A 101256-nucleotide genomic window follows, 5' to 3' on the forward strand; every position below is an offset into this window, starting at 1 on the left:
TACTGGGCTGCTTTCAAGTCAGGAAAAAGAAAGAAAGCTATATACTTCACAGGCACCCAAAAAGAAAAGCAATCAGAGCAAAGAACACAGTAAATAGGAATGGCAGAATCAGGCCACCAAGGCCCATCTTGTCCACTGTCCTGATCTCACTGTGGCTAACCAGGTGCCTGTAGGACGTCCACAGACAGGACCATCGTGCAGCAGCAGCAGCAACTCTCCCCTCTTTTGATTCCCAGCGACTGGTACTGAAAGGCATTCAGCCTCTGACCGTGGACCCACCTGGGCTAGTGGCCACTGACAGTCTTCAGTCTTACCCTGCACAGATAGACAGTCTTACCCTGCACAGATTTGCCCAATCCCCTTTTAAAGCTGTCCAAACTGGTGGCCATTGCTACATCTTGTGGAAGCAAATTCCATATTTTAACTACATGCCATGTGAAGAAATGCTTCCTTTTATCCACTTGGAATAGTCCAACATTCAGCCTCACTGGATGACCCCGGCTGAGTTCTAGCACTCTGAGAGAAAGAAACATCTTTCCATTTCTTCTACACCAGCTTCTGTCACATCTCTAAATGGAGCTGAAACAGTTAAAGCTTCAAGCCTCCCCCCTACCCTACTTTTTGCTATGATCACCTGTGTGTGGTGGACAATAGAAAAGCAAAACCTACATGTGGCTAAAATGCTTGCAGAGGGGTTTGAAAGGTCCAGGGTCTGTTTGACAAAAAGCTATTGCCTCAGTATCACCTTCTGTGCTTCTCAGATGTGACCGTTCTGTTGTGTTTCTCATTTGTTCTGTGGCAAAAACAAGGCTCCACAGAACTCAACGGGAAGAGGGATGAGAGAAATGCCAGATCTGCAAAAGAGCATCACCCCCCTCATTCTACACACACACCCTCTTTGTTTTTTGGGTCTTAGAGCATTTGAGCCAGTGATAGTGCAGGGGTTAGAGTGTTGGACTGGGACCTGGGAGACGAGAGATCAAGTCCCTACAGAGCACCCTCTCAATCAAAGGAAACTGGTGCAGGCCTGAGGAATGGAGAAGAGTGGATATTATTATCCCTTGCAGCTTTCTGGGAATGTTTGGCCCAAATGTGACTGGCAGGCAAAATTCCAGATGGCAGGTACACATCTAGATTCCTGTGGAGATGGATGGGGCCCTTTTGTGCTCCCCAGCAGAGAAGGACATGCACGGCTTCTAAACAGGAACATTTTGCTTTGTTTATTTATGTCACCCAAAGGTCTACAAGTGCCTTAGATTAAATAAAAATATATGTGAATACATCATACCACAGGAAAAAAGAAATTGTATGATATGCTGACATTTCATACAACGTATGGGTGAACACAACACACCAGTTCCCTAAACAGTAATGAAAACATTAGCAATACTCAAACAATAAACAAAGCAATACTCCCATCCACTAACTAGCAGATAAAAAACCTTCAACCCCTACCCCAACACCATGTCAACCCAACATTTTTCTCTCCCCCCCCCCTTAGTCTCCCCACCATACCCAGAAGTCTCACATCAGGCTATCTGCTTTAAATCAGTGATGAGTGGGTCCAGGGTTTCTGGCAACTTTTTTCTCCTTTCAGGGGGAGCAGTGGCAAAGCAAAGCAGGGAGATGGTGGCAAAAGTTTTACCTGCTTTGCAGTTGTCCCAGCTGTTGCTCCTCTCCTGCTACTGGTAGAGGTGCTGTCAGATCAATGGTTCATCCCATCCAGCATCCTGTTCTCACAGGGACTGACCAGATGCCCCAATGCTGGTGTGGATAACCTGTAGCCCTCCAGATGTGGCTGAACTACAACACTCACCTTCCCTGGTCATTGCACATGCTGGCAAGGCCAGTGGGAGTTCTAGTTCAGCAGCACCTGGAGGCCTCAAAAGAAGCCCCAAAGCAGGACCATGTGCGATTTCTAGATACTGGTATACAGAGACATACTGCCTCTGACACTGCAGGGCTGGCTTAGCAGAACTTTTTCTAAAATGCCCCACTGTGTTAGCCATCTTCTCAAAGTAAAAGCTGTCAAGCTGCTGTTTTGGAAGATGAAGGTGAGCCCTCCCGCAGGAACAAAGCTGTCCCTTGTGACTGCATTGTCTCTGACAGATTTCGCCCCCCCCCCCCAGCCCTTCTAACATCCCTTGCATGTGTTTCAAAGACAACTTAGGACACTTGCGTTTCCCACTTTCCTTTTGACAGCTTGGCATCATTCAGATTGAAGGTACAGCTGAGAGAGGGCAAGGGCAGATCTGCTCATCAGGGGAGTGGTTGTCTTGGCTGACCTTGGTGGAGCTTGAGCCGTATTGTTTGTGGCTCAAGAAGCACCACCAGGGCAAAAATGGAAAACCTTTGCTCCAAAGAGTCAATTGCTTCAGATGCAACTGCTGGCAGAAACCAGCACTCTTCAGCTGAGGGTCGTGCAGGCTCGGTTTCATGGAAGATCCGAATAAACTCAATTCACACAGCAGAAAATGGACAAGGGAAGGTTAATTGGCTGTTAACCGAAATAGAGGTGCTCTGTGGAGTCTCTCTTACTGGTTTACTATGTCTCCGGTTGTCTTAAAACTCTAGACAGGATCAGGGCCAGATTTGTCCATTCCTTTGCCTTGGTGGTGGGGGCCTTGAGATGCAGTTTCCTCTGAGAACAGATGCCTGGGGGCAGCCTCAGGAAGTTCCACCCACCTTGGTCCCATAAAAGCAAGCCTAAAATCATAAAAGGGAACGGCTAGGGCCAGTGATGGTGAGTTAGTTTGGGCCCCAGGGCAAGAGGCAGGAGGCCGAGAAGTGTTGCATGGAAAGGTGTGTCAAAGATATTCTAAACAAGCAAAATAGAAAGAGTCTAAATGAATAAATGAGCCCATGGAGGCCACACAGCAGGAGCTTGCTTGCCCCCCCCCCCCCCCAGTGTGTGCCAGACTTTGAATCTCTCCAGATTGTTGTGGCAAAAGGAAGGTCAAGAGAGCTCCTCTCCCACCCTGAAATGCACCAAGCTTATCAAACACCTTCCATGGTTTCTTACCCCAGTGGGAGGATTATTTAATTTTTCTGTATATTCTCCAGGATGCACAGCCTTGTCATCCCTGCCCCCCCCAGCTTAGGGTGCAATCATAACCCCACTTTTCTGGGTGTAAACCCCAATGGATTCTATAGGACTTACTCCTGAGCAAACACAGGGTGCTTCCAGACAGCCACTATTTTAGGGTGGGATTCACTCACATACTGGCAACTTTAGGTTGCACAATCCGTGTTCATTGGGAAGGCTTATGCAATAAAACCATCTTCCCCAAAAGATCAGGCTCTTTGCAATAAGGAAAGATTAGACAAATTTCCTGCTTGGCAGGGGGTTGGACTCGATGGCCCTTGTGGTCTCTTCCAACTCTATGATTCTATGATTCTATGATTCTATGATTCTATGAAATTCATGGTGGGGGACAAGGCTCGTGGTTACTGGTCATAATGAAGGTTGAATACTACCACCACCAGGATCAGATGCAACATATCACTGAATGCTGGTTGCATTGGGAGAGTGCTTTTGCACTCCCATCCTGCTTCTGGGCTTCCCCGAGGCATCCAGCCTGGATAGCTCAGTGTGGTGCTGATAACACCAAGGTTGCAGGTTTGATCCCTGTAGGGGTCAGCTGCAAATGATTGGACTAGATGATCCTCCAACTCTATGATTCTATGGTGAGGAAGCAGCAGGCTGAATCCAATGGGTCCTTGGCCTAATCCAGCATGGTTCCTCTTGTCTTTGAGCATTCCTAATTCTGAGCCTCTATCAAGAACAATGGCTTTTTAGATATCTTTCACTTTTCAAAGCGCATCTGGATGTGAAGAATGCCATATTGTTACCTACTCAGAGGTTCTTTGAGAGAAGAAAAGGCTAAGGAGTAAACCCTATGCGAATTCAGAGTAAAGTCCCTAAGCTGATTCAATGGCACCTTGTACACTTCCTTCCAGCCACTCCTGCAGCCAAGCTGATGCCAAAAATCTTGCTCTTCTTTCCTTTGAACCATATCAGCAAGGCCGGGGGGGGGGCGTCTTGTCATCTGGGCTGCCCAGGATCTCCAGACACACTGCCCAGGCTTGCACCCTGGAGAGGTCATTTTGGTGCTGCTAATGCAGCAAAGGCAACGCAGGAGACAGGAGTTATGAGTTACTGGCCTCTGCAGCCACAGCAGGCGCTGTGATTCTCTAGCAGTTTGACTTCGCCCCTAGAGGCACACTCCATTGTCTCCCAATACAGATGGATATCTTGGGCTCAAGCCAAGAGACCCAATAGGTTAAACCTTGCTCACCCACGGACAAGAAAGATAGGCTACCAGAAACTCACCACCTGTGTGTCAGCCACCAGAGGGCGACAGCACTACATTAACCCAGTGGCAAGAGGCGTTCCAACTTTGACCCTTGTTCCATTCCAGCTCTTCTCAGCACTCCCCTAAGGTGGGCACCCAAACAGACAGCTACCAGGTGTCAAGAGGCTGTGGAGGCTTGTAAACTTTCTGGAATAGCCAATAACTAGTAACTTTTAAAGTGGCTGACCAGATGGTATCACATTTATGGATGATTGATCTGGAATAGGTCCCAGTCACATTCTTGCAGTGGTTCCCCATGGGACTCCTGCCTTTCTGTAACTAGGAACAGGGCCAGCCCTACCATTAAGGTGACTGCCTCAGGTGGCAGATGTTGGGGGGGCAGGTAGCACCAGCAGCTCCCCGGCTCACCTTCCTGTGGCCGTCCTTGACATTCTAGACACCTCCCAGATATTGGGATGACCACCACATGTTGGCAAGTGCCCATGCTTGTGGCACTGCACGTGGGGTGCAACATCTCCCCTCTCACATGGCCAAGTTAGTCTCAGGCAAAACTTAGGAAGATGCATTGCACAGAGTCAAACCTTTGGTACACCTGTTGTCTGCATGAAGTGGTCTTGTCCAGCCCTACCTGGCAATGCCAAGGGTGGGCCTTCTGAATGCAAGGCGGCAGGTGCTCTGCCTGTGAGCAACTTTCCTAAGCAGTGGTTTCTGATTCTGCTTTGCCTGTTTGAACATCTCAACAACCTACAGCTTGCTCAAACCAGGGAGGGAGAGAATTGGAGCGCAGGAAACCTCCTTAAATTGAGTCAGACCATTGGTCCATCTCGCTCAGTAGTGCCTATGCTCACTGGCAGGAACTCTTTGAGGTTTCAGGCAGGGGACATGTCCAGGCCTACCTGGAGATGCTGCAGGGAATTGAACTTGGGACCTTCTGCAGGCAAAGCAGGTGCTCTCTCACAGAGTCCCCGTGTTTCCTGCACAGGACCAGAGTCTGTTCCCCTTCTGGGGGGCTGGGGATTCCACAGAGTCAAAGGCAGAGCCCATCTCGCCTCCTGTCCTGCATGGGCGACTCACCTCCAAGGCTGGGGGGGGGGGGGCTCTGAGAGAAGGTGGAGCGGCCTCAGAGTTCCACAGCAGGAACTTGCTTGCCCCCTAACCACCCCACCCCTCGGTACAATAAGAATCGCTTGCGCAACCATGAGACGCAGGGGGAATGGGGGAGTCATAGGCCGAACCTAAAGCAGGCGGTGGGCGAGACTGTCAGGAATTGTGCTCCAGGTGAGCTGCAAAAAGGAATAGGATGCTCTGGGGGGAGGGTGGTATCTCGGGAGGGGGAGATGCCCAGATGACCCTTCTCTGCTAGAAACAAGCCCCTCCCCCCGCAAAGGCGAGTCTCAAAAAGAGGGGGTCCCTTTTTGGGGGAGAGGGAGATGGTCCCTCCTTGCATCATCGGGCAGCGGCGATGAAGGGGTTACCGGCCCAGCAGCCCCTTCTCCTCCTCGCCCCCCTCTCCGTCGTGCACGCGCGCGCCCCTCGCTCCCGCGTGCTCCGCCCGGGCGCGCTCTCGGGGCCGGCTGGGCGAAGAGGCGAGAACCAAAAGACGCCGACGACGAGGCGCCTGGCGAGGGTAGGCAGGCACGCGCGTGCGGGGCGGGGACTTCGGCGGCGCTGACGGCGGCCGTTGCAGTAGCCCTCCCGCGCCCGCCTAGCCGCCCCTCCTCCCGCGCCGCCGCCAAGCCACCACCGCTCGCCACGGCTCGGACTGGACTAGCCCGGCATGGCTGCCGCCGCCGGGTACCCCGCGCTACCGCCTCCTTCTCCTCGCCCCAGCCCAGCGCAGCAGGAGCGCGTCGGGTGAGTGGCCGAGCAAGGAGGGAGGGAGGGAGATGGACCGACCGACGGACGGACGGCAGGAGGACGGACAGGCAGAGCGAAGGCTTCCCCCCACCCCCTCACCCGCCCAGCGCCGCCGGGTGGGTTGCAGACAGCGGGAATCCCCCTTCGCAATCCTTCCCTCCAGCTGCAGCGGCAGCTTCGAGCGCTGTCCCCGATTCCCGTCTCCATTTTAGGGGCGATTTCCGTGGGTCTGGGTGGAGGATGGGAGCAAGTGCGGGGGTGGCGGAGGAGCGAGGGGGGGTTTCTGCTGCTGTGACCGGTCTCTGTGGCGTTGCCATGGAGACGGTGCGGAGGAGGATGGCATAGAGGAGAGCCTCCCCCCCCCATTCTTTTTTTTTAAGGCATAAGAGGTAGAAACACGGGTGGGGGCGGTTTTCCCCGTCCATCCAACTGTCGGTCCAGGCGCGCGTCTCCATCACCTCTCCGCGCACCCTCCCCACCCCCCCTCCCGAAATTTCTATAACCGGCGATGGTTGTCGGTGTGTCTGTGCCTTGGGGGCGCGTGACCGGGCGCTCGTTCCCTCACTCCCCTCCCCTTTTTGCCGAGGAAGGGGTCTGGGTGGGTGGCCGGCATCGAGGTTTGTGCTTGCGGGGGAGGGGGAGCTTGGCGCGTGGGGTGGCCCCAATCCGCCATGATTATGGCTGGAGGGCCTGCCCACGAGGGTGCACAGCCTCCCCTGCGCGTCCCCGTCGCGCGCCCACCCACCCCCCTTCTCCTTGGGGAGCCCCGACAGCAGGCCTCGTCACCCCTCCTGCTGCCGCGGCGGCCCAGGCCTGTTGGGACGCCGCTTTCCGGCCCTTTGGCCTCGATCCTGGGGTTTGGCCTCGGGGCAAGCGGGCAGACTAATGGGGGTGGGGGTGGGAACTCGGGGCCCAAAGCTGGCAGACAGGGCCCTCAGGGAGCGGCGGCCTGCTCGGCCCTCCTCCCCCAAATCTCCGGAAGGCTGGGGAGTATGTAGTTGCCTTTCCCTATGGAGGCAAGAGTAGCATTGGTGATGTCCCTCCGGGTGTGTGGCCATTGGATCGCGCATCCGTACCAAGGTTGGTCCAGGCACTCCTTTGGCACGCAGAAGCCTCCCCCTGCAGTGGCGCGTAAGAGAGCCAGGGGCCCGTGAGCATGTGCAGAGAGTGCCTTTCTCGTATGCTCCCTCTTGGCTGCCTTTGGGAGCCTTCCCGGTCCCATCCTGGGTGAGGTCCTTAGGTACCCCTGCCTCCGTTTGTGCGTGTGCTGGTGCAGATGAGCACACCCTCCCCTCACCTGGTGGGTGAGGAGAGAGGGAGTGGCAGAAGGGAAGCCTGCAGTGTTGGGCTTCTGTAGAGAAAGAGGGACGGGCTCCAGCAGGGGCATCTCCTCCTTGCAGCTGAGCCATGCCAGCCCGACTCAGCCCATCATCCTTTTGCAGCCTGGTGCCCTCCTGTGGCACCCAGGGCATGCTGGCTGGGGCGGCTGCAAGCTGTAGTTCAAAACACCTGGAGGGCACCTGATTGGCCCTCCTTCCGGCCTAGTTCCCATGGTTACACAACTCCCTCCCTCTAGCAGAGGGCAGGAAACTTTGCAGCCCCTCCGACTGGCTGTTCCAGTCTCCTCCGGATTTCAGCGCTGGAGACCTGGAGGTTGACCCTTTCTCAGGAGTGAAACTGAAGGGAAGACCAGATAGGACTAGCTGTAGCAGTTACCCTTGGCTTCATGCTTGCCAGCACACTGTGGTGTGTGTTAAGATATGCTCCAGCGTGCTGTAGAATTAGGTCGGTGTCTCTCTCCTCCCGAGGGACTAGTAACTTCGATTTGACCCTCCACGTGTTTGTCAGAAAAGGGCTCATTCCGCTTGGGTAGAGCTTCTTGCTGAGACTCTCTTGAAGCAAGGATGGAGGAAGGCTGGCTGGACAAGGGGGCTCCTGCCACTCTGTTTTACAGCTCTGTGGGCATCGCCAGGGAACAAGGACTTGCTGAAGCCTCCCAGCTGCCTCTCTGCCAGGATACTTGGGGGGGGGGAGGGGGGAGTGATGGCCACCAGTTTGGATGGCCTTAAAAGAGGCTTAGACAAAATTCACAGGGGAGCAGAAGACTACTGGCCTGAATGGTCCCGTTCTGCTCCCACTGCACACCACTTAATTCCGCCTGCTGGAAATCACAAGCAGAAAGAATGATTCTTAGCTCTTAGGTCCTTTATGCAGGCTTCCCACTGGCGTATCTAGTTGCAAGCTGTGAGAATGGCACAGAATCATAGAATTGTAGAGCTAGAAGGGACCCTGTGGATCATCTAGTCCAACCCCCTGCAATGCCGGAATATGCAGTTGTCCGATATAGGGATCGAACCTGCAACTTTGGTGTTATCAGCACCATGCTCTAACCAACAGAGTTATCCAAAAACTTAGGTCCAGGGTACCTCGCGGATCACAGAATCATAGAATTGTAGAGTTTGATGGAACCCTGAGGTAGGTGTGTGTGTGTGTGTGTGTGTGTGTGTGTGTGTTTGTGTGTGTACAAAATTTACACCCTTTTTTGAGGGTGTTCCCATTTTGCAATTTGTTTTCCTTGTTCCAAACAAAATTCCTTTTCATTTTCCTAATGCAACTGGAGCGAAGGGAAAGGGCTGTAATCAGGAAGATTGTGTGTGTCTCTACTCTTGACCATCAGCATAGCAGGCTCTGGGAAGGAGATTAAAGAGATTCTCCGGCTGCAGCCTGACTCCCTGCTCCATGGAAGTGAATGGGAGCTTATGTCTAGTTCACATGTATGGATGAAAGGGACATGGTTGTCCTCATGCACACCCTGTTGCCACAAGGCTTTGCTGATGGCAGTGGGTATTGCAGTCACCCCAGAAGATTTCCACCATAAACCCCCTCCCCCATGGCTCCTGCTATAATAAGCTGCCTCCTGTACTGGATCAGGCCAGTCGCAATGTTTGCATTGTGCTGGTGTTGTTCAGAAACACAGATGATCTGCTGAGAACTGGATGTGGTTCAAGGCTTGGTAGTCCAAATCCTTGAGCAGTAACCGCATGTGCTAAGCCTAGGGCTTCATAGCCCTCGTCCAAGGATCTTTCAATGGAGGTAAGTAGCCAGGCTTGCACAGAGGTTACTGTGAGGGTCAAAAGGCAACTGGCCAGTGGAAAAGGGCCTGAATCAGGCTCCGGCAAACTGTGGTTAATCTTGGGTTGGAGACTGCCTGTACTCAGGCCATGCTCTCGGGATAAGCCTATAAATCATAGAATCCTAGAATTGTGGAGTTGGAAGGGACTACAGTGGACGCTCGGGTTGTGAACATGATCCATGCAACCCGCAGCGCCCAATCTGGGCACACATGATTAGGCACTTCTGTGCATGCGTGAAGCATGATTTAGTGTTTTTGTGCATGCGCAAGCACCGAAACCCAGAAGTAACCCGTTCCGGTACTTCTGGGTTTGGTGTGGTGCGCAACCCGAAAACACACAAGAAGCATCTGTAACCCGAGGTATGACTGTACAGTGGACGCTCGGGTTGCGAACGTGATCCGTGCGGGATGCACGTTCGCAACCTGCAGCAGCACGTCTGCGCATGCGTGGGTTGTGATTTGGTGCTTCTGTGCATGCGCGACTGCCGAAACCCGGAAATAACCCGTTCCGGTACTTCCAGGTTTCGGCAGTCCGCCACCCAAAAAAACCGCAACCTGAAGCGTCTGTAATCTGAGGTATGACTGTACAAACATCCTCTAGTCCAAGGGTGTTCAACTTCCAAGAGTCTGTGATCTACTCACAGTGTAAAAGAACTGGCAGTGATCTACCCATTGTCAGAGCTGTTGAGCTTTTTTTAGGAAGCCAGAGTTGTTGACACCCCCCGATCGACCAGTAGATTGAGATCCACCTATTGGACAGCCCTGCTCTAGTACAACCCATGAACACACAACCCTGACCCTCCTCCCACTGCAGGAGGTTGGACTAGACCAGGGGTCGGCAAACTAAGGTCCGCGGGCCGGATCAGGCCCAATTGCCTTCAGGATCTGGCCCACGGACTTTCCGTGGATCAGCGTGGGGATTCTGTTTGTTTGGGATGCGCCTCCCCCCACCCCGCACCATTCCATTCCCCCCATGGCGGTGCCTCCTCCCTCCCTCCCTCCTGCCTTCTCCCCGCCCTGCCTAGAGAAGGAAGGGGGCTGGGCTGAGCTGGCTGAGTGCCATTTTAAGCAGCCCCTCTTCGGAGCCAGCCCTTTCACGCTGCTCATCGTCCCTCCGCCACCTCCCTGGTGCTCCTGTGGCCAGAGAGCAGAGCGGACAAGCTTGCTCTGGTTACCCACGAGAAACAATGACAGTGGTGGCGGCGGCGGCAGTGGCAGCCCCTGGGAAAGTTAGTGCATCAGTTGAGGGTGGGGAGGAGTACTTGCCCCCCTCGCCTCTTCTTCCAGTCCCCCCCATGCCGCTTCTCCTGCCCACCACAAGGTCTGAGGGACAGTGGACCAGCCCGCGGCTAAAAAAAATTGCTGACCCCGGGCTTAGACGGTCCTCAGGGCAGGGGTGGAAGAAGGGGTGTGTGCTGGGTGCGGGCCACCCCAGGTGTCACCACTGAGGGGGGTGACAAAATGCTGGGCAGCACTCACCGCGGGGCCTGCAGCGCGCCCGAACCACACGTCTTTCCTGGGAGAGGAGTGCATGCAGGCTCTGTGCTGCCCAAATGGTCTGCCTGCTGCCTCCCTCCAGCTGTAGGGCGGCTGAGACTCCAGAGGCCCTGAGTGCGCCCCACCCCTATGGGTGGCTCCCCCCGCCCAGTGCCAGATTTACATATAAGCTAAACAAGCTATACCTTAGGGCCCCACTCTCCTGGGGGCCCCAAAAATATTAAAAAGAATTTCACTATTAATATACTTCTTAATTGTATTCAACAATTACTTTGATAAAAGACATATTTTGTTATGTGCAAATGGCTTTAGATACCTGTTAGGTCCATCAATGACCATATAGCATATATTCAACACAAAAAAGTGATGACAGCTGGGCATATAAAGGGCCCCATTACCTTCATCATCAAACCTAAATCCGGCCCTGCCCCCACCCTTATGGGCTGCTCGCCACACCCCTGGGTGCACCACCCCAGGCACCCAGGTGGCTTCCTCCACCATGGCCTCAGGGTCCCTTCCCCCTCTACAATTCCAAGATTCTGTGCTCTATTGACTGAGCTGTTCAGTGGTATCTGGGGTTACATACACTTCAGGTTACATACACTTCAGGTTACAGACTCCGCTAACCCAGAAATAGTGCTTCAGTTTAAGAACTTTGCTTCAGGATGAGAACAGAAATCGTGCTCCGGCGGCGTGGCAGCAGTAGGAGGCCCCATTAGCTAAAGTGATGCTTCAGGTTAAGAACAGTTTCAGGTTAAGTACAGACCTCCAGGACAAATTAAGTACTTAACCCGAGGTACCACTGTATATAGGAAGCTGCCTTATCCTGAGTCAGACCATCGGTCCATCTACCCCAGTATTGTCAACATTGACTGGCAGCAACTCTATGGGGTTTCAAGCGGAAGACATTCTCAGCCCTACCTGGAGATGCGACATTCTGCATGCAGAGCAGGTACTCTGCCTCTGAGCCACAGGCAATGAAGGATCCTCTCTAGTGTCCTGGCAGAGAACCTTTTGGAAATGTGGAAAGAGTTCATCCTCTCCCTTTCTCACTGAAGCTGTTGGAAAGCCACAAATGACTACTATAGTGGGGCGGGTTGGTTAGTATTTTTTATTGGCCAGTGGCTTTTGTAGTCTTACTTGCTTAACTGGAATGTCCTGTTTTCTACCACTTCCTCCAAAAAAGGATAAATTGGCAGCAGTAGAAATACTGCCATGAAAAGGACCTCACAGCAGATTCTGGGGTTAAAACAAAACAAACCCAATATTTATTTGTGTTTGTGTGCATCTTTATTGACATTCCCTGCCAGGTATGGTTTTAGGAGGTGCTGCCCCCATTTACCATGGGTCCTGTGGTCCCAAACTCTTTGCTCTTATTTATTAAAGGTAAAGGGACCCCTGACCATTAGGTCCAGTTGAGGACGACTCTGGGGTTGCGGCGCTCATCTCGCTTTATTGGCCGAGGGAGCCGGCGTACGCTTCAGGGTCATGTGGCCAACATGACTAAGCCACTTCTGGCGAACCAGAGCAGCGCACGGAAACACCATTTACCTTCCCGCCAGAGCAGTACCAATTTATCTACTAGCACTTTGATGTGCTTTCGAACTGCTAGGTTGACAGGAGCTGGGACCGAGCAACAGGAGCTCACCCAATCACAGGGATTCGAACCGCCGTCCTTCTGATCGGCAAGTCCTAGGCTCTGAGTTTAGACCACAGTGCCACCCGCATTATTTATAACATGTCTATAAAAGCTCAAGGGAGCCTATATGATTCACCCAGGCCCCTTTTCTCCTCACGATACAATAAGGAAGGTTAGGCTGAGTGAGACTAGCTGACCCAAGGTAACCTGGGTGCATCTGGGGATTTGGTCATGGCTGTGGTCAGTCTAAGGCTTAAGTTGTTTAGCTCGGGAGATGATGGAGGAGTGTGTCTTTGTGGGTGAAGTCAAACTGTTGGAGAGTCACAGCACCTGCTGCGGACAGACATGTTTTGTTTCAGGTGGGGAAGATGAAGGCGTCCTCTGCGCTCCTCCTATTAGTCTTTCCTCAGTCTATATATGTTCAGAGGCAGTCGGAGAGTTGGAGTCCTCTTCCCTACCATTCTCCCTATTGGCCTGAGGGCCGCGTTCCCTTCACCTTAACCTTCCAGGGGCCACATGCCAGCAGTGGGCAGGGCCAGAGGCAAAAGCAGGTGGAGCATTGTGTGCAGTAGGCAAGTTTCTACAGACACCGCCCCATCTCAGAAACTCTGGTTTATAATTCAATCGCTAAACGGCACCTTAAGCCTCGGCCACACAATGGAATGTCTAGGCACCTCCCCCCCCCCATGGAGTTATTATTATGATAAATTTCTTTTCTATAGTGCTTTGTATTTTAAAGAGCAGATCTCAAAGTGGTTTGCAACACATTAAAGCATTAAATTAATTCGGAATAAAATAAATTCAAGCTTCAAGGAAGATATTTCAGATCCTTCTCCAAGTGACATTTTGCTTTCCCCAGTCACCAGCCTGGCATCCAGAGAGCTCCACATGGTCACAACTAGACCCATGTCAGTCGCAAAATGCGCCCGGCACCTGGCTGGTTCCTAGCACTGCACACACCTGTCTTCCACCCATACTAAGCGGTATGAACAGACTTCAAGGGCACATCTCTGGCCAGGGGAAAGCTCTCAAGAATCATACAGAACAGGCCCAGGGAGGAATGGGGTCTGTGGACAAGTGGGAGAAGGCCCCAAGGACCTGATAGCCTTTTGGCCCCTGGGCCAGAGATTCCCTCCCATACATTGTTCTCTGCTGTCCGCAGCAGGTGATACCACACATGACTTCAAAGAGCCTTCTTCTCCTGAGTGTGTTTGTTGTATCATTTGAAGTTTCTCCTCCCAGCTGCAGTAGCAGGTTTGGAACCTTAGTAGAGCTGTAGGAAGGAGTCTGCATTTGGGGCCAGGGTATCTGGGTGGACGGGAGCTGCAGCAGGAGGATGTGCATGGTGCCAGACCGATTCCAACAGAAAAGCTTATTCTCTGCACCACTCTCTTGCTATCAGAGCAATACCCCCCCCCTTTTAGGACAACCACAGCATCACAAAATAGTGTGCCAACTTCCGAGTTCTTCAGAACTGTTCCTCAGGCTAGATGGTAAACAAATCAACTGCAGGAGGACAACCTTGGTCCATAAGGAAGATTCCAAAGTTCAGGGTAGGGCAACGCCTTAGGCCAACCAAGCTGCCACCAAAATGTCTTGGAATATGCAGCCTGTGGCTTCGTTGGTCAGAGAAGGAAAGGCCCACCTTGGTCGGATAAACAAGCAGCACTCTCTGTGGATGTCATCTTATGGTGAGTGAGACTCTTGGTCCAGGATGGTCTATGCTGACAGGCAGGGTTTCAGGCGGACAGGAAGGGGAGGAGGAAGCATTTCCAGAAGGTCCCGGGCTCTATTCCTGGCATCTGCAGGTAGGGCTTGGAGAGACAGGAACCTGCCTTGTATTGAATCAGACAATTGGTCTGCCTAGCTCTGTATTGTCTACACTGACTGCCAGCCGCTCTCCAGCGTTCCAAGCAGGGTTGTCTCCTGGCTCTACCTGGAGATGCCATTGCGGATCGAACCAGGGACCCTCTGCGTGCAAAGTAGGTGCTCTGCCACTGAGCCCTCCCCCTTATGAGCCGCAAGCTCTTGTCATGTATTGACCGATCCTGGTGGCTGCTCAAGGCCCTGCCCAGGATGCACCCAAAGAGTCTTCAGCGAAAGATCATAGCTTATTTCTCTGCCTGAGAGAAGCAAGCGCTTTGCAGGTGTGGTGTAGAGGTTGCTTTAAGGTGCTCCTCATGGTCACAGTTGCCACATGCAGAGATGGTTGTGCACCACTGCAAATGGTCCAAAAAGTGGGGATTATTGTAGTGATGTGGTATTGTAAAGGTGTTTTCTCAGGGATGGTCTATCGCTCAGTGGTGGAGGACATGCCTCTCCAGTTAAAGCAGACCTGGAAGTGCCTCTTTTTTGCTTGAGACTTTGCTGGGTGGGGCAGGGGTGTGTGGTTTCTGCTGGCCGGAGTGTCCAGTAGCAAGCCAGCTGGGCCAGTGGTTTCACTCATGCACTCAGATTACAGAGTCTAGGTAATAAGCCCAGACTAACAGCCACCACAGGAGAATTGATGTAACTGCAGCGACTGAGAGCATTCCGTCCCTCGTTCATTCCTTCATTCAGAGCATTCAGCTGGAAAAGCTCACACAGTGGCTTGCAAAGCACGGAGCATGCCAAAAAAGACTTGACACAAAAGGAAAAACGGGATGAGGAGAGAAGAGGAAAGTGAGCTAAACTCAGGCACCACATGTTTGGTGTTACAGGGTTCTTGCTCAGATGGACAGTCTATTCACAGTTCAAAAAAACAGTTGTTCCTCTTTATTTTATACCCCATTTTTTACACAAGATTTCTTCTCTAAACAGTTTACAATTAGGATACATCCTATTAGGAATTTGTGGAGGTGTACAAATGCGCTGACAATTTTTAGGTCCTAACTTTAGCAAAAAAAAAAAGTTTATCTATCCCCACCTTGCTGTCCTCCAGATGTGTTTTGGAATAAGCACTCTTGATCAGTACCAGCAATATTGTCCAAAACATCTGGAGGGTCCTAGATTGGGGAGGCAAAGTACTCTCCTCTTAGCTCTGCCCTCCAGTCCGCAATGTAGGGATGCTGCTGCTTGCCTACCCTATGTGGTTGTTGTAAAGATTACTGAGAGCAACCAATGTTGGATAGCTCAGTCAGTAGAACATAATCTCAGTGTTGTGGGTCTGAGCCCCACATTGGGCAAAAGGATTCCTGCATTGTGGGGGATGGACTTGATGACCCTCGTGGTCCCTTCCAACTCTAGGATTCATTGTGTGTGAAACATACAGAAAAGTGCCACTGAAATGCAGAGTAGGTCTGCTGCCACCTAAACCAGCCTCTGCCTCCAGGTGTGGAAAGCCTTTTGCTGAACTACAACTCCCATCAGCCTCAGCAAGCATGGCCTGTGGCCAGGGATGGGTGATGGGTGTTGCAGTTCAACAACACCTCGTGGGCCATAGGGTCCCCACACCTGATCTGTACAGGTGGCTGCCGCAGGTGGGCTGGCTGCTTGCTGGGGAAAGAGAGGCGGAAAGGGACTTAGATGTACTCAGTGACCAGCCTTGTGAAAAGAAATACCGTGTTCACGTACTAATCCGTTGACTCATGCATTTTGCATTAGCTCTCCCTTCTCTCATGCTTGACTCTGACACCAGGATTTGAGCCTTGGCAGGAGTTGGGATTTCATGGCCAAGAGTGGCACAGAGGCTGGAAGGAAAGAGGCTAGTGAGCGATGGAAGCCACCAGGCAGATTGGCCACTGGGCAGCATTATCTGCAGCTTCGCAGATGTAAAGCCAGAAACCTCCCCCCCCCCTTTTTTTTTTTTGCTGGAGGGAGAGATTTAAGCCGAGTTTCCCCAAGAATACAGATTCTGTGCCAGTTGCCCGACTTCCTTTGGCATATCAGGACACTGAGTGCTATCCACATGTTGGTGTGTTAAGCTGATGCTTATCATCCGCTGGCTGATGGCTCAAGGCTAGTCCAGACACGTCTCCCTGCTTCTCTTAATGAGTCTCAGCCGAAAGTGTGAACTGCTTCCCATTAAAGTGCGATGTGGGCTTGGAATAAGGCATGTCTGGTCTCAGACTCTGCACAGAAAGACTCTGTAATTTAGGAGCCGGACTTCTACTGAGTCAGACCTTTGGCTCAACAGTGCCTACACTGACTGGCAGAGGCTCTCCAGGGTTTTAGGCAGGGGACATTCCCAACTCTACCCGGAGATGCCAGGGATTGGACCTCAGACCTGAAACACTCCAAGCAGATGCTCTGCCACTGAGCACCTTCCCTCAGCAGTGGTTTCTGGAGGCAGAGAATGGTTTTAACCTTGCCTAACAGCTCAACAAACTATAGTTTGTTCAAACATGGGAGGAAGAGAATGGGAAGCTGCCTTATACTGCTTCTGGCCATTGGTCTATCTATCTCTGTACTGTTTACACTGGCTGGCAGCAGCTCTCAAGTCTTTCCTAGCCCTACCTGGAGATGCTGGAGATTGAGCTTAGGACCTTCAGCATGCAAAGCAGGTGTCCTGGCCCAAGGCCCTTTTATCCAGGGCTCAGCAAACTTTTACAGCAGAGGGCCGGTCCACTGTCTCTCAGACCTTGTGGGGGGCCGGATTATATTTTGAAGGGAAAAAATGATGCAAGAACACCACAAGCCCCAGTGGCTGCTTTCCTGTGTCTTGTGAGCGGCAGGGGCTGGCACTGGCGGCAGGACGATGAGCGGTGTGCGAAAGGGCTCCGGAGAGGGGCTGCTTAAAATGGCGGCCGCTGGAGCGCTGCTGCTGCTGCTGGCACCAACAAAGCCCAGCCCCCTTCCTCCTCTAGGCAGGGCAGGGAGAAGCCAGGAGAAGGGAGGGAGGGAGGAGGCACTGCCATGTGAGGGAGAGGGAAAGAGTTTTGGGCAGGGGGCTTTTCCAGCTCTGTGGGGAGATGCCATCACAGATTGAGCTGAGCCTGGGACCTTCTGGGTGTGGAGCAGGTGCTCTGCCACTGAGCTATGGCCCGTCACCTAAAAAGAAAGTAAGATTCTAGTCCTCATGGTTCTGAATGAAGAGCTGATTCAATTGGGAGCATGGGAATATACCCATTGGTCCATCTACCTCTGCATTGCCTATGCAAGTAGCTTTCAACCTTCTTGAACCCAGGACCCACTTTTAACACAAACATGCATTGGGGGGGGCATTTCTCAATACTTTACTATATATTTACATGGTGAAAATGCTGCTGCTGCTGTGACCCACCTCAGACCAAGCCGTGCCTTATACCCTCCAGTTGTAGACTAGTGAGTGATCTCTGCTGACTGACAGCAGCTCTTGGGGCTTTCAGGCCAGGGGGACATTCCTGACCCTAAGTGGAGATGTCATCGGGGATTGAACCTGGGACCTTCTGCATGTGAGGTGGGTTTTTCTGCAGCCTCCCCTAAAACAGACCTGCGACTCAGCCAGTTCTTTCTCTCCCCAGTAGCAGGTCAGCCAAGGCCTGCTTGTGGTTCAGAGGAAGGGGCACCGCAGGTGGCAGAAAGGCTGGGCCTCCAGTGAGTATGCAGGCCAGCACCACTCAGGAAAGCCTGATTCAGCCACCTCCACCACCCTCCCTCCAGCCAAGCTGGGCTTTGTTCAAGGGTGCACAAGTGTGAAATTCAATTTGTAGGCAACCTGTGGCTAGTGAAGAGCAGGCCTCTTTCCCTGGGCTTTTACACCAAGTCTGGGCAGGTTGCTGGCTGCATGCTAAATGCAGCCTCGCTGCCTGCCTCCTCTGGGGAGCCTTACGTCATGCTGGAGGAGCAGCAGCTGCCGCAGGAACCTCTGGGAAGCCTTTGGGAGGAGGTGAAGGGGAAGCTTGCTGCTGCTGTGGGTCTTTCCTTCCGCTAAGACGGTCAGGATCCCTTCATGCCTCTTTGCACCACGAGTGTCCTGCTGAGGCTGGGGGTTCCCTGCCACTTCCCCAATGGCTGCAGTGACTAATCTGAACACGAGGATGAAGCTCTTGGTTTCCTTTCACCATCCCCACATCTGACCACGTTAGTCTCCTGCATCTGAGAAGGTGGAGTGGTCCTATCTGTTCACCAGGGCTCGAAAGTTGCCGTTCTTACTTTCCGTGGCTCCTCTCCTAATCACACATAGGCCGTTTAGCTTTTATTGTTCTTTATCTGTTGGTGAGATCTTTGGGGATCTCTCGGGAGCAAAGGAAGCTACCTGATAGTGAACCAGACCCATTGTTCCATCAAGCTTGGCACTGTTTGCACTGACTGGCAGTTGCTCTCCAGGGTTTCAGAGTCTCCCAGGCCAACCTGCAGATGCCATTGGGGATTGAACCTGGAACATTCTGCATGCAAAGCAGATGTTCTGTCACGGAGCTATGATCGTTCCTCTAGGCAAACGTCTTTGACATTGGAAGCTGCCTTACACTAAGTCAGACCGTGGCTCCACCTCACCCAATATTGTCTACATTGGTTGGCAGTGGCTCCCCAGGGCTTCGAGTCTTTTCTGTTCCTACCTGGAAATGCCACTGGGGATTAGACCTGAGGTCTACTGTGTGCAATGTATAGGTAAAGGTAAAGGTAAAGGTACCCCTGCCCGAACGGGCCAGTCTTGACAGACTCTGGGGTTTGTGCGCCCATCTCACATTTATTGGCCGGGGGCCAGCGCTGTCCGGAGACACTTCCGGGTCACGTGGCCAGCGTGACATCGCTGCTCTGGCGAGCCAGAGCCGCACACGGAACGCCGTTTACCTTCCCGCTGGTAAGCGGTACCTATTTATCTACTTGCACCCGGGGGTGCTTTCGAACTGCTAGGTTGGCAGGCGCTGGGACCGAGCAGCGGGAGCGCACCCCGCCGCGGGGATTCGAACCGCCGACCTTTCGATCGGCAAGTCCTAGGCGCTGAGGCTTTAGCCCACAGCGCCACCCGCGTCCCTGAGGTCTACTGTGTGCAATGTATAGCTCCTCTTATTTTGTTAGTCTTCACCTTGCATTGCAAAGTACTCCTAATGGAATAAAGCAGTAGCTTTGCTTTCCTAACTTGACCAGGGGCTGAATAGGCGACAGAGAATATCCAGGTAGGTCTCCCATGCTTCTCTTCTCTTCTGTCTTCTGTTTTCTGCTGAGACAGGACCGGGTGGCACTGAAGGGACCCCTCCTACCCATTGCTGTGTGAGGAAGGAGGGTGAACTTTCTTATCACTGTTCTCAAACTTGCAGAACATGCCTCTGGCCTTTGCCACTTCAGACTGCAAGCAGAGCCTCACACCATAACCTTAATGTCTTCCTTAAACAAAGAAAGCCCATGCAGATAACAGAAGTAGCATGTTGGGGGAAAGGCTATATATGGGTCCCTTCCTGACACCTAATTCTGCAGTGGGTGTGCTTTTCTTGTTCTGTATGGAGGAGCAATCCATCACGTGGGTCTAAAGTGGTACAGGCTGCTTGTGGCAAATTCATGGTAGCCACAGCCATGCCCCCTATAATCTAAGATTATACAGCAACCCAAGATTATGCAATAATCTTATAATTATACAATGATAATAATTAGGGGTGCATTGCAGTGATCAGGGCAGATTTTTCCGCACTACCTTTTTGCTAGAGCTAGTGCACAGCAATGGGCAAATGGTTTGAAGTGCTCAAGTGTCTTCTTTCAGAGTGCCTTAACTTGTGTTTTCCTTGAAGTTCCATCATGAGCAACAGCACTTGCACACCACACTCTTGAAACTGAAGTGTTCCTCAGCTTTGGAGCGCACAGAATGATTCCTCCTCAGGGCTCTTGCCACATGCCTCCCCTGGAATGACCCCGGGAGCCAATCCTCAGTGTCTGACTCGCCTCCTCTCACTCTGGGTGTGAAGGCTTCTTTGCAGCAGCTATAAAGGCTCCACTTTCATGCTGATTGGACAGCTGTAGGGGCCCGGAGATGGCGCAGAAATAGGAACAGATCCACGTCTCCCCAAGACCCTGGGCCACTTCACCTCTGTTTGTGAGAAGGGTTCAAGGCCAGGTTTGCTTGTGCCTTGGAGCAGAGCCAGTGTTCAACATGTCCTTAGGCGTCGGTTGATAGTCGTGGGCCATTCAAGTAAGATTCCCTCATGGTTTGACTTGCTAAGATGGGCCTTGCTTTACACTGAAGGTCTAACTCAAGCAGCATTTACTTATTTCATGAGATTTATATCTTTTTGATTGTAATAAAATACCCAACACGTATGGAGAAACCCTCCCTGTAAGATTTTCAGCGATGAACCCAAAGGTTGAGACTTGGGATGGGGAAGCTATTGGGCTTCTCCAGATGCTTTTGGACTCCAAATCCCATAGGTCCTTGCAGCCAGCATGGCCAGTGATCAGCGATGATGGCACATGGGAGTTGTAGTCCAGCATCTAGGGAGCCAGAGTTTCCCCACCCCTGGCCTTAACCTTTGGGGTATTTCCTGAAAATCTTACAGAGAGGGTTGCTGAGGTTCTTCCCTGTCTTTCTTACTTATCTAAGTAATCTGTAGTATCTTGAGGGCTGGACTCTTGGTTGAAAATCTGAGTTCCAGGGAGCTGTCAGCTTCCTCATTCTGTCAGGAGAAGGACCTTCTGCTTCACTTGAGTATTCCTAGGTAAATATTTAGATAGGCAGTCAGGGGATTTGAATGTTGGAAAGCAGAGGGTCATCTTGGCTCAAAGAGAGTGGTCAGTTCTGGGAAACTATAAAACTGTTTCCTTCCTTGCGCTTTGACTGTGAGAGATAGAAAGAAAGAGAGAGAGAATTTCTCACATTTAGTAGAACAGACTGTAACACTTTGGGCTGCAAGTTAATAGCTTAAAAAACCCCACTCCTGTTTGCTAAAAACTCTGCTCAATGAGAAAACCTTGATGTTGTTGCCACTCTAGTTGCTACTATGTTCCATTCCTCACCCTAATTTGCTGACCCAGCAGAACTTAGTGTTTTATGCATTGATTCGATTGCTTAAATTTTGACACTTGTCCTTCTTACAAAAAATAATAATGCATGGGTTGAACCCAGCAAAGTCCTACTCAAAGTAGAACACACACCAAAGTAGATGTGCACCCACCCCCCGTGTTTTTCATAGAATCTTAGAATTGTAGAGTTGGAAGGGACCACAAGGGGTCATCTAGTCCAACCCCCTACAGTGCAGGAATCCTATGTGCAAGGTGGGGCTCGAACCCACAACCCTGAGATTAAGAGCCTCATGCTCTACCGACCAAGCTGTTAGGTGACTAGCAGATTAAATAAATACCGTAATTTTCGCTCCATAACACGCAGTTTTTTGCTCCTAGAAAGTAAGGGAAAATGCCTGTGCGTGTTACGGAGCGAATGCACTCGACCGGAGCCATGGCTGCCGTCAGTCAAGCAAAGCGGAGCCGCTTGCAGGGCTTTGCACAGCTCTAGCTTTGCTTGCTTTACAGCCAGGAGGAGGGGGAGGAGCTGAGGAGGAGGGAGGGAAGGAGAGCCATGCCAGCAAAGCGGGCAGCAGCCGCTTACACGCGAGGAGGGACAGACGGGAGCCATAGCAAGCCGGGAGAAGGCAGGCAGTTCAAAGCCAGCAGGCGCTTTTAAAGTAGCCAGTAACAGCTGCTGCAGCCTCAGCTAGCAAAGGTCCCAGCGCTCTCTAAATGGAGCAATGAGGCTGCAGAGGGACAGGAGGGCTTGGATCAGGAAGGATAAAGTTTAAGCAACCAGCAGCAAAAAAACCCCAAAACCAACCTGGAGCTCTGAGCCACGAGCGCAGTGAAAACCAGGAAGTAAAAGAAAAGGCTATCCCCCCCCCCCCCGCTTCTCAGCTGTTTTCAGGCAGGATAGATTTGAGCATTGTCTGGGTCCTAGTGCCCCTACTGCTTTTTGTGCTCCATTCTATTGCTGCTGGTGGCTGCTTATCACTCAAACTGAACCTGATACCAGTAGCCACCTGTACAAACAAAGTAGAAGGCTGCAAGGAGGAGAGCTTTTACATAGCTAATGGCAAATCCCCTGCAATCCAAGTCCTCCTCACTTGCTCAAATCTATTCTGCCTCAAAACCAGGAGCAGAAGAAAAAGGCTGCAAACTGTTAAATGGAAAAAACCCCAGGCACAGGGCAAATACCTTAAGTATACCTTTAAAGCAACAGTGCTCTTTCCCTCCCTGCTCAGCTCGCAGAAAAGCTGCTTCTCCACCCACCCCACGCGTGCTCCTTATCCCTTGAGTGCTTTTCCTTCCCTCCCCACTTAAAACGTGGTTACAAAGCACGGATCCACATGGATCCTCAGGATTTTTGCACTGGGTCACCCCAAACTCACCATCAGATCACATGTCTGTGGCCACAGCATGAACCACAAAAATCATACATCTACTGTTTCATTTAGAATTTTTTTTCTTGTTTTCCTCCTCTAAAAACTACGTGCGTGTTATGGTCAGGTGCGTGTTATAGAGCGAAAAATACGGTAGCAATTTCTAAGGGTCGGAAATTCCTGGTCGCTGGGGATGCCAGCAGCCCAAGAGAGAAGGGGTAGCTGCTGCTGCTGCTCAGCCCAGGGTTCTTCCTGGCAGGGCTGGCACTGTGGCCCATGAGCAGCTGCTCCATATGTAGCAGGCGCCAAGGCTTTTGGAGACAAAGGTAGGATTCTCTGCCATCCTGCTACAGAGAACTGTGGAAGACCAGAGGGGATGCTGCTCTGCTGAAGCCAGGATGGGGTTTTGTGTTTGCTTGTTTTTAATCCATGGGGAAGTGGGGATAGAGGCAAGGGCTTAGTATGGTAAAGGATCCAAGACCGAAGGGATCCAGGAAGGGATTCTGGCAGAAAGGGGTTCCCGTGTCAGCCTCCTGGATAAGCAGTCTGTAAGAAGCCTCTGGATCATTTCAGCCTGGCATCAACGCCAGAACTGGCACCAGAATTCAGGATGCCAGAAAGGTTGCTGCCATTTTCTGGGGGGCAGAGCCTCACTCTTCCATATTATCCAGATTCCTTTCGAGAGCAATTCTTCTTGAGACAAGCGGAAGCAGAAGGAGGACTGGTTTCTTCAATGGGGAGGCTCACAGCTCTGCAACAGAACAGGAGGGCTGGGGGTAACCCAAGAGGCTTTAGTCAGGAAAGCCTTTTAGGATTTTTATTGTGGCAGGTTGACTTGTTTTGTTGTTGCTTTTTTCGTTGTGATCATTTTTAGCTGTTTTGCAAGCTGCCTTGTTGTGAAACTACCCCCCCTCCTTAAAAGCAGAATATAAATATGTAAAAACAAGTGATAAATAGGGACAAAAAATTCTAGAGCTGTCAGATACTACCATCTTAGGATAACCCTTGAAGATCAAAGTGTCTGACTCTTGGTTGTATGAACAGCCCCCACCCCATTGGACACAGGCACTATTACTTAGCCATCAGTAAGCTAACTGTTCCCAGAGGGCTGTGGGATTTGGGGTGTGTGGTTTAGTTTGTTTTTGGTCATAACTGCTTGTTTGTCATTGTTACCATAGCTGGTTTTCTGACCCAGTCATTAGACACTGTGTGCAGCTCATGTATTTAAAGCATGTGGCTTCCCCCAGATAATATTGGGAACTGTAGTTTAACCCCCCCCCCCATGGAACTACAATTTCCAGCATGCTCAACAAACTACAACCCTCAAGGTTCTTTGGAAGAAGCCATGTGCTTAAAGGTACGATGTGTGCCACAGTTAAAACAGTGTATTTGTTGTGTAGGCAGGCAGTCTTAAAACAAAGACCAAACATGCTTTCTGTGGAACTGTAGTTTCAGCCATGTCCCTTCAGGGCAATTCCTTGCCTACTGCCTTCACAAAGGCTGAGATCCAGTGCTTCTAGGGTGCTCTCCAATGCCTGTAAAGAAATGGTGGCCATCTTAACTGAGGGCACCAAATGGCTGCTTTGCTCAGCAACAGAGAAGTGGTAGGCTGGGGCTTGTGTCTTGAGGTTAAGTAGGGAGTCTGCTTAAACAAGGAAATTAAGGTGGACACTGATAATTTGTGCCTTTCTTTAGAGCTTGGTGCCTCTTCACCAGGAGCTACTCCTCCAGCTGAGATTAGGGACAGGAGTGGGTTTTTTGAGGTAGTAACACCTTGGGCTACATGCAGCCACAATATAAATAAATGGACTGTTGTCCTGATGGAAAGATGTGCAAAGCTATTCATTAGTTTGGAAAAGCCTTTGGCTTTCTGAAATACCTAAGAAATGACAGCATTGAAAAAGGAACATCCTTCGGGGGGGGGGGGTTGTAGCTGCTCTTAAAAGGCATCCATCAGAAGGCCGGACTAAACAGCTCCTTCTTACAATGGGGGCGACAGTTTTCAGCCTCCCCACCCCCAAAGTAATGATTGCGATATACCAGACAATGGCACATTATTGGGGCTTTCACAGACTCTGTGGTTTCTCCCTTCCAAGCAGACTGCACTGCTGTCCCTAATCCACCTAGATGCCCCATTGTCAGGAAACCCTCTCCCCCTCTCTCCTGAGCACTCAAGACTGCTAAATGTAGTTGCCGGGAAAGAGCCTTTTGCTCTAGGGACTGGCTGCCTTGGCACCTATTGGACAGCACTTATGGCATCATTGTGGGCAGATACGCCACAAGTCCATTCCCCTGCCCTTGTACCATTTTGAACAGCCCATCTATTTACCAGCTGCTGCTGCTGCTGCTGCTGCTGGAACCTGTGAATTTTCCAGCACTTGCTACCATTTTCATGGGTGGGAGGTGGGAAATAGCATTGCCCTTACTTTGCAGGGTGACACCAGGGCTGCATGCCAACCATGTGTTTAAAGCATGTCCCTCCAGAGACTCCTAGGAACTGTAGCTTATCCCGCATAGAGCTATAGTTCCCAGCTCCCTTAGCAATCTACAGTCTCCAGGATACTTGGGGGTGGGAGTACATGTTTTAAATGTATGGGGTGTGTGCAGCCAAGATTTCCCCTCTTCCATTGTGACTGGAAGAAGGTGGCTGTGTTCCTGCAGGCAGCACTCACAGAAGAGCAAGTGGGAGACAGGCAGTAGCAATGAGTTGCAAACCTGACATGCCATTTTGCTGCACCAGACTCCTCTGGAACAGGTTGGCTTGTGGAGATGTCACCTTGTACCGTATTGGCCTGAATATAAGCCTCACTTTTTGCCAAATTTCGACCTTGAAAAGTTATAGTGTGGCTTATATTTGTGATCTTACAGTGTGCAGCCAGGAGCATGGGGCAAACAGTGCCAGGAGTGCAGCAAAGCGGTGCCTGCCCCGTATGTAGTCCCCCATCCTCTCCCCCAAGGCCAGGAAGGGGGAGAGGGAGGAAGGGGAAAGACCTCCAACAACGCAGCTCCCCACCACGCAGTATGCAGCCAGAAGCAGCAAGGAAGTGACTGGCTTATATTTGGGTATTTTTTTCTTTTTCTCCCCCTCCCTCCAGTTTTAAAGGCACAGCTTATATTCGGGTGTGGCTTATATTTGTGCCAATATGGTAACAATAGTTTTGGGGCTCAGTTCGCAAACTTGCTAGGAGAGGGAACCATAGCTCTGGGGGCAGCACACCCAATGGAAGCTGCTCCATTAGGACAAATGGAGCACTGCCTCACCAACCTCCTTCTTGATTCCTTCAAGCTCACTTGCTTTCTTCCTGCCCACTTCCTCCTCCTTGGTCCCAGTGTTGCCCTTGCAGAACTCAGCAGGGAGGAGCACGGGGATAAGGATAAAACGAGAACCATTTGGCTCTGGCTGCCTTTGTCTCCAGCTCCCCCTACAGCTGGCCTCCCTGCTTTCCCCCAGTCCCTATGGTCACCAGCCACCACGGAGATCACCTGCTTTGGGTGCAGAAGGCCCCAGGTTCAACCCTCTGCACCTCCAGGCAGCCGGCACCAGGGAAGGCCCTTCTTCTTTGCCTGAGGTCCTGGGGAGCAGCCTCAAGTCAGAGTAGACAGTCCTGGGCTATCGGGATGAATAGTTCAGCCTAGTATTAGGCAGATTTCCTTTGTTCCCAGTTCTTGCCCTGTCTTACTGGGGTTTCCTGCTGGGCAGTTTCCTAGGCCAGTGGTTCTCAAAGGGTGCAGCAGGAGAGGATGGCAAACGTGGCAGGAAGATTCTAAGACAATCAAAAAAAGTTTAAACATTTCAGTGTAGTATAGTATGAAAATATTTTTATTTTCAGAATATGGATAGAGTTTAATTTTTCCCCAAAATGAGAGCATCAAGGGATACTGTGGACAATCCTGCTTGTGATCCGGTGCCACCATTCAGAGTGCTGGAGAATGGCATTGTCTATTCTTCTGCAGTTCTCCACAACATTTTGTTGCAAACATGTGAATGATCAGAAAAGAGAAAGGCTCCTTTGTGTTGATGAGGAGACGAGAGCTTGACTGTCTCAAATTAGACCTTGTATAAATGAGATCACCCGGCAAAAGCAAGTTCACACCTCTCACTGAGTTTGTCTACATACTTAAGGTACATACGTAAGAGGCTCGTTTATAGTTATATTTTTGGAGCAGTTCATGTTCTTAGGTAACCTGCTTTGTTTTTATACTTTCTGATGCTCTGTGATCATATAATAAAGTAGTTGTGTTCTGTGTTGTATAAATCAAGCCCTGATCGGAGTTGCTCCTTTTTTGTTTTTCCAATGTATTTCTTACCAATTAAAAAATCAATGTGGCGTGAGAAAGTTTTTATTCCGAAATCATGGCCCAGAGGAAACAGCTTGAGAACCCCTGGCCTAGGCAACTGGTGCTTCTGTAGCCACACTGCCAGGCGCTGGGAGTCTCTGAAGGCCATGCCTGGACAGGTGGGGAGAGGGGTGTGTTGATGTGGAAACCTCTGGATTTTGCATGTGGCTGCAATGTAGCCTCCCATGCATAGGGAAGGGTCCAATCCGTTGTTCCTCCCCTGGAAGGCTGCCTACAATGGAATGTGGCCTCTGGGGCTGGAAGAAGATGTCCCCCCCACCTCCTTTGTAGGCTGTGGCCTCTGAGCACGTGCAGGCGCTGAACAAGAGGAGGAGAGGGAGGCCAATGGGAGGCATCTCTCCTGCCAGCTTGTGCACAATGGAGATAGAGCATTTGGATGGTTTGTTTGGACCATGCTGAACCTGGGTCGGCAGGGCTGCCACCTGGCCAGCTGCAGCCCTCTGCCTGGAAGCACTCCTCACCTCTCTGGCTGACCCTGTTCCCACCAATGGCATGGTGGTGGTCAGCACCGAGCATGCTTCCATGGGTTTTGTCCTGGCCCAGTCCTGGCTCCGTTGCAACATAAGCTCCTCGGGTCTGCTTCCCCGCCCCCACCCCGGCCACTCCGCTACCCCACATTTGCTGCTTTCAATGGAGCCGCTCTAGATGTGAGCAAGCGCCACTTGCCCAGAGCTGCCTCTGCAGCCGGCAGGCCACTTTCTCATGCTCCAGTAATTCGGAAGCAGCTTGGCGGAGCCCTTTTGAGCCCTCCCCAAAAAATCATCTGCCGGATTCAAGGAAATTAATGTCTTCCTCCCATCGTCTCCTGTGTGTCAGCGTCCTCACAAGAACGTAGGAGGAGCCTGCTGAGACAGGCCAGTGGGTCATCCAGCCCAATACCCTGTTCTCACAGGGGCCAACCAGGGGCCTCTTTTGGGAAATCCGAGTGCAACAGCCCTCTCCCAACCTGCAGTTCCCATTAGCAGGGATTCAGAGGCATAACACCTCCGACAGTGGAGGCAGAGCATAGCTACCATAGTCATGGCCGCCTCCATTAATTTATCTAAATCCCCTTTTAATGGTTGGCCACTTTCACTGCTTCCTGTGGCGGCGAGTTCCACAGTTTAATTATGTGACACATGAAGGGCTCTCAAATGGCTACTGGGCACAGTAGGGCACAGCACCAAAGCACAGGACCATTCTTCTGTCCTGCGGCATTCAGAAGAATTGTCTCCAACTGCAGTGGCAGAGCAAAGCCATCATTGCTAGGAGCCACTGATAGCCTTGTCCTGCATGAAATTGTCTACTGCTTAAAGCCATCCAAGTAGGTGGACATCACTATGTCCTTTGTGAGTGAATGCCGCTGTTGGAACTATTTCCTGGGTGAAAAAAGGACTCTTTCTTTAACCTTCCAACATCCCGCTTCACTTGATGTCCCTCATATTAGGAGAGAGAGAAAAGGAAAAAAATCTTATCCCAATCCACTTTCTCTGCAACATACATAATTATAAGCCCGTCTGTCCTGTCTCCTTTCACTCTGCTTTTCTCTAAACAAAAAAGCCTCAAATGTTATTATCTTTTCTCATAGGGGAGTTGCTCCATCCTGCTGATTATTTTGGCTGCCCTTTTCTGAATCATTTCCAGCTCTACCTTACTCTTTTCAGATGAGGCATTCAGAACTGTGAACAGTATCCTAGGTGCGCCTTGCACCACAGATTTGTACAGTGGTATTATTGTTCTAGCAGTGGTGGTGGGGAAGCCTCACGTGGTTTGGTCCGCAGTGGTCCCCACCTGCTACATAGGGTGCAATTTAAGCAGTTTGGCTTGGCCCTTTCACCTCGTCCTCTTACGGCCTCACCAAAGGAGAGATGGTGGTCTTCTCCACATGTATTTCTCCATAGGGATATAAGGCAGCAGCTATTTCCATTCACAACCATCACTGTTTAGTTCCACTGCAGTTTGGTGCCTGCCAAATGCAACGTTATTCATCTCATTGCTATTTAATGTAATTCACCTAATTATTTATGTAAGCTGTGCATTTAATGTAATGAATGACGTAATTAATTCCACACCATTCCTTTCTATACAAAGGCCATTTAGTTCAATGCTAAGGACGCGCAATTTAAATGGGGAACCCCCCCCCACTATAATTTGTGAAGTTTAACCCCTCCACCCCCAACAGCGAATATCAGCCAGTGTTCGCCAGAATAGTTTCTTTTCTGCTGGACAAGAAATCAAACTTTAGCAATTTTTGCGTCTGTTGCCATTTTCATCAGGGTTCTCCCGACTTCCTGATTTCTCTGCTTCCCTTCTCTGCAACCTGCACTTCCTTCTTTCCCTTTACCTGCTTCCTTGCAGAAGGCAGCTCTCGTCTGGGGTGAGGGGAAACCTGCCTTGCGGCTCATTGCATGATGCTGAGATGCTTCGGGGTGATTGTAGGTGAGGTTTGGCATTGCCGGTCTAAGCAGACTGGTTGTCTCGCTGGCATCTCCCTGCCCAACCCATCCAAACTCTGTACCACCCCATGTCTTCCCAGATCAATTAATTTCCCCTCCCCCTTATCTCCAGGGCTGCCAAAGGCAGGTGTGTTTACTTTCTGTTGTAATTGTTCTTGAAGTTGTCACACTGACCTGGTTCCACTGTTTCCCTGGTATTGAGAGGGATGGTTGCGCCAGGTGCCTCCCAGAGAGGAGGGGTTGAGCTGGCAGATAATGAGGGCCCATGGCAGGGCCTAGAATATGGGCCATTGCCATCGTCATCAGTAATAATATTCATGTTTATTTGTCTATTTATTGATTTCTTTTATTACAGCATTTCTATCCGTCTTTCTGCCAGGGAGTTTAAGGTGGCATAAATGGTTCTCCCACCCACCCCATTTCCATTTTACCCTCACAACAACCCTGTGAAGTAGGTTAGGCTGAGATAGAACAGCTGGCCCAAGGCCAACTAGTGAACTTCATAGTTGAGCAGGGATTTCTCTGCTTTCCCAAGCTTCAGAAAACGGCAAGCGTTAATTATCAAGGGGATGGAGCAGCTCTCTTATAAACGAAGGTTGCAGTGTTTGGAACTTTTTAGTTTAGAGAATAATGACAGGAGTTGGGGACATCCAGTGAAGCTGAATGTTGGAAGATTCAGGGTGGATAAAAGAAAGGATTCTTTGTGTGGTGCATAGTTATGGCCACCAGCCTAGGTGGCTTTAACAGAGAATTAGACACATTCATGGAGGTAGAGGGCTTTCAATGGCTGCTAGCCCTGATGGCCAGGCTGTGCCTTCATAGCGGGAGGCAGTAATGCTTCTGATTACCAGCTGCTGGAAACCACAGGAGGGAAGAGCAGCTCTTGGGCTCGAATCCTGTTTGCAGGTTTCCCACAGGCATCTGGTCACCGACTGTGAGAACAGGACGCTGGACTAAATGGGCCATTGGCCTGACCCAGCAGGCTCTTATTAGGTTCTTAGGTTTCTATCCCAGCACTCACCACTATGCTACTCTGGCTATCAATATATGGTGCTTTCCCCAAGTGCACGTCATGTGCATTATCTTGGCATGCCTTACAACTGCAGTACTGCAGGTAGGCCAGTGTTCATTTTTAAGAGGTTTTAAAATCCCAGCCCCTCCCCATCTATAAAATTCCAACTCAAGAAGACGTAAGTTGGATAAAGTTCGCACAGAGTGAAAATACCTATCCTATCAGAAGCCTTTTTTTTCTTTTTAGTGACTCCTTTGAACAGTTTCTTCCTACAAACTAAAGAAACTAAGCACCAAGTTTCCATTTTCTGGACTGGTGAGCCACTGTCTGATGTAGACTGATGGATGCTTTCCTGCCCAAGCTCCAAAATATATAACTTAATAAGCTTTAAGATGTGTCACTTGATCTGCTTTGCATGTCCTGGCTGGCATCTCTGTAAAGCACAAAGTCTCATAGGAACACATCTCACACTGCCAGATTCAGATCTCTCTCTCTCTCTCTCTCTCTCTCTCTCTCTCTCTATATATATATATATATATATATATATATATATAAAATCCTGGCATGGCGAAGCTTTTATCTAAACTATAAGGTGGAAGAACATAATGTTTGCATCTGAGATTTGGACTTACTAAGGACACAGGCCAAAAACCTCATTCAACGAGTGAGGGGGGAGGTGAGCAAGAAGGTACTGGGCTGGTTCCAAGGTGAAGTTAAGGATGCTAATTGTACCTTCAGACACCTGAGTGAAACCAGTCAAGTTTAAATTGTGTTAGCCTTGTGGAACATTAAAGCTGTTTAAACAAAAACAAAACAAGAAATCCTTCCAGTAGCACCTTAGAGACCAACTAAGTTTGTTATTGGTATGAGCTTTCATGAAGAAGTGTGCATGCACACAAAAGCTCATACCAATAATAAACTTAGTTGGTCTCTAAGGTGCTACTGGAAGGAATTTTTTGTTTTGTTTTGTTTCGAATACGGCAGACCAACACAGCTACCTACCTGTAACTAAAGCTGTTTGTTCGGTAAAAATGATCCAGGGGAATAATGATCAGAACAGTGGGTTAGGGAGAGACCCCTCCATGTGCAAAACTTAGAGGCAAGGTAATAAGATATGTAGGAACACACCAGGAGCTGCTTTTGTGGGGGCTCTGAGCTGTGGTTGTGTCAGACCCCTCCAGCCCTAGGTGCTTTCCTTTTGAGTCCGCATGGATTCAGTTTCGTTTTCTCTGGTTGGCCTCTGTTATTTTCTCCTACCAATAGGGAACCTATGTAAGGACTCTATATGGGCTCTTGGATACCCCATAAGGGAAAAGGGCATATTTTTATTTACAACAGCGCGAACCATGCGTCACATTGCGAACCATGCAAACACATTGCAAACTCTGCCTAGTGCAAAACTGTGGATAGTGGTTTAAACTCAGCTGGCAGGATTAGCCCTGAAACTTACAGTTATGCTGAAGGCATATGAGCATGTACAGAATACATCTCTCTTGCCCCTGGGTCATTCGTTCATTGATTGATTGACTCCAGTTAATTGCTTGTTGCTTTTCAGGTCAAGCCTCTCTCAAAGCATTTTACAGAGAGGAATAGGAAGGCTTTTTGACCCCACAGCTCTGGAATTCGCTTCTAGCTGACCTGCGTAAAGTTGCCACATTTCAGGATTTCAGAATGGCTTTGAATAGCCTCTTGTTCTCACAAGTGTTATTCCCTTTGCTTTACTGTACTCCTTTTGCTTGACGGATTTGCTAAAAGTGTCTTTTGTTTCCTGGTTATATCAATGTTAAGGTTGTTTTGAAAGTTTTGTATTGCATTTTCTTTTATCACTGTTTAAAAGTTGCATTTTTATTTGTGTGCAGGTTGCCTTGAAAGTGTTCTGATCATAACAGTGATCTATACATATTTTTAAATAAAAGCAATAGACTCTCAGGCAGAATAAGAAGCAGTGCCCTGGGGTTGTATCCAGTGCAAGTTCTACTCAGAATACAGTGGTACCTCAGGTTAAGAACTTAATTCGTTCTGGAGGTCCATTCTTAACCTGAAACTGTTCTTAACCTGAAGCACCACTTTAGCTAATGGGGCCTCCTGCTGCTGCTGTGCCACTGAAGCACGATTTCTGTTCTCATCCTGAAGCAAAGTTCTTAACCAAGATACTATTTCTGGGTTAGCGGAGTCTGTAACCTAAAGCGTCTGTAACTTGAAGCATATGTAACCCGAGGTACCACTGTAAACTTGTTTAAATTAATGGACATAACTAACTTACATGCATTACAATAGTAATAACAGCTTATTATTTATATGCCACCCATTTGACTGGGTTGCCCCAGCTACCCTGGGGGGCTCCCCCCCCAAAAAAAAATGATAAAAACACAATACAACATCAAACACTAAAAACTTGTTTTAAATGGGTCTATTCTGAGCACCGTTGGAAACTACCCCTGGTTTGCTCATAAAATTAAGAAACTAGATGGTCAAACAAACCATAGCTTGTTTCCCTAGAGTTTGTTTTGTTTTCCGGCCACTCTTGCCTTGTGAACTTTGTAGCTTGGTGAGCATTCGGCGTGGTGCACCAAACAAACCATGGTTAAAGGAAGGGCATAGTTAAAGCAGAGCAAGGTTCATAAGCAAACAACAAGCCACAGCTTCAGGTCACGTCTGTTGGCAGTAAACAAACCATGGTTAGGCCACTGGGCAGTGTCCACACATAGTACAAAACCAAGGTTTAATGAACCATAACTTAGTGTTATGTGTGAGCTGAGACCACTGAGCCATGAGAGATGCTGAATTAGACTACTGAAATTGTCTTAAGGAGAGTCAGCAGGGAAAGTTTTTAGGCCTTCGTGACTGCCATAAGAACGTAACAAGAGCCCTGTTGCATCACAGCCAAAGAGGACTTGTCTAGTAGTCCCTCATCCTGTTCTCACAGTGACCAATCAAATGTCCTAATGGGAGGTGTGAAAGCAGGACCTCTGTTTAACAGCACCTCTCCCCACTTGTGATTCCCAGCTGGGGATGGGGCTTGTTTCTTGTCTGTGCTCAACTAACGCTCGTGGTTTTTTTGTCATGCTGTCTGGGATAGTTCCAAAATGCAGTTTGCATTAGAGCAGGGGTCAGCAAACTTACCACACCTCGGGCCGGTGTCTCCAGCACCAATCACACAGTGGGCCAGAGGGTGGGGGAGCGCATGCCTATATGCATGTGCACATGCTATTTCTGGCACACTTCCAGGTCGGAGGAGCACAAGCTATTTCCGGTGCTCCTCGGACCCGGAAGTGGGCAGCCGCGCAGCGCAGCACCGGTAAGAGCGGGCGGCGGCAGCAGGCGGCGAGGGTCAGCGAGTCCTGCAGGCCTTATCCAGCCCACGGGTCTTAGTTTGGGGACCCCTGCATTAGAGGTACCTCTCAGCCCATCAAAAAAAAAACATTGTTAGCAGTCTCAGTTCTATTGTTGAGCTCTGATCTGCCAAGCTTGAAAATGTCTTTATTGATCTCTGCTCTGCTGCCCCATACCTGCCTATGAAAGACGAAGTGCCACTGAATTCTGTGCAACTTACTTCTGAGAAAGTGGCATATTTGTTAAACAGATAGATTGGCTTAAGAACTATTCAAAGCCTTAAGCATGCAGCCAGATAATGATGGAGAGGGAAAGGTGGAGATTTTTTTAATGAAATTTGAGTGGAGTGTTAATACTACTGTTCCTCATGCCTTCATTGAGGAACTGAGAATCTTTTTTAAAAGAATCTTACAGGGTAATTCTAAACCTTTCTACTCAGAAGTGAGCTCTGTGAAAAGTGGCATGTTTATTAAACAAATAGACATTGGTTTAACGACAGAGCTCTTCAAAGGCTTTAACATGCAGCCAGGTAACAATGGGGAGCAAGGAACACAGAGAGTTCTGATGTACCTTTAAGCAAATCGGTTTGGACGGGAACCAGAAAAGCAGTTACAAGAAGTGCGGCAGCTTATTTTCAATCTCTTTCCTAATAATCCCAAACATGCTATTTCTTTTAAGTAAGTGCCACACACTGGGTCAACATATTTACTAAGCTGTCCACTGTGACTTTAAGGTCACCCCAGTTCTTGCTTATTTACCACCAGTTCAGATAGCGTTTGCATCATGCCCAAGATTGGGAGGCTGACTTGTGTCGCATGTGCATGATGTCATGCACACATGACATTGGGAGGAGTCCCAGTGCAGAGCCCAGTGTGGCAGGGCTTCCTCTCTTGTGCTCAGGACGAGTCAGCCACTGAACCGCACTGCATTTGTTGTCCTCTGCCCCCTCAACATTGAGGAGGGCTGGCCCCCTGCCAGTAAATATTGAGGGGTCAAAGACCCCTCCACCCATAGGAGTTGGTGCACCTGAGTAGAGTACAGTGGTACCTCCGGTTGCAAACAGGATCCGTTCTGGAGGTCTGGCTGCATCCTGAGGAATTTGCAACCAGAGGACCGCTTCTGCGCATGCGTGTGGCGTCATTTAGCGCTTCTATGCATGCGTGAGGCGTGTAGAGCACTTCTGCTCATGCGCACAGGGCAAAACCCGGAAAAATACTTCTGGGTTTGCCGTGTTCGCATCCCGAAGTTTACGTATCCAGAGGGATATGTAAGCGGAGGTACACCTCTATGTTCAAACTTGGGGGGGAGGTATTGCCCCATTGTGCACCATTTTACCCTTGTTTACATGGAACTGCATTTCCCATATTGCTGCCAACACAGTTTGGAGAGGTCATTTTGGAGCTCCTTACAATCCCTTTGTTAAAACAAGAAACAAAACAAAAAACCCCACCTCTTTGAACAATTTGGTATCATCAGCACATATGCCACCTTATAGCTCACCCCCAATCCTGGATCATTTACGAAGAAGTTAAAAAACACAGGTCCCAGTATTGATCCTTATGGGACTTGGCATTCTACATCCCTCCATTAGGAGAAATGACCATTTATTCCTGCTCTGTGCTTCATTTTGCTTAAGTAGTTACTGATCCATAAGAGGACTTCTCCTCTTATCCCATGACTGCTAAGCTTACTCAGGAGTCTTAGGTGAGGTAGTGTATCGAAAGCTTTTTGAAAGTCTGAGGACACAGTGTTGACTGGATCACCTCTATGCGCTTATTGAAGCTATCAAAGAACTCTAAAAGGTTAGTGAGAGTGGTCTGCTTCAGTGCAGTGGATCTTCTATGTTTTTTATGATTCTATCGTTAATAATGCATACCTCCAGTTTCCCAGAGCAGATGCTAAATTGGCTACTTCTCTCAGGTGCGGAAGCTGATCTTAAAGACAAGTTATAAAGTTTTGTTAGAAGCTCAGCAAATTCACATCTGAATTCTTAAATAACTCTTGCATGAATGCCATGTGGACCCAGTGATTTGTCAATTTTAAATTTGTCAATAAGGGTGCATTTTACACTGTGGAGACAGATGCAAAGAGTTCATTCAGCTTTTCTAAAATCTCCTTTTCCTTCTTGAGCACTCTTTTCACTCCGGTGTCATCCGAAGGTCCAACCACCTCTCTAACTGGTCTCCTGCTACTAATGTGTCTAAATAATTTTTATGTTGTAAGTCTTTATATGCTCCTTGAAATCTTTCTTTGCACCCCTTATTGTCTGTCTCCATTTCTTTTTGCCAAATTCCACATTCCTTTTGTTCTCTCTTGGGCAAGATGTCCATTCTCTGAAGGAAGTCTTCTTACCTCTAATAGTTTCCTTGACTCTGTTCTAGCAGAGATTCTGATATAGTGGTTTCAAGCAGGACCAGAGCACAGCAGCACTCTCCTCACTTGGGATCCTAGCAACTGGTATTCAGAGGCATACCACCTATGATGGTAGAGGGAAAACATATAGCTGTTGTGGCAAACAGCCACTGGTAGCTTTCTTCTCCATGGACTTATCTGATCTTGTTTTAAAGCTATCCGATTTGGTGGCCATCACTACCTCTTGTTTGCGGACCGTACCTCCAGGTGCCCCTGGTGCATCAAAACCACCACAACCCTTTCACGTTCATTCTGGGGGTGGGTGAGGATAATTTGTTCCAAACCTCCCTCCGCAATCAGTTTAAAATCTATTGGTTTTAAGTACAGCAGCCTGGCTCTGTCCTGGTTCAAGTGGAGCCCATCTTTTTTGCACAGGCCCATTCATCTGAACACATTGCCCAGTAACTTAACCAATACTAACCTCTCCCCCAGATGCCACCACCTCATCCATGCTTTGAGACTGCATCTCTGTGCCTGTCTAGCTGGTTCTGCATGTGAACACCTGAAGCACTCTGAGAAAGCTACCCTGAAGGTTCTGGCTACCAACCTCCTACCTAGCAGCCTCCTCTAGTGGCCAAAATTGTGGAAACCTTTTGGGGAAAATGTATTTCCAAGGTTTGATGGCTCATAACACCTGATTGGCTCTCTAAACATTCCTGCTCATTGGTTACATTCAAATGAAGGAAAGCTACTGCATATCAACCTAAGCAAGTTGTGCCTCCCTTTTCTGGTTATTTGGCTATAACTTTTGATAGGATACAGAAAATTGAACAAACCTTGCTGCATTACATTCTTCATTAAATATCTTTCCACTGATATATAATTTTTTGGTATCACTCCAAAAAAGTGGTGTTGGTGAGCCATCAAACCTCAGAAATACACTTTCCCCAAAAGGTTTCCACAATTTTGGCCACTAGTGTATACTTTGCTTCCTGGACAGCACAACTAACATTTCCCCAACTCCCTAACATGGACCATGACCACACACTACTCCTGAGCACTATCCACCAGGCTGTTTAGATTACCTATGACATCTACAACTAGGGCAGGCCTGTTAGGTTGCAATCTGCACACCCATCACAAACACAGGCTATCTGTGTACCTAATGGTGGGCTCCTTCCATTACTAGGAAAGCTCCAGCCTCTGGAGGAGAACCCTTGGCATGAGAGGCTAACGACTTGCTCCCCCTCCCCAAAGAATGAGTCCCTGCTAAGGAATAATAACTTCTTCACCTCAGTTGATGCTCTCCTTCACCAAGACACTTGTTCTCCATGGCAGCAAGGAAGTTGTCATACTGTGGGAGCCGAACACAAGCCATCACAACCCTAGAGGCCTCACCCAACAGCCTCTCTGCCTCTCTCAGCTTCTCCAGGTTGGCCACCCTTGGTGGCCTCAGGAGGAACAATCTTATTCCCTGAAGACTAGAAGCTCATTGCACTGAGCACACACACACACAACTTCTGTTCAGCGGACAGGTCACTGTACATGTGACATTCTGTGCAAAATAGCTCCCACGCCCCCGTTGACTTTCCACCTGCATATATGTTTCTGTAGCTTATTGGGTCGATTTACCTGCAAGCCTGGGATTTGTTAGGACACTTTGAGGAGGAACTGCCTTCACATCTTTGCCCTGCTGTTGCACATAATCAGCTGCTTAACTCATTTGTTACCTTGATGCTTTGTCGCTATACCCTTACTCTTTTGCTTATATGCTTCCGTTTTCACCTTAAAAATGCGATCTTTTGGACCCTGAAGCCTCTCTTCTACTTTTTTTATTCTAATCCGTCTCTCCCACTAGCTAGGGCCAGAATGTGGAATGATCTATTAGTGGACTATTTACAAAATGCTTTCAAAACAGGCTCACACTGCACTTTGTAGTCCTGGCCATCAGGCTTGAAAGCACAGCAATACCTGAACCTCTTGGAAATTCAAGGAGCAATCCTGGGAGGAGAAGCAGCTTCCCTTGCACTTCTGTGACTTCCCATAACCCTTCAGCTGATATGTGGGTTGGAGTGCACCATAGACCAGCAAAGAAACAACCAGGAGCACATTTAACCTCCTGATTGTTCCCTTGAAGCCCCAAAGGAAGGCTCCCTATCCCTGGCTCAGCACCTCCTCTCATACCTACATTGCTCAGATGAAGGATCCAAGCCTGGGGCAACAGTTATATAGGTCCGACCAGCCCTTTTCAAGGCACCTGGGCAGGTTGGGCTGGCAAAGCAGTAGTGTGGTCTCCGGCCATTGCAGGGGTTGTTCTGCTTGACCAGGCCAACCTGTTTGGACTACACCTCTGCTGCTCTGAGCAGAATTGCCCTGCCCTTTCCACTCAGAGGTGGAGGGAACTGGGGGCATACTCCTTGGGGGGCATGCAGCGTTTGTTTCTCTGAAAGGTTGCTCACCACCCAACCTGGAACCTATAAATTATCGTTACTTATTTATCTTGTTCCATTTCGTTTATCACAAAGCAGACATTGGCCGGCCACCTGTCATGTATGATCTAGCTAAGATCCCTGCATTGCAGGAGGTTGGTGCAGACCCTCGGGGGTCCCTTCCAACTCTTATGATTCTATAAAGCGATTAACAATTTAAAAAAAATTATAGAAGCATCAATAAAAACATCAACGATAAAAACACAAGCCATTTAAAGTCCAATGCGGTTGCAGACTAGGATACGGGCCTCCACTTAAAAGGCTTGTTGAAAAAAGGAAAGCCTTCAGTAGGGTGCAAAAAAGACAGTCGAGGGGGCCTGGTGCCTGTCTGATACGAAGCAGCCGGGAGATCCAAATGTTAGGTGCCACCAGGCTAAAGTCCCAATTATTTCATTGTAGCGCATGGACCTCCTGATAGGTTGACATCGCTGCAGTGTATAATGATTGGGGATATAATCAGCAAGAGTGCATCTTAGGCTGCATTCACATAGCAGCTTACCCTGTTTTACTTATTTTCCCCTAACAGTTAATATCTGCATTGTATTTGAGCTGCCACACGACTTCAAAGCAAGTTCTATAAATATGCTGGAATATAGCGCATGTTTAGTGCCTGGTGTCAGCCCCAACGAGGCCATGGCTATTGAACTCCTGTGTGTCCTTTTCTTCCTCCTCGCAGAACCATCAGCACCGGAGGAGCTGCAGCACCTGCCAAAAGGGAGAGGTCGTCGTGGGCACACCGAGGACTCTGAAGACGAACCCACTGGCTGCCACCTGCCTTGCTCTGCCTTGCTTCTGGACGACACACCCCCCACCCCCTCTCAGAAAACCTTCCCTCTCTGCCATGGGGGTTCTGTGAGCCCCAAGAATCTGCTTGAGGCCTGGCTTCCAGTGCTACCCTCCCCAGACCATGTGGTGGTCACTCCTCCGAGGCCCACCGCTCCTTTCCCCCTTTCTGCAAGTGACCGAAGTTGCCACCGGCTGGGAGGCCCGCCTGGCGCTGTGGATCCTCAGCTTCGCCTCGGCTGTGGTGCAGATGGAGAGCCAGGCGTACTCTCCCACCGTCAACACGCACTATGGGAAGCTGCGGGGCGTGCGGGTGCCCTTGCCCAGCGAGATCCTGGGGCCCGTGGACCAGTACCTGGGGGTCCCCTACGCAGCGCCCCCCATCGGGGAGAAGCGGTTCATGCCCCCCGAGCCACCCCCCTCCTGGTCGGGGATCCGCAACGCCACACACTTCTCCCCGGTGTGCCCGCAGAACATCCACACAGCCGTCCCCGAAATCATGCTGCCCATCTGGTTCACCTCGAACCTGGACATTGTGGCCACTTACATCCAGGACCCCAATGAGGACTGCCTGTACCTCAACATCTACATCCCCACTGAGGATGGTGAGTCCCCAGCGGGGTTGCCTCCAGGAGACGCGGCGGCTCTCTGTTTCTCGGTGGTTGGTCTCATGCGGTTGCAGCATGCCAGCGTTGGCCCCCTTCCCTTCCTGCTCCTCCCTCCCCGGCCACCCAACGCATGTCTGTCTGTTTGTGGAGATGCTTCTCTCTGCCCATGCTGCTTGCATTGTGCCCTCCTCCTGGCTGACATTTTTTCTCCCTGTTCCCTCTCTCTCTCTCTCTCTCTCTCTCTCCCGCGTACACTCCTTTCTCTCTGTCTCATATGTGCTGTGCCTCTGCCCGTCATGCCCCTCTCCTGCCATGGCATCCTCATCCTCATCACGGCCTCCTCTCTTGTGTTGCAACAACAACAACAAAACAAAAACAAAGAAAACTCTCTGGCTGACTGCAGATCTTCATGGCGAGTGGCTGGTTCCCGGGCAGCCAGGTTCGGCCAGGTTCGGCCCTGAGTTTGGTTTGGGGTACCCTCCTTTCTGTTCTCTTTCTCTCCCCCCCCCACTTTTTCATGTGCTGTTATTCTGCAGAGGGCAGGGAGTAGGGACTGTCTCTCTTTTTCTCCCTCTCTTCCCTTTCCTACTTTCTCTCTTTCTCTTTCTTGCTGGGACAGCATTGCTTCTGAAACTCCCCAGAAACCAAGGCTGAGTTACAGGACTTCCCTCTCTCTCTGGTGCCACTGTTAGTGACAAGGGCTTGCATGGGGGGGTGCAAGGGGGCCTGGCCCTTTGTGGTGAGGCTGGGTGCCCTTCTGCTTTAACCCTTCCTTTCCAGGGGGTTCTCCTTCTTCCAACCGTAAGTAGCACAGCATGGAAAGGACCTTTTTTCAGCCTCACCACAAGGGGAGGGGAAGCCCAGCCATAGAGACATTGGGGAAGGCAGGGCGGGGGGGGGCTTTTGTCTGTACAGAGCAGCACTGGGGAGGGCTAGTGACCCCTTTCCCCCCCCCATGGGTGAGGTGGCAGCTTCCTGCTTAGCGTGCCCTCCCCTCTTCCCCCCCTCCCAGCTCACTTTTTCTTGGCTCCAGAGTTTTTCTCCCAGAGCAGCAGCAACCCCCACCCTGAATTTTCCCCTCTCCTTCTTCCTGCAGTCAATCCCAAGGGTGGGGGGAGGGAAAGGCTGTGGGTGGAGGGGGGACAGGGTGTGGGTGGTGGGGTACTGGTGGGGTTACAATGAGGCTGGATTGCATGCCTGCGCCGTCCGCTGGAGCCTCCTGTTATTTTGTAGTCTTTTATTCATTTTACAGTAAAACGGATTTCCAAGGAATGCGCCCGAAAACCCAACAAGAAAATATGTAGGAAAGGAGGTAGGTAGCGAGCCGGGGGGGCGGGGCTGGCAAGAGGGGCACAGAGAGAGGCAAGAGAGAGGGAGTGAGCGCGAGGGGCGCCTGGCCTGCCCCATCCACAGCAGCGTTCCCCCCTCCTCATTCTCTGGGAGGGAGGGGGAGGGCCCTCCTCTGGAGCTCACAGGGGAGGGGATCTGTCTGTCTTTCTGTCCATCCATCTTCTGTTGGGAGGGAGGCGGCTCCCTCTTGGAACACCCCACTCTCTCCATTTGCCCTTCCCACTCTGATCAGGGCTGGTCTTCCTAGTGATGCAAAGCTGCCCTGTAGGTGTGGGCTGCCTGTCATCTGGGGAGGGGAGGGGCCTTCAGATATGGGGGTTCCCTTTGCCCTCCCCACTGGCAGAGCTGTGAGAAACACCCAACAGCATCCATCTCTGGAAAAACCATGCTGCTGCTTCTCCAGCAGCAGACCAGGGATGTCACGCTTGGGGGGAGGGGCAGCGTAGCAGCAAAGCGGAGAGGGGGCAGGGGTCTGCTTGGAATTTGACCATACAAAATGGAGATTGTCCCCCTCCACCCCCCCAGGCCCCGAGCTTTGTACGTTGGGTGTGCGGCTAGGGGGACGTGACTGGCTCTGGTTGCCATAGGAACTGCCTTGTTCCCTGTGCCATCTCTGTCCTGGCATTGCATCCTGTGTAGAGCTGCTGCCCCCCCCCCCAGTTTCTTTGGTGGGCTGTGCTGCCAAACACACCTGGGCACCCAGCCGCAACCCCCTCCCTGCCTTTCCTCTCTTTCACGCGCTCCCCCAAGAGACCCTCCTCTCAACACGCCTCGCTTTGGGGGTGGGTGGGTTTCCTCCTTCTCTCCCCTCCTTTCTGCTGTGGCAGAGATGGGTAAGGCAGCATGTGCATCTCCTCTGAGAGGGGGTCCTGACCTGAGCCACGGTGAGCTTGGCCTTCTCTTCCTCAGCTGGTACTTTACAAGGCAAGCTGCCTTTGCTCTCATTCCTCACTTTGCTTCGCCAGCCCCGGCTATTCAGACAGCATCTCTTTGGGCACCAGGGCTGCTTCTCAAGGGGCCAGCGCTGGCACATTGTCATGGCCACTTCAAAGCTCTGGCTCACCTCCTGAAGCTCCTTGGCCGGGCCTGTTAACTCCAGGTGTGCAGAAGCAGGCAAGGAAAGGCTGGCTGGCAGGGAGGGGAGATCCAGCTCTGCCTGGAGGGGCTCCCAGCACGGGCCCTCAGAGTGATCTCTGGTCTTCCAATCACTTGCCAAATCGGCATAGATCCACAAAGCCCCAGAATGGCCTGCACACCCTGTTCCCTTCTTCCTTGGCAAGCATTTGGCCCAGCTTTAGCAGTGGAGCGGCAGCTTTCAGATGGATAAAGTGACAGTAAAAATATTGTCAGGATGTATTTCCATTATTCCTCAACTGAGTCCCTGGGGTGTCAATGTGGAAGCCCCACAGCTAATGAAGTTCCCTGGAAATGTCCTCTGCTCATATCCTTCTATGCATGGCAAGAGACCTAAAGCACTTGGGGTGGTGGAAGAGGGGGAAACCACTTGGGAGGTTGTCAAAGTCCCCCAAACTGCATGTAAGTGCACTTCGTTTTTGTTGCAGCACAATGAACTTGCATGGTGTATCACGAAGGATAGGAGAACAGGTCACTTTCCCCAAGGAGGGTGTGGTTGTAATGTTCAGCAAAGGAGGAGCAACAGGGGAAGGGAGCATGGGTTAAAGTGGGGAAATGAACATAACATTATATCAGGGTTACATTTGAAGCACTTTGATATCACTTTAAACAGTTATGGCTTCCCACAAAGAATCCTGAGAACTCTAGTTTTCTAAGGGTGCCGAGAGTTGTTGAAAGACCCCTTGCAGAGCCACAGTTCCCAGTACCTTCAACAAACCACAGTTCCTGGGATTCTTTGGGGGAAGCCAGGGCTGTTAAAGTTGTTTAAGAGTTCTTTAAATGTACACTGTGGATGTGAGCATCTGTGTACTCAGCCTAGGATGGGAACAAGGAGATTGTGCTTGAAGACTTTGAAGAAAAGGTGGGTTTTAAGGCAAGATTTGAAGGAAAAGATGGAGGAGGGAGCAGGTTACTATCCTCAAAGTTTGCCAAGCTTAGGAAACAAACTTTGCAGAAGAACAAGACTTGGCTCCTTCAGGATCCTTGAGTTTACTGAAGTACAGCTGTGTCAGTGGAAATACTCCACTGATTTCTCCGGGGGGGGGGGTTGATCTCAGATGGGCCCAGCCAGGTTCCCAAGTCACCTGCATCTGGGGAAATTGGAGGCATAGCCACGAATACTGAGACCCCATTGAAGAAAGGTGTGCCAGCCCTTTGGTACAGCTTCCAGTGTGCCCCTGTGCTGGTGTGTCCACTGTTTCAAGCTGGGCAAGTATTCCCATATTTGCTCAAAGACTCACTGGAATTAGCTTGTAAGAGCTGTTTGACAGTTGCACCCACTCCCTTGGAAGCCAGTGGTCTCTCCTTTCTTAGAGGTTTTTAAGCAGCGGTTGGATGGCCATCTGTCAGGGATTCTTTGATTCCTCCATTGCAGGGGGCTGGATGATATAACCCTTGGGGCCCCTTCCAACTCTACAGTTCTTTGGTTCTGTGATTATAGGTCTGTTGAGAGGAAGTCCAATGAAAGAAAGAGATGGGGATTGCTCATCTGCAGAAATGTTAACTTTTCTGTTGACTAATGCTGAAGTAGAATTGCATTGGAGGTTTTGGTGCTGGAAGGGCAGAAACTTGACTGAAGCTAGCAGCTGGAAATGTTATCCATGAGGCCATGTCCCTTGACTGCCACTTTGGAGTCTATGTCCTTCTCTGTTTTACAGGAATAATGTGGCCCTGGACAGCAGCTTGTGGGAGGGGTGTTTTTGATCAGGACTGCAATGCAGGGAGAAAGTGTTAAACCCTTCATTCCACTGGCAGCAGCCTTTACTGTTCTTCAAGATGAGATCTTGCATTTCTCTTGCCTCTTGTTTAGAAGGCTTTGGTTAAAGCGGGCTGCATGCGTCCTTTGCTGTTAGTCCTTGCATCCTGGCTACTCTGTAAAAGTTAGCTTGAAACAACAACATTCAAATTATTTAAGAGACACGCAAGTCTTGCGTATCAGTCTGCAAACTGGAATGAACCCTGATTCTGTGCCATTTCAATGAATTGCTTAATTTTTGCTCCTGTGTGGTGAGATTTCAAGTTGAGGGCCTCACCATTGTGCACCATTCACAAACAAAGGAACCAAGATGGTCATTTCAAGTAATATAGCCTTTCACACTTCCATTCAAACACAAACACTCATGCTTCTGATTCTGATTGTAAGTAGAGAGATCTGTTATGTTCTAATGACTGGGATCACCCACCCTCTCTGGCTGTGGGGGAGGGAGGCTGCATTCTCCACTTCAGAGAAAGGAACTCACCTAGCCAATGAAGGGAATGAGATGCCCAGGGCTGTCGGGTGGCACCATTCCCCCCCCCCCGCCCTCTTTCAGGACTGGGCTGGCAAGTACATAGGAGGGTGAGTACCCTCTGCTGCAAACATGCACCTGCACACACAGAGGGAGTTCAGGGCAGTGGGGTAATGAGCCATTCCTGAGGCCCTAGTCTGGAGCACAATAGGGAGGCATGTCCTTTACAACTCTTGACTGCATTTGCAAAAAAAAGGGCTGCTTCTCTGGGCCACGCTTTGTTGCTGAAGATGCCATGGGAAGTTTTTGCCAAGGCCCCTGGTTTTTGTCTACCCTCCTTCACCCCTGCATGCCTGTCTCCTCTGCCTGGTGCAGCTGAAGCTTCATCTCCCATCTCTGCCTGGCTCTCCGTGGTGGTGGCAGCAGCAGCAGCAGCCCCAGCCCATCAGCATAGACTGGTCCCTGGGTGCGTGAGTGTGCTTTTCTCTTTCTGTTGCTGGCAGTGGGCCTTGGGAATGATGCAGTGCATTGTCTAGGCCTTCTGGGGTCCCCAAAGGCTGCCACGTCCTGCGTGCAGCAAGCGGGGATGCAGGGAGAGGAGTGGTGGCGGGAACAAGGAGCTACCACCTCCCGTGGATTCCTCTTGTCTCCAAAAGTCTGCTCCTTTTGAGGGGAGAGGGGGGTGACAACAGGAGGGGAAACGGGTAGATGTTGTGCCCAGACCCGGCAGGATAGAGGTCCCTATAGGAGCGAGCGGAAGGCGGGAGGGACTCTGGTGCTCCTTGATGGGAAATGCAGTCTCTTTCTGCCTTGGTTTCCATGGCAACAGAGCAGGCCTGGAATCTGAACTGCGGCTGCAGACAGGGGAGCTTTGTTCAGTCCAGGCAAGGCTTTGTTCTGGCCCCAGCCTATCTTCTGCCCCCCAGCGTTGCAGGGTCTTTCTTACCTCCCTGCCTCACGCTTTTCTACACAGATTCCCTTGCGCGGTGGTGCATGTATTTCAGGTTGCCAACGGCTTTGGCCGGGATGGGGGTGGGCATTGGGAGCCCATTTGTGTTGCAGCAGACCAGAGAGAGATGGTGGTGCTCAGGGCCACTAGTTTAACTGTAGCCCTTTTTTTCTGCCACTAGCTTGCCTGCAGCCTGGAAAATCAGAATGGTTTGCTGCAAAGTGTGTAGGCAGATGATCCCCTCTGACCAGGGAATTGTGGCTCAGTCACAGTGACACCTGTGCAGAGTAGAAATGGAGGGGATAAATTCAGTTTGGTTCACATTGTAAAGCAAACCTGTGTACTTCATACTTCCCAAGACGCTATGCAAACCAAAGCACTGCTGTCCTCCAAAGTTTGTGCTTTCCCAAATATTGAAATGTAGTTCTCCAGCCAAAAGAAAAGTGCACAAGGAAGCAGAAACTAAGGGCAAATCTGCATTAAAATGCATATATTTCTGGAAATAACATGCAGAAATGTGTTGCATTGGGGGAACTGCTTGCAAAATCTTTACATTAGGATAAATGAGGACTTTCCCCCCAAATATTTTTGCAAACTGATGTGGAAATACCAATGCACTGAACATTGCAAAAATGAAAACTTGGAAAAACAAATTGACAAAAGTCACTCATTGCTTCTGTGATATAGGGCTAGGTGGCTGGGGCTGTTAGTCTGTGCTCTTGTGTGGGTGGTTAAGGTCAGGGTTTTCTGTCTTCCAGAGGCAGTGATGGGGAGCAGCATAATGGGTCCTGCAAGCTGAACTGATAACCTAGTTCTTCTGGGTAAAAATATGCTGGCTTGTCTTTGCTTGTGGCTGCTCCATGAGCCCATGGCTCCCTCTCTGCATATCCTTTGGCTTCCTCGTTTTCCAGCAAGCAATAACTTTTAAGATGAACACAGCCAAGTTTCTGTTCCCAGCTGTCTCCTGACAGCCATGCCAGTGATGGGCCTGCAAGGCAAAGAGCCCTTGGCTGTCTACATTTGGAAAACCAAGCTGGCCTCAGACAAGGGAAACTAGAAAGGTAGTCTGTGCTAGGTGGCTTTCCGGAGTGTGCATTCACAAGGGAAGTGAAAAATAAGGGAATTTTTTTTAAAAAGATGAAAGGGCTACTCATACTAGAACACATGTCTTTGAGGGAGAAAGGTTGTTTTCTGCTGCTCCGGAGAAGCGGACACGGAGCAATGGATCCAAACTACAAGAAAGAAGATTCCACCTAAACATTAGGAAGAACTTCCTGACAGTGAGAGCTGTTCGACAGTGGAATTTGCTGCCAAGGAGTGTGGTGGAGTCTCCTACTTTGGAGGTCTTTAAGCAGAGGCTTGACAACCATATGTCAGGAGTGCTCTGATGGTGTTTCCTGCTTGGCAGGGGGTTGGACTCGATGGCCCTTGTGGTCTCTTCCAACTCTATGATTCTATGATTCTATGATTCAGCAAGTGGCTCATTTATGCTTTCTGGAGCGCATGAAGAATGCTCAGGCATTAGAGAATAAAAGGCGTCCGTGGTGCCATGCGTGTGAACTTGCTAGGAGCCATCCTGTGATTTGCCAGAAGAAGTAACTTGCTGAACTACCTTTCCGCAGTTCTCCTAAAGTAGCAATCTGCCTGCCTCCTCCACAACACCACCCCGCAAAGTGATGGAAAGTTAAATGAGCCCTCCCTGTGGCGAATATTGTATCTATGCATTGCATGCAGAAAGTCCCAGTCTTTGGCAACTGCAGTAGAAAAGATCAAACAAGTAGACAGGAAAGCCCCCCCCCCCCGCCCTCTCTGTGCCTGATACCCTGGAGAGCTGCTGCCAGTCTGAGAAGGTGGTATATTGGGCTTGGTGCATCAACACTCCAAGGAAGCTTCATATGTTCATAGAAGGCTCTACTGCCATGAGCAACCAAGTTGTTGGCCAGATGAGATGGACACAGCCTCTTATCCCCAGGAACCTGGGGAAGATGGGGTGCTCCTCTCTGTCCCTTGCTAGGACTTCCCACTGCCCCACCAGCCTCTGCCACATGCATGTGAGCATGCTCACACCAATGTGCACGCACACACCTCTTCCTCCCCTCCCTCCTTCCCTCCCATGAACACACACTGGAATTGTGCATGTACAGCGTGGTTGGCAATGGGCAAGTGAGGGCCTTCTTGTTCACTGGCACCCATGTGCAAGCAACCGGTGACTTGAGTCTGATCACAAGGCATACACTGATCACGTATGCTGCTGCCCATAAATGCACCCAACACTGCTGCCTTCCCAGGCAAAGGCAGCTGTGGCAGTTCTCTCTCCTTCCCCCACAACTTCTTCTCTGGTCTCTTGAGGGTTGTTGACTTTTCCAAGGGAACTGGTACCTCCCAAAACTCGGGCATCAGTCCTGGAGTCATCCCCGCCCCCCATGGGATAAGGAAGGGAACAGGCGGGCACCTGACCTGAAGCCGCAGTGTGGAGGGTCCCCATGGGTTCTATCAACCCCTCTCTTCCCATGCCTTCCTCGGGCCTGACTTCCAGAATCCCCTGCCTGGAAGAGGGCAGGCAAGTGAGCACCCTGAAGGAGGTGTCCCTGCTTGCCCTTCTCCCCTTGTTGTGAGTAGCCTCTTGCCTCACCTGGAAATGGAAGGGAAAATGCTCCGGACAGTCCCTGCCTCCCCCCCCCCAGTGCTGCTTTTGGAGGTCAGAGAGAGTGGGGGGCAAAAAGATGCTTTTTAGTGTGGAGCCCAAGCGCTACCCAGGTAACGTGCCACCTTCTCTGCAATCATGCTATTTTTGAATTCTCTTTTTGTTTCTTTTTTTCTTTTGTTTCTCTTTTTCTTCCTTTTTTGTTTTTCTTCCCTTCCCCCCACCCTCCTCTTCATTTTCTCCCCCCCCTTTTTTTTTTTGTTCTGTCTCCTTCATGTTTGGTCCCCCCCAGGCGGCTCCAGTGCTAAGAAACAGGGCGAGGACTTAGCGGATAATGACGGGGATGAAGACGAAGGTATTTGTGTGCGCGCCAGGTGGCTGTGGATGCATGAACCTGCTCTCTTTCTCTCTTTCTCACGCTTTCCTTTTCATGCGCGCTCCTCATTTGCTGCCATCCCAGGAAGTCCCCGCTGGTTTTTTCTTTTTGTGTGTGTGTCTTTCTGTCTCCTTGTGCTGAGCAGCTGCATGGGAGGGGCATGGTGGTGATGCTCTCTGAGCCTCGGCCTCTTCCAGGGAGGTGGGCAGGCAGGGGGCAGTGAAGGAGGGAGATGGAAGGGGCACCCAGCTCTGGGCGTGTGATTGCTTATGGGAACCTGCTCACTGCCCCCATCCCCAACCCCACCTTGTCTCACATGGTGAGCTGGGATAAATGTTACATACCAGCTGTCGCCAATCTCCTGTTTGGACAAAAAGGTGTCCCCTTTGGATTTCCTGCTCAGCAGGTCTGGTCTCCCAAAGGCCTGCTGCCTGCTGGCTTGTTGCAGGGAGCATGTATTGTGGTCGCAGGAGAAGGCTCAGGTCTGAAGAACCTCTGTGCACCCTGCAACCAGCAATGCATGTCTCTCACTGCTCTTTCTCTCTGTTTCTCTCTCTCACACTTGACACCTGCCCCCCACCCCCAGGAGGGAGAGTAGCCTTCCACTCAGCTGTGCCTGCCAGCATATTTTCCCAAAGCAACTATACCTGGAGGGGTGGGGAACAGGATTGAGCCCCTCTGGCGCAAACAGCCTCTCTCATGTTGGTCAGAAGGGGCTGTGCATCTGCCAGGGGCAGGAGGACATTGTCACCTGACTGTTGCCAAAAAATTGCTGAAGAGACTTGTTCTTTTTTGCACCCAGGCAGGCATCCTGAGGACGCACCATCCCGTTGCCAAGAGGGCAGACAAAGCGATCAGGAGATGCAGAATCTGGGGGGGGGGATGGGGACAGACCTTCATGTGCCCAAGGTCCAGGTCAAATCACTCTGCAGCAGATGGAATGCTCACACCAACACCCAGGTGTGGAGGATGAAGCTGTCCTTAGGCAGTGGCTATATTTAGGGCAGGTAGCTGCAGTGGATGATGGAGAAGCCAGAGACTGCAGCAGGCCATCCCAGGCCCCCCTCCTGAATTGCAAGATGTGCACCTCTTTGGGGCACTGGCAGATTCATTGCAATGAAGAACTCACTCATGAATTAATTGTGTGCGTGTGCAGCCACCTTTCAACAGCCGAAGCTACTAAACCTGGAACCAACAGTCGCAAGTAGCCATCTGACATTTCCCCAGGTGCCGTGCAATAACCACAGAATGGTTGCCAGTCTGGGAGACTGTAGCCAGGGTGGTGCCCTCCAGGTGTTATGCCTGGTCATTGGCTCTGCTGGTTGGGACTGGTGGGAATTTAAGTCCACAGCATCTGGAAGGCTCAAGTTGGATACCATTGCATACCTTGTGGTGTAGTCCTTTGAAAGAGCACATGGTAACTCATGCCTACCACTCACCACTCCTGATCCATAATCAATCAAGGGATAAGCTTGTCTTCCTTGATGGGCACCAAATTTTACAAAACAGCTACCACACTGGGGACACACTGTAAGCCCCATTGTATTGGTTCACTCTTTGGGTACGCTGAAAATGTCAAGAGACGTTCAACCATTTTCCAGATGCCTCTCCCGGCTTTCCCCCCGTATGGATTCATGATGCTTTGGGGAGCATTATGTGTTTCCTTCTAGGTGGTAACTTCCCAACTGTTTCCACCACCCTTATCAGGGCACTGAGGCATCAGCTGGAGGCTGCGAAGCCACCATAAGACTGTGTCTGTAACCTCCAGACACCAGCAGAATGGAAACCAGGCATGAACAGCATTCTGCATCATGGAAGGTTTTGGAGGTGTTGCAATGATATATTGGAGGCAAGTGGGTGGGCGGGCGGGCATTGAGATCATGCCCACTGTTGACAAGGACCTGTAGCTTCACTTCAGACTGATGAACTCGACCTCCACCCAGCTGTACCCATGTTGGAAGCTGATTATCAGACTTGCCTTTTTTCCCAGCAGGGGGTCAAAATTCTGAGTTCTTCATGAAACACCACTGTGATAAGTCATTTCACCAACCCCATGGAGCAACTTCGCCATCCATGATGGTGGGTAACTTCTGTGAAAAACAAACAGACTTGGAGAGCCATTCCAGGAGCCAACGCTCTTCTTTCTTCCCCTTCCCTCTCTGCTGCAATGGAGGACTCCATAACCTGAACTTGTTTCAGAGCTCAGAAGGCCAGCAGCTTCCATTTGAGCTTGTTGTGAATTCCTGCTGGAGGTCAGTTGCTTGGTGGCACAGCGTCCTCTTTGCCTGGAGAAGGTCCAGGGTTCAATCCTTACCATCTCATGGTGGGTCTGGGAGAAACCCTTGCCTGAAACCTGAGAGCTGCTGCCAGTCAGGGTGGACCAGTGGCCTGGCTCAGGATAAGGCTGTTTCCTACATTCTCACCATCTTCCTAGCGGATTCTCAAGGATGCTGCTCCAGGACCAGCCCTCAACCTCAACCTTCAGGCCTCGGTTTGGGTTTTTGGGGCAGGATTTGATGATGAGTCCCCGGATGGAGTGTTGGAAGCTTCCGGAGGTCTGGACCCTTCAGGAGCAATGCTGACGCTTTGTCCTTTTTGTCTTGTTTGCTACCTTTCTGCTTCTGGACTTGACCTGCTTTGGCTGCAAGGCCCCCCACCCCACCTGCCCAGTCCGTTTGGGCCAAAGTTGTATGCAGGGACCTCTACCATACAAAGACTAAATTAGGCAGTGCACTTCTTTCTGAGTCCCTGTGCTGCTCTCCCCTCCCTCGTGGCTGTTCTGAGAACGTCAGCAATAAGCACCTGGGTAGAACCACAAGGGTCCTCGCTGAGCTGTTATTTGGGGGGACAGGTGGCTACTGAGAACAGGGCTTCCTTCAGTCAATTGCATCGCCTCTCAATTGGATTTCAAAGAAAGCTCCCCCCACCCCTTCTGTCCATGCCTGGTGTACCCCGCGCAATGTAGGCCTTCCTGTTAGGACGCTTTGATCTGTGCATGTTGGAGTGAGGGGTCTGGTGCCCGTGGGTCACCTTGGCAGGTGTAGAGTCCAGCTCCGTGAAGCTGGGTCAGGCACAGCTGTTGTGGATGCAATGGGGCCATGAGAGCAGAATGGGTGGGTTCTTTGGGAGGAGGCGTTCCGAAGCCTCTTCCCAGTACAAAGCTTGCTTGTGATGGATGTGTTGTCTTTAAGGAGCAACACCCACACCGAGAGAGAGAGAGAGAGAGAGAGAGAGAGAGAGAGAGAGGCGCAAATGGAGGCTGAGCAAGGTGGGATCACTCTGGTGCAAGCCCTTTCTGGCAGCATCTGTGGAAAGGGCTGGTTCCCTGGCAGAGCGAAGAGGCTGTGTTTGCTTTCTGTCCTCTCCCTCTGGCCCTGAGACCTTATTGGCCCCAATCATCCCACCTTTCAAATCACCCTCTTATCACACAAATCTGGGGGGAGGGAGCGGGCTGCCCATTTCCCTTCCTGGCTCCCCATGCCCCCTCCCAGGGGAGGCAACGCAAACCACAATGGTTTATTCACAAGGTGGAACGCTGGTCCTGCGCCGGCCACCCCTGGCCCTATTCCATCCTGGGTCTGGCTTTGGAAGTGCAGCATTTTGAGACTCAACCGAGCTGTGCGTCCTGCCAAGTCCTCAGGGTTCCCTCATGCTGGCTGCCTTGCTGGAAAAGTCATTGGTCTGAGCATCAGCCCGGGGTCTCTCTGGATACAGGTGGGTGGGCTGGGCCTCTTTCCCCACACCCCTGTGCCAGGAGATGCCCCCCCCCCATTGGCTCAATGAGGCTGGAGGTGAGGAGGTGGTTCTGTCGGACTCCTGTCTCTAGCTTCTCCCCCTTGCAGACATCCGAGACAGTGGGGCCAAGCCGGTGATGGTGTACATCCATGGCGGCTCATACATGGAAGGCACAGGCAACATGATTGACGGCAGCGTGCTGGCCAGCTACGGCAATGTCATCGTCATCACCCTCAACTACCGTGTGGGAGTGCTGGGTATGGATCCAATGGGCCCACTTCACAGGGGGGCAGAGGTGCTGTGGGGGGGCAGGGGGGAAAGAGGTGCTGCAGTAGGCCATGAGCATCTAGATGGGCAGAGATGCTTCGACCTGTGCCTTCAAGACCAGAGTGGGTCAGAATCTGGGTGACCCAACTTCCCTGCTGGGCCAAAGGCATGCTGGTTTCCTTGTGGCTTCTCTTGACACGTGAGAGCCACATTGGTGGATGGCCACAACCGCAGCCATTCAGCAAGTTGTCCTTGCCTATCTCCATCACATCCTCGTAGGCTCCTTTCCATGTTGGGAGCAAACTTTGCAAGGATGAGGAAGGGAGTGTCCTGTTCTGCTCTGCATGGAGCTGGTGCCTGTATACAAGCAAGACTGTTAAAACCCGCCTTCTTCTCAGTAGCCACCCCTTCCCCCCAAATGCTATGCTTCATGCTGACCCCCACCACCCCAGGACCTGGCCTGGCGAATTGAACTGAACCTTTTATCGCTTAGAGCCTTAGCTCTATTGCAGTCCGATACCCACAGAAATATGGTCAATTTTAACACATTGCACCAGGAACATTCCATCAGATGATATGCATAAGGAAAAGAAGGGGGGGGGAATTAAAATAAGACTTCCTCTCCAGAACAAAAGGGACATCATATAAATTAGTGCATGATGGAGCAAAAGAACATCCCACCCGCCCTTCTAGGTTGGTTTGTTTCTAATGTCTCGCTCTTAATTTTCTAGCAGCCAGAGCATTTTGCAACCTCGATACTAATAAATACACCATCACCTCCTGGCAGTGTACATATCTGTGAAGGGTGGGAAGGGCATGTCTGACCAGGTGTTTATTCCAAATGTTTGAGGGGCGCAGACATTGCCCCAATGATGTTTCCTTGGCAGGGGACCCTCTTGCCTTCTTCCACCCCTGCCCAACTGCTCCACCTACATGCCAAAGGCATGTTGAGAAGGTGTGGTGGAGGAAAGTCCCCTGCCCCATACCTGCTGTCTAGCTGGCGTGGGGGCATTTTTCCATGGGCAACGTGTCTCCAGCACAGACCCCCCATTTCTCTCCAAGCTAGAAGCTGTGGCAGTGGCCGCCGGCTGTGCAGAAGGGCGTTAGGTCCCTTGCTTGGGAATTCTTTCTCATTTACACATCCTGACACAGCACAGAGCAAATATTGATCTGCGGTTAAATATTGAATAAACGTGTTTACTCACCTCCTCCCTCCTGCGGGGCCTGGCAAGCGCCGCTAATGAGCTGCACCAGAGGGAGTATTCTGTGTCCCCATCGCTGGGGTGCAGCCAAGACTCCTCTGGAAATGGACTGGCAATGGCTGATCGCTAAAGGGGCAACATTGCTAGACCTTTTGGGGGACCTGAGGCGGCTTCCACGTTCCTTTGCATTCTGAATATGGGCCTTCCCTTTTCCCGAAGGGAGTCTTGCTCACTGTCTGCCCTACAAAAAAGCAAACAAGCCACCCTCCCTAACAAGTCCCTGCCCGAGGACCTGTTTCTTCTGCACCGGAAGGCAGAGGGACCGTGGCCACTGTTCATGGCAACTGCATCTCTGATTTTGTGGGTGCCTGTGTGGTAATCTGGAGCACTGTCTGGAAATAAGATACATTTGCTACTTTAAAAGAAGATTTTAGTAAGTTGCCAGCCCTTCTAAGCAGGAGCACTAGAGTCAACTTGTGCATTTTGCATCCCTAGCAAATTAATGTTTGTTAGAGACATTTGCTCTTAAGATATATATCACATACAATAAATAAATAAAAACAAGTATCACACAGCATTCATAACTACATGGGGAGGAAAGGCCTGGGCCAGAAACCAAAGGAAATGTCCACCATAAAATCAGGGGAGAAGAACAAACCCCACCTAGCTCATTATGATTCATTGGGGTGTGGGTGTGTTTGTATATATTACATGTATATATATATATATATATATATGCAGGTTTTGGTGTCTTCGGGTGTCTTCCCGTGTAAGAGTCGGGGTGTCTGGGCGACGTTTCGACGAGGTCTCACTCGTCATCTTCAGGCTGGTGCTTTCGGCTTCTTGTTACTGGAACAAGAAAGTAACAAGAAGCCGAAAGCACCAGCCTGAAGATGACGAGTGAGACCTCGTCGAAACGTCGCCCAGACACCCCGACTCTTACACGGGAAGACACCCGAAGACACCAAAACCTGCATTCCTGTACCCGTGAAAATCTACGAAAGCATATATATATATATATATATATATATATATATATATATATATATATATATATATATATATATATAAAGTAAAACATCCCACTTTACTCACTAGTGTTCAAGAGCTGCTTTTCTACTTTTCTAAATGTTGCCCAAAAGCGGCCTGCAGGAAAGTATGTCTATGAAATATATCAATTTTTCCCCCAAAAAAGGGGGAAAGGGCATCCAAAAGGAACCAGATTAAAAATTCCCCCAACAGGCTAGCTGCTTTGTTCAGTGCGCCAAAGTACGGAAAGGCTCTGACCTAGTTAAGGCCTGGAGGCCTTGGATTCCCTCAGCAGGCCCAAGATGGCAGAGAGGGCCTGGGTCAGCTGTGAGGGAATAGAGGACAAGTCTTGACCCCAGACAAGGGTCTTGTTTCCCTGCTGCTAGCTGCCCCCTCTCACAGAGGCTGACTTGTTTTGATCCAACACCCACACAAACACGAACCATCAGTTCTCCCAAAATACGGAGGTTCGTTCCTGAGGCAAGCCCTCCAAAATGGTCGTACGCCACAGGCAGATACCAAAAGAGCCACAGCCGCATGCAGAGCAGACTGCGCCCATTTGTTCTTCTTGGCTGTGTATGCACCGTACATTTAAAGCACATTAACTCCTCCACCACCCAAAGGAATCCCAGTAACTCTACAGTTTGTTACGCATGCTGAGAATGGCAGTTCTGGGGGGGGGGGGGGTAAATGACAAGTCCCCAAGATTCTTTGGGCCAGGGTGAGGAGGTGTGCTTCAAATGCACGGTGTGGGGGATCTCCGCAATATTGAGAGGGGATGGAGGGAAGGGGTCAGTCGCAGCTGAGAAACTGGGACCCATGGCAGTGGCCTTTGCCCTTTGTAGTGCGTAGCATGAGGGACGAGGGCAGGCGAGAATTGCCTTGGGGCCAGTGCTGCCCATTTTACTACTATCCTCTTGCCTGCAGGATTCCTGAGCACCGGGGACCAGGCTGCCAAGGGCAACTATGGGTTGCTGGACCAGATCCAGGCTCTGCGTTGGATCAGCGAAAACATCGCCTTCTTTGGCGGCGACCCCTTGCGCATCACTGTCTTCGGTTCGGGCATTGGTGCCTCCTGCGTCAGCCTGCTCACGCTGTCGCACCACTCCGAGGGTAAGCGTCGTTCCAGCACCCAGTTCTGTGTTTGCCAAGTAGGTGGAGTGCGTCAGAGAAGGGTTTGGAAGGATTTAAGGCACTTGACTTCCACCCAAACCCAAGGAATCCTGGGAATTGTAGTTTGTCGAAGGTGCTGGGAACCGTAGCTCTCTGAGGGGTAAGCTGCAGCTCCCAGGATTCTTTGTGCACCTCCCATTGATGCATTACCTCCTCTTGGAATGGCAGGCTCCAGGGTTCTTAACCGGTATGTGTATGCCTCTTTGCTCTTGTTGTTAAAGTAATTCTGAATTAACGCTCACATAATCTTGACTGCAAAGATATACCATAGGCGTCGGCAGATCAGGCTCTACTTGTAGAGGTTTGGGCGATTTGCAAGGATTTCTGACTCCTAATTGTTCTAACAATATCAGGCACAAATTAGTGCCCTCCACTCAAAATGAGACTGTCAAAGAGACCTTGGGGTAAATAGGGGGGGGGGGGAATTGTGTGAAAATTTGTAATGTTCTGTTGAAAGCCACCCAGAGTGGCGGGGGAAACCCAGCCAGATGGGCGGGGTAGAAATAATAATAATAATAATAATAATAATAATAATAATAATAATAATAATAAAAAATTATTGTTATTATTGTTGTTATTGTTATTATTGTTGATACAGTGGCCTTTGCTCAGTCCTGGTGTTCAGAACAAAACCCCGTTTTTAACCCAGCAACTGCTGAGAGGCACCATGCCCTTAAGTGTGTGGCTCTTGTACCTTGGAGATCTAAGTAAAATGCAAAGTAGATTCAGGAAAGAAGGAGTGGCTCATGGTAACAAAGGCTTCTGAAAGTGTCGGCACTGAGGGATCAGGAAGTGCCTAAGCTGCTCCTCTGCTTTACAGGAAACGGGTAAATGAAATTAACAAGCAATCTATCTGAAAGGTTGCATAGGTACAACTGTGCAAATCCACATATATATGTGAGAGGCAGAGGACAGACAAAGTATTTCTTTGTGCAGTGCATAGTTAAAGTGCAGGACTTGATCCCAAAGGAAGCAGGGATGGCTACGAACTTGGATGGCTTTCAAAGATGATTAGACAAAGTCGTGGAAGATAAGACCATCAGTGGCCACTAGCCATGGTGGCTCTGCTCTGCCTCCACTGTCATAGGCAGCAATGCTTCCGAATACCAGTTGCTAGAAATATCAGGGTCCTGCTGGCGGGTTTCCTGCAGGCACCTGGTTCTTCTTAAGTTCTTCTGCACGTTTGTAATATATTTTAACCAAGTTAAAAACTCCTGTTTGGAATGGTTTGGAAAGAGGGTTAGCATTCTACATTTGATATTTCTCTTAGAAAACCTCTGTAATGAGGATGATTCTCCGGCTGCTGAGTTTGGTGCCTGGTGCTGTGCTTTGCACACTTGCAAAGAAATGAAAACACATTTCTTGCTGGTGTGGAATGGTTTGGCGGTAGAGTTCAAATGTGGCAGAGGGAACTGTTCGTGTGAGAAGAGGAAAAAAGGAGCTGGGTGGACTGAAGATGGTCTGAGGACCTTCCTAGGGTCAGATTCATACCAAGCATGAGGAGTTGAACAGAGGCATGCAAAACTCCTGAGCCCCAGAGGGAGCCACGCTAAAAGAAATGTTGGCTGTATAATGGGCCTAAAGGGGAAATCAGCAGCAGTGATGGGAAACAGCTTGATAGCCCATGAAATAGCCAAGGCCGATAGGGGTTAAAAGTGCTGTAGAGGCATTTTTCAAGTCTAAAAAGAACAGCTGCAGCAGGTCAGGTCTGCTGTGAGATGTTTCTGCTCAGCTTCGGCAAAGAACCAGAGCAGCCCATTCATCCATTCCAAGTGACCTTGTAAAACAGGTCTGGAAGCTTGCCATGCATAACTAAGGAAGCTGTGAACAAAATACCTGCTTAATATTTTATTTTTATTTGTATTTTACAAAACCTGTAGGGCTGACTAATGCAATACTCAAGAGTTTTAATTAGGTCAAAGGCTTCACGCTCTCACTTACTCTAAATCCTGGCTGGCAGGTTGCAGTGAGAGTGTCTTACAATTGAAGCAAAGGTTGGGCAGAATGAGGTTAGTAAACTGACCGTGCAAACTGGCAGAGCTGATTCAAGGCTAGGTCATCAAGAACATTCTGTCTTAAGACAGATGGGTGCCAACATCAAGAACATCACAGGCACCAGTACAAGCCCCGGTGGCACTATTGGTACTGCTGTTGTTTGAGTGTGAACAGTTGTCAGCAGACCCTATTGGGCAGTGCGTGTGACATCACCAAAGACATCACATAGCAGATACATCAGTGCTTTGCATAACTTTTTTAGAAGGGTATTGGGTCCATGTATTAACTGACCAAGCAATCATATGATCTGTTTTTACAGACTGAAGAAAGTAATGCCATGCCACTTTCCTTCTCAGCACTGTCTCACAATTTAAGAGCTATTTTAATTGGGCCACAGTTAACTAGACCAGAAGCTGCTTGACTCTGGTGTAGTTAATTTCATCTTTCCATTGACTTGTTTGGGGCTAGGAAACAGCTGCAATGCAGAATCAGAAATTCTGCTAGGAATTTGAATTTGCAGGGTTGTTGTTGGTCTTCTGGAATGTGACCTATGTGTGCATGAGTCTCTGGATGCATGTGTGGAATGGACTGTGCTTGTGCCTTGTGCTATTTTCCAGAATGAAAACCCAAACTGGCTGCTGCTAAAAGAGATAGAGCAGGATGGAGGCTGTCAGTCATTTCTCTCTGTGAGCTTGCACTATGGAAGAGGCTGACTTAGAAAAGGCTCATAGCTTAGTGGAAAGCATATCATTTGTGTGCCTAAAATCTCAGAATCAGTCTACCCCAGTTAAAATGTTCTTGGGCAACAGGGCTAGGAAACACCTTTGTCCAAGCTGACCTCTGAGAACCATTGTCAGAGATGACAGGACCGAGCCAATGCAGGTGACCTAGATATAAGGCAGTTTCATATGTCCTTATATTTATGTTTTAGCAGCAGTTTTGTAAATAAGGAGAAGCATTAATGAGTCTTTCATGATCCATGATTCTTTGCCTTTCACTGCATAGATCTTCAGAGGTAGGTGTGTGTGTGTGTGTGTGTGTGTGTGTGTGTGTGTGTGTGTGTTAATAGAATATGTAAATGGAAACTGAATTAGCAAGACGGGAGTGGGGCAACGGCAGGTAGTTCGTATTAACTCTCGCCTCGCGAATTTTTCTAGACCCTGTACTCGTCATCTGAGGCTCTTCTCTGTGTCCTCCCCTCCCTAAGAGGTTCAGAGGGTGACAACACAATAGTGGGCCTTTTCTGCAGTGGCTCCCCATCAGTGGAATGCTCTCTCTAGAGAGGCTCACCTGGCGTCATCATTGCAGGACTTTAGGTGCCAGGTGAAAACTTTCCTCTTTACCCAGACCTTTGGTCATTATTATTAGTCTGTGTAAATTATGTTTTTAATGTTGTACACCACCCTGGGATTTTTGGATAAAGGGTGGTTGTATTATTATTATTATTATTATTATTATTATTATTATTATTATTATTATTATTATTATAAAAGGTCACCCATAATGTCGCTGATTACAGGGGAGGGCATGTCTGCACTGTGCTGATGAATGGTGGGAGCCCATTGCTCATGTTGTACATGCTGAACCCATCCAGGATTGTGTTCTCTCTCTTTCCCGCTGTTGCTCTAAAGTATTAAACTCTGGTCAAATTCCAGCCTGCAGAGCAGAGGCCTAGAGCATTCATTCATTTATATGCCTCCTTTCCGTCAAGGCAGTTTTCAGCTTTAAAATACGGAAACAAATACATGGTATAAAGCACAGAGCGATATGAGTCCCCCTCAGGCCAGCTGAAAGCCTCTTCAGGAATGGATGGCGCATGCTTCCTGAACTTGGCCCTCCTTTTGGTCAACAACCCCATCACACATTTTAAGCACATGGCTTCACCCAAAGAATCCTGGGCACTGTACCTTACCAATATAGCTTACTACACCTTCCAGCACCCTTTGCAAACTACAGTGCCCAGGATTGTTTGGGAGGAGCCATGTGCTTAGCATGCGCAGTCTGGTGTCTTACTTCCCCACAGATCTTCCTTAAGCAGCTCCAAAGAAGTTGGAGAGAGGCTGCTGCCAATCTTTCTCTGGCCCGTTGATGGTTCTGTCAGGAGCCAGCAATATACCTCTCATCATCCTAGGCTTCCTCGCTTCTGCCTGCAGGGAACTGATTCCAAACAGGCTCTTGTACGTCTGTGGTGGAACCTCTTCGCTCTTTACCGAGGCTCATAAACCAGCAGGCGCAGGAAGCGTCTCTGCCACTCCCCCTGCTGCTGTCGTGCAGCTTCTGCAAAACTTGTCACTCAAGCTAGAGGCGGTATCATCCTGTGCTAGCAAAGGAGGCTGGCAGGAATATGCCAAACTCGGGGAATAAACAGGCCTCTTTGAGCCAGCCAGGGGAGGGGACCAGGAGTAGGCAGGTGGGAGCTAGCAGACCATTTTCTAATGGCATGGCAGCAGGTGTGGGGTGCCTTCCCCTACCAGTGCATGTACCAGGGAGAATGTTTCCTTTTGGATATTACCTCACTGAAAGGCAATATCTGTTATCTGTCGAGCTGGGAAGGCAAAGGATGCCCCTGTGGCCACTGGAACCCAATGAAACCATGCTGGAGAAGTATATATCGGAAGCAAAAAAAAGGGCCGACATACAGCTTAGTGGTGAGGACAAGGTGGGCAGATACAAGGGACAGTTTTAGCACATGGCTGCTTTTGTTATGCTACGGGGATGGGGAATAATGCTCAGTCGGAGGACCACATCCCTTTCTGTGCTGCTTTCCAGGGGCCACATGCTGGTGGTGAGCGGGGCTGGAGGCAAAAGTGCACAGAGCAATGAATGCCAGGTTTACCTTTGTGCGGTTGGGTAGCTTGCATGTGCATGCATATCCGTCCCTCTCTGTCCTCCATGCAGGCAAGCAAGAGTCCAGCCACATTCCAGACACATTCCAGCCAGGCAAAAGCATCCAAGGAGGAAGGTGCAAAGCAGGGGCAGTGAGGAATGTGTCCTGGGGAGAGTCCTGGGGACCTGGAGGGCTGCCTAACTCCCAGGGCCCTGAGCTTCCCCACCTTTAATTTAGTGAGCGCACAGAGGTGACCAAACTACTGCATAGTGAACACTTCCTTGCCCTGGGATCCTTGAAGTGATCCTTTCAGGGCCAGCCAAGAGAATGGGGGGAGAAGATGTCGATGCAGTTTAATGAGACCCACAAAACTATTCTCACCACCACCCTCTTTCAGAAATAGCTACACGCTTGGCCCTTTTCTCAAGGACCTTTTGATGCATCTGTTCTGCAGCAGAATTGACACAAACCTTTGCCATTCCTGAGAAAGGGGGCAAGTTGGATGCCAGGAGGCAGCCCCTTTGCTGGAGACAGTCAGTGTCCCACTTGTGCAAACTTTCCATTTTGCTTGTGGGGTTTGTTTGTTTGCTTTTGCTTCATCTGTTCGTATTGCTCACTGGCTTCATCACAGGTGTCACAACCACGATCCACAGCTGAACATAGTGGAATCATTTCTCTTCAGCCAGGCCTTTGGCTGTTAGACAATCTATGGCCTTTTAAACATGATATTTTTCTGTGTGTTTTTAAAAAAATATTATTTATGAATTTTGTGTTTTTATGTTGTAAATGCTCTGTGATCTTTGGACGAAGGGTGGTACATACATGCAATGATAATGACAGAAAAGCAGTAAATATTCAAAGAAAGCATTTGAGATATGGTTTCATGGTCACGCCTGCTCATCCAATCAATTGGCAAGGAGGTTGTTTGTTTGTTTTTAAATCACGGCACATTAACTTCTGGTGTGTCTCAAGGGTAGGTGTGTGGAATCTGGGACCCTCCAAATGTCACTCAACACCAACTTCCATGGTCAGGAAACATGAGGTTGTCCAGGAACATGTGGAGGGCTCCCAGTTCCCTCATCTCTGTCCTGGGAGCTCAGTATTAGTGGCTACTTGGTTGCACGCTATGGGTTCCTCTCTTTAATTAGTGGGCTGTCAGCACCTTCCAAACCTGAACTCAGGAGGCAAAATGCTCCCTCCGGTTCCAGCCAACGTGTATACAGGAGAGATTGAAATGTGATCGCCTACATTTCACATGTCAATAAAAATCACATTGTTCTGTATTTTCCTGCAGTGGTGGCAGGGTGTGTGTTGGGGGTGGGGGTGATGCTTGGCAAGTGAAGGATGTGAAGTTCAATAGCACGAGCTTCAGCACACTGGCAAATCTGGTCCTGGGCACAGAAGAGGGGAAAGGAGGGAGCTGGAGCCTGGTAGTTCTTCAGAAGGGCAGTATGGGAGAGGCACACCCCCGTGGCGTGCCAATGCAAAGGACAACCTGGAACGATTCCCTAGCAGATCGATGTGGCTGCACAAGGAGATTTCCTAGCAGCCTGGAGATTTTATAAAAGCAGAACTTACAGGAAACGGGAGGCAGTACATGTGACTAAGGAGAAGGAAAGCACAAAGCTGTCAGGACTGCATCCAACAAGGCGAAGGCCCAAGATGAGTCACAGTGAACAAACGGCGTTGGTTTGGGAGCAGAGAAAGGGAGACGTGTTAAGTGCCAGGGGGCCAGAACTAGACAGTGACGTGATGAGAGCTCCCAGTGACTTTTTCTTTGGTTAAAAACAGACACACACACACACAAAAAAAAAAAACAACCACGTGTGTGTACACACATATACGGGGAGAGAGCTAGCCTGTGTGTTTGTATCTGAGGAAGAGAGATGTGTCAACTGAGGATAGAGCCCTGTGAGAAGGGCTTCACCAAACCTGCAGTTCTCTTGGGGGGGGGATGCAGATACTTATATTGTGTTTTCCATAATAGCTCCTGGTAGGGGAGGAAGAGTGGATTTTTATATTGGGCCTGTGGGGTGGGAGGGGAGGGTTTTTAAAAACAACTGCCCTCCCTATTCCACCCTCCTCCCGAAAAGGCACTGGAATATCTGTTCATAGGTCAGAATCCGTGCCCACCCAGGGTGCCCCCCATTGATAGGAAAGTGTCTGTGTGCTTGCTTCTGTTGTTAATGGGCTTCCAAAGTTTCAACTTGCTGCTTTTGTTAAAAAAATAAGCCCTCAAACAGTAGCTATGACTTTGCTGATATGATCTGCAGAAGGAATGGACCCACAGTCCTCTTCTCATGGCATACATGCATGCATATGTAGTTTATGTGTATATTTTTCCACAGTTCAAACCACGTTCAAGGCGGCTTGCAACATGAAAGAAAATACATAGCTGTGACATAACAAAAGCAATAAATAAAACGTTTAAAAAATGCATAATCAAACTGAACAATTTTCACATGTCCATCAAGATCTAAAATAAAGATACAAATAATAGCAATAACACCTCCCTCCCCCCCCAAAAAAACACTCCCTAAACAATGCCCCAGCCCAAGTGTCTTTTCAGGAGCCTCAACTTTTGCAGTTGGAGTCAGTCTGGGCCCCGGCCTCCCAGTCCAGGTGAGAAAAGGCCTGCAAGGCAGGCAGCAGGTCTTCCAGGACTCACAGCCCAGATGGCAGCATCCGCAGATGAGGGCTGTGGGAGGAAGCTAGTTTTGGACTGGTTTTATATGCCCACTGACCCAGTTGTGATGCTGCAGGGAGGTCCCTGTGGGTTCCCTGCCTTTTTCCCTGGCAGTTTACTGATAAAAATTAGAACTGCTAAAACACAGAAAAAATAATAATTTAAAAACAATTAAACATTGATAGAGTTTAAATTGTGTGTGTGTGTGTGTGTGTGTGTGTGTTCCAGCAATTACTATAAAAACAGCATGGCACCAGCCCTTTTCTTTAAAGCAGTCAGTTCCCAAAAGCCTCTTGGAATGAGGAAGTCTTCACCTGCTTGCAGAAGGACCACAGTAAGGGAGAGTGTCTCTCAGGAGGGAGTTCTGAAGTCGTCGGGGAGCAGCCACCACCAAGGAGGCCCTGTCCCGCGTGTGTGTCCTCCCCCCCCCCAGCATGCCTGTAAGGGTGGTGGGACTTAGAGAAGGGCCCCTTCGTAATCCTTACAACAGATCTTTCTAAACTTTTCATGCTGGTGACACACTTTTTAGACATGCATAATCATTCAGTAATTCAGTTTCACTAGCAAACTGGAAGTTAAACAAACCCCTTTCCAGCCCCGGCAGCAGTGCAAGGAGTGTTCGTGCAACACACCTGCACCCCAGCTGACATGCTAACGTGTCACAACACACAGTCTGGAAAACTCTGCCTTACAACACCTCTGTAAGGTAGAGGAGCATCGTTATCACTGTATAACAGTGGCTAGAGGCTTACTGAAGAAAAAAGACAGAGGGTGTGTGAATAAGTTTAGAAGAAGAAAAACGAGTGAGAGGGGACATGGCAGAGGTGTGCACCTGATGTGAAAGGGGGGGGGAGAGGATGAGAAGTCTTTTCCTCCCTCTCAGTGACCCTAGAACTTGAGGCCACTCATGAAGCTGAATGTTGGAATGTTCAGAAGAGACAAAAGGAAAAACTCTTCACTGCATATAGTTCAGCATGTAGTTTTGCTCTCTTGCAATGCAGCAATGGCCACTCAATTGGACAGCTTTGAGAGAGGATTAGACAAATCCCTGAGGATCTGGCTGTGTTCTTTGCCCTTGGTCAGAGGCACTGTGCCTCTGAATACCTGGGAATTGCAGGTGGGGAGAGTGCTGTCTGTTGTGCTCAGGCCTGGTGTATGGGCTTCCAATAGAGGCCCCCAGCTGGCCGCTGTGAAGTCATGGTGCTGGACTTTGGCCCAATCTAGCAGCCAGGCCCTCATTATGTTCTCATGGCTGGGGCAAGATTCAAACCACGGATTTCCCCCAGCTCGTAGCTCGGTCTCTTTAGCTGCCCCAGCCTTGCGGGAGCCAGGATGCCTTCCAAGCATGCCCAACTGCACTTGAGTGGCTGATTCAAGACCTCCTCCACTCAGCGGATGTCCTGGAAAGCTTTGGTATAAGCCTTGCGATGACGCAGCGCCCTTGCAACGGTTGTTAAAATACCGACAGAAAATGTAGGCGAGAGGCAATTAACGCTGACAAGGTATGCAGCTGGTTGAGAGGATATTTTGCAGCAAGAGAGAGTGTGATTATAAATAGACTTCTACCCCCCCTACCCCCCAGGTCGGGAGCCAGGGGGCTTCTCCATCCAGAGAGACGAGGCCTGGCCTCGGTTCCCTGTGTGGCATTGCTCTTTTGGGGAGCCCAGGCCAAGCGCTGAGCGCTTCTGCCGCCGCAGAGGGAACGCTGCCCTCTGGCCCCTTCCCCCTGTCTCAGCTGCGGAGGCTGCCGTTTCCTGGGGCCTTTTTGTATTCAGAGGACAAGCTGCATGGAAGGGGCCTTGGCACCCAGCCCAGCATTCCTCTGCCAGCCCCAGGCCCTTTGTGGGCCTGCTTCCTAGGCTCTGCGTTGCCGTCGCTGCCCCCCCACCCCCACCACCGCCCCTGCCGCTTGTGTTCCCTCCAGCAAAAAGGCTTCTTTGTGCCACTGGGCATTGGCACGGAGCGGGGCCCAGCTGGGCAGGAAGCGAGGGCTGCTCCCGGTGGGATGCACAGGGTTAAGTGGTGTGGGGCTTTAACCCCCAAGCCGCCAGCCTGCAGCCTCCAAGAGCCCTGCCTGCAGGAGGGAGGCCGCTGCCAACACCCCCTCCTCCCCTTCCTGCTTATTGTGGCGGGCGGGGCAGGACGGAGCCACACTTGGCCCTGCCTGAGCATCCCGCCAGAGGCTGCTGCCGATGGGTTAGTGAACACTGGAGGGGGGGAGGCTTAAGCTAATGCCCCAGGGTGCGCCACACTCTGCAGCCAGGCCAGCATCTAAGAAGAAAGTGGCACCCTTTCTTCCCATTTCTGGAGCCCAGCAGCGGAAAGAGGGGCTGTTGGGTGTGTCTTGTGGCTTCTTGTGTTTCCCAGAAATAGTTCAGGAGAGGCCAAAGGTCCACAGGGCAGCATCAACTGTTCTCTCCCTTTAGAGCTAGCTTCTCGCAGAGGCTGATAGCTGCCACATTGTTTGTGGGCAGGAAAACAGGGTGGCATATTGTTTGTGTGTTTGTATGTGTGCATATTGGCGCTGTGGGTAAAAGCCTCAGCGCCTAAGACTTGCCGATCGAAAGGTCGGCGGTTCGAATCCCCGCGGCGGGGTGCGCTCCCGTTGTTCGGTCCCAGCGCCTGCCAACCTAGCAGTTCGAAAGCACCCCCGGGTGCAAGTAGATAAATAGGTACCGCTTTATAGCGGGAAGGTAAACGGCGTTTCCGTGTGCTGCGCTGGTGCTGGCTCGCCAGAGCAGCGATGTCACGCTGGCCACGTGACCCGGAAGTGTCTCCGGACAGCGCTGGCCCCTGGCCTCTTGAGTGAGATGGGCGCACAACCCCAGAGTCTGTCAAGACTGGCCCGTACGGGCAGGGGTACCTTTACCTTTACCTTTATGTGTGCATATATCATTTTTATTAAGTCTCCAGCAATATTTCAAAGCATTTGTCACCATATAAATTTTTTTAAAAAACATGCAAGTTCCTTCTTGACTTCCCACCACCCTTCCTTTCCTGACGTTTGGTTTATACTCCTTTTTATAAGCTGTTTCGTAACACATGTATTTTCATTATCTAAACCCCGCTACCATTCGATCTTTCATTCATTTGCTGCTCATATGCCAAATCCTGCCCACAACTTCATAGATTGCTGATATTTTGGTAGGTGATCCATCAGCGGTCTCTGTTCCATCGTAAACACTCTTGTCATGACATCCTCTTAATTCAGCAGTCAATTCTGCCGTTTCAGCACTTGTGGCAGGGTGGCATCCTAAGGGGCTCCTCAGCCTAGGCAGGAGAGAGAGAGAGAAGGTTGATGTTGATGCTCAAGCCTTTTCTGCTCACCTCTGTGTCTCCCACCTGCAGGCCTCTTCCAGAGGGCCATCATCCAGAGCGGCTCTGCCCTCTCCAGTTGGGCTGTCAACTACCAGCCAGTGAAGTACACCAGCCTGCTGGCTGACAAGGTTGGCTGCAACGTGCTGGACACGGTGGACATGGTGGACTGCCTGCGGCAGAAGAGCGCCAAGGAGCTGGTGGAGCAGGACATCCAGCCGGCACGCTACCACGTGGCCTTTGGGCCCGTCATTGATGGGGACGTCATCCCTGACGACCCTGAGATCCTGATGGAACAGGGCGAGTTCCTCAACTACGACATCATGCTGGGCGTCAACCAAGGCGAGGGGCTCAAGTTCGTGGAGGGCGTGGTGGACCCGGAGGACGGTGTCTCAGGCAGCGACTTTGACTACTCCGTCTCCAACTTTGTGGACAACCTGTACGGCTACCCTGAGGGCAAGGACACGCTCCGTGAGACCATCAAGTTCATGTACACGGACTGGGCTGACCGGGACAACCCTGAGACGCGCCGCAAGACGCTGGTGGCCCTGTTCACCGACCACCAGTGGGTGGAGCCCTCAGTGGTGACCGCCGACCTGCATGCCCGCTATGGCTCCCCCACATACTTTTACGCCTTCTACCACCACTGTCAGAGCCTCATGAAGCCGCCCTGGTCCGACGCCGCCCACGGGGACGAGGTGCCTTACGTCTTCGGGATCCCCATGATCGGGCCCACCGACCTCTTCCCCTGCAACTTCTCCAAGAACGATGTCATGCTGAGTGCTGTGGTCATGACCTACTGGACAAACTTTGCCAAGACCGGGTAGGTTTCCACCACCCCCCTTCCCATCCCAGGGGCCAAGTGGGTGAGGGTTACCAGTCATCTCCCTAGTGGAAGAACCTCAATCAAAAAAAGATGTGAGGGGGGAACAGGACAGGGATATGTAATGGTTGCAGGGGCTGAGTTACTTGCAAGCTGTAGACACCTCCTGCCATGCTGCCTCCCTGTGCAAAGTTGTGCATTAAACAGGTTGGTTGATTTTGGTGATGGGGCAGGAGGTTGAGACAAAGGCTACATCTCATTAGGCTGTGTAGGCATGAGGGTACTAGGTCTGATCCCTACCTCCTTCAGTTAAAAGGGTTTCAAGTCAAAGAGGGCCACTTCCCATTGGAGTGGGCAGTACAGAATAAAAAGGATCAACCATCAGGCTAAGCAAAAGGTGGTTCCTCAAAAAAAGCCTCGTCTCCATCTGCCAGAGAAGGGGTGGGGAATCTTGGTCCCAGATGTGGCTCTTCAGGGCTCTCCATCCGGCCCTTGGGACTGTCTCTCCAGGCCACACCCCGCTATGGCCCTCCCTCTCATCCCTAGTGCTTCTGATTGGCTGGAACGTGTCCTTGAACTCCGGTAACATCTCAAGCATGTTTAGATGGAGGGTGGGGAAGTGAATGCACAGCTTACTGGACAGAGGTTAGAATTACACATGTTGCTCCACCCACTTCACCCCTGGCCCACCCATGGGTGGCATGTTTTCCTCAGAAGCTTGCCTGAAAAAGTTTCCCCATCCCTGCCCTAGACTGAGCTCAGATTTACAGAACCAGAATTTCAGGGCCTGCCATTTAAATCAAGCGCCTATGTTTTAATAGCTTGTTGCTTCTGGTTTGGTGTTAACTACCCTGGATAGGCCACTTGTCTTTCTAAGGCCTCTAAAGCTGGCATAGTGGTTCTTTTTCCCTCGAGGGCCCAGCTGGCGTAGTGGTTAAGAGTGTTGGACTAGGATCTGGGAGAGCAGGGTTCGAATCTCCACTCAGCCGTGAAGCTCACTGGGTACAACCTTGGGCATCTTTTACCTTAACCTACCTGACTGGGCTGTTGTGAGGATGAGGTGCGCAGGAGAAGGAGCACCACGTACGCTGCCTTGAAGTCCCGAGGAGGAAAAAGTGGCATATAAATGTGATAAATAAATAAAAATCTGACAGTCTTTTAAAATGTATCTGTGAGAGGGTGTGTGTGTTATTGTTTTGGTTTTATTACCGTATTTTTTGCACCATAACACTCACTTTTTTCCTCCTAGAAAGTAAGGGGAAATGTCTGTGCGTGCTATGGAGGGAATGCCTACGGGTGGCGGGGGTGGGATCTGCTGCAGTCGTGAGCAGAGGATCCATGGTTCCCTTTCCTTCCCTCCTCTGTGGTTACAAAGCATGGATCTACCTGGAACCTCAGGATTTTTGCATTGGGCTACTCCAAACTCACTGTCAGATCACATGTCTGTGGCCACAGCATGAACCACAAAAATCATATATCCACTGTTTCGTTTAGAATATTTTTTTCCTTGTTTCCCTCCTCTAAAAACTACGTGCGTGTTATGGTCGGGTGTGTGTTATAGAGCGAAAAATACGGTATTTACTTGTGCTTTAGCTTGTATTTTATTCTGTGAACCACCCTGGGATCCATTTATGAAGGGCAGTAGATAAATTTAATCTAATAATAATAATAATAATAATAATAATAATAATAATAATAATGTTGTCCAAAGTCACGTTGCTGACTTTGTGTTCCCTCTTTCTCTCACACTTCCAGGGACCCCAACAAGCCGGTGCCTCAGGACACCAAGTTCATCCACACCAAGGCCAACCGCTTTGAGGAGGTGGCGTGGTCCAAGTACAACCCCCGCGACCAGCTCTACCTGCACATCGGCCTCAAGCCGCGCGTGCGAGATCACTACCGCGCCACCAAGGTTGCCTTCTGGAAGCACCTGGTGCCGCACCTGTACAACCTGCATGACATGTTCCACTACACCTCCACCACCACCAAGGTGCCGCCGCCCGACACTACCCAGAACTCCCACATCACCCGCCGGCCCAACGGCAAGGCCTGGAGCACCAAGCGCCCAGCCATCTCCACCGCCTACACCAGCGAGGGCTCACAGGAGAAGTGGAACCCGGAGCAGGACGGGGCGGGGACCCTGCTAGTGGAGAACCCCCGGGACTACTCCACCGAGCTGAGCGTCACCATCGCTGTGGGTGCCTCGCTGCTCTTCCTCAACGTCCTGGCCTTCGCCGCCCTCTACTACCGAAAGGACAAGCGCCGGCAGGACACGCACCGTCAGCCCAGCCCGCAGCGGGCCGCCAGCGCCGCCAACGACATCGGTCACACCCCAGAGGAGGAGATGCCATCGCTGCAGGCGAACCAGGCGCACCACGGCGACTGTGAGGCCCCCCATGACGCCCTGCGCCTTGCCGCCTTGCCCGACTACACGCTCACCCTTCGCCGCTCGCCGGACGACATCCCGCTCATGACGCCCAACACCATCACGATGATCCCCAACTCATTGGTGGGGCTGCAGACCCTGCACCCCTACAACACCTTCGCCGCCAGCTTCAGCAGTACTGGGCTCCCGCACTCACACTCCACCACCCGGGTATAGCCTGCCCCAAGCACCCGTGCACTCCCCGTGCGCCCTCGCCGGACCTGGCACTGCCGGGGGGAGGGGGGAGTGGCCGCAAGGTGTGGCGAGCGTCCCTGGACTACTCGCCCTTTGGGGATTTCGTTTGTATCAAGTGCTTTGACTCTCCTGGAGGCCTGGCAAGGGTCTTGGCCAAGCAGAAGGGGGCCAAAAACTGCGACCAGAGCCGCCTCGCTCCCTGCTCCCGAGTCCAGACACTGTGCAGGAGGGGATCGGGGAGCCCTCTGAGCCTGCTGGAGGCCCCTCCCGGCACCTCCCCAGAGCCACAGGGCACCGCCTGGGGAACCCCAACTGTGGGCCTTGGGGTGGCTCCTGCCTGCCATTCCCTCCTTACCACTAGAGATTTACCAGTCAGTGCCATGGGAAAACAACTCTCGTGGGCTGAGTTGCCATGCTGAGACAGCGACTTGAGACCACATGCCAGGGAGCCCTGGGCAGGTGCAGTGCGGTGCCCAAAGCCCCAGTGCTGTGTCCTGGATATGTAGCCTGCGCTTGGTGCTGGGCCCAAACAGATGCTGTCCAGGTGGCTCTCCTCCCCCCCCCCGCCCCGTCCCCCGCAACCCTCACGCCTCTCCTTCGTGTCGTGGAGAAAACTTTTTTCCTGTCCGTCTGTTTCTTTCCAAGAGACGTTTTTTAAGCAGATCTTTAGTTCTTTAAAACACTAACGGAAGACGCCGTGTTTTGTCCTTTGTAAAGATTTTAAACTTAAGTGTTCTTGATATAAAAAAGCCAATTAGACACACACACACACATACACGCCACAAATACACAAACACACACACACAGAAAGAGAGAGAGACCCCTCCCCATACACTGGGAAACACAGACATGCACCCGCCAACCCCATCTGTGCTGCAGCCCCCCTCTGCCCACCCCCGTGGCCCTGCCAGCATTGACCTGTGCCAAACCGAGAAACCAGCCAGACTTCCCTTGGGGCAGCAGTGGCCCCCAGCAGGCCACCAGGTCCTTTTGTACTTTTGATATGCCCTTCCGCAGCCATTCATTCCTGTATGTGACAACCAACCAACCTGTGGCCTGGAGGCACCCAAGGGATGGCCTAGTTCCTTCCGGCTCCTGCCTCTCCTCCATGCTGCCCTCCCCCAGTTGCATTGGCCAGCCTGCCCCATTCCCCTCCCCACCCGCTGTGCCAAACCTCCCGTAGTTTTCAAACCCCTTTTGGAGCTTGGCCAAGCCCACCCTCCCATCCCCCTCAACCGCTCCCTGCTCCATGCCAGCCGGACACACCTATCCTGGCCTCCCCAGCGCCTTGCCTTCTTGGGTTGGATCAGGCCAATGGACCTCAGTGGCATTAGGTGGGGCAGGAGAAGGAGGAGGCCAAGGGCAGGCTGGGCACAGAGAGGAGCAACTGGGAGGGTTGGGCAGGGGGGAGGGCAGTGTAAATGCAGTGTACCCAGGGAGATGGCAGGGGTGCTGCATTGACGCACAATTGGCTTTCCTCGCCCACTGCAAAACCCAGGTGCTCAAGGTCATGAGGGAAGGCACAGAGGGCTGCGTTTGGTGGGTGGGGGGTGCTTCTGGCAGAGCTGGCAGAAACTCAGCCGCCGGCCGATCCGGGGGACTGGGGTGCAGACAGCCCAAATATGGTTGGACCAGGGCTTGGACGTTCGGTGGGGTGGGGTCTTGGAGGTCTGGGGAGGGGAATGGGGGTCCTGTGGTGGAGGCGGCACAGCCCTGCCATTGGGCAGCAGGAGCTGGGCCCAGCTTGTGGCAATGGGGTGGGGCGGGGGCTGCGCAGGATTAAGGAAGAGGCAGGAGCACCGCCCAAGGGTCAGATGGACACCGAGGCTGGGGAGGCTGCAGGGGTCACCCACATGGGGACTGAGCCGGGATGGTTTGGTGCCGCTTGTTTGCCCTCCCCCCCCCCCTTTGGAAGCTGCAAACTCAACTTCAGGGGGCAGAGGGCATTTACGAGGGCTCTAGACCTGACCTGCCCCCCTGTCCCACTTCAGAGAGTACCTTTCAGAGCCAGCAGTGGAAGGTGGGGTGCAGGCGAGCGGTTCTGGCTGAGAATGTATTTACGCGGCCCTGTCAATCACCTGCGCAGAGGAAAAGAAATCCAAATAAAGCGGAAGGGGTATTTTTAGCTGTCTGCTGTCCTGTCTGCTTCTTGGGGGGGGGCGTGGGGGTTGGCACAGCAGGGGGGGGGACCATGGCTCCCCGTGCTCTTTGTTGTGGTAAGAGGGTGGGGGAGCAGTGCAGCAGGGTCCATCTGGGCCCCCAGAGAACAACCCCTGCTCCCCAGAATTGCCCCGCATCCTTGTCAGGGGGTCAGAAGACCATTTTGACTTAACAGAGAACAGAGAAAGCCACCTGAGGCTGAATTGGTCCACCTAGCGAGCATCACCTGCCCTGCCCTGCAGAGGCTGTTCAGGGTTCCACCTAGAGGGCATCTGTGCTTGGAGCTTTCATTGGGAATTGAACCCTGGGACTTCCTGCACACAGATGCTGTGCCACTGAGCAATATGCTCTAAAAACAGCCTAATCGAGGAGGACCACCACCGCCCAGCAAGAGGGTGACAACAAAGCCCAGAAATAGGAAGCACCTTTTTAAAAGTTTTTTTTAATATATAAAAGTACATGAATAATGAGCATACCTTGCGCCCTGTGGTTGCCTAGCAACCACCCCATCACACACACACACACACAGACCCAATATCCCATCAAGCACAAAAATGACCAAAGATTGCTCCTTGCCTAGAAGCACAGAGAGAAGTGAGAGACGCTCCACTTGGTTGCATGGATGGGAGAAAGAGACATTGCAGTTTTTAAGGCCCTGACCCAAACATTTCCACGTACTCCAGGGGCAATCCCACATTATTGCTCCTTCCACCCATTTTTTACCCCTTCAAGCCTAGGGCAAAGCTTCACCTGTTGAGTTTCTGCCTGCCCCACAGCTACTGCACTTTAGTAAAGCAGCGCTGCCCCCACTGCTGTTGTGTTTTCTTGCAAGAGATCCATCTACACCAAAACATGCCTGAGAGCAAACGTGGTGATTCTGCGTGTATCTGGGCATGTGCAGTTGGGCCTGTCTAGGAGCAGGGGGGCAGAAGCATTGCACCCCTCCCTCCCTCTGTTCTTGCATCAGCCCAAGCGAAAGGGGCTCCCGGGTCCCTCAGCACATGCACGCACAGATGCTCTTTCCCTGATCTCCTTTCGTGCCCAGCCAAGGAGCTCCCGGTTTCATTTCTTTTTAATGCAATTTCTAATGGCGTTTCCATGGCAACCAGGAATTGAGGGCTGAGTCCTCTCCCAGCGAGCACATGGTCCGTTGCACCGGGCGAATGGCGTGAGGTGGGGGAAGAGGCAGGGAGCCGGGCGCACACTATGCACATGCATGGACTGGCACTTGCCTATGTGCATCGCGGAAGGGGAAGCCCCAGAGGGCCGAAGGAGTGGCCCCTGATTCTCAAGAGCAAGGGGGCCAGGATAGGGAAAGGATTGCAGGCAGGCAGCTTTGGGGGCAGCCCAGGCTCTGCCAACTACCCACTGCTACAAGGACACTTCCTGGGACAGGAAGCTGCCTTCATTCCAAGCCCATAGGCCCCTCTAGTTCAGTGTTTCCTGCACTGACTGGCAGCAGCCCTTCAGGGTTTGAGACAGGAATCTCTCTAATTCAAATAGGTTAAATTGAATATATTGAATAGTACAGGTGGAATATGCAGCATTTAAGGGTAAATATGGAAACCATGGAGGGGGAGGGCGATAAGTCAACAGATAAAGCAATTTACAGTTTATGTCAAAATATGTAAAGATATTTTTTGTGAAAAATTAATAAGATTTTTTTTTAAAAAATGAAATGGGAGTCTCTCCAGCCCTGCCTGGAGATGCCATTAAAAATCGTACCTGCAACCTTCTGCATGCAAAGCAAAAGCTCTACTGCTGAGCTGCAAATCTTAACCAACACCATAGGAGCCATGTCCTAGGGGCCAAGGTCCTTTTGGTCCCTGCAATAAAATATTTGAGCAGACTGCCCCCTCCCAGGTTGAGGGGCACTGCCATTCATATGGTATGCATGTGCTGCATCTTGTGATTGCTTATGTGGAGCAGGCCTTACCTGCCCCACCCTAATATTTTATTCAAGTAGGCACCCCTGCCCCACACATCCCCTTGCACCAATTTGAAGAGATCAACTGAATGTGCATTGAAGGAAGCCTTACTCCCAGTTACCACCTTCTTCTTTCTTCTTCTTTGGCGATCACTTGTAGCCGAGTAAGATTGTCTTCCATAAACACGGTTTCAACAGTGAGTCTGTGACTGTGGAGGCCAATTCTGGACCCACACGTCCTTCCACAGTGGGGACATTGGTTCCCGGGCAGGAGTTGATCACAGTGTGAATATGCCGGGCGTGTCTTCCTCTTAGCAAGTTTCTCCCTTGTGTCCTGAGTTCAAGTGTCTCCAAAGCCCATGACACCTTTGGTCAAGGCTGTTCTCCAACTGGAGCACTCGCAGGCCAGTGTTTCCCAGCTGTCGGTGTTTATACTACTTTTTTTAGATTTGCCTTGATACAGTCTTTAAACCTCTTTTGTTGACCACCAGCATTACGCTTTCCATTTTTAATTTCGGAATAGAGTACAGTGGTGCCTCGCAAGACGAAATTAATCCGTTCCGCGAGTCTCTTCGTCTTGCGGTTTTTTCGTCTTGCGAAGCACGGCTATTTGCGGCTTAGCGGCTATTAACGGCTTAGCGGCTTTAAGAAAAAGGAAACAAACTCGCAAGAACTCGCAAGACGTTTCGTCTTGCGAAGCAAGCCCATAGGGAAATTCGTTTCAAAATACGGAAAACTCTTTCGTCTTGCGCATTTTTCGTCTTGCAAGGTACCACTGTAGTTGCTTTGGAAAATAATCATCAGGCATCTGCACAACAAGACCAGTCCAACGAAGTTGATGTTGAAGAATCATTGCTTCAACACTGGTGATCTTTGCTTCTTCCGGTACACTGATATTAGTTCACCTGTTTTCCCAAACGATGTGTAAAATTTTTTGGAGACACCGTTGATGGAATCTTTGGAGGAGTTGGAGATGGCGTTGATAAGTGGTCCATGTTTCACAAGCATACAGTAAGGTTGTTAGTACAATAGCTTGTAAACAAGCATTTTGGTTTCCCTGCGAATGTCCTGGTCCTCAAACACTCTGCACTTCAATTGGGAGAAAGCCGCACTCGCAGAGCTCAGGCGATGCTGGATTTCAGCATCAATGTTGGCCCTTGCCAGACCACCACAAACAACAAGTGAGCAATAACAAGCTCCCAGCTTCACGGAGCCGGACTCTACACCTGCCAAGGTGACCCATGGGCACCAGACTCCACTGCAACATGCACAGACCAAAGCATCCTAACAGGAAGGCCTACATTGCGCGGGGTACACCAGGCATGGACAGAAGGGGTGGGGGGAGCTTTCTTTGAAATCCAATTGAGAGGCGATGCAATTGACTGAAGGAAGCCCTGTTCTCAGTAGCCACCTGTCCCCCCAAATAACAGCTCAGCGAGGACCCTTGTGGTTCTACCCAGGTGCTTATTGCTGACGTTCTCAGAACAGCCACGAGGGAGGGGAGAGCAGCACAGGGACTCAGAAAGAAGTGCACTGCCTAATTTAGTCTTTGTATGGTAGAGGTCCCTGCATACAACTTTGGCCCAAACGGACTGGGCAGGTGGGGTGGGGGGGCCTTGCAGCCAAAGCAGGTCAAGTCCAGAAGCAGAAAGGTAGCAAACAAGACAAAAAGGACAAAGCGTCAGCATTGCTCCTGAAGGGTCCAGACCTCCGGAAGCTTCCAACACTCCATCCGGGGACTCATCATCAAATCCTGCCCCAAAAACCCAAACCGAGGCCTGAAGGTTGAGGTTGAGGGCTGGTCCTGGAGCAGCATCCTTGAGAATCCGCTAGGAAGATGGTGAGAATGTAGGAAACAGCCTTATCCTGAGCCAGGCCACTGGTCCACCCTGACTGGCAGCAGCTCTCAGGTTTCAGGCAAGGGTTTCTCCCAGACCCACCATGAGATGGTAAGGATTGAACCCTGGACCTTCTCCAGGCAAAGAGGACGCTGTGCCACCAAGCAACTGACCTCCAGCAGGAATTCACAACAAGCTCAAATGGAAGCTGCTGGCCTTCTGAGCTCTGAAACAAGTTCAGGTTATGGAGCTCTCTGTGTTGTCTCCAGGACCGGCTAAGCTTTCATTGAAGCTCTGGAGTCCTCCAGTGCAGAAGAGAGGGAAGGGGAAGAAGAGCCAGGCCACTGGGTGGATCTGGGTCATTGCCAGTTCCTACTCCAGATATTGGGGACCTTGTGCATGGAAAGCAGCTGCTCTGCCATTGAGCTCTGGTGCTTCTCTTTAGATCCTACAATCACCAGCTCTGAGAATTGTTCAGTCGCTTTGGAGGGTAGGAGAAGTGAACAATATTGAGATGCTTCCCCCTCCCCTGGCTTGATATTCTGTATCCTCTAACTGTACTTCTCTTGGAGGTTTGTGTGTGTTTGTCTATTTTTCTCACAAGGCATTCCAGTCCCTGGTGTGTACTCAATTTGTACCTAATAATAACAGCCCTTCCAGGTTTCACCCATCTGGCAGCCAATGAAAATAGCCCAGTTTCTTCAACCAGAAATGTGCTAAACAGTCTAATATTAACAAACTGTGAAAGAGCAAAGCATTTTGGAGCTAGATTTTTACAACACTTGCAGAGCTCTCTGCGTATTGTGAAGTTGTCCTTATTTAATGCAAGCTGCCTTGAGAAGCCTGCGTAGTCTTGAAAGGTTGCTTAGAAGTGTGTGGAGGAAATATAAGCACATTTCCCGAACTCCTTTTGTGGGGATGCTACCTATGGAGAAACTTCAGAGAAGTTCTTTGTTTCTGCTCTTCTGTTCCTAATGGGAAGCCAGGCTGTAGTTTTGCAACTGAACCTCTGCTTTGCATGCAGAAGGTTCCTGGTGCAACCCCCAGCATCTCCAGTGTCCCGTCTGAAACTCTAGTAAGCTGCTGCCAACCAGTGTAAGTAACACCACTCTAGATAGACTCATGTTCTGAGTCTATATAAGGCAGCTTCCTGCACTCCAGAATCTTTTTTTTTTTTTTTTTTTACAAAAGCAAGCATTATTCTGCCAAATATTCATGCATGTGCAGAGGTGCTGCTGGCTCAGGGAGACCCACGTTCCTCCAACCCCATTCAGACCCCAAAGCAGTGGTTCTTCAAGGTTGCGGCATGCCACCCTGGTGTGGTAGCAGAGGATAGCGAGTGTAGCAGGAAGATTCAAGGACAATCAAAGAATCATTTAAACATTTCTGTGTAATATAGAACAGTATAGTATATATCCATCTATCATTTGCAGAATACGGGTAGAAATATTTTCAAGATGAGAGCAACAGCATCAAGTGATACTGAGAGCCAGATCCATCAAGGGATCCATCAAGGGATAAATTTCTCAAGTCCCGAGCAAATTTTTATTCTGAAAGTGTGGCCCAGAGAAAAAAGCTTGAGGACCAGTGCCCTAAAGGCCTGCAATCAATGTGCCGAAGCCAGCGGCGTAGCGTGTGTTGTCAGCACCCGGGGCAAGGCAAGTAATTTGCGCCCCCTAACCCAGGGCAAGGCAAGTAATTTGCGCCCACCCAACCCCTAACCTGCCGCGTCAGGTGATCTGAGGTGAGTTGCCGTTGGCGCTGGCAGCCAAACGACGCCGCTTGCCCGGAGGAGGAGGGGGGCAGAGAGGCGAGGAAAATGCAACATGGCCCAGCAGCTGCAGCAGCAGCAGCGGCGGAGACGGGGCTGTGAGGAGGAGCTGCCTGGCGCGTCCTCCATGGCCCTGACGCGCGGGGACCGTGACGAGCGCTGAGAGCCGCTGCCTGCTGGACGCCTTCAGCCCGGACGCACGCACAGCCCGTCGGTTCCGCGAGACATGCAGCTCTGCTACAGCCTGCGCCCGAGGCTCTCCGGCGACTCCGGAGGCAGCGAGCGCGAGCCCCCCAGATGTTGCGCCCGGTGCGGCCGGCCCCCCTTGCACCCCCCACGCTACGCCACTGGCCGAAGCTAAGCAGGTGTAAATTTGGTCAGTGTCTGGATGGGAGACTGTTTTGCAAGCACACATATGCTGCCTTGCATTCCATGATAGAAGAAAGAAAAGTGGGGGGAAATGGGTGTGTGTGTGATACAATGCTCAGCTTCTGACTTGATGCGCCTTTCATATGACAAGGGAGCTCTTCGAATGTTCTGCCATGACTGCTTCAGCAACCCTCTCCTGTCCCCTCATTCATTCATTCATTATTTTTTTGGCAACTTCTCCATGACTCTTCTGGTTTTCTCTGAGGCAGAAGGGCCCAGTGGGTGTCTTATTCTGAGAGTAGACTGTTTCCCACTGTTTAGAGGTGGCCTCTGCATTTTCCCTGACATGGGATCCTCCTCTTGCCATCCCAATGAAATGGAGAATTTCCACGCCAGCAGGCAGGTGTTCCCAGGAGCCTCTGCCACACATGTCAAGGGACTCCCTACGTGAGGGGGGTTGGCAGTAGCTAAGCTTTTCCACTGAGCATGGAGAGCCCTACCTCCCATGTGAGTAATGTGGTCCACCAGCCCTGAAGCAAACTTGGATGGGGATTGACAGACTATTTCTGATGCAGTTGCCATAGCAACTGTGATGCTCAGAAGCTAGTGGTTCAGCCAACCTTCTGCTGGGGTGCCACTCTCCTTCCCCATTTCTGCAGATATTGAGATGAGGGGGCATCCCCCCCCCACGGTGTGTGTCAATCTGCAAATGCTGTTGGCATCCGTCTATCCTGAGAGACAATAGGGTGAAGTCAAACTCAAACCGCTGTGTTCGCTGCACCAAAGTGATCACCTCAAGGCACAAGCCTGGGCAGTGTGAATGGAGGTCCTGAGCTGCCCAGACAACAAGACCACCACACACACACCCTTTGGCCTCACTGATGTTGTCCAAAGGAAGGAGCAGCAATACATTTGGCGCCAGCCTGGGTGCAAGAGTTGCCAGAAGGAGGTATACAAGGTGTCATCCAACCACCTTAGGGACTTTGGATTTGTGTAGGGTTTACTCCTGAGCATTTTCTTCTCCCAAAGATATCCTGCAAGGCAACGGAGGTTTAGGATCAGAGTTTTCCTTCTCTTAGATGGGCTCCCTTCCCAGGTGGACGAGCCCCATCTGTCCCTCACTTCTCTCTACAACACATGCAGAAACCACCTTCTTGACCTTTGGACTCGGTCTTGTTTGTTCCATCCAATCTGCCTTCACATGTCCCCAACTCACCAAGGGTTTGAGACCCATCGGCTACCTGGTTTAGCTGGCCAGTTGAAGCTGTTTCCTGGGATGTGGCCGCTGTCTCATGCTGACAGCTTCTAGGAGCCCCAGGTGAGAGAAGAGTGCAGGCTGGGGACCAAAGGTGAACAAACTACCCCAAAAGGAGCACAATGTGTCCCCCACCAGAGGTACTACCCCTTCCCTTTACGCTCCATACACCCCATGCACAATCTTCATATACAAGATCACTTAACAGTTAGCCTTAACAACCTTTTAACAGCCTCACAGTCAATATGGCAATTTAAGAGTGGTGAACACATTGGGTTTTTTTCCTGCCTCTTCAAGGTGTCTTTGTGACTAGACAGGGAATTTTAATGTGCAATCATGACTAAGATCCTAAAATGCTTATTTTTGGAGCAATGAGCATGCAGGGCAAGGGCTTGGGGCAGGTGTTTCTATCCCGCAGATTCTTCCAGGCCCGCTTTCTATACCGGACACACACACGCACACACAAACACACAGCTGCAGAATCCCACGGTCACCTTGCTCTCAAAGGCACAATGACTGTGCTATTTCTTCCCCTGCAGTCCATGGAGATGCAGGACAGACAAAAGAGAGCACTTCTTCACAAAGAGCACGTTAAACTGTGGAATTTGCTCCCACAAAAGGGACAGGTGACCACCAAAGTGGACAGCTTTAAAAGAGGGTGAGACAAATTCACAGAGGAAGTGGATTAGGCTGTCAATGGCCACCAGATACACAATGCCTTTGTTCTACCTCTACTATCAGAGTTAATGTGCCTCTGAATGTCAGTTGCTGGGAATCACAAGTGGGTGGGGAGAGCTGTGGAGCTCAGATTCTGCTTGCAGGTTTCCCATTAGGGCATCTGGTTGGGGGGCTGGATGAGGCCTTGGCCTGACCCAGCAGGCTCTTCTTATGCTCTTATGAAACACCAGGTTCCATGTCTGCTTGTCGCTACAAGAGTTTTCTTAGGAAAGAGTAAGGAGCGTTAAACTCCACTGGGATTGTCAGCAGCTCATTTTGACACAGACACTGTGGAATCTGACTCCCCCACCCCCTGGCAGAGCAGATGTCCCTTTAGCAGAAATTATTATTATTATTATTTCTTGAATTTGTAGGCCACCCTTCATCTGTAGATCTCAGGTTGGTTCACAACATAAAATCACAATACACACACATGAAATACATAATAAAAATAAGAACACAAACAAACCAATAATCCCTGCTCCCACATTTATTATTATTATTATTATTATTATTATTATTATTATTATTTATTGAATTTGTATACCGCCCTGCACTTGCAGGTCTCAGCGGTTCACAAGATAAAATCACAATATAAAAACATAAAATACACAATAAAAATAAAAGCAAGAGCAACCCAATACCACCCCAACACATTTTAAAGGGGCATTGGATGTCAGTCAGCCAAAGGCCTGGCTAAAGAGGAACGTTTCCGCCTGGTGCTAATGAGCAGTTTGAAAGTTCTATGGCTCTAAGTGAATAAGTGGGTGAGTGTTTTTCCCCCAGTAGATGAACCCCTCTACCTGACTTGGAGAAATTCTCACCTGTCGGATTTCTGCTTGCCCTTTGGCTGTTAAAAAGACACAGGACAGGACTCCAACCAGAATTCAGGGCCTGGCACCTCCTTTTGTGGTCTAGCATTGAATCCACTGCTTTATTATTTTATTTTATTTTATTTTATTTTATTTTATTTTATTTTATTTATTTTACAATAATTGCCACTTAATCAACAAAAAAACTCTCAGCAGTGCACATTAAAAAATAAAAGTAAAATCAACCACTGGAAAATTGACACAAGAATTTAATCCAAATATAAATAAAACCAGCAGTTTTAAAACAAATATACATCATAAGATTACATGTCTGGATAGGCTTGCCTGAATAAAAATGCTTTTTAGAAGGTACTGAAAGCAATACAGTGAAGGCACCTGACTGGTTTCAGTTGGTGGCAAGTTTTGGATACGTTGGTTCTGCTACACTGAAAGGGTTAGTTCTTGAATCAAACGTCATGTGGCACTTGAAAAAAAGTGCCAGTCGCACAGATCAAAGTACTCAAGTTGGTATATATGAATTAAGGCGATCCTTCAAGTCAGCTGGTCCCAACCTGTTGAGGCCTTTATATGATATTGGTAAAACCTTTAATTTGGCCCTGTAACAGATAGGCAGCTGGTGCAGATCTCTGAACAGTGGAGTTATATACTGACTGGGTCTCACTCTTGTCATCAATTTTGCTGCAGCATTCTACTACATGGCAGTAACCCAACCTTGAAGTCACCAGTGTTTGGACTACTGTGGTCTAGCACAACAGAGCTGGCAGGGAATGATGGGAGATGTAGTCTGAAATGTCTGCCAGGAAAAACAGGTTGATGAAGGCAGGATCAGGCCATACTGGGTAAGTCTGTGGCTAAAATTTATATGATGTTTGTTACTCACATGTTAGTTGGAAGCATTATTTGCATGCTCCCTTTTGTTCTGGAGAAAAATTAGCCATGAGGCCCTGATCTGGAACATGCTCCCAACCCATATCAGGCTTCTGAACCACTTTTCTGCTCCTAGGTTCCTTTAGTCCCCGGAGGTGCTGTTGACAGGGAAAAGCACCTTCAAGGGCAAAATAGGCAATATTCTGGATGGGAAGCACCATTACTTCTCCAAACTGGAAGCAGCCAATTAAAGCACATTTGTTTCACGCACATGACTCACACCACATGTTGTTTGGGCCTCCTACATTCATATTTAGGAAGGGACAGTGGTAAATGCACAGCAAACCTCACAGGGTTGTTGTGGGGATAAAATGAGGTTGTGGTGTGATAGGAATTTTATGGTCTTAGATATATTGTAATGTTCATAAGTGTACCAACCAAGCACATATATAGATCAGCACAGGAAGGCCAACCTGGAACCTTTTTGATTCCTAAACTGACCAAATGTTTTCTCTGCTAGGTCAAAGTGGGAAACCTCCCCATTGTCTCTTTCCTCACAAATCCTGTTTTAAGGACACATTTAAGATATGAATAGGGTGTGAGCCTGTGACCTGGCCCAGGAAATAAGTATTTATCACTACAAAAGAATGGCCAGGCTCCCCAGGCAATCCAATCAAGTAACCTGCCAGACAGGAGATAACAACAGGAGAAAACCAATATTCAAATTTCTGTTTTAGACTGCCTTTTCTGTGATGTAGGTGTGATGTATCTTGAGGGGTGGTCTTAGGTTACACCCCTTCTGTGATGTATGTATGATGTTTCTGGGGCTGGTCTTGATCTACAGGGTGGCAATTTCAAAATTCCATATAAGGCTTTGCGCGCCATTGTTCTGGGTTCCTCCTCCTCCTGCGTTGTGGTGAGTGAGGACCTTGTTGCAACAGATCAATAAAGACCAGGCTTACTAGCTGCTTTGCTTCTCACTATTCTCTGGTTGGCCTCTGTTATTTTCTCCTACCAATAGGGAACCTATGTAAGGACTCTATATGGGCTCTTGGATACCCCATAAGGGAAAAGGGCATTTTTTGTTTACAACAGTGGGACACAATCTCAAGCTTCTTGGGGGAACATGGTGGAATATAAAGCCAATTAATCAATTAATAATAATGTTACCCTTCACCCCACTGCTTTGTGGCACCCACATCCAAACCATTCCCTGCCCCCAGCAGCCCTAGCCTGAACCAGCCTCCCACCTAAGAGTCCAGTGAGGGTACTTCTCCAAAGAGTTAGTGTGTGTGTTTTGGGGAGTGGGTTTACGGACTCAGTTCTCCAGGCAGCGGCTGCACCAAAACCCATTTCTTTGCCACTTAGATGCAATTAGAGACATTTAGATAACAAACTGCTGCATTAAATTTAATTATCCCAGCAGTAATTGGTTGCACTGAGAGGATGCTAAGCCCAGCACAGAGGGCAACTAATTAACCAGCGGAGCCGGGGGGGCGGGGGCTGAGCCTGAACCCGATCAAGATACCACCACCCAGGTCGCCTTCTGCATCTGACCTGCTGACCTAACTACAGCCACGGCTCTGCCCTCTGCGGGAACTGGTTTTCTCCCCAGAGCCTTCCAGTGCAGGAATAGGGGCAGAAGTCATCTAAAAAGAGGTTATCTGAGCATGCGAAGAGAACCTCTCTCTCACGACAGAAACACTTCAGTGGTTCTTCACTCTTGAGGAATTGGGTGGGGATGCCTTCCAGGTCCGAGACCGTGGATTCCAGGAGAAGCTATGCTCTGCACTTTCTATGGAAAAAAAAAAAAGCAATTGAAGCAGTGACTAATTTCTTTTTTGTATTTTTTTAAAAAAGTGTCAGGGCTTAGGCATAGGAATTTCCTGGACGCAGCTAGGATTTACCCATCGGAAACAGTGTCCAGGTGAAAATCACTGAAATGTCTGGGAAAATCCAGACATATGGCAACCCATGTAGGAAGTGTAGGTTATGGTGAATTTTCTTTAAAATAGCTCAAAAACTTGTGTGCGGATTTTCACTTTTTGAAATATGGCAAGCCTATCTAGTAGGGTCCCTTCAAAGACTCACCATCTAGTCCTAGGCACCAGGTGCAGAGCTACACATCCTGTGCATGCCCAGAGTTTCTCTTATTTACCTATTCCGGCCCAGGGAATAGGTAAATAAGAGGAACACCATGCCACAGACAAGAAAATGCCTCACAAGGATTTGTATGTAACAGCTTATTATCCCCTTTCCTGGGGTCAGCGTGGGGCTTCCAGTTCTCTCTGACCCCTCTGCAGCCCTGCCCACAGAAGCCTTGGCTCCTGCTCCCCACTTTTGACAAGCCTTGCAACAGCTGGGCTGCAGCTTCCTTGGTTGCCCTGCATGACTTTGCAACAGATCGAGCACTTCTGCTGAATGCAGACTGCCTCCAGTGCAGACCTTTAGGTGCTGTTGCACAGCTTCCAGCTGGAGGTCTGGAATGGGCTCTGGCTGGAGTGCAGCCGTGCTAAGCCTGCTCCAGGCAGCTGCTCATTTTTTATTTTTTTTAAAATAATATTTATTAAATTTCCAACAAATTAAATACAACACTACAAAAAAGCCAAAAAAGAAAAAAGCATACAATACAATATAATACAATACAATACAATACATAATAAAAAAGAAACATAATAAAAGAAACAAACAAAACAAAACAAAAACCATTTAAAATTTCAATTTCAACATCTTATCTTTCTTTCCCTTATTTCCTCGACCTCCTCACACCTCCCTTTTTGTATTTCACTTCTATTGATTGTTTCAGCAATTCCTTTCCATCTTCCTCTGTTTTGTATCCTATAATTGTCTTAACACATTCTAACCATATTTTTCCCTTTAAAGCTCAATTAATCTATTTATACTTAATTCCTTATAACATTTCTACTGAAGCCATATAACTTCATTCCAACGTTCTTCTAACATTCATTAATTTTACAATATTTCTATAAATAATCTTTAAACTTTTCCCAGTCTTCTTCCACCGACTCTTCTCCCTGGTCTCGGATCTTGCCAGTCTTTTCCGCCAGTTCTATCTAGTCCATCAACTTCATCTGCCATTATCCAACACTTCTGTGCTTCCAGGAGACAACCATTCTCTCAGCCAGCAAAGAGCAGATGATTCACAACAAAGTTTAGGGGTCTGGCAGGGCAGGTCCACCTCCTTCTTTAGCATCCGTCAATATCTTAAGTTTTACTCGAGGCTTCCTGCCCTGCCAAACAACTCCAAAAACATCCCTCTGCCACCTCCTGATACAATCCATCCCATCCAGAACTTGCACTATTTGAAACAAAAGCAACATCCCCGGCATCACAGCAACCCTCATCCCCACCACAACGACTCGGCCCAACAATAGCAACTTCAGATTTATCCATATTTCCCAATCCCTCTTCTCTTCAATCCAACGTCCTTAAATAGATTCACATTTTTGGCGGTCATACTGGCCCCCAAAAACCTCTCTTTCTCAACTGATGTTAGTCCAGTCTCCTCCTGAAGCTCTGTCAGACTTTCCTTTCCCCATTCAGGTAGGGCTCTTGTCCTCAAATTCTTCTGTTTTCCTTTAAGTTCCATCATAATAGATGTCACATCAAATTGCCTTTGAATGGATGGGGCTCTCTCACACTCCAGTTGTATCGATCTCTGAATGGTTTCTATGTTGGTGTTCACCTTTTGTCCCAGATTGTCTATTTTCCTGTGAAGCTGTTCCAACGAATCGTTTATTTTCACTAAAGTGACCACTAAGGCCTCTTCTGTCGACATTTCACCTGTTTTTTTCCTTTCCATTTACCATAACACTTGAGAAATTTAAGGTCAATCTCAGAGTCTCGCAGTTCTTATCTTGCAGCTGGAAATCCCCTGATCCCAGCTCTTATAAAGTAACCAATTTCAGAGATTTCCACTAGAGGGAAACAATATCCCCTTTAAACACAACTCATACAGTCCAAAGTTAATTTCAGATTTCAGTTACTTTTTACTCCTTTTTAGAAGCAGCCGGAGACAATAGAAACAGTGTATTTCTCTTCCTTTGCTAGCTGTCAAGGAACGTTCTAAGTGCTGTCAATGAACATTCCAAAACGTCAGTCCACTAGCAGCCCGTTTCCAGGGTCAGAGCAGCTTTATTTTATCTCCCTTCACTCTCTCCTGCAGGCATACTTAGTCCACAACTCCCCCCCCCCTCTTCTCCTGCCTTCAAGGGGGGTTTTGTGCTCTTTACCGATGGAAATTTAGGCTTTTACAAAAGGCTTTCCAAGACTTCAGCCTACAGCTTCCTTGCCTCAGTCTGTTTACAAGTAGGGAAGGCGGACTTCCTGTTTTGAACCTCCCCCGTTTTGATGCCAAATTAAACTTTTAAAATCCTATTCTCCCATCTCAGCTCTACTCACGGGTAATTACTTTGGAGTCAAATTGTCCACAGGAAAAAGTCAATGCTCTCTGGCAACAGCTATGCGGCTTCACTCCGTGGAAGAAGCAGACGATTTGAAGCACCGCGCCGCTCACCCCACGTCGCTCCGGATCCCCGAAACCGGGTTTCCCCACGAGTAGGGGAGGCACAAAAGGTGCCCGCCGAATCCCATGTTCACAGGCTTCTCCCACCTGTGATTTTTACGGGTCTCCGCCTTCGCCGCAGCGGTACAGACCCAAATTCCCACGGGGCAAGTTCCTCCCGATCAGAGGAACTCCGCCATTGCCGGAGGCACCAACCCAGAAGTCCCCCAGGCAGCTGCTCATAAAGGCATTCAGCAGTTCCTATTGGCCTCCAAACAGCTGCTAATATATGGCCTGGGCAAGAGTGAGAAGAACAGGCAGCCTCTGGGCATGTGCAGAAGGCCATCTTGGCTTCAGGGGATGGAGCCCTGTGCCTTTAATAGTTGGGCACTCATATGATTTTTATTTATTCCATAGAATTTAAATACTGCTTGATTATTATTATTATTATTTGTAGCACCCTTTACAAACTGCAATTCCCAGGATTCTTTGGGAGAAATGTGCTTTTAATGCCTGTTTTTCCTGCAGCAGGCATGCTCAGCTACCCCTCTGGAAGCTCAATCCCACAGAAAGCTGTGACGGCCACCAACTTGGATGGTTTTATGCAGGAAAGGCTATCCATGGCCACTAGGCACGATGGCTATGCTCTACCTCCACAGTCAGTGGCAGTAATGTTTGTGAATAGTAGTTGCTGGAAGATGCAGGAAGGGAATACAGAATGCTCTTGTTTCCACAGGCCTCTGGTTGGCCACTGTGAGAACAGGATGCTGGACTAGACAGGCCAATGTGGCCTCATCCAGCAGGCACTTCTTATGTCCTTACGTGGTTCAAGGGTAGAGATTGTGAGAAGGCATCTTCCAAAGCCATCCCACCCCGCAAATAGCTTTGGAGCCTTCTTGCCTCTAGCCTAGCCCTCACCCCTTTTCCTGTTCCCACTGGAGTCTTCTTTTGCTTGCCACGCCTGCGGGCTCTCTTCCGGCCAACGCTGCCAATGACAGATCTTAAAAACTTGGGGTCGGTGAGATTCGGCAATCACAGCACCTTGCGTCTGCTGGACCTCCTGAGCGGAGCAGGTTGTGTCTTGCTCCTCGTGAAGTAGGGTGAAATGTGAGGAGTGTTGCAAGCCGGCGCAGAGGCAGAAGGTCTGGCCGAGATGGTGGAGCACGGCTTCTCTGTCCGGGGCTTCTTCCTAACCCAGTGGAACACCAGTATCATACGCCTCTTAGATGGGTTGGACATGCTGAAGAAGGTGCTGGAGGCCCAAAGTCCAGGGTGACTTCAAAGCGGAGGACGCAGCAGGCAGTTCCCTAGCAATGGTGCCAAATCCAAGCAAATGTTAGCTCCAGTCCTGTTAAAACGATCCAGCAATTATGAACGTTAAAGAAGGGAGTAATTCCTCAGGCAGTAGGAAAAGACTTTCTGCAGCTTTTGAATAGATGGGAGCCCCCAACTACTGCCACTGTTGACAGCCTGTTGCCCCTCGACTCTGCTTGAATGGGTTATGTCACAATGGTTCCTTCATCAGGTGTTTGTGAGCATGAAAATGCTGTTGGGAGTTTCAGCAATGAAGGCTCAGGCATAACATACTGTTTGAAAGTCTGAACATTTCCTCTTTTTTTATTTAACAAAATTTATATACCACTTTTATCATTTATATACAAATTATTAGGAGAGTAAGTTAAAAATATACTGTTTATTCACTTAGAGGCTAGTTTCCATACTTTATTCCTTCTTATACTTCTATCCCACCTTTCCTCCACAGAGCATACACACTTCAGCCTCCACCTTCTCCATTTTATCCTGACAGCAATATTGTGAGCTAGGGCCATAGCTCAGTGGTAGAACAACTGCTTAGCATGCAGAAGGCATCAGGTTCAGTCCCCAGCATCTCCTGGTGGGACTGGGAGCGCTCCCTCTGCGCTTCGGAGGCTTCGCGTTGCTATTGCTGAAGCCAAGGAGCCTGCATTCGCTCCATAGGACGCACACACATTTCCCCTTAATGTTGGGGGGGAGTGTGTCCTATAGAGCGAAAAATACGGTATATGTTGGCAGTTCCATAAGGACTGCCGTATGTCAGGAATTTCCCAGATACATCTGGAATGCTGCAGGCGGAAGCAGTGTCTGGGTGGAAATAGACAAATTTTTCTGGAAATTTTCGGACATATGGCAGCTCAGCTGCTTTGGGCAAAACTGAAAAAAGCTCAATAGCTTTGCCCATAAATAAGGCAACCCTAATTTATTTTATGCCATACTCTGCCCTGGTGGGGTATAAAAATCTCTTTAATAAGCCAGGAAATAGCATGTTGGGGGGACTGTCCCAGAACTCAAGAGTAAATGAATTGAGGGTGGAAGCAGAAACTAGCCCCTCATTACTACATGCTGCGTTGGCAAGTTCAGCTGTGATCCCGTGATCACTTTACCTGGGATTAGGGACTATTGGACACAAGGGAGCTGAATTCTGAGTGATGTTCTTGGCATCCGTCTGTCTCGACTCTCAAGAGACAATGGAGTGCGCCTCTGGTGGTGAAGTCAAACTGCTGCATTAGCAGCGCTGAAGTGACCTCCCTGGGGCACAAGCCTGGCGTGTCTGGAGATCCTGGGCTGCCCACGTGATAAGACTTCCATTCTCTGCCTTGCTGATGTGGTGCAGAGGTATATGTTTGTCACCAGCTTGGCTGCAGGAGTTACTGGAAGGAGGCGTACAGTCATCCAGCTGTCTTAGGGAATCCCAGATTTGTATAGGGTTTACGCCTTAGTCTCAGTGCTTTTTTCTGGGGGTATTCAAGGGTACGCAGTAATGGCACTTTCCCCCCCTAGAAGCAAAAGCACTGGTTTAAAGTGTGGCATTTACTGTATCAACTTAATGGTGAGGACCAGCACCATTTTTTTAGAAGAAAAGCACTGCTTAGCCTTAAATCATCATCATCACAGTTCATGAACATGTTGCAGCTGAGCTAGGTGAAAGCACTTGACATAGAGTTTGTGAGGGGCACAGACTTGTGAAAAGTCTCAGAGGCCAGGTAGGAAGGAATGAGGCAGCCACATTCAGCCTTTGGGTCTGGGGTCCCCATTCCAGTTCCGTGTACCTGTTCAGGGTCAGAGCTTCAAAGAGCCCTTTGTCTTCCAGCTTCGTCTTGTGTGGCTGCAAAACTCACAGGCCTGCTTGTAGCTTTGTCTGTAGCAGCCTGGGGTGCCTGTTCCAGCATGCTCCAAAAAAGGCTGGTATACAGTTGGGATCCTTGTAATATTGGCCCCTGTCAGGACTCCTAACTCATGCTTAAAATTCCCACCTCTTCCTCCTTGGTGAATGGATGGGGAATGGACAGATCTGTCAGTTTCATTTTATCTCATTTTCTTTTATTTTTCCTAGTCTTAATTTTCATATTTTCACATTTTTAAGTCCTCATGAAAATTCATCAGCATTTTAGCACCCTTCTTATGCACATTCCCCTGGTGTAACACATGATTGCTGGTTATTTTCACTAATATATGTGTTTTTTAAAAAAATATGTGCACTTTTTTTAGTTGGACAGCTGCCGCGCAATATTTGGAAGTGCAAATTTCAAAGGGCAGCTGTGCTTGGGGTTGCGTATTGTTTCAGGGAGCGTGAATTAGGTCGCTCTGCATTTAAAACGTGGACTGAACTGAACTTGTCTCCCCATCCTTCCTTATTATGCTGATCTCTTGCGTTGTGCCTCCGAAGCGGCTCAGCTCTTCCTCTGCTGCTAAATGAAGCACCTTTGCGAGTTCTGTGGGGGAGAAAAAAGCCTCTCCCCCCCCCCACTTTCTCCAGCACGGCCTTGTGAGATTGTGTTCACTGAAGCCCAGATGGCTTGCTCCCTTCCATCCAAGTTTCCTGCTGCCTGCTGGGCCAAAAAAAACACTGTTGTAATAACCACAAGATGCTTCAGCAAATAGGAAAATCACATTGAGTTGTTTGGTTTTTAATTAGCCATTCCACTCCTGCTATCCCAGCTGCAGCTCCCACCAGTCACTGGCTTGGGTCCTGGAAGCCGTGCTTCTACCTACGTTCTGCTCACTTTGTGGGAACTCCTATGCCTTTTTCGGAGCAATCCAGGCACATAAAGCCAAGTCCTCCCATGTACACATTGTCACCCATCCCCAAAACTTGCTGGTTCTAAAAACCCCTGGGGCGGCAGCAATCGCTGCCTGTCTTTTCAGCCTCTTAAAATCGCAGGCTTATGAATGGAGACGAGAGAGGGGCAGGCCATGGAGCTGAAACAAAGAGGGTGGTGGCTTTGTGGTTGAGTTCCTTGCTGATCTTTCAGCCAGCCGATTAATGCAACCATTTTGTGCAGTGGTTCTAACCCAGTCTTTTATACTACAAATCCAATGAGTCCCACCATCGTTAACGCCATAGGACAGGGGGGATCATGGGTGTTGCAGTCCAAAACCTCTGGAGCTCACCAGGCTGAGAGGAAGAATGCAAGAAGAGCCTGCTGGATCAGGCCAATGGCCCATTTAGTCTAGCAATCTGTTTTCACAGTCAGGGGTGTACCTAGGCTTTGGCCCAGGGTGTGTGTGCACAAAACATACCTCTCCACTCTGGTTCACAGTGGCTATGAAACCTGTTCATCTTCGCACTCCTCCTGTGAGGGGCAAGAGTTACAGGAGCAGGAAAATGGGAGGGGGGAAGCAGAAGGGAAAGCAGCAAACAGAGATGATGAGGAAGGAAGGCAGGAAGGAAGATGGACTGACAAGAGGAGGAGGAGGAGGAGAAGCAGAGCAGACCCTAATGCCCGTGGAGAAAGTCACTGACAGAGTGCAAAAGGCGCTGAAAAGCAAACTTGTTAAGTTTATAGTCCATGGTCTTTACAGGCTTTGGAGGCACCAAGGCTAGATCTACACTCACCTTTTAACAATATTAGAACAATATTAGAAATGTCATTCTAAAACATCAAGTCACAAAGAGTCCTCTTTGCTTTGCCTTCTTTTGTGTTTCCACATGGTCTACCCGGTTTCTGGTACAGGATAGCTCTGCAGCACCCTCTGGTGTCACACTTCAACAATGCATTGTGAGCATTGAAAAAGAATGTCAGGTAGCTATATCAGGTAGAGTGTATCTGAAGAAGTGTGCATGCACACAAAAGCTCATACCAAGAACTAACTTAGTTGGTCTTTAAGGTGCTACTGGAAGGATTTTTTTATTTTGACTATGGCAGACCAACACGGCTACCTATCTGTAACAGGTAGCTTTATCAGAACCATTCCTTAACTATTTGTTAATGTTAAAAAAAGAAGAGTGTAGATCTGCCCCAAGGCAGCTCCTTGTTAAGGGCACAAGGGAGCCTAGGTCAGCCTCTGTCCACAGTGACCAGCTGGGTGCCTGTGGGAAGCCCACAATCAGGATTCAATCACAAGAGCCATTTCCCCTCCTGTGGTTCCAGCAACTGGTACTCAGAAGCATTTGCTGCCTCTGGTTGCAGAGGCAGAGCATAGTCCTCATGGCTAGTAGCCATTGATAACCTTCTCCTCCATGAATTTGTCGCATCCTCTACCAGAGCCATCTACATTGGTGACCATGACATTCTAGCATCCAGCGCTGCATTGTGGTGTTTATTCCCCCTGGTGGTATAGAAGATCACAGTCACAGTGCACACCTGGGTTCGGAAGATGCAGCCTACTGGAGGCTTAAGCCGGTTCTCTAATGTCTGAAGCTATTGTGCAAATGCACACAGTCGGCATAAGTGGGAGCAGTTTCTTCCTGCTCCAACAAAGCAAATTGACTATTCCCACATCATCTCTTCAGATGCACCCTTGCACCCCCAGGTGCTGTTAGCTTACAGCATTCAAAACTCAGCTCAGACCCCTCTGCCTCTCTCTCAGAACTAATTCCACTTTCCTCTGAAAGCTACAGCTCCCAACACCCTTCATGAACAGCAATTCCAAGTGTTATTTGGAGGGAAGTCATGCGTTTTAAATACATGGTTGTTGCATGCAGCCCCAGTAAAAAAATATTGTAATGCTATTTGGAGATGGGACTGTGAGCTGAGCGCTTCAAGCAGGTAATTACTGATCAGCTGGGTTCATGAACAGAGACACACTCTAATGTGTAAGGAGGTTCTTGGGTGGTTGCTGGTGCTGTTGTTCGGTCACCACAGCATTGGATTGGGTCAGGGGGGAGGAGGAAGGTTGGGGGTTTGGGATCCAGTCACTAGCTCAGAGAGCACAATCACACAGCACCTATTTAAAGCGCATGATTTCCTCGGGGAGAATCCTTTCATGTCCCATCAATTTGCCTGACACTTCCAAGATATGTATGGGTGAAATATATGGCTTAAAGTAGCTATTCCAACTTGGCAAGGTTGCATTTCAGCTGATGGGGGGAGTTTACAGTCCCAAACACGTGTACTGCACTAGGTGGAATAAGGCTTCCTTGCAGAAAGATTACCTGCCACTCCACCCAGATCTAATATGTGGGGCTGGCAATCACTCCAGGTTTGGGACAGACACAATGTGTTGCTTAAGGTGAAAAACTGCTTTGATTTGGGTTGTGTTTTTAAAAACAACTACAGTACCTGGAATGGCGGAAAATCCTTGCCACTGCCTCGAAGTAACTTTGGAGGAGCAAGCACTCCCCCTGCTGGTTGTTATTATTGCTGCGATTATTTATTACTTTTTCATACTGCCCTTCACTAGAAGAGTGATTCACAGTGATTCACAACATAAAAATATTTATTTATTATTTAAGAACACAAAATACATAATAGAACAGAAAAAAACCAATAACTCACCCCCTCCCACAGACAGCACATTTAAAAGACCATCAATTGTTAATCAATGTAAGTAAAGAAATGTTTCTGCCTGGTGCCTAAAGATATGTAATGAATGCATCAGGGGCATCTTTCTGGGGAGAGCATCTCAAAAGAGGGGAGCCACCACAGAAAAGCCCTGTTCTAGTATTGCCACCCTCCGGACCTCTCATGGAAGGGGCACATAAAGAAAGACCTCAGATGATGACCGCAGGGTCTGGGTTGGTTCATATGAAGAGAGACAGTCCTTGAGGTATTGTGGTCCTGAGCCCTCTAAGGCCTTATTGGTCAAAACCAGCACTTTGAATTGGACCTGGAATAGAACTGGCAGTCAGTGCAGTTGGGCCAGGATGAGTGTAATAGTCTCAAATCGTCTTACCCCAGTGAGCAACCTGGCCGCCAAATTCTGCACCAGCTGAAGTTTCTGAAGCATATTGAGAGGCAGCCCCATGTATAACATGTATCAGTATTCTAACCTAGAGGTTACCAGAGCATAGATAACAGAAGTTAGGCTGTCCCTCTCCAGATAGTGATGCAGCTGGGCCACAACCAAAGCTGATGGAAGGCACTCCACACCACTGGGGTCACTTGAGCCTCAAGCAACAGGAAAGGATCCAGAAGAACCCCCAAACTATGTAGGTGCTCATTCAAAGGGGATCTATACTCCTCAAGAGCAGGCAGACTCCCATCCATCCAGTCTAGGGAACCGCCCACTAACAATGCCTCAGTCTTATCAGAATTTCATGCAGTCCATTACCAAGACAAGGCAACAGTCAAGCACTTCAACTGCCTCACCTGAAGATGTAAAGGAGAAGGAGAGCTGATACCTTGTGCAGGTGCAGCATGGACAACACCCCCTGTGGAAAAGCTGCAGTGTTTTAGTTTAGAGAAAAGGCGAGTGATAGGCAATGTGAAAGAAGTTTATAAAATTACCCACAGGAAAGGGATAGAGCACATAAGACTAGAATTTGTGAACATCCAACAAAGCTGAGTGCTGGAAGATGCGGGACAGATTTTTAAGAGGTCCTTCATGCAATGCATAGTTGAACTATGGAACTCACTCCTGCAGGAGGTGACCAGCCTAGATGGCTTTAAAAGAATATTGGGCAAATCCATGGAGGAGGAGAAGGCTGCCAAGGGCTACTAGCCATGATGGAAGCTCTGCTCTGCCTCTGAAGTTGGAGGCAGCGTTGCTTCTGAATCCCAGTTGCTGGAAACTGCAGGAGGGGAGAAGAGGGCTCTGTGCTTGGGTCCTGCTTGTGGGTTTCCCATTGGGGCATCTGGCTGGCCATGGTGAGAACCGGATGCTGGACAAGATGGGCCATTGGCCTCATCCAGGAGGGCTCTTCTTGTGTTCTTAACCCTATAAAAACCAGGTGGTTCGATGTGGGCGATGCTTTCAAAAGGTTCCAGGTTCCAAGGGGCAAATAGATGAAGCTGGTGGATCTGGGCTGCTTGCTCTCTTGTCTCCCTTCAACTGAACATATTGAATGAGGTACTGCTGCAGTTATGGTGGTGGAGGAAATAAAATACATTGTGGAGTTGGGAGACCCAGCACCTTCTGCTTGTGGCATCTCTCTGCGCCTGGACCATCACAGTGGGTTGAAAGCTCCTCCCACTCAGTGGGGTGACTCTGGGGCAGGGATGTCCCCCGCAAAAAACAGCTGCAGCTGTATTACCAGAGACACACAACTCTGTCCAGAGCTGCATGCAAATCTTTGGGCAACCTCTGGCTTTTGTGGTGGTCTCTTCCACTGTCTCAGAGCAGATTTCTGCCTATGGGTCTCCAGAGGTTGTTGGAATCCCAGAACCCATCAGTCCCAGCCAGCATGTCCAATGGGCAGGGATATCAGGAGTTACACTCCAGCAATAACTCAAGGGCAACAGGCTGCCATATAATCTCACTGGCCTAACATTTCTCCACTGGTGTTCAAAATATTCATAGGCAGATGGCCTCGGTCCAGTATACCTGAAGGAGCGTCTCCACCCCCATCATTCTGCCCGGACGCTGAGGTCCAGCGCCGAGGGCCTTCTGGCGGTTCCCTCATTGCGAGAAGCAAAGCTACAGGGAACCAGGCAGAGGGCCTTCTCGGTAGTGGCGCCCGCCCTGTGGAACGCCCTTCCAGCAGATGTCAAAGCGATAAACAACTACCTGACATTCAGAAGACATCTTAAGACAGCCCTGTTCAGGGAAGTTTTTAACGTGTGATATTTTACTGTATTTTTGGTTTTTATGGAAGCCGCCCAGAGTGGCTGGGGAGGCCCAGCCAGATGGGCGGGGTATAAATAATAAATTATTATTATTATTATTATTATTATTATTATTATTATTATTCTCAAAGCTCATCAGTCTTATTTAGCCCAGCTATGCTGGCAGGGGCTGATCAGAGTTGTAGTCCAAAACACTCACTCATATGCCCCTCTATAGCTCAAAGAGCTTCCATCCCAGACCTCTCTGACCTGCTTTCCTCCAGATGTTGGACTGCAGCTCCCATCAACCCCAGCCAGGCATACAGCCCATGGTCCAGAGCAGCTTTTATTAGCCCTGGGACTCCAGGTGTTACACAACTACAACTCCCATCATTCCTAACCAGCAAGGCCAGTTGTCAGGGATGGTGGGAGCTGTAGTTCAATAACACTTGAGGACCAGAGTTTGAGAAAGGCTGCTCCAGAGGGAGGATGGGAGTTCTTGGGCGAAACTGATGTAGAGCAGAAACTACAGGTAGAACTCTGGAGGATTTAGAGCAGCACTGCAAAGATTTCCTATTCATCAGGAAAATAGCAGCAACTTTAAAAACTTCCTCACCTCCACCACCAAATCACGGTAAGTTGTTTAATAGAGTTGGGGGCGGGGACAGGAGAGGGACCAGGAATGGATTTTTGTGGGGAAGGACTTCTGTGTTTGTTTGTGCTGATTACGCCGTACATCCAGAGAGGGGACCCTTGTTCCTTTAATTATTCGTGTACGTCTGCTTGCCGTGAGGTGCTATTTTGTACCTGGCTCAGGTTCGTTTATCTTGGCACTCTAGCTAACAACATTAAGAATAGATCCTGCAAGCAGGGAGCCTGCCCACCCAAGTCTAAGGGAAGTAATCCTTGATTTGCTTTTGGCTCCTTCCAAGGTTCCCTCCCAATCTGCCAACCCCCCTCGCCTGCTTTCCATTCTGCTTACCAGCAGGTGGCAACAGCGTTTCTGATTGAAGACTGAAGACCCTGCAAAATAAGGAGCCCACACACTCACAAGCCACCTCTTTTGTTGCAAACCCACAAGAGGAAAGGCAGGGCTAGGGAACCCACCCTTCAGAGAATCCTAGAATTGTAGGGTTGGAAGGTACTCCAAGGGGTCATCTAGTCCAACCCCCTGCAATGCAGCAATTGCAGCTGAAGAATCCATGACAGCTGGCCATCCAACCTCTACTTCATCGCCTCCAGCGAAGGAGAGTCCACCTAACCCAAATGCTTAGAGCTGTAGCATTCACACACACCCTACCAATATAGAATCATAGAATTGTTGAGTTGGAAGGGACCTTGAGGGTCATTTAGTTCAACCCCTTGCAGTGCAGGAATCTCAACTAGATTCTACATGACAGATGGCCATCCTACTTCTGCTTAAAAACCTCATGGAAGTTGTCTCCCACTGAGCAAAATTACATGGTATGGGAAAAGGAGGTGCTGGAGCCATTTCCTAGAGGGGGCACAACACACAGTTGAATCCTGCACCCACCATAGACACCTAGAGCACGGAGTCTGAACCAGTGGCAGATTTGGTAGTCCCAGTTCTTCACATGGTTCCAGTGCAAAAAATAAAAATGAAAAATTGAACATGGCCTGGTAGCAAATGGGAAGTCCATACAGGAGTTAACAACAATGTCATGTGTTGGCAGTAGTTTTGTCCTCTCACCAGCCTAGCCGCAGCATTGTGCCCTAGCTTAAGCTTCCAAGAGCAGCCACACAGAGAGCGCTCTGCATGCACAACCGCATTTTAATAGCAAGGGAATGACCATGGCTTGGTGGCAGAGCATCTGCTTTGCATGCAGAAGGTCCCAGGTTCAATCCCCAGCATCTCCAGGGAGAGGCCACTGCCTGGAACCCTGGAGAGCTGCTGCCATGCCTAGGTCAGTACTGAGCGAGAGGCGCCCACCCACAGTGGCAGAGCTTCATGCTCCGGCAACAGGGGGTGGAGAGCAGGCGGGGCAGGGCTGGCGTGCGTCCTGGGGGCATGGTGTGCTGTCCGCAGGGATGTGGTGTGCGTCCCAGGGGCGGGGGGTGCCGCCTGCAGAGGCGTGATGCCCAGCGAGGGCAGGGGGAGCAGCTGCGATGGCACCCCACCAGGATTGCGCTCCTGGGGGCGGTGCGCTCCCCCCGCACTCCTCTTCCTCCGCCAGTGGGCACCCATAGTCTGACTCAGTATAAGGCGGCTTCCTGTCTTCTTTTGTCTCCTGTAAGAATTCTGCCGTGCTCTGTGGCAAGTGCAACATGAGCAGAGTTAGGGTGCCGTTTTCAAGTCTGGGCAAGGCTGATTCAAAACTTACTATTTTCAATGTATTTCTGTGTCCTGCCTTCCCCCTAGAAATATGGCACTGAAAGCAGTTAAGACATTTTCATTATATAAATGAAAACAAAAGCCAACAATAATAAGAAAAAAGCCAAGCACAAGTGCGGATTTCTGAGGGTATTTAAGGGTAAATATATTAGTTTTTACATATATTTTCCAAATAGAACATATATCATCTCATCTCATCTCATGCAACATTTTGGCTATTTTAGCTTGAGACTTCCATCAACCACATCTAATGATTTTCAAACCTCATCTCTTAATCTTACATTTGTTATCCTAACTATTACTTTTAATAATCCATAACTTAAAATCCATTCTCATAAATCTTTTCTGCAATATTTCATATAGTTCTCCTTACAAAACTTATTGTGGTCCTACAAGCGTAGTCAGTTGGTTACAATTGTCTTTCAGATAACTGGTATATTTACTCCAATCTTTCAAGAATTTCTGGTCATGCTGGTTTCGAATTCTCCCTGTCCTCTTATCCAATTCTGCGTAGTCCATCAATTTCATCTGCCCTCCCTCTTTCGTCGGTAGCTTCCTGCTTCCATTTCTGTGCCAATAATACTCTTGCTGCAGTTGTCACATATAAAAACAGGTTTTTTCCCTTGTCTTTTAATGTCAGTGCCTACAATACCAAGTAAAAATGCTTCTGGTTTCTTTTTTTATAAATGTATATATCAACATCTTTTTCATCTCATTATAAATCATTTCTCAGAAGCCTTTCACTTTCTTACATTCCCACCACAGATGATAAAAAGTGCCTTCCTTTTCCTTACATTTCCAACATTTATTGCTTACTTTATACATTTTAGCTAATTTCACTGGTGTAATATACCATCTATATGTCATTTTCATTACATTTTCTTTCAAAGCATTGCATGCAGTAAATTTTGTTCCTTCTTTCCATAATTTCTCCCAGTCCTTTAACTGTACAGTGGAACCTTGGGTTGCGAACATGATCCGTGTGGGAGGCACGTTCGCAACCCGCAGAGTTCACAACCCACAGCGCCGTGTCTGTGCACGCACGTGACGCAATTTAGCGCTTTTGCGCATGCACAAACACGAAATCTGGAAGTAACCCATTCCAGTACTTCTGGGTTTCGGCGGGTCTGTAACCTGAAAACACGTAACCCGAAGCTTCTGTAACCCGAGATACCACTGTATATTATAACCAAAGTCTTTGGCCCAATGTATCATAACCAACTTAAACTCTTCATCTTTCAAATGCCGTTCCAACAGCAATTTATACATTTTTGACAATGTTTTAAATTTGTCATTTAATATTTCCATTTCAATTTTTGACTTAGTATAATCAAATCCATGTTTCTTTAAATATTCTTTAAACATTTCATTAATTTGGCGATAGTGCAACCAATCATTTACATATTCTTTTACCTCTTCATAAGGTTTCATTTTCCAATTATTTCCTTCTTCTCTTAATAACTTTTCATATGTGGCCCATTTTTTACTCATATTTATCTTTTTTACACTCATCACTTCTAATGGGTATAACCAGTGTGGTATTTTTCTTTCCAATAGGTTTTTATACCTATCCCATATTTCATATAGAGATTTTCAGAATATGTGGTTTCCAAATCCTTTATGCACTTTTGTTTTGTCATACCATAAATATGCGTGCCAACCAAACCTATTATCGGATCCTTCAACAAATCTGTATTTTCTAACAACATCCATTCCTTCAACCAACAGAGGCAAGATGCTTCATAGTATAACTTCAAGTCTGGCAAGGCGAATCCCACTCTTTCTCCGGTATCAGTTAACAATTTAAATTTAATTCTTGGTTTCTTCCCCTGCCAGATATATCTTGAAATTATTTTCTGCCATTCCTTAAATATAGCTGTCCCTTTGATTATTGGAACTGATTGAAACAAAAATAACATTTTTAGTAGCACATTCATTTTAATAACTGACATCCTACCCCATAGAGAAAGTTGCATCTGTCCCTACACTTCTAAATCTCTCTTAATTCCATTCCACATTGGTGTATAATTATCTTGAAATAAATTTATATTCTTTGGGGTTAGCCAAATTCCCAAATATTTCACTTTCTTTACTACTCCTCGCTTTCAGGCCAAGGGAGCCGGTGTTTTCCAGGTCATGAGGACAGCATGACTAAACCGCTTCTGGCGCAATGGGACACCGTGATGGAAGCCAGAGTGCACAGAAACACTGTTTACCTTCCCGCCGCCGCAGCACCTATTTATCTCCTTGCATTGACATGCTTTCAAACTGCTGGGTTGGCAGGAGCTGGGACTGAACAACGGGAACGCACCCCAACGCAGGGATTCAAACCGCTGACCTTCTGATCAGCAAACCCAAGAGGCTCCATGGTTTAGACCACAGCACCACCCGGCACCTTCCCCACCCCAAATGTTAAAAATGTGGCACTTACTGTAACAACTTCATTGTGAGTACCAGCACCTTTTTATCTTTTTTAAAAAGCACTGCCAAGAACTATAATAAAATGGGGGTGTATTGGGGGAAGGATAGTACCTCTCATGGGATATGTTATGCCTTTTGTCCACCTTTGGTCCCCACCCTGCACTCAGCTCTCAACTGGGGCTCCTAGAAGCTGTCAGCATGTGACAGCGGCCACACCCCACAAACAGCTTCAACTGGCCAGTTAAGCCTGGTAGCCAAGGAGTCTTAAACTCTCATTGAGTTATGGACCTCCCCTGCATGTGAAGACAGGCTCCAGCGGATTGAGTAGACAAGACCAATAGTGGGTCCAACGATCAAGAAGGCAGTTTCTGCACATGCTATAGGGGGACGTGAGGGGCCGATGGGCTTGTCCACCTGGGAAAGTAGCCCATCTAGGAGACCTCTGATCCTAAACCTTCACTGCCTTGTGGAATATATTTGGGAGAAGAAAAGGCTATGGAGTAAACCCCACACAAATCCAGAGCAGAGTCCCTAAGGCATTTGACTGGCCCCCTGCATTCCGCCTTCCGGCAACTCCTGCAGCCAAGCTGGTGGCAAAGGGATTGCTCTGCTTTCCTTTGGGCCACATCAGTGAGGCCAAGATGGGGTCTTGTCATCTGGGCACCTCAGGAACGCCCTCCATACACACTGCCCGGGCCCCAGGGAGGTCACTTCAGTGCTGCTAACGCAGCAAAAACAAGGTTTGACTTCACCCCTCTGGAGGCAGACTTCATTGTCTCCCGAGACAGACGGATGCCAACAACAAGAATGAAATCCAGACAGTAAGGTGAGTGGGAGGCTCATTAATGAAACAATGCCTGTGAACCTCTGTTCTCCA

General features: G+C 49.6%; 1 protein-coding gene and 1 long non-coding RNA gene across 7 annotated transcripts; one reads left to right on the forward strand and one right to left on the reverse strand.

Moving 5' to 3' along the window:
* The first annotated feature begins 5985 nt into the window (after positions 1-5985).
* Positions 5986-71071, forward strand: NLGN3 (neuroligin 3). Of its 6 annotated transcripts, XM_082208414.1 has the most exons (8): positions 5986-6170; positions 39313-40024; positions 41280-41339; positions 48625-48687; positions 52551-52700; positions 55869-56054; positions 66971-67760; positions 69516-71071. In XM_082208414.1, the coding sequence occupies exons 2-8, from the start codon at positions 39544-39546 to the stop codon at positions 70360-70362; spliced, it is 2577 nt and encodes an 858-aa protein (XP_082064540.1). In that variant the 5' UTR covers positions 5986-6170; positions 39313-39543; the 3' UTR covers positions 70363-71071. The 6 variants fall into 6 exon arrangements, with proteins under 6 accessions (XP_082064540.1, XP_082064543.1, XP_082064541.1 ...); XM_082208417.1 differs by lacking the exon at positions 52551-52700; XM_082208415.1 differs by lacking the exon at positions 41280-41339.
* A 12435-nt stretch (positions 71072-83506) lies between these two features.
* Positions 83507-88052, reverse strand: LOC309523525. Its single transcript, XR_014215439.1, has 2 exons — positions 87561-88052; positions 83507-83912 (listed from the first exon to the last, which is right to left on the reverse strand). It is a non-coding gene; the product is annotated as an uncharacterized lncRNA (long non-coding RNA).
* Positions 88053-101256: the final 13204 nt, after the last annotated feature.

Source organism: Podarcis vaucheri (assembly GCF_965113315.1).
Source record: "Podarcis vaucheri genome assembly, chromosome: Z".
NCBI classification, from domain to species: domain Eukaryota; kingdom Metazoa; phylum Chordata; class Lepidosauria; order Squamata; family Lacertidae; genus Podarcis; species Podarcis vaucheri.

What these genes read in the sequence shown, in the direction of transcription:
- NLGN3 (XM_082208414.1), top strand. Translation starts at nt 39,544, where the DNA reads ATGTGGTGGTCACTCCTCCGAGGCCCACCGCTCCTTTCCCCCTTTCTG. An exon ending in GAAAATATGTAGGAAAGGAG is followed by an intron (nt 41,340 to 48,624) that starts GTAGGTAGCGAG and finishes GGTCCCCCCCAG; the next exon opens with GCGGCTCCAGTGCTAAGAAA. An exon ending in CTACCGTGTGGGAGTGCTGG is followed by an intron (nt 52,701 to 55,868) that starts GTATGGATCCAA and finishes TCTTGCCTGCAG; the next exon opens with GATTCCTGAGCACCGGGGAC.